The 138,653-nt window shown below is 43.6% G+C and overlaps 6 protein-coding genes across 7 annotated transcripts; 3 read left to right on the forward strand and 3 right to left on the reverse strand.

Annotated features, from left to right (window-relative positions):
- Positions 1-3,629: 3,629 nt before the first annotated feature.
- Positions 3,630-32,195, reverse strand: lamb1a (laminin, beta 1a). The gene is made up of 34 exons (XM_041938429.1): positions 31,998-32,195; positions 29,388-29,602; positions 27,616-27,754; positions 26,551-26,624; positions 24,548-24,736; positions 24,144-24,207; positions 23,839-24,041; positions 22,902-23,022; positions 21,376-21,564; positions 20,267-20,443; positions 20,012-20,124; positions 19,331-19,410; positions 18,704-18,839; positions 18,445-18,603; positions 18,201-18,328; positions 17,001-17,121; positions 16,671-16,872; positions 14,592-14,735; positions 14,205-14,436; positions 12,345-12,508; positions 11,484-11,708; positions 10,981-11,198; positions 10,664-10,760; positions 8,606-8,975; positions 7,681-7,865; positions 6,139-6,380; positions 5,730-5,939; positions 5,481-5,625; positions 5,086-5,293; positions 4,736-4,877; positions 4,472-4,648; positions 4,108-4,267; positions 3,784-3,924; positions 3,630-3,677 (listed from the first exon to the last, which is right to left on the reverse strand). Exons 1-33 carry the CDS (start codon positions 32,026-32,028, stop codon positions 3,785-3,787), a joined length of 5,400 nt encoding a protein of 1,799 aa, XP_041794363.1. The 5' UTR covers positions 32,029-32,195; the 3' UTR covers positions 3,630-3,677; position 3,784.
- A 2,957-nt stretch (positions 32,196-35,152) lies between these two features.
- On the reverse strand, positions 35,153-64,127 carry lamb4 (laminin, beta 4). 2 transcript variants are annotated; one of them, XM_041939111.1, is made up of 36 exons: positions 64,092-64,127; positions 60,680-60,831; positions 57,917-57,980; positions 56,825-56,991; positions 52,881-53,016; positions 52,075-52,148; positions 50,829-51,017; positions 50,475-50,538; positions 49,880-50,094; positions 49,546-49,666; positions 49,147-49,335; positions 48,066-48,221; positions 47,764-47,867; positions 47,568-47,647; positions 46,860-47,061; positions 46,587-46,730; positions 46,268-46,453; positions 45,506-45,618; positions 44,809-44,923; positions 44,462-44,642; positions 43,983-44,126; positions 43,630-43,861; positions 42,119-42,276; positions 41,616-41,840; positions 40,856-41,073; positions 40,468-40,564; positions 39,997-40,366; positions 39,726-39,886; positions 38,851-39,050; positions 38,373-38,570; positions 38,029-38,173; positions 37,586-37,793; positions 36,942-37,077; positions 36,691-36,858; positions 36,324-36,477; positions 35,153-36,180 (listed from the first exon to the last, which is right to left on the reverse strand). In XM_041939111.1, exons 2-36 carry the CDS (start codon positions 60,683-60,685, stop codon positions 36,041-36,043), a joined length of 5,460 nt encoding a protein of 1,819 aa, XP_041795045.1. In that variant the 5' UTR covers positions 60,686-60,831; positions 64,092-64,127; the 3' UTR covers positions 35,153-36,040. The 2 variants fall into 2 exon arrangements, with proteins under 2 accessions (XP_041795045.1, XP_041795044.1); XM_041939110.1 differs by having other exon boundaries at positions 46,268-46,456; positions 64,092-64,126.
- Positions 64,128-69,801: 5,674 nt separating this feature from the next.
- Positions 69,802-72,234, forward strand: LOC121607476 (gamma-crystallin M3-like). The gene is made up of 3 exons (XM_041938302.1): positions 69,802-69,834; positions 71,494-71,736; positions 71,956-72,234. The coding sequence occupies exons 1-3, from the start codon at positions 69,802-69,804 to the stop codon at positions 72,232-72,234; spliced, it is 555 nt and encodes a 184-aa protein (XP_041794236.1).
- A 4,882-nt stretch (positions 72,235-77,116) lies between these two features.
- On the forward strand, positions 77,117-78,372 carry LOC121607475 (gamma-crystallin M2-like). The gene is made up of 3 exons (XM_041938300.1): positions 77,117-77,155; positions 77,632-77,874; positions 78,094-78,372. The coding sequence occupies exons 1-3, from the start codon at positions 77,126-77,128 to the stop codon at positions 78,370-78,372; spliced, it is 552 nt and encodes a 183-aa protein (XP_041794234.1). The 5' UTR covers positions 77,117-77,125.
- A 3,463-nt stretch (positions 78,373-81,835) lies between these two features.
- On the reverse strand, positions 81,836-110,909 carry LOC121607629 (sodium channel protein type 4 subunit alpha B-like). The gene is made up of 31 exons (XM_041938540.1): positions 110,713-110,909; positions 106,558-106,735; positions 106,155-106,292; positions 105,815-105,933; positions 105,503-105,592; positions 103,591-103,719; positions 103,101-103,186; positions 102,706-102,948; positions 101,597-101,660; positions 101,381-101,522; positions 100,764-100,967; positions 99,872-99,914; positions 99,074-99,312; positions 97,860-97,931; positions 97,673-97,774; positions 97,214-97,570; positions 95,822-96,014; positions 95,183-95,310; positions 94,258-94,333; positions 94,015-94,169; positions 92,357-92,530; positions 91,795-91,917; positions 90,777-91,061; positions 89,784-89,837; positions 89,383-89,511; positions 88,112-88,216; positions 87,547-87,817; positions 85,996-86,611; positions 85,398-85,542; positions 85,214-85,288; positions 81,836-84,125 (listed from the first exon to the last, which is right to left on the reverse strand). The coding sequence occupies exons 1-31, from the start codon at positions 110,814-110,816 to the stop codon at positions 83,943-83,945; spliced, it is 5,022 nt and encodes a 1,673-aa protein (XP_041794474.1). The 5' UTR covers positions 110,817-110,909; the 3' UTR covers positions 81,836-83,942.
- Positions 110,910-113,878: 2,969 nt separating this feature from the next.
- On the forward strand, positions 113,879-137,598 carry nup160 (nucleoporin 160). The gene is made up of 34 exons (XM_041938948.1): positions 113,879-113,990; positions 115,587-115,695; positions 116,340-116,550; positions 117,633-117,855; positions 117,969-118,159; positions 118,513-118,749; positions 119,764-119,861; positions 120,062-120,146; positions 121,428-121,496; positions 122,362-122,445; positions 122,588-122,758; positions 123,418-123,517; positions 123,996-124,161; positions 124,954-125,087; positions 125,256-125,416; positions 127,776-127,912; positions 128,346-128,416; positions 130,294-130,447; positions 130,797-130,866; positions 131,515-131,613; positions 131,719-131,838; positions 132,306-132,401; positions 132,542-132,636; positions 132,832-132,928; positions 133,053-133,158; positions 133,258-133,418; positions 133,661-133,721; positions 135,051-135,161; positions 135,257-135,380; positions 135,861-135,962; positions 136,386-136,527; positions 136,760-136,885; positions 136,989-137,084; positions 137,236-137,598. Exons 1-34 carry the CDS (start codon positions 113,900-113,902, stop codon positions 137,317-137,319), a joined length of 4,182 nt encoding a protein of 1,393 aa, XP_041794882.1. The 5' UTR covers positions 113,879-113,899; the 3' UTR covers positions 137,320-137,598.
- Positions 137,599-138,653: the final 1,055 nt, after the last annotated feature.

The following is a 138,653-nucleotide window of genomic DNA, read 5'->3' on the forward strand; positions in this document are numbered from 1 at the left end:
GAAGCATACAGCGTGACAGTGATGGTTAAAGCCGGTGGCTACAAATTAGAGTTAGACAACCTGAACAAAAGTCTCACCGATGCCTTCGTGACTCTGTCCGGGGCTCTGCATGTCCACCAGGAGAACAAACTGGCCAAGCAAGAGAAGACGCTGGAGGAACAGGAACACAAGCTGGCAGAGCAGGAGAAGATGCTGGAGGAACAGAAAAAGATGCTGGAGGAACAGAAAAAGATGCTGGAAGAACAGAAAAAGATGCTGGAGGAACAGGACAAGAAGCAAGCCTGGCAGGACATGAAGCTGGAGGAACAGGAAGACAAGCTGGCCGAACAGGACAAGAAGCAAGCCAGGCAGGAAATGAAGCTGGAGGAACAGGAAGACAAGCTGGCAGCGCAGGAGGACATACTGCAAAGACTGGAGTCAAAACTTCAGTGTGAAAGTAAAGCGTACTACTGTGTTCTGCAATGAAGAAGAGTAGAGTCTCATTATTTTTTGACATTCATCAGGTTAAACTTTAGACAGAAACCTCGTCATATATAAAAAGGCTTTATGCACAGAATACTTTTAGATTAGTACCCTAAAATTACCTGGTTCTTCAAGGCTCATTTTGCATCCATGTGAAGGCCTCCAATGATTTTACTTTGCCAATGAGGTATACGATCAGATCAACCAAATATCAAATATATGTTAGATTAAGCATGATGGGGGTAAACTGATGTTTAAATGTAGACCACTTTTAGTTGTGGTATGTGAGGCCATGTAGGGTCACATCAGGAAAGGTAAACCAGAGGTGATAAAGTTTATAGAGGGGCTATTAGGATTTAAACCTCTCAAAGAGATAGATATAGATTGTCGCAATGGAAAACATTCCTCAGTGGGACAAATGCCCAGAACATGATCTGGTTTGAGAGTCAGGAAAGATATGGGTGGAGTTAGACAAAACGCCACGCTATATATTGTGTTGTTTGTATGTTAAGGGCAGAGTCTTCTGATCTAAACCTGAAGCTCTCTCGGATGGCCGGCATCTGATCTGATACTGTTAATAAAAGCCTCTTCAACTCAAGCTTGTATCAGCTGAGTTCTTCCTACATCATCATCATCACCACTGCTCAGCAGGACCTGGCTGATAAACACCACCAACTTTCTGGTTCTCAGTTGTCAGGGACAGTTGCCTCATTAATGCTTTAATATACTTCACTATTCAGAACTGGTGATTAAATGTTGATATCACTGTTTCTGGTGTGTGTGGAAGTTGGATTTTGCAAATAAATACTTCCATGCAGCTTGTGGTGGATTTTAAAACAAGTGTGCAGCCATGCTAGCAGCTCTGTGAGGCTGTTCTTAGGTAGAGCTGCGCTTTGAGCTAAATGCTAGCATCCAAACAGCATGCTAATGTGCTCACAAGGAAAATGCCAACATGAAGACATTTAGCAAGTAACCTATAGTGTTTATGTTCACCATCTTAGCTTAGCATGTTAGCAAATGTCAATCTGCTGCTGCCAGAGGAAAGCAGGATTCATCATCTGGAAAGGAAGAACATCTGCACTAAACTGTCCATCAAGTAGATGTAGAGATTTGACCTGCGCTAGACGAAAAAGTTAGGATGCAAGGATCACCAAAGTCAGCAAGATTCATCTTGGAATCATGAATATCTATACAGATATCCACCCTGTAGCTGTTGAGATATTCCAGTCTGGACCACATAGAGAATGAAACTTTCTCTTAAACAAGAACATTTACGGCCTGTTTGTGTTTTGGCTTGGACACGTTTTTAGTGACTCTTTAATCTTATACTTATTTTTAGCAATCTTTAAAATAATCCATTCATGCCATAGCAGTGCATGGTCTTCAAGGCTAAAGCCACTGGCCTCTTCTGCATGATTTTATTGCACTGTTAAATTATTTTCACTGGAAATTTGAATTTCAGCGCAGCTCGTCTTTGTGGTCGAAACAACTTTGATTTTCTCAAGGAACATAATCGTTTCTCAGCATTTATTTCAGGTTAGAGACTAAACCAGGGCTCACATCTTTCTTCACTTCTTTTTTTTTGCTCCCGTCGTATTAATTACAGCCACTAGAGGTCAGCACCTATTAATAAACATGAATATGGGTTGTAAAATCTGTTCGCACACACCACCCACATCGCTTTGTTTTGTGTGTGTGTGTGTGTGACAATGACCCACATGTCAAAGAGACATTTCCTGTGTAATACAGACCTGTCCATAATACAGCTGTGTTGCTCGACCCAAAGTCCAGAAGATGGTGCGATGAGTCTAAAGAAATATGGTCTCACGTTGCCAAATCTTTTACAATGTGTGTGTTTCTCAAAAATGCACATTTCATTTCATGCGGGATCTGATCAGAGCGAGTCTTGTTGGTGCATGTGGACACCTGAGCAAGTTCCACGAAGAAGACTGTGGGAGTCACTTGAAAGCTACAGGAGTAATAAAGGTGGTGAACCTGTTTAGAAGTGCTGAGGCTCCTGGCTGCAAACAGCTTATTGTTCACCGATCAGCTTGGTTCAAATGTCAATTTTAATTTACAATTTCTATACACAAAACCATTTAAAGTGCTTTAAAGAATGAATATGTAAATACACTTTGTTCAGACTAGTTGATTTCAAACGTACCCAGGCCTGGAGGGGGACCACGTCACTGCAAAGCTCCCACATCCATTTTGACCTTTTGATCATCTGTAACTGGCACAGCTGTAACGGTATTCCAGGTGTTGTAAGAGGTCAGGAGGTTAATGTTAATCGGATTGTTTCGTCGACAGTGGTGCACAGTGCTTCTGCTAAATAGCAAACGTTTTTTAAAATTCAAATCTGACTGGAAATGGGGTGGATCTGGAATTCCTTATTAGGAATGTATGTCACACTTACACCACTGAAGGCCTGTGATTGATTAACCTTTACTCTGTGCTTAGAGACCGTAAGCGAAAGGTCACACAGGGTTTACATAAGTAGACATAAGGGAAAGACACCATGACTCTGTGATTGTAACTGGAAGCTTTTATTAAAAATCTTTTGGGGTTCAAAGTTTTGGCCATATACAAATAAAAAAATGTAGTGGAGTCAAAAAAGTTGCAGTCACATGGTTTAAACATTCACCGTTTCATAACTTTAAACTTTTAAACTGGAATCAAATGATTGACAGTTTGATTTTATTACATTCACAAACACATTCAGGTAATTTTAAAATTCAAAATTCCAATCTAAAGCTTTGACAGCAGTTAAATGTTGCTGAAGGTTGAACGAAGGTTCTCCTGAAATGAATAAAACGATTGTTTTCAGGTTGAACAGTTTCAGCTGCTTCCAACTTGTTTTCCAAACTCAAATTTGAATGGATTTAGTGACCTTTGCAACTCTTAAAGGATCAAATTCTTCTTGAACATTTCGTAGTGAATCATCTGTTTAACGTCTTTAACCTTTATAAAACGCAGCTGACAGCAGAGTTCAACAGCTGATGCGTCGTCAATAACATCCCACATTAAAAGGTTCCATGTTCCACTGGGGAACCTGATGAAGATGAAACATTCAATATCTTTGTCACAGTGGTTTCATTAAAAAAAAAAAACAACTTTGGTTTCATGCAGACACAAAAATCAATTTTGGAATGAGAATCCTTTTTGGTCTTTTTCTTCTCTGATTGTTTCAGGTCAGCGTTCTCACTCCTGATTGGCTGCTGAGGAGAGGTCGGCAGGTCAGATTTAACATCACAGATTCAGGTTAAAAATATGTGTCACGTTCCTTTAAGTCAGCTCCCTTTGGCTCATATGACCTCTGACCTCAGAACACACAGGTGCTGTAGACGGTGACCTTGTGGCTGATCTCCTGCAGCAGCTCCTTCACGGCGGCCTCCAGCTCCACCAGCTGCTCCGCCTTTACTTCCAAAGTTCGCTGGTTGTCTTCATAAGACTTCTCCAGATCTGAAAAGCAACATGTTTCATTACTGTGTGACCTACAGTCATAACTGAGTTACATTTGCAGGTCTGGAACATTATTTTCTGGAACTATTGGCAGAACTCGTCAATATAAACACTCTGCGGTCAGACGTCCATAACGGCGCTGATGTGACGCAATGAGGCTCGAGGCAGGAAGTGAGATGTCACCTTTGAGCAGCTGCAGTTTGGTGCTGGCGTTCAGAAGCAGGTCTTTGGCTTGCTGCTGCAGTGACTCCGCCCTCTTCTTCGCGTCAGTCACGCCCCCTGCCTTCTCGCCGATCAGCTGCTCCACTGTGGCGTACTTATCTTTCAGCTCCGAGTCCAGGTCCTGAACACGCGCGTGAAACCATTAACACACACTGATTTGATGACATTTGCGTGAATTACTTTTAGGCTCCTGCAGGAACCGATCAAGAGAAACAGACTCGACTAAAAGACTAAAATAATCTGCAGATGTGTGAGTGTACTTCACTGACTGACCTGCTGTCTGTATTACATGTTAGCTAGTTAACGATCTGACAGGCGAACTCACCTTCTTGACCTCGTCTGCAATCTTTCCGATGCTCGCCGCGTCCTGATTGATCTGTTCAGTGCTCAGAGTGACGTTCAGAGCTTTGTCTCTAAGCAGCGTCACGTCCTGCTCCAGCCGCTGCAGCCTCTGGGTGGCGTTATTCAGCTTCAACTCTGCATTTGCCGTCTCCGACTCGACCTGAACACAACACGGACAGATGACGTATTACCTTCACGTGTCTAAGGTCAGTGGAGTACACGTTTGAAACCAGGGGTCAGTACTGACGGAGGACAGCAGGTTGTTGGTGTTCTGGATGTCAGCGGCCGCCTGCTGGATGGCGCTACTGGCGGCGGTCTGAGCTCTCTGAGCTTCTTTAAGAGCTTGCTTCACCTTCTGTGCGGAGTCCCTCACATCCACCGCCTCCTCGCTGACAAACACAGGGGTCACATGTCATCAGTTTATTACAAGCTGTTACAGACAAGACCTCAAGAACTTTGAACGACCAAATATTAAGAAAATTAAGAACAACATTGGGTTTTGATTTAATGAGGGTCAAAAAAAGATTCAAGAACCTTCTCAAAGTTCCAGCAGAAACACCTGACTGTGCTCGGTCTGGATGAACAGGTAGGACTCACCTGGCTCTGCGGGCCTGGTCCAGCAGGTTCTCGGCTCTCTGGATGTCATCGGCGCTCTGCTGCAGGATGGTCTCCACGTGTCCCAGCTCTCCCACCTTCTGTCGGATCTCATCGGTTAGGTTCTGAAGCTGAGCCGGCGTGGTAGGCATCTGCATGGCCAGAACCTCGTTAGCCACCAGCTCAATGCTCTCCAGGTCTGCAGCGTCCTCTGAAACAACAGAGACAGGTGGTTTGTTTTTCACCTGTCTGATCATGTGACTGTTTTTGACCCGTCACAGTTCTTTAGACACGTTCCCTTCTTGTCTAAAGAAGTTCTGAAGAAAAGCCTGACGTTCTCACATCTCAGGAGACGTGTTTGATGATTGGTCGTGCTAAACAGGAAGTGAGAGACATACGTGTGAGGAAGTCTCTGATCTGTCTGATGAGACTTCTCAGCTCCTCGTTGCTCTGGTCCACTCTCTGTTTGGTCCTGTTGGTCTTCATCAGGACGTCCTGGGCGCTCTGCTTCGCCTCGTCTGCTTTCAGTTTGGCCTCCGACACCTGAAGACAAAACACAGGTGAGAACATCCACCTGAATCTGAACCAGCACACAACGGGACCGGTCAGAACCAAATACAACCCAGACCAGGACCCGTCAGACTCACCATCTTGGAGAGTTTCTCCACTTCCTCCATGGCACTTGTGATTTCCTGTTCAGTGTCTTTGGCCTTTTTCCAGGTGCTGCTGGCTGTCGTCACCACACCATCGCATCCTTCACCTCCACACCTGGTCTGCCCCTCAGAGTCCACACATCCCAGACCTCCACAGGGAGAGGAACTGCACGAGTCCTGACCTGACGGGGAACTTCCACAGGTCTGTAAGAAACAGGAGAGACCAGAAAATAAAGACAGATTCTGTAAACTGAAGGAGTTTGATGCAAACGCTCCAAAGTAACTTCCACAGCAGTTTGTGTCAATCCTGTGAGTTTCCTCTCAAGTCCCGAGTGAAACTCTGAAACCGTCAAACCACATAAACACGTCAAACACACAACAGAAAGTTATTTTAATCTCCCACCTTGTGGCTGATCTCTGATAGGTCCAGAGTCTGCAGTTCCCCTGCCAGGTCGTCCAGTCTCTGAGCATGCTCAGTGTGTCTCCTCAGGAACTCCTCTCTGGTTTGGTTCATTTTGTCCTCTGTGAGCTGCCGTAGAGCACCAGAGGTTTCCACGAGGCTACCAGGGTCGACGGTGGAGGCGTTCGCTCGAGCTTCAGCTGCCTCAGACTGCCGGAAGTACTTAGTGACGCTGTCGGTCGCCCCTGGCAACACACAGGAAGGACAAATCAGCTGAGAGATAGATAGATAGCTAGATAGATAGATAGATATACTTTATTTATCCCAAGCTGGGAATTTGCAGTGCAGTGCAGAGATCCACAGTGAAGAAAACTTTATTCAAATTCCACTGAAGAAGTTCTGTTTTTTTTATTTTTTTAAGAGTCCAGCACCCAAACAAATCATACACGACCAAGATTATTTCAATGTATTTTGTGAAAACCCCAAACTTTAATGAATCTGATCGAGGGACAGTTTTATAACCGTCCCGCTCGGGGGAGACACAGATGATCCTGTTCCTCTGTCAAAGTGAATAAACTCTGAGACTCAAAGTTCACTGACATCATGAACAACTGCTGACAAAACCTCAGCTTTCAACTGTATCATGTGATCTTCATCAACAGTTTTAATGTAACTGTGTAGATGTGATTCTGAACACTTTAAGGAAGAACTTCAAGCATCTGTGTTTAAATCTGTGACCACAGACCATCACTGACAGGTGAGGTCAGGTGTGCTCTGTTGCACCTGTAACCCAACAGTGATGTCACAGCGTCCTTGAGTCTAGCAGTACACGCCTGCAGCCAACTGAGAAGTTAAACCACTAGAGGGCAGCAAAGGCACAATTTTCAAGCGGTGTGTAAGCTGCAGTCAGCGAGACCTGCACAAACCTGTGCAAAAGCTTCCACCTGGTTTTCTGTGGCGCCTCGTATCTTTCTGGTAAGCCCCTCCCACCAAACCCACAAGTTAAAGAGGCAGCGGCTGGTGTCTGTTGTCCCCCTAAACTTCATAGAGCCTGCTGTCCATGGCATGAGTCTCACCAAGAAAGTCTCCCGCTATGGACTAGATTTTCTAAAGCCTGAAAAGAGAGCCCGAAGTTGGTGCAGAGGTCTGGTTTTCTCCCAGACCACATTACGCTATGATGAAAGGTTCAAATGATTTTGCACAATGACACCAAACAAATACTGCCTTCGCCAGGTTTACATTCCTGCTCACCCATGTTGAGAGTTTGTTCTGGACCCTTGGATGACTGATGTGGTCAAAAGCTCCAGAAAAAGTAAGCGAGTAGACATTGAGCAGTTAGTTATTACTTGTCAACTGAACTTCCAGTACTCCTCCAGACCAGAAGAACTGGACAGACCAGAGTGAAGATTAGAGTGAGTTTATAAGCGTGTGGTCGTGGTTTGACTCCTACGATTTTTTTTTAATCAAAATGTCCTGACTGTTGTGGCCACCCCCCTCTCTGACACTCCCACCCCCCACTGACTCTTGACCTTCGACCTTTCTCACCTCTGATGTCAGAGTTCTTAATGAACTCCACCTGATCAAGCAGCTCCTGAACCGTCCGCTCCAGTTTCTGGGCGTCTGCTGTCACAGAGTCCAGTTTAGTTCCTGCAGATGAGTCCAAGTCTCCCACCTTGACCACACTCTGTTCAGTGTGGTTCAACATCTGGCTCAGGGCCCCCATCAGGTCACTGAGGGAAACACACACAGGTCAGAGGTCACAGTTTACATTAATCTGATCTGTTTTAATCTCTAGATTAAAGTCAATCTCACCTGGCCTGTTGCTGCATCTTTAGACTCCAGATTAAAGTTAATCTCACCTGGCCTGTTTCTACAGTTTGAGACTCCAGATTAAAGTTAATCTCAACTGGCCTGTTGCTGCATCTTTAGACTCCAGATTAAAGTTAATATCACCTGGCCTGTTACTTCAGTTTTAGACTCCAGATTAAAGTTAATCTCACCTGGCGTGTTTCTACAGTTTTAGACTCCAGATTAAAGTTAATCTCACCTGGCCTGTTGCTGCATCTTTAGACTCCAGATTAAAGTTAATCTCACCTGGCCTGTTGCTGCATTTTTGGACTCCAGATTAAAGTTAATATCACCTGGCCTGTTTCTACAGTTTGAGACTCCAGATTAAAGTTAATCTCAACTGGCCTGTTGCTGCATCTTTAGACTCCATATTAAAGTTAATATCACCTGGCCTGTTACTTCAATTTTAGACTCCAGATTAAAGTTAATCTCACCTGGCCTGTTTCTACAGTTTTAGACTCCAGATTAAAGTTAATCTTACCTGGCCTGTTGCTGCAGTTTCAGACTCCAGATTAAAGTTAATCTCACCTGGCCTGTTGCTGCAGTTTCAGACTCCAGATTAAAGTTAATCTCACCTGGCCTGTTGCTGCAGTTTCAGACTCCAGATTAAAGTTAATCTCACCTGGCCTGTTGCAGTAGCTCCTGGATCTCGGTCAGCGGTTGTGAGGCCGGGTTCTCGTTGAGGATGACGCGGACGTCTGAGATGCTCTTCTCCATGCTGTCGATGGACTTCCTGTACGGCCCGCTGACTCCGCTGGCTTTAATGGTGTTGACCTTGTTGACGAGGCGATGCGTCTGATTGGTTAGCTGACCGATGACTTGGTCCCACTCGGCGAAGCACTGGTGGCAGCGCTGGCAGTTGGGGAAGATGCCGGAGAAGCCGCGGGCACAGACATCACACCGCGGACCAGAAACACCCTCCACACACACGCAGTGGCCGCTGGCTTTGTTACACTGCTGCTCTGAGATACCGCGAGGGTCGCAGTCGCACGCTGAGACAGAAACATACTGAGGGTTAGAGGTTCGCCCGGATACACCTGTAACCACGCCCAACAGTGATGTCACAGAGCTCTGGAGCACACCTGTACATCACAGCAGCACAGTTCATCATCCTTCTGCTAAACATGACATTTTCAGACCTGCAGATACCTGGACACAACAACACAGAGACCACCTGAAAGGGAGGTTCTCAGTCCGGTTTCAGTCTGACTCTGCTGGTTTGTGTTTGGTGACAACATGACAGCACATCTCTGATTCTAGCAGAAATGAGAAAGACAGACACAGACAGACAGAATGTCTGAATGTCTCTGCTGAATGTCTGAATGTCTCCGCTGTGGTTCAGGATTCTGCTTAGTTTGTGTCTATTCATGTTGCTGAAGAGTTTAAAATCTGATCTGATGAACAAAGAGTCACACAAATATGATGTGACCCAGATCCCTCTCTCTCACCCACCCACACCCACATCTACACCCACACACGCAGCACCCACCCACACACAAACACACACACACACTTCTATTCAGATAAAAATGTTCAAACTTTCATTTACTGTAAAAACACTTCACAGGAAGAGTCAGAGACAAACTGTCTGGCTCACTGTTCAACAAAACATGTGCTGAGAGGATGTGTGTGTGTGTGTGTGTGTGTGTGTGTGTGTGTGTGTGTGTGTGTGTGTGTGTGCACGAGTGTTTAACATCTGGTTTGAATCAAACAAAGCTGAAGCTCTTTCCAGCTGCAGAAACAACAAACCTGAACCAGACTGAGATTCTCCTTTGATTCCCTCAGAACAAACAGACCAATCAGAGCAGCAGCAGAGATAAACATGCAGAGTTTGTCCTGTTGGTGGCGCTGCAGGAAAAATCAACAAACACAAATCGCCAAAATATAAAGGTCCTCTGAGGAGCCGGACGGACGTCAGGATGGTTCATGATGATCTGAGGATGTTCAGAACACAGCCACGGGTCCAAAGAGTCAGGGCCTAAAGAGTCAGGGGTTCAAAGAGTCAGGGGATCCAAAGAATCAGGGCCCAAAGAGTCAGGGGTCCAAAGAATCAGGGGTCCAAAGAATCAGGGGTCCAAAGTATCAGGGGGCCCAAAGAATAAGGGGTCCAAAGAATCAGGGGGCCCAAAGAATAAGGGGTCCAAAGAGTCAGGGGTCCAAAGAGTTATTTTTCTGTTTCACACTTTTTTTCCTTCCTTCTTTCTTTTCTGTCCCGTTCCTTCTCTCCATGTTTCTGTCTCTTCATGTTTAATCTCCTTTGGACCCCCAGCCCCCCTTTGTTGATTCCGGGGATATTTGGAGGTTCAGACAGATCCCCGGTCTCGTCTCCACGGCTCTGGGACTGCCGGGCATTGGCGAACATCTGGACTTAATATCAGTCGCAGCAAATCACAACAGAGGATGCTGGAAGCAGGAATGTTCCCACGTTACTGCAGCTGAATGAGTTTCACTCGTAGAACTTCAGACACTTCAGACCTGGACTGAGATCTGGACTGAGATCTGGAGTCCTTTATATTCAGGGGGAAAACTGAATATTCAGGTCCTGTTCTGTCCTGTGAACCACATTTTCTTCTCCAGACTGAATAAATCCGTGTTGTTTTCATAAAGCCGAGCTTTTTAAGCTTTGACTGACAACGTTTCACCGAACTGATCCGGATCATGTAGCGAACAGTGAACGTACCGTGGCATTTGACCTCCGGGTCTCCCCAGAACAGCTCTCTGCACTCGCCGCATGTTCTTCCTCCGAAGCCAGGATGACAGGAACACTGACCGCTGATCTGTGGATGAGACAAACTGATTACACTCAGACGGACTCACAGCTGAACGTCACAAAACTCTCAACTCAGTTTAAAATGATTTTTCTAAAACTAGATTCTTTACAGCTTACAGCTACACAGCACGGCTGAACATATGAGAACAAAGTTTTATCTTTCAATAAGTTAAAAACATCACTCGTTTCTAACTCCGCGGTGCATCACACAACAGCGAGCTACTCACCTCGTTACAGGACGTCCCGAACGAGTGTTTGGGGTCGCAGTCGCAGGTCTGACAGCCGTGGCCACTTGCCATGTTCCAGGTGTCGGGCGCGCAGTGGTCGCAGTGTTGACCAGTTATGTTCGGGAGGCAGTGACACTGGCCGCTGCTGCGGTCGCACTGACAGTCGCCGGATGACGGACAGCTGGAGGGGTCGCTGCCCAGCTGGTTACATACACACTCTGAGGACAAGAACAAAACCTCATCAGGATTCATCAAGATCTTAATCAAGATGCAGATCGGGGTTTCAGTCCAGATTTTATTGAGATGTTGTGAAAAGATTTTGTCCCCTTTTTTGATGAAGATTTTTTAAAGGTTTGGTTGAAAATGTTATTTGTTTGAAGTTGTATAAATGTCATTATTTGTCAAATCATCTGTCTACTGCCTACTCCAGTGATGTCACTGGTGCACAGATCTCAGGGGTGAAGTTGGTTGCCTTGGTAACCCAGTAAACCCAGTGTACTCACTCCTGCAGTCCTGCAGCATGGCGTTGCCATAGTAACCCAGCTTGCAGCTCTGGCAGGCGGCTCCCTCAGTGTGATAAAGACAGCTCAGACACTCGCCGGTTCGGGCGTCGCAGGACTCCGGGTCCAGCATGTCGATGTTGTTGTTGCACTGACAGGGCTGACACTGCCCGCCCACTTCCCCTGGGTTTCCGTAGTAACCAGATGAGCACTCGTCACACCGACCACCTGCAGAGAGAAGGAGGCGCAGTTTCAGACATGGCTGACGGAACATTTAATCTACGAGGTGTAATAACCTGAGTAAAACTGAGTTCTGTTGCCATCAGATGACAGGACGTGTCCTTCGAGGCTTCTGTGTTTTATACCTGCGGCTCGGCTGAAGTCTAGTCTTTAAATATTTAAACCTGGCAGCCAATCAGAAGCCAGTGCTGTCATGCTGCAGGTTTATATAGAATATTTTCCGCTCGGACAGCTGGAGGTTTGAAGTGGAAACAAAAGGAGAAAGTCTGTGATTCATGCATCTGTCAGCAGCTGATTCCAGGCTGAACCTGTTATTTCCTGTGTTAATAACAGAGTCTCATCACATTCCTGCTCTCAGCTTCTGTTTACATCGCACTCAATCACAAAGCTCATTCTCTTTAACTCAGAACCTTGTTTGTCTCTGCAGTGCACTTTATTTCACTCACAAACTTCCGAGAAGCACAAACTGAACTCACAGTAAAACTGTAATTATCCTGTCTGTGTTTTATTCTCACATCTGGTTGTTTTTTATGACGTTTCTGTTTCATCGAGAAATAAAACTGACAGACAAAGTGATAAAGTGCCGTCCCTCCGTCACTGGCTGGGTGTTAATAAAGTTTTTACCTTTATATCCAGTGTTGCAGACGCAGATGGCCTGCTGGGAGTCATCGCCACGGTAACAACTTCCTGCAAACTGCCGCAGGCTGCCGGGGCCGTCGGGACACATGCAGGGACGACAGTGGTCGCCTGACCCCAACACTGGGTTGCCATAGTAACCCTCCAGACACCTGAACAGAGTTTAGGGTTAAAGAGGAAGTGTGAGGACAAATCGATTTAATGATTCAGACTGGTGAAAAGAAATGGAGGCAGTTTCTTCAACGTTTCAGCATCGTCACAGGTGCGGCACACCTGTCCCCTAACCTCTGCATCTAGTCCCCAGACCTCTTCATCTAGTCCTCAGATCTCTTCTGCTATCCCTCAGGCCTCTGCATCTAGTCCGCAGACCTCTGTATCTAGTCCTCAGACATCTTCAGCTAGTCGTCGGACTTCTGGCTCTAGTTCCCAGACGTCTGCGTCTAGTCCCCAGACCTCTGCGTCTAGTCCTCAGATCTCTTCTGCTATCCCTCAGGCCTCTGCATCTAGTCCGCAGACCTCTGTATCTAGTCCCCAGACCTCTTCATCTAGTCCCCAGACCTCTGGCTCTAGTTCCCAGACTTCTGCATCTAGTCCCCAGACCTCTGCATCTAGCCCTCAGACCTCTGCATCTATCCCTCAGACCTCTGCATCTAGTCCCCAGACCTCTGCGTCTAGTCCTCAGATCTCTTCTGCTATCCCTCAGGCCTCTGCATCTAGTCCGCAGACCTCTGTATCTAGTCCCCGGACCTCTTCAGCTAGCCCTCAGATCTCTTCTGCTATCCCTCAGGCCTCTGCATCTAGTCCGCAGACCTCTGTATCTAGTCCCCGGACCTCTTCAGCTAGCCCTCAGACCTCTGGCTCTAGTTCCCAGACTTCTGCATCTAGTCCCCAGACCTCTGCATCTAGCCCTCAGACCTCTGCATCTAGCCCTCAGACCTCTGCATCTAGTCCCCAGACCTCTGCATCTAGTCCCCAGACCTCTGCATCTAGCCCTCAGACCTCTGCGTCTAGTCCCCAGACCTCTGCGTCTAGTCCTCAGATCTCTTCTGCTATCCCTCAGGCCTCTGCATCTAGTCCGCAGACCTCTGCATCTAGTCCCCAGACCTCTTCATGTAGTCCCCAGACCTCTACATCTAGTCGTCGGACCTCTGCATCTAGTCCCCACTCTTCTGCATCTAGTCGTCGGACCTCTGCAGCTCATCCCCAGACCTCTGCATCTAGTCCGCAGACCTCTGCATCTAGTCCCCGGACCTCTTCAGCTAGCCCTCAGACCTCTGGCTCTAGTTCCCAGACTTCTGCATCTAGTCCCCAGACCTCTGCATCTAGTCCCCAGACCTCTGCATCTAGCCCTCAGACCTCTGCATCTAGCCCTCAGACCTCTGCATCTAGTCCCCAGACTTCTGCATCTAGCCCTCAGACCTCTGCATCTAGTCCGCAGACCTCTGCATCTAGTCCTCAGACCTCTTCAGCTAGTCCTCGGACCTCTGCATCTAGCCCTCAGACCTCTGCATCTAGCCCTCAGACCTCTGCATCTAGTCCTCAGACCTCTTCAGCTAGTCCTCGGACCTCTGGCTCTAGTTCCCAGACCTCTGGATCTAGTTCCCAGACATCTGGATCTAGTCCCCAGACCTTTCCCTGTTCCCAGTTTAAAGTGAACTTGAGCTTATTGTGAGTCGATTTGCCAAATTAATGTTAAGTCTTTGCTCCAGTTACGTTTGATTAACAAATGCTGTTGTTTAACCTCTGAAAATGGTTTGTCTAACTCTTCGTAATGGCCTTAAGAGCCAGGTTGTCATACAGGTATATATCACCTGTCACAGTTTGTGTTATATAACAGGCGTAACTCACCTGTCACAGGTGTGTCCGCTGGTGTGGTCCTTGCAGTTAATACAGCGTCCGGTGTCGGGGTCGCAGTCATCAGCATGCCCGTTGCAGGAGCAGGGTCTGCAGGTGGGGAAGCCCCAGTGACCCGGCAGACAGCGATCGCACTGCCTCCCATACGCCCCCGAAATACAGTCACACTGACCGGTCAGCTGATCGCAGAACAGACTCCGTGAGCCCTGAGGGCTGCAGGCGCACACTGCAAACACAAAGCAAACACACACATGGTTGTTCATGGGGTAAATATCAGGGGGCCAACTCAATAAACAACACATCATTTCATTTTTTCACTTGGTCATCTTACAAATAAGATTTATTTCGATGAACTGATTACAGATCGATCAGGGTTCTGACCTTTGCAGCCGTTGGGTCCGAACTGGAACGTGGTCGGAGCACATGTGTCACAGTTCCTGCCGACCACGTTGGGGCGACACTGACACTGACCACCGCTGGGGTCACACACGGTGCTGAGGGAGCCCTGGGGGTCACACTTGCATTCTGGGAAATGGAGTCACAACACAGGAGAGTTAGACAACCACCAACCTTCAACAGTACCCAAAACCAATACATTCTCCACAGATCCTGTCTGGGAGGGTGCTGATGACAGATCTGTGAGCCGGAAGGTCTGAGGACGTCTGAGGAATGTGAAGAAGCAGAAACCAGTCGAGTCCTGTTCAGGAGGCGGAGGATCAGAACAGAACCATCGATGAGACGAAAGAAGGAGCGAGTAAAGCTGAGTGAAAAAAAAAACTGTCTCCATATACTTTGTAGAAAGAAGATAAATAATCACGTTTATAGCGTGGCTGTCCTGTGAGAACCTCGTATCTCAGAAAAACAGCCTGTTTTCAGCTTTGTGACGATGCATTTCCAGCTGATCCAAGAGGCTTTTTAAACAGTTTATTTAGCTGAAGAAGGAGAATTTTCTCAAGACATGACGGAAAACTTTATCCTTCGGTTAATCATAAACATTCAACATCAACACGTCTGGAGATATGAGCTTTTCACTGGACAGTGAATCTAAAAAGTAAGAGTAACTACAGCTCTCAGACAAATGTAGTGGAGTAAAAAATACAACACTTCCATCTGACATGTAAACTACAAGTACACTAAACTTATACTTAAGTACAGTAATTGAGTACATGTACTTCGATTCCTTTTATTTGATAACTTAAGTTACTAGTTACTCATTAAGATTACTGATACAAAACATAAACAAGCAATACATCCTGACTAAGACAGACTAAGATAAGACTTTATTGATCCACGGAGAGAAATTTACAACCAACCAACGAGGACTTTAAGTTTAAAATGAGCTCCACCTTTAATACTAATAATTGTAATCCAATAATATATATTATTCTAAAATGGGACGTTCTGCATGATGAGTTCTTTTACTTTTGGTAAATCAAGTATATTTTGATGCTAATATGTTTTTACTTAAGTAAAATTTTGACTTCGGGATATTTCGGAAGCACATCTGAGTTCTTCTTCCACCACTGATGTTTGAATCAGCTGACCTGCACCTCCCATTTAAACCAATCAGAGCTTCGATCTGCATCATTAACTGAACCTAAATCTGAAGTTATTCTGTTAATTAATTCTGCCGTGACATTTTAATCAAATGAACAAAAAGTTCCCGTCTTAGTCCGCTAATCTGATCCTGTGTGATGTGAATCAGAACCAGGTTTTATTAAAGCCAGAGGGGAATTCCTCCTTTCTGCTCTCATTCCACAGAGGTCAAAGGTCAGAGTTGAGCAGCAGGACAGAGAAACCCTACACGAGCATTTTCACCTTCTTCTCCTGTGACTTTCCTCTGTCAGCAGCTTCATACGAGTGATTCATCAAATCCTGCAGAATGTTGTTTGTACTTCAGCGAAAATTATAAAAATAATACAAAATTGATGAAATCACTTATATGAACCACTGACGAATGACTGTGACTGTGACAGAGAGCAGCTAGCGAACGTAGTGCAGCATTTAGCAGCTTAAGAGCTAAAAGAGAGCGAATAGTGACGGACATTCATCAGGGACACAAACAAGACTCTAAATGAATGATCATGTTGTAACTGGTGGATGTGCTAAGAAGCAACTGTTTGCTAACAAGTTCAACATGTCAACTTAAAAGGTGAAGATGTGTCAGTGCTGCGTTCACTACTTGTTTCTGCTGGAAACAAAAAACAGAACGAAACAAAAGCAGGCTCCTCTGGCCGACAGTCTCTGATAATAAAAAATCCATCCCTAAAGCTGCTGGACTCAAACTGTTGCAGCTGAATGAGGTTTTCCAGACATTTCAACCTGAATAACCAATGTTTAAATTAATATCATCAATCTCTGCAGTGCAGAGGTGGGTGCTTCCTTTTGGGGTGTGATGAGTGATGAGGTCAAAGCCCTGATGGCAAACAGTCAAGTCTAATTTAAGGTGGACCGCTGTACCTTTAGCTCCCTGGTGCAACATGGCAGAGATGCTGAAGATGAAGTTCCTGCAGATGTCGGTCATCGGCGACTTGATGACGCTCTGGCTGTTCTCCAGGCAACGATAACGCTGGAACGTGTCCCATCCCCTTCCCCCGCTGGAGTCGCCTCCCTCTGAGGCCGTGAAGATCTCCATGTTCTTACAGTGAGGCATCAACACGATCTGAAGCAGAAGAAAACCATGAGAGCGATGGAGAGCGAAGCCTGCAGAGCCTGGACGGCAATTGTAAATGAGTTGTTGCCTTGTTTTCAGCGTTTGAAGATCAGAATAAAGTTTCAGATTTTCCTCACCGAGTCGATGAGCGTGTACGGGGACTGGACGTCGCTGAGGGCCGAGTACAGCGGCAGGCTGAGGCGGACCGTGTAGTTCAGACCAGATTCAAAACAAACGGGTCTGGGAAGAACCACATACCTGAGGGGACAGCCAGGAAACAACAAAAACTCTTCACTCATAGAGAACTCACAGGTATCTCACACAATCCCCACAGAAAAATGAATTTGGCTGCACAAAAATGAAAGATCACTCGATAATGACTCATTTCAGTAACTGGCCTGTTCGGACATTAGTCTCGCTAAGTGTTAAGCTAACTGGCTAGCCTAGCCTTTCCCTGTATTACTACATGAATATGCATACTTTCTTTGTGCTTTAGAAGCTGGAGGATTAAGGACCACTGTGCTGTGCAGGTTGTACCATTTGCACTATTTCCATAGCTTAAATCACCCTCCCACCCCCAAAGCAGTCGACCCAGGGAACACACATCATCTTACGGTTAGGACTGTCTAGGACAGCAAAGATTTGTGGTTAAATAATGAGTCTAAGAGCCTCGTCTGTGTCTGCAGGCAGAGTGGGAATATAAATCAGTGTGTCATCTGCGCAAAAATGTGAGTAATGTCAATTAGACCACTAATGATGCACATGAGAACAGCACCAGTAATACATGCAAGAAATACAACTTTCAACAACAGCAAACAAGAGCGCAAACAGAAACCATCAAAGCTCCAAGCTGATCTCGAAGGACGTTCATGTGACTGTGACCAGTTCAAGTCAGTAATTTGTGTGATGAAACTATTGAACCTACGGGTTTCTGATGAGAATTAGTGATGGTCCCTTTTTCCTTTTTTAAAAGTCAATAAGAAACTCTCACGTCTGGCTAATACGGTTCAGGAAAGCTGGAGGTTTGGTTCAATGTGGAAAAATTCAACGCGTCATGTCTCATTGCTTCAAGTCACTGTTGACTTTTTCTTCTGACACAACCTGAACCTGAACGCAGAGCTGAGGATCTAAACACAGCCGCAACCAGAAAGAACGCCTTAATCAAGATTTAGTGTCAGGAAGAAGTACTGGAGGAAAACTGGTGAAATACGTTAACAGCTAGCATTTAGCGGATACGCTGCAAGATACATTTATTAAGAATGGTTCCACATAATAATAAACATTATCCAGGTTTATAAAAGTTTTTTTAGGACACTGCGTTGGCTGCTGAATGTTACCGTGAGCCAGGGTGAAGTGAGATCATCTGGTTGTCATCATCAGGCACAGTGTTGACACAGCGACTGTCTGCTGTGATAGGTCCAGGTCTCATCACTGTCATCAGAACTTCCTCCCATTGGTCAGGAAGCTGCAGGAGCAGCAGACACATGCAAGGTTTCATTTTTTTACAGATTTACAGGAAAATATCCGAACGGCAGGACGGTGGAAGAGAAGGGGAGACATGTGAGAGTTGGCAGGTCTGACCTGAGGTTCATAACGGATGAGGATGTCATACTCCATGGAGTGGGGGATGTTGTCCACGGAGAACTCCAGGAAGGCCCCCTCTGGGACGTTGACCAGACCGATGCCTGTCCAGGTGGGACTACGGTCCAGAGGATGGGGCCTCGGGACCACCGTCACTCCCTAAAGAAACAAGATGAAGACCGATCAAAACGACCTTGGACGAGCCCACATGTGACGCTGAGGTGAAGGTCAAGGGTCAAAGGTTACAAAGGTGACTCACAGGTCCAAACTTGGCATCCTCAGCCTCATACGTGTAGTGATCCAGAGCGATGAAGTAGAATCCAGACTCGACCTGATCACAGCGACGACCGAACATGTGATCTCTGCAGATGCACTGGCCGCTCACCTGATCACACCTGCAGGGAGACAGGAAATAACAGAAAACTAAAACACTGAAGCAAACCAAACAAAAAAAAACTGCAGGAAAACTGAAACAGAACGATGGACAGAGAGAAAGAGAAGAAAGATTTCATTTCATTTCGTTGAAAAACTTGTTGTGTTTCAACAGAAACTACAAACTGAGAGCAGAGTGACGCTCTGCTGGTTGGCTGTTTGTCAGCTGTTAGCAGTTAAGGCCTCAGTGTGATTCACACATCCATCTGAATTATATTAATTCATGTTTATCTTCCAGTCATGTGATTTATAGTCACAGCTCCTCCCTGGTTTGTTCTTGTGTAACAGCTGTGAAACAAGTAACTAGAAGCTGTTAACATTTCTTTTTATTCACACAACTACTCTCTCTAGTACTGTTTGAGAATCAGCTCCACATTCATACAAATACACAGAGTGCAACTAGCTGTTAGCTGTTAGCAGTTAGCAGCTAGCATTGACCTGGATGTGAACTCACTGGTTGTTGATGGCTCCTCCTAGGTCACAGTCACATGGTCTGCAGCCATCCATATCATTACTGAGACCCCAGTGTTCAGCCTGCACGCACACACACACACACACACACACACAGCAGATGTTAGAGACGTGTCATTAAGTCATTTTCTGACCTCCCAGCTTGTTTCTGTTTGTAAAAGCCTGTTTTAAAGCTGTGAGAGGAAGTCATTCAGGCTTTCATCTCCTAAACACACAATAAGCACACACATCATAAACACATAAAGACGCTCAACCTCCCACAGACTCACAGCTGCAGCTTTTCCTTCACGCACTCAGTGTTTACAGTCTGTTCAGTAACCAGCCTTCAGTCTGTCTGCACTAATCTGACTTCTTAAATATCATATAACCTGGTTATAATAATATTTATTCTGTTTGTTATCAACTGCTCGCGTGTCTCACACAGACACACACACACACACATTATTTCCAATCAGAAACACCTTCACTTTGACTACACTGAACCACGGTCGCAGTCTTTTTATCAAAACATCGGATGTGTCCTTTCTGCTGTTTATGTTTGTCTCATTCCAGTCGGACTAGTTTAAGATTCAGGACTGTGAGCTGATTGGCTGGTTAAACTTCTGCTCAGATTGGCTGTTTTAAACACATCTGTTTGGTATTCAGACTGAATGTGTTTTCTCACCACACACTGGTCGCAGTCTCTTCCAGTGACCAGACGTTTACAGAAGCAACTTCCTGTTTCACTGTCGCAGGGATTTCCTCCAGGAAGTGTTCCCACGGGGCTGCAGGTACACGCTGAACACGGCAATGACACACACAGTAACAGCATGAGTGTATCTGTGTGTGTGTGATGTGCATCTGGTTGTATGCTGTATGTGCTGTAGGTCCGGTGTAGATATTACAGCACGTTGTGCAGGTGTTGTGCATCATTTCTTACCCTTGCAGCCTTCGGACTCGTCGCTCAGCCCGTAATGCGCCTCTTTGCAGCGCTCGCAGCGCTCTCCCTCCACATTGACTTTACAGCGACACTGACCGGCGATCAGACCGGCTCGGACGTCGGTCATCCGGTCACATATTCCTCCATTCAGAGAGCCCAGGGGGTCACAGTTACAGGCTACGGAAACACACACAGGACAAAATTCACTGTGAGGATGAAGACTTCACTGCAGAGGATCAATGACGATGGATTCATTCACCTGGATCATCAGCTGCAGACAGGAAACTGGTTTACACTGAAACTTCAGGTTAAATAAAGTCACTTCATCAGGATGATAACAGGAAGTTCAGACTGATCCGCAAACAGCCTGTGTTAAAACCAACATGTTTTACAGTGTAGTGGTGAGTTAAAACCAACATATTTTACAGTGTAGTGGTGAGTTAAAACCAACATGTTTTACAGTGTATTGGTGAGTTAACCAACACGTTTTACAGTGTAGTGGTGAGTTAAAACCAACATGTTTTACAGTGTAGTGGTTTAAACTGAAACTTTAGGTTAAATAGAGTCAGTTCATTAGGATGATAACAGGAAGTTCAGACTGATCCGCAAACAGTCCGAACTACAAACAGCCTGTGTTAAAACCAACATGTTTTACAGTGTAGTAGTGAGTTAAATCCACCACGTTTTACAGTGTAGTGGTGAGTTAACCAACATGTTTTACAGTGTAGTGGTGAGTTAACCAACATGTTTTACAGTGTATTGGTGAGATAAAACCAACATGTTTTACAGTGTAGTGGTGAGTTAAAACCAACCCGTTTTACAGTGTATTGGTGAGATAAAACCAAAATGTTTTACAGTGTAGCGGGGTTGTCCAGGTTTTTATTTAATGGTGAAGACAGATGAAGGTTGCTTTTTTCTAGATTTTTCTTCTCGTCATTAAATCCTTTCTTGTTTAGACTCTAACCAAAAATGCATCTCTCATTACGTCCTGATTTCCTGTCAGTGGATCACAGCTTTAAGCCCATTGGTTCCCCCTGAAGACGTAAACTTTCGAGCTTGAACACAGGATTTCATTTTAAAGTGAAGCACGGATCAGACTCTGGACTCACCCTGGCAGATGTTGGGGTCTCTGACGTCTCTCTCTGGATGCTGGTAGTAAAACGGTTTACACTGCTCACAGTTGTGTCCGGCCGTGTTGTGCTGACAGTCGTCACAAACTCCTCCGCTGACGTTTCCCGAAGCCACGAACACGGCCATGTCGAAGTGACACGAGTCCGAGTGCTGGTTACAGTTACACTCTGCAGACGCCACGGAGACAGAAGAGTCGTCAACAGAGTTCAAGTTAAAATCGTTCGTTCACCTGACGGTCGTTTCGTCTGCAGCAACTGCTTCAGATCAAAGTCGAGATGATTGATTATTGATAAATATGAAATACAACAACAAACCGAAACACATTTAACTTTGATGTCAGATTTTAAACCAGCAAACTTAGACGTTAGATTTCTCATTTTCAACTCTCCATTGTCACTTGTTGTGGATAGTGCCAACAGAACCGCTCCACCCCTTCCTGTTTTTCCGTTAGCGTCTGTTCAGGAACCGATCACACTGATTCGGTTCTTAAAGGTGGAACACTGCTGACCACTGATTGGTTCATTTTCTGCACTCTGATGTGGGATTTCCAAACTCTCCTGTAATTTACAGCAGTCACGTCTTGCTGCCTGAGGCCTTTTCTCAAGCAGAGCTCATCTCCTAGTCGTAATAAAAGACCACATACTGAGAAGAAGGAACACAAAACTAACAGCACGTTCTTGTTAGTAGCTTAGTGCATGATGTGTAGTCATTGTGTTGTCGAGCAGAAAAGTGATAAAAGTGATTACAGGGCGTTAATTACTAAATGCTGCAGCTTCAAAAAGTCTCGTCTGTTGTTTCTCAACCGCTGGAAAGCTGAAGAGGGTTAGCCCCGAAGCCACGGCAACAACCCCGCCTACATTTAAGAGTGGTAGAAACTCACGGCAGATCTATGGTTTAGGTACATGTCGGTACTGGTCAGGTACGGGTTTCAAGGGTACTATACTGAAAGCAGCTACACCACAGGTATCAGGTTAGCACTGCTATCAGAACTTTAAAAGTAGTCCCAGTCCACCAGAACCCAGGAGAGACTGAGTTTGTACTGGTCATCTTCCAGTAGAAACCAGCAGACAGTGGCATGCACAGAGGGGGGGCAGGGGGGCGACCGACCCCCCTCGTGGCCCAATTGTTGAAAAAAGCGCGCTAAAGTGCCCTCCTGGACACCAAAACACGTGCCCTCTTGGGCACCAAAACGCATGCTAAAGTGCCCTCTTGGGCACCAAAAAGTGCGCTAAAGTGCCCTCTTGGACACCAAAACACGTGCTAAAGTGCCCTCTTGGACACTGAAACAAGCGCTAAAGTGCCCTCGTGGACACCAAAACGCGTGCTAAAGTGCCCTCTTAGACGCCAAAACGCGCGCTAAAGTGCCCTCTTGGACGCCAAAACGCGTGCTCAAGTGAAGTCCTTTTCGCCCCTGCCCTTCAAAAAGTCTGTGCACGCCACTGCCAGCAGAGATCAGCTGAGACCAGTACAGAGCCGCAGACAGTGGAGACCAGTATGGACTCACTCTTGCAGGCGTTGGTGTTGCGTCCCTCGGCTGGTCTCCAGGGCAGGTCGTGGTGGAAATCCTGGCACTGTTCACAGTTCAGTCCTTTAGTGTTGTGGTTACACATGCAGTGACCATGGACCTGAAGACACATAGCACACAAACTGTCATCAACAACAGATACAACAACCCCTAATCAATCAATCCTCTCTGCACCTGCAGAACACAACTCCATAACAATCAGGAGATATAACAATCAAAAGACATTGATTACATTGAAATCAGGATCGAACTTTAAGAAAGGTTTTTACTGTGTTTGAACTGATGTTTTCAACCAGAATCAGTCGAAACAGGTTTTAGGAAAGTTGAGTCAGTGATTAGAAGAAGTTAAAGTTAAACTGATGGAGTAAAAACTGCGTCAACCCCTGAAATTCTTCCTGAATGATTAATGAATGAATCTGGAGCTCGTTAACAGTCTCTGGTGAAACAACAGCATTGGAACATTCAAACATCCAAAATGGGACTGTTTCAGTAAAATCCATCACTGATCCACCCCAGTCTGCCTGGTCCCCTTCAAGACTCAGCCGGTCCGCTTCAAGACTCACCTGATCCCCTTCAAGACTCAACTGATCCCCTTCAAGACTCACCTGATCCCCTTCAAGACTCACCCTGTCACTTCAAGACTACCCTGGTCCCCTTAAAGACTCATGTGGTTCCATTCAAGACTCAGCCGGTCCGCTTCAAGACTCACCTGATCCCCTTCAAGACTCAGCCGGTCCGCTTCAAGACTCACCTGATCCCCTTCAAGACTCAGCCAGCCCCCTTCGAGACTCACCCTGCCTCTTCAAGACTACCCTGGTCCCCTTAAAGACTCATGTGGTTCCATTCAAGACTCGCTCTGTCCCATTCAGGACTCACCCTGCACCTTCAAGATTCTCCCCATCCCTTCAGGACTCACCATGCCATCCCTGGTCTGCCCGGTTCCCTGGATGGGGGCACACTCGGAGGCGTGTCCATAGCAGAAGCAGTTTCCTCGGACCACCATGTCGTAGACGGCGTAGTAATACTTCTCTTTGATCTCCATACGAGAGTCCAGCAGATTGTCTCCGAGCGTGTGCAGTTTGGTGAACTTCACCCGCAGGTTTGTGATCTTCAACATGTCTGAACGAAAGGCGAATAACAGGTGATCAATGATAGATCAATAACTGATTAATAACCCTGACAGATCGTAAAGCAGTCATCGACCGACGTGAGGAAACGTACTCTGAATCCTGGGGCTGTAGGGATCATCGATCTTGAATGCTGGGTCCAGAACTCTGAAAATCACCTGGAAAAAAGGAGGTATTTCATCAAATTATTTGATTTTTATCAATAACCGAATAACTAGCTGTCATTGATAAGGCGGGGACGTGGAGCAGTTGTTCACCAATCAGAAGGTCTCCAGCCCCTGCAGTCTACATGTCGAAGTGTTTCAGGTAAAATACTGAAGCCGATGCTCAAGAAGCCATCTGTGTGTGTGTGTGTGTGTGTGTGTGTGTGTGTGTGTGTGTGTGTGTGTGTGTGTGTGTGTGTGAGCAGGTGAACGCTGGCTTGTGCTTTGAGGGGTCGATCAGACTAGAAAAGCTCTATTCAACTGGAGTCCACGTCCAGTCAGAGTACTGCAGTACCTCTCCTTCAGTGGATGGCTCGATGTCGGAGTAACGTGAGTCGCAGATGACATCATCGACCTTCTGCATTGGACCCTGGGAAACAGACGGGAAAGACGTCTCGCAGTCGTAGGCGAAGTAACGATAAACCTGCCACGTCTTCCCGAAATCAGCTGACCGCTCGATCACCATGGCAGCGGGTCTGAACGTCTGAGGAGAGAACGATGGCAGAAAATATATCATTCTGTCGATCCCACCGACCATCAGAACAAACCCACAACGTCTGAACACGTCTGTTGCCAGTTGAATCACAAAGATTTGACTCTTTTTATTTGATATAGACGATTTTCTCAGTGATGTTTCAGTAAGCTGCAGCAGAGCCATGGGAACACACTTTTGAAGATTTAAAAATCAGCAGCAGCTTTGGATGCAGCTGTGGCCTGTCTGAACCGCTGACATCTTTTTATTTCACTTTAAACATCAAAACATGTAAACAAACAAACAAAGGAAACAGTTTAAATAAATCCACCAATAATCCTTTATATCAGCCTACATCACGCTCATGTTTAACGGTAAGACTCACGTTCGGATGCCTTTCTTCATCATCGGTGATGAGAAATGGTGTTTCATCACACTCTGCTTCACTGTCACTCTAACTTTACTCACCTGAGACTGTGAAGAATCTGTTTTTGAACTCAAGAACTCTGAGTGTGTGTGTGTCTGTGTCTGTGTGTTTGTGTGTGCCTGTGTGTGTCTGTGCCTGTGTGTTTGTGTGTGTCTGTGTGTGTCTGTGTGCTTGTGCGTGTGTGTCTGTCCGTGTGCCTGTGTGTGTGTGTGTGTGTGTGTGTCTCTGTGTTTGTCTGTGCGTGTGTGTGTGTCTGTGTGTGTGTGCCTGTATGTCTGTGTGCCTGTGTATGTGTGTGTCTGTGTGTGTGTGCCTGTATGTCTGCGTGCCTGTGTGCATGTGTGTGTCTGTGTGTCTCTGCCTGTGTGTGTGTGTGTGTGTGTGTGAGAGTGTGTTTGCCTGTGTGTGTGTGCGCCTGTCTGTGTGCCTGTGTGTGTGTGCCTGTATGTGTGTGTGTGTGTGCCTGTGTGTGTGTGCGCCTGTGTGTGTGTGCCTGTGTGTGTGTGCGCCTGTCTGTGTGCCTGCGTGTGTGTGTGTGTGTGCCTGTATGTGTGTGTGTGTGTGCCTGTGTGTGCCTGTGTGTGCCTGTTTGTGTGTGTATGTGTGTGTGTGTGCCTGTTTGTGTGTGTGTGTGTGTGTGTGTGTGCGTGCCTGTGTGTGTGTGTGTGTGTGTGTGTGTGTGTGTGTGCCTGTGTGTGTGTGTGCCTGTGTATGTGTGTGCCTGTGTGTGTGCCTGTGTGTGTGTGTGCCTGTATGTGTGTGCCTGTGTGTGTGTGTGTGTGTGTGTCGGACCTCCCGGGCAGCTACATAAAGCAGCTTCCTGTGAGGTGTTTGTGTTCCCTCCTCTCTCTAACAGGCTCTGAACAGTTCACTCAGCAGGAAACAGATTTCAGACACTCACTCATCATCAGCACTGACTGTAGCTCAGCTGTAATTTACACATCCATGACATGTGGAGCATTGCATTGTGGGATTGTTAGCAGAAAGTAGCAAACACAACATGGACATTATGTAGTGGATATGTTTACACACTCAGGATTCAGCCCCTCACATAAAACGGCAGATGGCAAATATAAACAGGAAGTGATTTCAGACAGTGTCCAAACTGGACGTGTTCTCACAGGACCCTGACCAATCAGAAAGAAGTGTTTGTTTTGCTGGTTTCTGAACATTTGGTCTTTTGGCCTCATAAAGACACCCTCACCATCTGCTCCTCAAGGTCTTCTATGGATGGTGAGGCCATTTTCTGAGAGAGCTGATTGAACCACCGCAGACACCTTGAAAACCCAGGTGTAAAGCTGAGGTTACCTCACTAAACAAAAACCCTGCCTCGAGGTACAGGCCTCTGGGCACTGTCACACCTGTAGTCATGTGCTCTGTGTACATGTGTAGAACTCACCTTGAAGGTCATGATGAGGTGTGTGAAGTGAAACTCCGCCTCCAGGTTCAGCTGGATGGTGACGTTCTCCAGTCCTGCAGACAGCAGTTACCAGTTACACCGATATATTCTCAATCTGTATATCGTGTGTACTGTGTGTACTGCACATCAACATACTGAAACAGTACGTTACACAGCAGAACATCAAACCATTAGAACCATCAAATACTACTGAACAAACGGGCGAATCACAACCTTTCTATAACTTCCCAAAACTGGGATAAATTATACCTGTGACCAACGTCAGTGTGTGCACGTAAACAATAACTCATCACCCCGAAAACCCTGCAGCATGGGAGCACCACAAGGCTCAATGTTAGGGCTGCTGCCTTTCAGTAGATACATCAATGACCTCCTGTCTGTTTGCAATGATGTATGCAGATGACACTGTGCTACCGATGGGAAGAAGAATATAATAAACTTTAACAGAAGGAATGGAAAATGTCGCTGCATGGTTAAATAACTCTTGTCTCACTATAAATGTTGAAAAGACTGTAACTACGTTCTTAGATACAGACTCAGAAACTTAGAAAAAAAATTAAAACTATGGATGAATTTAAATACTTTGGTGTCGCTGTTTGACTTCATAAAGAACATTAAAATGCTCAGTAACAAAAACAAAATTTTACTTTGTAAATTTTAGTCATATAAGAAACAGCTGTGGATCAAACATCTTTTTGAATACAATGATTCTGACACATCTTTCACACAGTATGACAGGTCGGTCTCAGGCAGGTAAAACAGCCTTCAGATCACAAAGGGACCACGGAGGAAAACAGCAGTTTGCTAAAAACCTGGAACGTTACAGCTCTCCTTTCTTTACACGCTGTTTGTGACTTGTTCCCGTTCAAATAAAGGAACATAATTACACTTAATTAGTACTTAATTAGTAGTTCTTCAGTGAATCAGACCGTTTCCAGCTGTGAGTCGTGAACCTGTAACAACATGACTGGCTCTGAAGTGTGAGGAGGAGTTCACCTCCTCTGACCTCTGACCTCTGACCTCTCTGCATGTGCTTGTTCTCACCGTTCTCAGACTGCCACCAGGTCTTCAGTCTGTTCGGAGCGAACGTGGTCACGACGTTCTCGACGCGGTGACCACCCGCCTGCTCCATAAGATCGTCGTAGGGATCCGCCGAGTCACACACAAAACACTTCTTCTCCTCCTGTTTGGAGAGACGGGGGGAGGGGGGGGGGGGCGGGGGAGGGAAGGGTTAATGCTGAGCTGAATTCCTCAGATTCCTCTCTGCTCGCTCAGTGGAGATAAGAGGACCGCAGACTTTTCATTAATTCATTGTGTAAAACAGTTGAGTCTTTGATTCACTTCCTGCTTTAAGTGGAAGCTAAAAGAAAGTTAAACCTTTAAAAGCTTTGACTGTTTCTGCCATTTTCACTTAATCTAATAAATGTTGACTTTATTTATCGGGTGTCACACGTCTGATGCTGTGGATCAGGAACTGATACTGAGCCTTTATAAATTTACATCTGCAACATGAGCAGCAGAACCTTTTTATTATATTTTTTACGTATTGGTGTGAAGGTTCAGGAGGCAGTGCAGGACGTCTCCAGTGAGTTTAATCCAGATTGTTCAAAGGAGTCTTGAGCTTTGATCAAATATGTGATAGGCCACGCCTACTTGCGCCAATCAATATGCCACTTCAGATGGAGGTTGATACCTGACTCCAGAGCAAGCACACCAAAACTGCTGAAATTCTGTCCACTGGGATTTGATGTACACGTTTTGGCGCCCCCTTTGGGTCGGGCTTAAAATGTTGCAGTAGGCTTATTCCCATTCACAGAGCTATGATTAATGAACGTTGTAGCTCAGTCTGGTGCTGATAGTCAAAATCCATCATGGTGGACTTCTCTGGTCCAACAGGCTTTTTTTGTAGATCATGTTGAGCTGGACTTGTGGGTCCCGTTTCAAAAACTGAATTATTGGGCCTGAATTACAGCTCATCTCAAACATTCATCCACGTTTAAAGACAGAGCGTCACACTGAGCATGCCCAGTTCACTCTCCCATCCTGATTCAGTTTGACCTTTGAAGCCGTCTGTGTTTTCTCCACAGAAGCATCTGGACAAACATCTGTCTGCTGTCAGCGCTCCATGTTTCCTTATAGGGAGGCGACTTCACACAGGAAACACTGCAGACTGCCACACACACACACACACACACACACACACACACACACACACACACACACACACACACATATCTCTAAACTTCACTGAAACCTTCTGAACTCTTAATTAAATACAACCTGAAACTACTTCAACATGTTCTGCCTGAAACAAACATCAAATCTCTCTTGAAGCAAATTCAACCTCAGTCATTAATCCAAAATAAACTGAACTAAAACGCCTGGAGACACACAGCTAATGAACGATGATGGACGTCCATCGTAGGACAGCTTGTTACTGGTGGGTTCATGGGTCAAACACAGTCCTCCTCTCAGGATCAGGATCAGGTTAATGCTGATCCAGGCATGAAGAATTCCACCTGTAGGTTCTCTCTTTGTTTATCTGTGTATTATGTTTGCCTTTGAATTGTATTGTCCAGGTGTTGTTAACCTGTATATTGTATTTTGTTGTTGTTGCTTACCCGTCGCTGTTGTTTACCTATGGTTCAGGTGTTACGTACCTCCATATTGTACAGTTCAGGTGTTATTTACGTGTACACTGGATTGCTCAGGTCTTGTTTACCTGTATATCTTAAGGTTCAGATGTTATTCACCTTAGCGTAGGATGGTTCAGGTGTTGTTTACCTGTACATTGTATAATGCACGTGTTAACGTACCTGCAGGTGGCTCACGATGCAGAACGGTTCGGGTCGCTTCAGTCCACAGGTGGAGGTGGATGAGAGTTGGTGGGCTCGGCCAATCAGAAGGTCTCCTGTTGCTGGGTAACAGCTGCCCTCTGTGCACACATCACTAAGTTCTGGGAGGCTGACATCATCCAGGGCTCCGCCCACCGAGGCCCCGCCCTCCTGAGCGCAGGTAAACACCTGCAGAGCTGAGAGCAGAGGCTCTTATTGTGAAAGTCTGAGGTTCCAAATAGTCAAAATGTCTTTTCCAAAACCCTTTCTTTGGAAAACGTCACAAGGTCAAAGAAAGACGTGAAGGAGAATTTACGCTTAACAAGAGAACAACAAAAAACTCCGACTGCACGGCCACGAGGCCACGCCACGATGTGAAGGTGGAGGTTACTGACGTGGTCGGCGGTGAAACCGAAAGCTCGTCTTAGATAGCTCTTACCATGTTGGAGAGACAGAGAGAGACAAAAGAGACACACAGAAAGAGAGAGACATGAGGAGACTGAGAGAGAGACATAAAGAAACAGAGAGAGACATAGAGAGACACGTAGATAGACAGAGAGAGAGACGTGAGGAGACTGAGAGAGAGACAGAGAGACAGAGACACATAGAAAGAGAGAGACATGAGGAGACTGAGAGAGAGACATAAAGAGACAGAGAGAGAGAGATAAAGAGACACACAGAAAGAGAGAGACACGAAGAGACACACAAAAAGAGAGAGACATGAAGAGACAGAGAGAGAGGGACATAAAGAGACAGAGAGAGAGACATAAAGAGACAGAGAGAGACAGAGAAAGAGAGAGACATGAGGAGACAGAGAGAGACACACAGAGAGAGATACAAAGAGAGAGAGAGACATGAAGAGACAGAGAGAGAGACATGAGGAGACACACAGAAAGAGAGAGACATGAAGAGACAGAGAGAGAGAGACATAAAGAGACAGAGAGAGAGACAGAGAAAGAGAGAGACATGAGGAGACACAGAGAGACACAGAGAGAGAGACACAAAGAGAGAGAGAGACATGAGGAGACAGAGAGAGAGACATAAAGAGTCAGAGAGATAGAGAGATCTGGACAGAGGAGTGGACGTGGTGGAAGACCGTGATGAAGGCTGATGTTGCAGGTCTGTCTTATTGTGAGAAGTCTTTCTGGCTGACGAAGACTGTGGACGTGTGACGTCACACGTTGATCATTTGTTTTCATGAACGGTCGAATGATGCAGCGCTTTAAATGTTGCTGCTGTGAGGAATTATGGGACAGTGTTTCCTCCTTTCCTGTCCTAAAGGACGACCCAGTGCGTCCTGTGCTAAAGGAGACAGGGACAGGAAGCAGTGAAGCATCTCTCCTCAAACAGTGTCATCACGGCTGCCGCTCACATATTTCCAGTCATTTCACTCAGAGCTGATCTGAGATCAGACTCGAATAAAACTACAGAGAGATGGTGAAGCTCAGTTCCTGTCTTTCACATCAGAGCTAAAACATCGAGTCTGATCCATTGAATGGCAGAAAAATAATCACCCGGATAATCAATGAATCAATATTTAAATGTGTCCGCAGCTTTTTCAAACACAACATTTTTACAAACACACATCAGATCTCCAGTCAGATTTAACAAACATGAAGCTGCAGAGTCCAATGAGACCGACAGACTTCAGTAATCATAACATCATCTTAAATATGTTAAATATCAGAATGAATGTCTCATTAAACATCAGTAAACAGCTGGAGACGTTTTCTCAATTAACAAGAAAAAGCTTTCTTTATTTCTCAAATCAATAACCGACTCAAAGAATCCTGAAAACGATCAATGAGGAAAAGACTCTGATTTAATAAAGACGAGGATCCAGCGATCGTCAGTCTTCAATCGTGGAGGTTAATACACGAACAGACACACAGAAGATTATTCATCTTCAGCTGAACGAGCGAAGAAGAACACTGATTTAATCACTGAAGTCAAACATCAAACAGGCTGATCTGAGGTCAGATTTCACTGCTGCTCTCTGATGAACAATCACTTCATCACTGAACTCCTCAAACTGATGAAAAACCTCTTTAATCCCTTTAAATCTCTGCTCCCGATCAGAAGTTCAGATCTGACCCGCTGGCTTTATTTTTCTGGAGGAAGATGAGTCTTTTCTTTTGTTGTCTTTCTCTGTTAATCAGCTCATCATTTTAACAATAAAACATCTTCAAACTGTGAAAAATCTCAGTTTTTATCTTCGAAAGTCTGTTAAAACAGAGAAACTAGAGACAAAGACTGAGGTGAGAGTTTGGATCAATAAATCACTCAAACAGTTGATCGATTATAAGTAGCTGCTGATTCATCTTCTCAGGAGGACTAATGGATTTGCTTCAGTTTACAGTTTCTCATTTTTCTAAACTCTCTGATTTAAATCTGATTTTCTGTTTTTGTTGTGAAATAAAGTTGAAACTAAATTGAAGGTGAATCATTTTTAAGCAGATCAGATTCAATGTTTGACTTGAAAACTTTATTGTGAAGCAGCTGATGAACAGCAGAAATCTGTTCAGCTTTTTTAAACTTTATTTTGACAGTTTCTCGGTTTATTCGTCAGAAGTTTTCTGGGCTGAAACTCACCGAGCAGCACCGCGAGCTGGAGCGCCAACATGCTGCTGATCCGGATCCCCTGATGCAAAAACTGGAAAAAGTCCTGAAAACCTGGAACCAGAACTTCAGACCGAGCGAATCCTGCAGAGTCCGAAAACTCTTCAGTCCTCCAGACTGCGAACAGCTCCAGAAACCTGACACCCCTGAGACCGTCTGAACCTCAGGAAAACCCGCAGGGACTGTGAGACCCCCTGAGCCCCTCAGACCTCTTCAGTCCCCGCCTGCTCAGTCCACCGGCACCTACACCTCAGGACGACACATCCGGGTTGACTTTCAAAATAATACTGTTTGTCATCAGCCATGGTGAAATCTCTGAATGCAACACACTAGAGGGAAAAACTCTGAAAAACTCTGACAGAAATCATCTTTATGCACCCACAGCTGCAGAGAAATGAGAGTAAAAGGAAGAATTGATGAAGAGGAAACTAATGAAAGAAGTGATTTTATTATAAAATAAACATTTGTCCCTGGACATGAGAAAAAGCATATATTCCATATGTTAAAATCTTAACCTTAATCTTAAATCATCCTCAGACAAACAACACACACATACACAAAGCTGTGCTCTGCACCACAGTTATAACATGCTAAAGCCTTAATATGATTCAGTTAACTCAGACTGACGGCGAGCTTTCTGCGACAGTAAGAGACAATACAGTGTCATCTGAAAATCAAACACGGGAGGTCAGTTAACAAACAGTATGCAGGTCCTCAATGTCAGTCAGGAACAACAAGGATCCTAAACTAGATCCCTGAGGAACCCCAGATTCAACACTCTGAGGGTTTTAGTAGTTTAATGGGATTTTGTTGTCAATAAAACAAACATATAAAATCACAAGACTGATCTTTAAAAGGTCTACATGTCTAAAAGTTTGGAAACCACTGGCTTATGAGGACCAGCTTTTTCCGTATGTAGTGCTCAGCAGTATTTAAGAGGACCAGTGTCTCAGTATGTAGTACTCAGCAGTATTTATGAGGTACAGGTGGCGTACCACCTGGACATGAGAAAAAAACATATATTCCATATGCATTGTGTATATTGTGTTTTGATTATGTCATATTTGTCTTTATTTAGTTTTCGTAATAATAGTTATACATAGAAATATTATTCTTTATTTTTTAACAACAAAAAGATCTAGAATAAAAATAAATCATCGTTTTGTTTTGCACAGAACTTGAATAAACACAATAAATGATACATGTGAATATACTTCAATATGTGAAAAAACGTGAATTTTCACTCACTGTCTCTCCTTGAACTCAGCCTGCAGTCTGATGCTTTTATTCTGAAAAAAATCTCACCTGACTTCCTGTCTGACTCTGGCCCCTTCAGTCGCCGCTATATGGCCAAAAGTATGCGGACACCCTGTGCGCAGGCTGCAGTCTGTGTTTCCTGCTTTCTTTTAATTTCAGGGAGGATAAATCTTAATGTTACACAGACGAATGAACGGATTCATATTTTTATTCTAATGTTTTCAACTGAAAGGTGTCCAGAAAAGAGGAACAACACACTACTGGCAGCACATACACAGAACACTAAAGAACACGCCAACACCTGGAACTGGATTCACATGTCAAACAACACCAAGCTGTCCACAGACATGTGTCCATGTTTCAGCTGTCGTCTGAGGCTAACGGATCAGACCTCTTCACTCTCAGTTCAGGACTTCCACTGAAACGTGTCGTTTAAAGCCTGAGAGGAGCTCAGATGAAGAGGAGGCCCGTCCAACCGTCCACACACTTCTGGCCAGATATGATTGTCTATGGAAACATGTTACTGTGTTCGATGACGTTCAGTAAGAAAGGAGGGAAATGTCAGTGAACTGATGCTGTTAAAGTTCAACACCGACAGTTTTAATAAAGTTTTATCTGCTGTGGTTTAAAAGTTTTTTCTTTGTGTACTGAAGAATGCCCCCAGCTCCCCCCAGGCCCTGCAGACAAAAGACATTCCTGACCCCCCCAATACACACACACACTCCTCCCCCACAGCTAAACCTCACCTGCAACAACAAAGGAGGAGGTGTGTGTGTGTGTGTCTGTGTGTGTGTGTGTGCGTCTGTGTCTGTGTTTGGGAATCTGACCCCCCACCTGAACATCTGAAGGCTCATTCATGACTGAGTGCCCTGGTGCCTTGTGGGTAATGACTGCGAACGTGTGGAGGCCTGCAGAGCTGAGCTCTCGGCCAATCAGAGATCAGCTCATGTGTCTGAGAACAAACATTAACGACTGAATGGAAACAACACGCACACACACACACACACACACACACACACACACACACGCACACACACACACACACACGCACACACTTTGAAGCAGCTTATAGTCCAAACTCTGATCCTCAGAAGTATCACCACAGAGTAAAGAAAAAAATGCACGCACACACACACACACACGCACACACGCACACACACACACACACACACACACATTTATATACATAAAACCTGAAATTTCTTTGAGAAAGATTTCTTGGAGAATTTTTTGCTTCATTTTAATAGTGACAGCTGGACAGAGACGGGAAAGACACAGAGCAGGACAGAGACAGGGAGACATGCAGCAAGGGGCCCAGGCTGGAATCAAACCTGGACCACGGCAGTCAGGACTGAGGGTTCATGCTCCACCAGGTGAGCTACCTGGGTGCCCCCTGACCTTTAATATTTTCATGATGATTTGAAACTCAAAGCTGATTGTTGAACAGTAACTTAAGCCCCTGGACTGTGTCTGACTACACCTGCAGTATATGTACAGGTGTGGTCCAGGACACTGTGACATCACTGGGATGATGATTCACAGGTGCATCAGAGCATATTTCTGACCTCACCTGTCACCTGTTAGTGATGCCGAGATCAGAAACATGTTTGAAGCTTTTCAACTGAAAACAACTATTATGATCATGATCTGATGCTATCACCTGTTACCAGTCAACCTGTTCACCTGTGGAATGTTCCAAACAGGTGTTTTTGGAGCGTTCCACATCTTTCCCAGTCTTTAGTTGCTCCTGTCACATATGTTTGAAACGTGTTGCTGCATCAGATTCAGAGTAAACTGATATTTACAAAAATCAATTAAGCTGATGAGCTCAAACAGTAAAACATTATGTCATGGTCATTATATACCAAACAGTCAAGTCATTTTTATTTATATAGCACCAAATCAGAACAAAAGTTATCTCACAACGCTTTTCATATAGAGGAAGAGTAGACTGTGTTCTGTCTACAATGATTCACAGAGACCCAACAGTTCCCATCATGAGTGAACATCTTTTAACAGGCAGAAAGCAGCTGCTGGGAGAGAGAGAGCAGGAAGAGAACATGCAGTAACACAAGGGAAGCTATTACACTGGAATTATAACAATGACAACAACAACAATAATAATAATAATAATAATAATAGTAACATGGGGCCGTAGGTGATCACAGCAGGTGAGGTGTTTTTTAGATGATGTTTTCAATAAAGGCTCACGTTTAGGCATCTCTCTTTGTGTCATATAGCACCATTTTATTAATGGTTGAACTTTGTCTTAAATCATCCGCAGACAAACAACACACACATACACAAAGCTGTGCTCTGCACCGCGGTTATAACATGCTAAAGCCTTAATATGATTCAGTTAACTCAGACTGACAGCAAGCTTTCTGCGACAGTAAGAGACAATACAGTGTCATCTGAAAATCAAACACGGGAGGTCAGTTAACAAACAGTATGCAAGTCCTCAATGTCAGTCAGGAACAACAAGGATCCTAAACTAGATCCCTGAGGAACCCCAGATTCAACACACTGTGGGTTTTAGTAGTTTAATGGGATTTTGTTGTCAATAAAACAAACATATAAAAACACAAGACTGATCTTTAAAAGGTCTACATGTCTAAAAGTTTGGAAACCACTGGTTTATGAGGACCAGCTTTTTCCGTATGTAGTGCTCAGCAGTATTTATGAGGACCTGTGTCAGTATGTAGTGCTCAGCAGTATTTAAGAGGACCAGTGTCTCAGTATGTAGTACTCAGCAGTATCTATGAGGTACAGGTGGCGTACCCTTCGGCTCGTTTGGAGATCTCTTTTCGAAGTGAATCCACTGTCTCCAGCATCTTGGAGACCTCAGATGCTTTGTCCTGTTTACTTTTGATCAGCTGACGGATCTTCTTCTCCAGGTCTGACATCATAGAATTCACAAATACATACAGACTTCAGATCCTGTACTTCTGCACAGACTGCTACTGCAGATAATACTGCAGTTCTACTGAGGAGGATTATGTTCCTGTTTATGTTTAAAAGGGAATTTAAAAGGGACACTACCTTGTATCTGTCTGAGTTTGTCCTCCACCTGTTTCTTCATCGCCTCCGCCTGCTCCTTGAGCTTCTGAATTTGTTTTGCAGCTTCACCCTGAGCTGTCTGATTCTTACTTTTCTGCTTTAAAAGCTCAAACAGCTTCGTCACATTGTCCAGGCCCTGTTATGAGAGACAGTGAAAAAACTTCAACACATCAAAAACATGTTCTGATTGGCTGACAGGTTTCTGTGGGAACTTCAGGCAACAGTACTGCAGTTACCTGACAGGTGAAACTAATGTAGCCATGAATTAAACTGACTGCAAACACTTTAAAACATGTTCAGTTTTGTTTCTGTGTCTTTAGTCTGTCTGTTTTGGTGTCAGTCGACTCACTTTTCTCGCGTCGGTGGCGTTTAAAGCGGAGTTCGCAGCCTCTCGGGCGTCTCTCGCCATCTTTCTGTTCTGCTCGGTTTTATTTTTCAGGGCGTTGATCTCATTCAGCAGATTTTTAGGTCGACGAGTCATCAGCTTCGTCTCGGTGTTGTTCAGTTTTTTTTCAACCTGAAACGTGACAGAAGAAACATGTTTCCACACGCTGACAACAGACAGGCTGAACTCAGGACACGTATGTTAGACATCTTTACATCTTGGACGCGGCGTCTGCTCGTGTCTCTGTCACGGCTGGACCCCTCCAGGTCGTCGTTGGCTTTGTTCTGAGCTTTCTCTGCTTTATAAATGTCTTCGCTGATTTCTGTCGCATTAATGTTTTTTGTCCGATTCCTAAAAACAAGAAAGAACAAAAACAAATAAAACGAGATACAAGGATTATGATTGGACATCGAAGAAGCAATCACGAATCAACAAGACTAGAGGCCAAAATGAACCAGCTGGATTCATCCTGCAGGGAAGCTAACGGCTTCGCGTTGCTCATGTGTTAGCATTTTGTTTATGGGTCAGAAACTCAGTCACAAATTGATGTTTTTCATGATGATGGATGATTGGATGACGTTACAGGTGCAGGAACTCTCACTGTGCAGCCCGGAATAACATGAAGCATTTTATTTTATTTCACTTCCAGCTGTTCTTGTTTCAGTCGGTTAATTTACCTCCAGTTTCATTATTTTACTGATTTGGCTTTTTGTCATCTTCACTTTTTGTCTGAGCTTCCTGTTTGTGTTTCTTGGTATCTCGGCTCTGGTACCTCGACGTATTTCCAGGTTAAAATAAAGGTGGAATGAATAAATGTTTTCACAGAGCTCTCGGTTATTTCACGCTTTCAGACACTGACTTGAGTTCCTGAGCTTTCTGCAGCAGGTCCTGGGCGATCTTGGCGCGCTCCTGAAGCTTCTTCAGGTTGTCCTGGGAATTAGTGATGTTGGATAGCAGATTATTGATCGCATTGATCATCGATCGGATCTGATCAGGTGTTCGTGGCAGCTTGATGGCCAGAACGGCTCGGGCCACTTTCTCGATGTCCTCTGGAGGAACCATTTGATCTGTCCAGGAGGAAACATGATAAATAATTATGCTTAGTTGTACAGGGTTGTTGTTAAAGGTTAAAATCAGTATAAAAGTGTCTCGGCCTGCTGCTTCTGAAACTTTATGTTTACACTGACTGTAGATATCGATCAAATCATAAATCTCAGTGACACGTTCAGATCAGCTCATCATATCTGAACCTGAGGCCTCCGGTTGAGGACCAGGTTCCTGCAGCATCACTTGAACACTGACCCTTCAGGTAGTCTTGGACTCGCTTGATGAGCTCCTTGGTTTTATTCTTGTCTTTCTCGAAGGAGCCCGTGTTGTTGTTGATCCGGTCCTGCAGGTGTTTGGCCTTGACTTTAGTGTCCTGAGCTACCCGTTTGGCATCATTGATCTGAGACAGAACAAAGAGCATAATTTAACATATCCAGTAATGTCTGATCGTCAACACGGCTTTCATGATTCCACTTCAGTCACGTTTAGTTTCCATTCATTGAATCGTATCCTGTGGTCACATACAGTTTGAACTTGTCTGATAATATCAGAGTGTTGTGGTCCAGCCTGAGCTGAGGATGCTTTGCGGGTAAACCTGCCTTGTTCTTGGACTCCTGCAGTCTGGACAGGAGTGTGGTGAGTTGGTCCTTCATTTTCTTTGCCGTCTCTGAAGCTTTCTGGCTGAGAGGAACGACTCCGTCACAGTTCGGACCTCCACATTTCCTTTTCCCCAGACCCAGACTACACAGAGCTCCGCCACATCCTGAACAGTTCTCCAGACCTGGTGCTCCACAGATCTGCATCAGACCACAACACGCTCAACAGGCACATGAACAGGCTCATTCACCTGACTGGGATTATTAATAACATTATGATTATTCTCACTTGATAATCATTCATTGACTGAAATTTATGATTATGTATTTATGGATGAAACAGCATCAAGCAGACGGATCATTTAAACACACAAGTTATGTCACGAAGATCTCTGATTGGCTGATGTGTGAGTCATGTGACTCTCTTGGTTAATATTGGTGTTTCAGCTGCGGTCATGTGACAGTTCTGGTTACTACTCACCATTCGGTTGAGTTTGACCAGGCTGAGGTCTGTGACATTCTTCTCCAGCAGTGCCAGGTTTCCTTTGCTGCAGTTGCTCAGTTTGCGTTTGATTCGCTGTCTGGTGTCCATGGAGTCCTCCACAGCTTTGCTGCCGTTTCTCAACCTCTTCTCGTCCGACATGAAGGCTTTATGAAGCTTCTGGATCTCATCCAGCAGCTCTACAACAGGATCAGGGGTGTCAGAAACAGACCAAAGACGAAGAGGAAGAGGAGCAAGTGACAAAGTTATTAAAAGAGATTAAAGTGAATTCTGGACAAAATGTTTGTCTCCAGACTGAGCTCTTTTCTTTGGTCCTCTGTGAGATTTCTATTGGATGTGATCTGTTCACCTGAATCATACTTGATCCACATAGAACTGAACTGAAAGTGAAATCCAGTCTGACTGCAGTACATATAAAGCATACATATATTAATATGAGATGTATATTTATGCATAAGGATGTAAAAGAAGAGAAGAGGAGCTCAGATATCCAGGGTGAACTCCTTGATGTTAAAAAGGAGTCAGCTGAGGTCTGATCAGGATGCCTGAATGCCTCCCTGTAGAGGTTTTCCAGGCATGTTCAACTAGTAGATTGCAGGTAGCCCAGAGCACAATATCCCATCAGACCTGTGAACACCACAGGGTCCTACTGGAGGAGCTGGAAAAAACTGCTGGTTAGAAGGAGGTCAGGACTGCCTTACTCAGCCTGCTGCCATCACAACCCAGCTCTGGATTAATAGCAGATGAGTTTAAATTAAATAACCAATAAAGTGCGCCGGAAGTGAAGAGGTCTGTGTACTTTCTGAAGCCACATCAGAGAAGAATCATCTATTCTTCAGTAAGCATCTCTGTACCTTTCCGATATTTGTGTCCTTTGTCCGGAACCTCGGTGAGTTTCTCCTTCAGCTTGTCCAGCAGCTTCTTGAACTCCATGTAAATGTTGTCGATTTCGGTGTTGAGGAGCCGAGACGGGTTGATCAGGATCTTGTTTGGGTCGATGGCATCTTTAAGCTTCCTGTGAGGAAGAAAACATTTCAAAACGTTTGAGATTTAAACGCTAACCAGTGTTTAATGTAAGTGTAAAACTACTGAATTTTTCTTTAAGTTAATAATTGCAGAACGTACCTGATCATTGCATTCAGTTTCTCTGCCTTCTCCAACTTTGGCGTGGACAGTCCCGTCAGGTTGGAGAGGTCGTCCAGCTTGGAATGCATCTCCAGCATCCGTTGTCGGTGGCGACTGTCCCCGGGCCGCAGGTCAATGCCGCGGGCGGGGATAAGGGTTCTCATCCTCTGGGCAGCTTTCTGGACATCGGTGACGTTTCGGGCCCAGAGGGCAGTGCAGGGGTGACACTCCTTGCAGGCTGGGAACGCCGAGTCGTAGCCAGGGGCGCACTCGTCACAGAAAATACCCGTGACGCCAGTCCGACAGTTACATTCACCGGTTTCAGGGTCACACGATGGACGTTTGGTTCCCTCCATGTTACAGTCACAAGCTGAGAACGAGGCGTGACGAGTTGAAATAAGAACAGCTGACAGCCGTGTCACAGGAAGGGTTTAGAACTGCGTTCGAGGCGTGTTCGTGTGTTTCACTCACAGATACACTGCAGGTCTGGATTCCCAAAATGATTTTCTCCACATTCGTCACACTGTCTTCCTCCAAACTCAGGACGACACGGACACTGTCCCGTCACCTGAAGGCATCACCGTTTCATTCAATAAATGTTTTATAAGAACTCTAAGTAATTATTATTTATTATAAACATATGTTTACAGCATGTCTCTATTTTTAATGTGAATTATTTTTTGACATCTTCTCTGGAAATCCACTGTATACATAAACTTTATTTACTCGTAGTCGTAAATTCAGATGTTTCATACCTTAAACTGACACATTAAACAACGTTTCATCTTTATATGAACATTGAGACTTTATGTGTGTGTGTGTGTGTGTGGACAGTGTCTGTTTCTGGTGGGGGTGTTGCCTTGTTGCAGACGTTGGAGAAAGCGTTCGCAGGATCACAGCTGCAGGGTTGACATCCCGACGATCCGTTCAGGTTCCAGTATCCGTCCTGACACTCGTCACAGAGGGCGCCCACCACCCCCGTCCTGCAGGGACACTGTCCCGTCCTGGAATCACAGAAACAGGGACTCCCCATAGGACACCGAGTCACCTCCGTCCCCCGTCGGTCACAGGAGCACTCTGAGAAATACACAACATGTTGCATACATAATATATCAAATACAATCAGTTTAATGTTGAAGTTTATAGAAAAAACATAATTAGTCCAACAGTCACAAACTTTTAACTGTTGTCTGTTTGCTTCTGCTGTGATTCTAATGCTCCTGTTTCTTGTATCAGTGTTTTCATCTATATTTTTCATTTGTGGATTATTTCCTTCCTCTGAGAGTCACCACCTTTACGTGATGCAGGGGCTTCTAGGAGCTGTGTTTTAGAGTCAGCAGTTCCTGGTAGAGTCATCCAAGGCAAGGTTCAGACCCTGGAAAGCCTTTATGATTTGTGACAGAGCTTGCCAAGAATAGGGAGACAAGGGCTCCGTTCTGGAGTCAGGTCTCGGAGGAGATGGTGGTCTGTGACACCCCTGGTGGCCAGGTGTATAGCTATGGGGACCACTCAGGGAACATCAGTCAGCAGGCAAAGGCAAAGGTGTAGGCGTAGTAGCTGAATAGTCAGGTTTATTTACATGCACAGCATCAGCTCTGGAACCATATTATCATCTTTACCTTTGCAGTCCTGGACCAGGGCGTTGCCGTAGTAACCAGGTTTGCAGTCTCCGCAGCGTGGTCCCATCGTGTTGTGGAGGCAGCGCAGACATTCTCCCGTCAGGCTGTCGCAAGCATTACGGTCATCTGGGTCAACGTTGTTGTTGCAGGGACACCTACCACAGCTGGCACCTGGCAACGCCAGATTGCCATAGAAACCAGGGCGGCATCTGCTGCAGCTTGGACCTGAGAGCCACATTCAGCTTCTTAATTTTGATGGGTCACATTCACTGTGTTCACGTTTAATGTAAATATAGCAAAAACGTATGCCCATAAAGAGTATTTCTCTGTGCTACCATCTAGTGGTGGCCCCTCTGACACACCTGAACACTGACTCAGTATCACTGCTGTTTGACACCTGTCTGCCTCTCTGAGCTCAAATGAAATGAAGTGTTTGTCCATATTTTACACTGCTCTTCAGTTACCTTCACTGTCCAGTTTCAGGAAAAAAGGTCAACTCCTACCTGTGTGCCCCTCCCTGCAGTTACAGATTATACTGAGGGATTGTGGATTTTGTTGGCAGGAAGTTGCGAAGAATCGTCCGCTGCTATGATTGTCTGGACACAGGCAGGGCTGACAGGGCTGTCTGGAGACAGGGTTACCATAGTAACCCTCCACACACCTGCATCCGCAACACAGGTGTGTAGTCAGATCCTGGACTCTGCTTTGTCCTGTGCTGCTGTATGTACTGAAACATTTTCTGTTGTTGTATGTTTACACAAACTGTATACTATGATACATGTATAATATTATAACCTGTCACAGTATGATTTATATTTTTGGATGTATTATTAAATATTCATGGATACATGTTAGAGTGTGATACACATGAACTATACACTAATCCTTAAGTGGGGAAATCTGCAGTATTACAGCAGTAAAGAGGACTGTGCAATAGTAAGAGGAGTAAGAAATAATACATAAGGAGACAATATAATAAGTATAACAATTAAAATAAAAACAATCAACAATTGCTGAATTTCACACTATTGCACATAGGAAATATTGATACACATTTTAGCAGACACTGATCTTGCACATGGGTTTGTGTGGTCGGCTGGGAGCAGTGCTGATTGTAAAGTCTGACAGTAGCAGGAAGGAAGAAGCTGCAATATCTCTCCTTCACACACAGCAGGTGAAGCAGCCTGTAGCTGAGGGAGCTGCAGTATCTCTCCTTCACACACTGTGGGTGAAGCAGCCTGTAGCTGAAGGAGCTGCAGTATCTCTCCTTCACACACTGTGGGTGAAGCAGCCTGTAGCTGAGGGAGCTGCAGTATCTCTCCTTCACACACTGTGGGTGAAGCAGCCTGTAGCTGAGGGAGCTGCAGTATCTCTCCTTCACACGCTGTGGGTGAAGCAGCCTGTAGCTGAAGGAGCAGCCAAGTGCTATCAGAGTGTCCTATCACCATCATAACCATCATCCTTCTGTCTCTCACCACCTCTGCTGGGTTGAGGGGGCATCCCAGGACTGACCTCTCCTCCTGTTTAAGAGTAGGCTTCAAATTTTCCTCTTTGGTAAGGCTTACAGTTAGGGCAGGCTCAGGCTTGCCTTGGACCAGTCCCTAGTTCTGTTTCTATAGGCTTAGACTCTCAGGGGGCTTCCTGTTTTGTTGCCCTCTCCTCCTCTGGATCTTAATCTGTACGCATTTATCTCCCGTTGATGCATGTTAATAACTAGGCTTCTTCCCTGAAGTCCTCTCACATGTTCCAACGGATCGAGGCTGCACCTGGATTGTGCATCATAGCTGCACCTACTGCTGTGGCCCCGTTCAACGTGCACTGCAACATAATTATTATTGCCATTGCTGTACATCTCTCCCTCTCTCTCTATTTCTTTCTCTCTCTCTCCGCCATCACCAGCTGATTGCTCATGGGGGAACTCCTTTAATTTATAGAACATTAGAACATTATGAAACATATAACTTTTTACAGTGTGGTCTAGTGTTACACATCTATAGATATGTATATATATCACCTGTCACAGTTTGGTCCAGTGGAGTGGTCCCTGCAGTTCAGACACTGTCCGGTCCCTTGATCACACACCTCTGACAGTCTGTTGCATTCACAAGGTCGACAGAGCGGGAAACCCCAGAACCCGGTCTGACAGCGATCACAGCGTCGACCGCTTATCTCTGAACGACACGCACACTGACCTCTGACCTGATCGCACAGCTGTGACACCGAACCGCGAGGGTCACACTCACATGCTGCAAATAAAACAGCAGAGAAAAATCCATTCATCCCAAACAGCAGAATTATCGTCATCTGCTTCACCTCGTTGCATCATTTCAGAGGTTTTTTGAGAACTGGGCTGTGAGAGTTCCTTACGTTTGCAGCCATCGGGTCCGAAGCCAAATGTCAGCGGTGCACAGGTATCACAGCAACGGCCAATCACATTGGGTTTACATTCACAGAACCCTCCCAGTTTACTGCAGGATGGTCCGAGAGAGCCGGTGACGTTACACTTGCAAGCTGTCAACAGGCAAAATGAATACAGAAAACATCGGACAGAAGATTCAGATGTCAAGAACCAGGAATAAAAAGAGGTGTTAATATATTGTGTCAAAGTCATTATTAACAGGATGATGTAGTGTTTGTGTCCAGTCCTGTCACTTCCACAAAGCTTTTCTCAGTGTGTGGAACGACCGACTAGAGGTTCAGTTGTTGATTCATGCTGAACTACTTACAAACAGCTGCGCTGTGGATTCCTGTTGACATGCTGAATTATTTAAAAGAACGTCTCTGTTGTGGACTGCTGTCGAAGCACTTCAAACCACTGTGCTGTGGATTCATGCTGAACTACTTACGAACGGCTCCATTGTGGATTCGTGCCGACATACTCTTGATGAGTCCCTCACAGACTTCTGGTAGTGACTCCTGTGGGCCGAGGTCGGCAGCCAATCCGGCACAACGAAAGCGGCGGAACGAGTCGAGGTCGCTCTGGGAGCAAAAATCTTGGATGGACTCAATTCTGGGAATCAGACCCATCTAGAAAATATAAGTAAATAATTCAATACATCATCTTTTAGAAATCACGTCAGAGTTTGATGTTGATGACATTCTGTTTCATGTCTCTTTTGTTCTTGTGTTTTTAGAAAGGTAACAGTCAGTCAATCAGAATAGGTGTTAATTGAACAGATGAAGACTTCCTCACTGAATCAATCAGGATGTGTGAGCTGCCCCCAGGACTGGGCTGTTTGTTGAAGATAACGTCTATAAAGTACCGACCGCCTGCATTCAGACACACTGCAGAGTCCAGAACTGCACTTCTACAAACAGACCATCAAAAACACAACAGTTAACAAATGAACAAACTGATCACATGTATGAAATATAATCAATAATCATTACTAATCATTACATTTGGAGTCAGTTCAGTAAATCAAGACAGACAGTGACCTCTAGTGGTCGCTGTGTGAATAATAACGCCTGTAGGTCACGGAGGAGAAAGTGGATTTGGATTGATGGAGGATGAACTGTTTTAAGTACTTTCTGTGCCTAATCCTAAACAAACCTGAATGACAGAGGACACTTTTTGTGGGGACAAAGTAAGGTAATAGAACTTTAGTCATTCCAAGAAAAATTGTTGTGCAGCAATTGCAGAACAAAGTAGGAAGGAGGGCAAATATAAAATCTAAAATATCAAGAGGGTGCAAATCCAAAATATGGCTGCCACACACACACACACACACACACACACACACCTGTCTGCGTGAGGGACTGTGTGTGTGTATGTGTGTGTGTGTTCTGGTATTAATCAGTCTTCAATTCCCTGCGACTTGAAGTAATTTTTTTCACACCTGAACTGTCATGTGGTCTCCCTGCAGGTAAACAGTCCTCTGTTGTCTCACCTGGAGTTTCCCGGAAGAATCAGGGTTTTACTTCCTGTTGGGTTGCTGCTGCAGCCACCGTTACCCGGCGACACGGTGACGATGCTGACTGAAGCCAGCCAATCAGATGGAGTCTGTTATAATGAAAGAAGCCAGATTATTATCATTTACATCAATGCAGCAGAAAATAAAGTTAAAATAAAGTAAAGTTTACTCTTATATTTTAACATCTTACTGTAAATTATGTAGTTAAATTCACTATGTTATTGATTAAATTGTTTATTCTGTAATATATAACAAACTTAAAAGCTTATCAATCAGAGGAAATGTTATCAACAAAATAAGATGAAGACTGTTATATTTTGATAGCATCTTTTAAATGGAATTAATATTTGTCTTAATATTAATCCATTAATATTTATCTTCTGCAGGAGTTTTTAATTTAAGATTTCAATTTGATAATTTTCATTCATACCTACTGATCCAGTTTCCTTTCTTTTCAGAGTGGTTCAGCGTTCTGTGTTAATTCTTTCTGTCAGAAGGGTTAAACTTTTATGTTTTTTATTTTATTCCCTTTCAGGCTGAAATGATCCTTCATGCCAGAATTAAGAGTTTGAAAAGAAAAACATCTAGTTCCAGATCATCATTTAGCATCTGAAATTAAATCTAATCAGTTAGTCTTAGGAAGGACAAGAACCAGAATCAGGACTAGAACCAGACCAGCATCTGAGCCAGAATCAGAGCCAGGTCCAAAACCAGAACCAGGTGTCTGTCAGTTCTCACCTCCGGCTCGTAGCGAATTACCAGCTGGTAGTCCATCGATGATGGTAGGTTGTCCACAGTGAACCTAAGCCCTGCCCCCTCCAGCGCTCTGACCAATCCCGTGCCGGTCCAGGTGATTGGCTGACCGGTTGTTCTCTGACGGGGAATGATCTGCAAGGCTTGACCCGGGTAGAGAGGGATGCTGCCCTGCTGCAGGACAGAAGAAAACATCAGTCATACTCAGGTCTGAGGAGGATGATCTGATTGGCTGAGAGGTCAGACTGGGACCCCCCCATTGGTCAAAACAAAAGTGTAACAGGAAGTGACAGAGATGTCCCACCTGTCCCTGTCTCCTCCGGCGGCGGGCAAGTCGTCGAGTCCTCCGAGTCCTCCGAATCAGAACGACTCGACCGTTAGTGAACTTAAAGTCGTAACCCTGCTCCTTGAAGTACTGCTCACACTCTGGTAGAACAGCCGGGTTCATCTGAAAATACACGCAAACACTACACATGAAATATATAAAAATACTGTTACTGTACACATTAATACTGTTAGTATGTACACACGTGATACTGTCACTAATCTGATCATCACATTTACTCATCACACACACCAGAGAGGAAGAGGATGAAAAATAAGTTGTAGGAGGAGTGGAAGGAGGAGAAGGGCTTCTTCTTCCATGCAGCGGAGCGGCGAGCTCTGCCTCATACAGGAAGTAGTCGAGTTGAGGCAGGAAGTACCCCGGGGCAGGGTCAGAGCAGCGCCGACCCATCATATTGGGTAAGCAGTGACACTGTCCGTCCTCCGGGGAACACCTGAGGACACAGGAAGTCGACATTTAGCTGCTGGTTTCACTTCTGACTTCACTGCCGAAGACCAGATCGTCACACAGATCAGCGAGTTCCGAGGCTAAAGTATCTACTCTGTTTTTATTGTTTGTCTCAAGGTGAAATTGAGTTTCTGTTGCCATGGCAACTAAGGCTGTCAGTCATTGGGCTGTGGTTCAGGATTTTCTGTCCAATCAGAAGTAACATCAACAAACAAGTCAAACAGCTGACTGAGGATGAATGAACGCAGTGTGTTCAGTCATGTAAAAGGAGTGAAAGTGAATTAATGCTGTTCACTTCCTGGTCTGCTAATGTTTCTCTGAGTTATTCTGTGAAGTTTGTCTCTATCTGATAGATTGTGATGTTTTGTAAAGACCTGCGACATGACTCTGTGATTGTGGGCCACAGAAATAAAACTGACCTGACCTTCATCGTTAGTTCGTCTTCGCTATTTCACTCGTCAACTTGTACAAAAACAGATTCAGACAACGTACCCGGTGCTGTGAGCTCCTCCAATATCACATTCGCAGGGTGAACATCTGAACGCAGAGTTTCCCAAACCCCAGAAGCCGGCCTGACCACAAAACAGAGAGACAGAGACAGAGACACATTCAAACAGGACTTTTTAATCAATACGTGAGAATATTTTATATATATATATATATATTTTATTTTACAGATGAAACCTACCACACATCGATCACACAACGGTCCAGCTGCCAAACGGGCACATTCACAACTTCCTGTCTGCTGATCACATGACCCGACACTTCCCAAAGCATGACACCTACACGCTGAAAAACACAACACACACACACACACACACACCACCAGTCCAACACGATGAACAAACCTGCATCAGTGTTTGTATAAGAAGAATCAAAACAGCAGTTTCATCTCATACCTGCTGAAGAAACGTTAAACATGGAGCTTCTCTGCTTCACTGCTGTTTGCTAATAAACAGCTAAAACGGGTCAAATAAACGTCCTCACCCTGACAGCCCGCTGGGTCGTCCTGTCTCAGATTGAAGAAGCCATGTTTGCAGCGATCGCAGCGTTGACCATCCACGTTTTCTTTGCAGACACATCGACCACTCAGAGAGTCGCACAGGCCGCCGCCTTGAGAGCCAGCCGGAGCGCAGTCACATGCTGACACACAGGGAAACAGAGGTTATGAGTGGAAACAGAATGACAGGAACCTCCCACGCTGTAAAATCAGGGTCAGCTTCTGGCTCGTCCTCTTGTCTTGATCCACAACAAGGATCATCCTTCGCTGTCATTGATCCACAGTTAGCTTCATAGTTTCTAATCACTGAGACCTTCTCTGCTGTCTATTGAGTCAAACCAAAGGACAGTCTGCATCGTCAGGACCTTGCTGAGCAGGAGACATCAGGACAGCAGCTTACTGGCATTAAAGAGGTTTAAAGACAGCGATGCACACATGTCCCCTGAAGTCTTCTGTCAAAACAAATCATGAGTGGCTTCACTTTAGGAACAGGAAACTCCTGTCCTGGACAGACATGGGAGCAACCAGTGAGACAGACAAGGTGAGCGATCTCGCTGCACCTGTGAGGAGGAAGGCAGCTTTAATCGTTCCACCTGCACTTCCTGATTCATGGACTGGGGATTAAGAACTTCCTGTAAGAATCCAGAGTCAAACATTCCTCCAGCATTGAAGCACTTTGCAGTTTATAGGCTTTGTAGCATATGTTCCATATTGTGCCTTTAAATGTGTTTTACTGTAGGTTTCTGGTAAATATTTCTTTTATTTCTGTCTCTCGCCAATACATAAAGCCACTGCTGTGATTTCTGCTTGATGCTGACCAGCTCTTTGTCCAATAATTTAACTTTAAAACTACAAGAGAAAGTCACCATGTTTTTTTTTTTTACTATAACGCAGACGATAGCAAACATTTAGAAAGAGTTATTGATATTTTGCAGGTGTAGATTTAGTTTAATTTTGGAATTTGTACTTTTTGTATTTTTTCTTTAAAATCAAATAATAGAAGAAGAGAAGTAAGCTGAGAGTAATCATGAACATCAGAGTGAATGAAGGGAAGCAGCTGATGCGTACGAATGCAGGCTTGCGGGTCGTCCATCGCTCTCTGTGGATGCTGATACAGAAAAGGTCGACACCGTTCACACTGAGGCCCCGCCCTGTCGTGCTTGCAGTTGTCACACACGCCGCCGCTCATGCCGCCTGTCGCTTCAAAACGAGCGACATCGAAGTGACACGAGTCTGAGTGACCGTGACAGTTACATCCTGCGAGAGACACGAAACACAGAAATAAAACACATGAAGGAAAAAAAAACAGGGAGTCCTGTGGTGGTCAGGTGGTTTTCAAGGACAAGACCAGAGGCCGAGTAAAAATGACTGTCCAGCTCACTAACAATGGAAGCCTCCAACACAAGGAAATGTGAAGCAGACTAGTTTCTTTTTTGTATCAGCATAAATAAGAAATGCTTGTTTTACTCCTGCAGACGTTGGCTGTGTTTTGTCCTCCAGGCCACCAGGGGGAGTCGTGGTGAAAGTCCTGACATCTCTCACAGTTCTCTCCGGCCGTGTTGTGCTGACAGACGCAACGACCGTGAACCTGAAGAACAGAAGAACATTTTTACCTGCAAAAAAATCACCTGAACACTCTCACTGCACACGTTTGTTCATCAATCTCTGGTCCTGTCCATGAATTGTTCCAACAACAGAGGAAGTTTGATTTTACATCTAAAATCTTATCTAATCTAATAACCACAAACACATCAGGGTCAGCAGGACTGATCCAAACCAGTCCAGAACTGGTGATCCGTACCATGGCAGTCTGGGTGAAGACGTCGCCCCGCCCTCGGTCCACAGGCGTACACTGGCTAGCATGTCCGTTGCAGAAGCAGCTTCCTCGGACCACCATGTTGTAAAGAGCGTAGTAATATTTGTCCTGAGGGTTCCTGCGCTTTCGGCCCAGCAGAGTGTCGCCCAGCGTGAAGAGACGAGTGAAGTTCACACGAATATTTGTCAGGGTGATCAGATCTGAGGACGCGGTCAGGAAACACGTTAGCTAACATGTTCTTCTGTACGTGTCTGATGCAGGTTTGAATTAAACAGAGTCACTGTGAAGTTAAAGTACTGCAGTATTTCACAAAGGAAACATGATCTTAATGTGGAGGAGGATGGTGGTGAATCTGTCTCTGTTGGAACACCTTGTTTGGTTAGCTCAGGTTTAGTTTCATTCCACCTGTCAGTTAACTCATCAGTCCGGTTGCCGTGGTTACCTGCAGATTAATACACCTCAGGCTCGGATTTGAAATGTTGGTTAAACTGTTGACCTGATCTATTTAGCATCTGTGATTTTAACACACAGCTGACAGCCAATCAGAGAGCAGGATTCTCTGGCGTAAGCGTCAACTTGCCTTGGATGTTTGATGCGTACGGGTTTTCTATTTCAAAGATGGGATCCAAAGCTTTCAGCACCACCTGGTGGACCAGCAGAATAAAACATCTTCTGAATATGAGACAGATTCAGAAACACATAGAAACAAACATCGTGTCTGTAAAATCAGTTTTGTTGTTTTTAAATGAAGTGTGGCTTTTTAGTCTCACTATCATCATGCGACCCCTCACATGTATCTGGGACCTGCTGAGGGGTCCTGACCCTCAGGTTGAGGACCTCTGAACTAGACTATTGATTACCTTTACTGAGACATTTATTCGTGTGTTCGTGTGGCTGTGTGTATAAATAAAGTTGAGTTGAATGTGAACCCGACCTCTCCGTCAGTGGATGGCTCTGATCCGGAGTATCTGCTGTCGCAGACCACGTCGTCGATGCTGTTAGCCGGCTGATCCGACACTGAAGGGAAATGAAGCGAACAATCTTCTGCGAAGTAACGGAAAACTTTCCAAGTTCGTCCGAAGTCCTTTGAACGCTCCACCAACATGGCCACCGGACGGAAACTCTGCCGAGGAGGAAGTGACATCACGGGATAGTTTACACGTTCAATGTATTCAGGTTCCAGCAGATGAGAAATATTGAACTAACAAGGACACAGCTATCTTACAAATCTGCAAAACATTAAAATAACCCACTAAGTTTAAGTATCTTTGTTCGGACTGTGAATCTGAAGCGAAGGTGTGAAAATGAAGATCAGAGAACATTCAAAGGACGTGAAGAGATAAAGAAACAGGCGTGCACAGATTAGGAAAAGGCTGCAAATTAACATGCAAGATGATATCCTTGTGAGAGCAGTGAGGTTCTCAAAGCTGCATCATGTCATCCAGGCTCTGCCCCGACGAGGCCAGACCCTCAAAACTCAGCATCCCAGCAAGAAGGAGACTTCAGCAGTCAGCAGCAAAACAGTCCAGCCACATTAATGGAGCACCAGAGTTCAGGACTAAGTGGAGGTCCACCAGCCAACCAAACCAAGAGCAATGCATTAAACTGGCCTGTGCTGGAGGGTGGCCAGAAGGAAGCCTGTACTCAAGAGAAAAACACATCAGGTCCGGCCTGGTTTCCCTCCTTCAAACTGAAGCTCGGCAGGAAGTTCACCTTTCAGCAGCTCAAGGTCAAATCAACACAGGGGAGGTGAATGTCCTACAAATCTCAGTCCTGACAGCTGTGATCCACAAGCATCATCCAACCAACCTGAACCACCTGCGGCAGATCTGCTCTGAAGAATGTGGAAGAATCACTCCCAAAGCTGGTGCATACTGCCCCCAAGAGACTGAGCGCTGTTATTACAGCAGAAGGTGGCGCCCCCGGGTACCAAAGTGTTTCATAATTTCAGGCAAGCATCATTTTTCACCTTTTCATTTTCTCTAAAACACAAATACTAATATATCAAACAGCTAAAGAGAAACTGTGTGAAAAATAAGTTAAATGTGACATGTGACATCACATCAGCCAATCAGCCGCTGAGTGACCACCTGTGATCGTTAAGAATTCATCCGAACAGGTGTTTTTAAAGAATATAATATATAAGAAATGATAAAAGTGAGCGTATGTTTAGTGTTCACCTTGAAGCTGAGGACCAGATGACTGAACTGGAACACGGTCTCCAGATCCAGCCTGATGCTGACCTGATGAACTCCTGCAGACAACAGCAGTGATGGAGTTACACAGGTGAAAGATACACAGGTGAGTTCATAAAATCAATCATCATACTTATTATATTTCTAATTAATATAATGATTATCATAGAGAAATGATCATTTATTTGCCGTCCGCTTGTTTGGGGCATCACCTGCAAAGAGGAAAATTAATGAATTCAGTGAATCCACTTCATCAGTCTCATATCAATTAAACTGATATCCGTCTTTAATTCAAAGGAATACGCAGGACAACAGCTTGAGAATTGATTAACCTGCCATCTATTAACGACTGATGATCACATCTAACACTCAGAGTGGAGCATCGATCTGTGGCAGCTGTGAAATGAGTTGGACGATGGTGGAAGTGAGGATATGATGACCTGATTACCAATGAGCGCACAAATAATGAATACTAGGATATTTCAGCCTCAACCCAGTGATGGGTCGGAACCCACAGCAGTGGATGTTGCAGCCGGGGGGTTGCCAGGCGACACCTCTAGCATCGTTCCCACCCAGCTGCTCGGTGTCTGAAGGCTGCTAGCTGAGGGTGCAGGCAGGTGGTGATGTGTTCTGCAGCTGGTTTTGGATGTTTTTGGATTAACTGCTTGATTTAAAAACACTGAACAAGACGTTCCGCAGGTGAAACATTAAACCAGTTCAGCTTCAGCGCAGGTGAGTCCTCCTCCACTCTCTTATTGGACAGTTCTCACCTTCACGAAACTAAAACTCACCGTTCTCAGACTGCCACCACTTCATTTTTCTCTCGGGGTCAAAGGTCGTGATGACGTTCTCAATGTGGTGGCTGTTGGGGTTGCTATAGCGATTGTACGGCAGCCGTGAGTCACATGTGAAGCATTTCTGCTCCTCCTGATGGACGAAGACAAAAAAATCCAAACTGATCAATCACCATCATCATCAATAATGAGTTAAATCAATTATTCATTTTTGTCTCTTTCCTGACCTTGTGATTGTAGATCAGTTTCACTTGTACCTCCTAGTACCTAGTCTTCCCTGGTGTATATTTAGTCCATGAAGAACCATAAAGAGGAGTTAAGAACCATAACAAACAGTAAAGAACAGTAATGAACGTTAAAGAAGAGGAAAGAACAATAAACAAAGACAAAGAAAAGCAAAGATTTGTAATGGAGAGTAAAGAACCACAAAGACCAGAACACTAAATCACACTAAAGAACAGAAAAAAATGAACTGTAAAGAACAGAAAATAATTGTAAAGAACAGTAAAGGGCAGAACAGTATATATAAAAAAATAAAAATAACAGAAACTGTAAAGAAGAATCAAGAGCTATAAAGAACAGCAAAAGCCATAAAGAAGAGTAAAGAACAGCAAAGAACCCAACAGAACAGGAAGGAACACACAAGTGAAGAACAGTGAGGAACCATATAGAAGAGTTAAGAACAATAAAGAACAATGAAGATCAGTAAAGAACCATAAGGAAGAGTAAAAACAATAAAGTAGAATAAAGAATAGCAAAGAACCATAAAGGACAGTAAAGACCTGCGAAGAACAGTAAAGAACAATGATTAGTAAAGAACAGAACAGTTAAGAACCACAAAGAAGGGTAAAAACCAGTAAAAATGTTTTTATTGTGCATGACACAAAGTTTTAATGAAACATTTCCGTGAGAGAATAAAGGAAGAACTGGAGAGACGAAGGGGAGAAAAGTGCAGGAATGAGGTGAAGAATTAATTCCTCAGGGTGGAGAGAACCGCGTCACATAATAAAGTGACAGATCAGAACATGTTTGAGTATGAAGGTCAGAGCAAGAGCCAGAAACACATCAATCAGACAGAACACACAGAGGCAGAACACACAGAGACAGAACACACAGAGACAGAACACATAGAAACAGAACACACAGAGACAGAACACACAGAGACAGAACACATAGAGGCTGAACACACAGAGACAGGACACACAGAGACAGAACACACAGAGACAGAACACACAGAGACAGAATGCATAGAGACAGAATGCATAGAGACAGAACACATAGAGGCTGAACACACAGAGGCAGAACACACAGAAACAGAACACACAGAGACAGAACACACAGAGACAGAATGCATAGAGACAGAACACATAGAGGCTGAACACAGAGAGGCAGAACACACAGAGACAGAATGCATAGAGACAGAACACATAGAGGCAGAACACACAGAGACAGAACACATAGAGGCTGAACACACAGAGACAGGACACACAGAGACAGGACACACAGAGACAGAACACACAGAGACAGAACACACAGAGACAGAATGCATAGAGACAGAATGCATAGAGACAGAACACATAGAGGCTGAACACACAGAGGCAGAACACACAGAAACAGAACACACAGAGACAGAACACACAGAGACAGAATGCATAGAGACAGAACACATAGAGGCTGAACACAGAGAGGCAGAACACACAGAGACAGAATGCATAGAGACAGAACACATAGAGGCAGAACACACAGAGACAGAACACATAGAGGTTGAACACACAGAGACAGAATGCATAGAGACAGAACACATAGAGGCTGAACACACAGAGACAGGACACACAGAGACAGAACACACAGAGACAGAACACACAGAGGCAGAACACACAGAGACAGAATGCATAGAGACAGAACACATAGAGGCTGAACACACAGAGGCAGAACACACAGAAACAGAACACACAGAGACAGAACACACAGAGACAGAACACACAGAGGCAGAATGCATAGAGACAGAACACATAGAGGCTGAACACAGAGAGGCAGAACACACAGAGACAGAATGCATAGAGACAGAACACATAGAGGCAGAACACACAGAAACAGAACACACAGAGGCAGAACACATAGAGACAGAATGCATAGAGACAGAACACATAGAGGCAGAACACACAGAGACAGAACACATAGAGGTTGAACACACAGAGACAGAACACACAGAGACAGAATGCATAGAGACAGAACACATAGAGGCAGAACACACAGAAACAGAACACACAGAGACAGAATGCATAGAGACAGAACACATAGAGGCTGAACACACAGAAACAGAACACACAGAGACAGAACACATAGAGGCTGAACACACAGAGGCAGAACACACAGAGACAGAATGCATAGATACAGAACACATAGAGGCAGAACACACAGAAACAGAACACACAGAGACAGAATGCATAGAGACAGAACACATAGAGGCTGAACACACAGAGGCAGAACACACAGAGACAGAATGCATATAGACAGAACACATAGAGGCAGAACACACAGAAACAGAACACACAGAGGCAGAACACATAGAGGCTGAACACACAGAGACAGAACACACAGAGACAGAATGCATATAGACAGAACACATAGAGGCAGAACACACAGAAACAGACCACACAGAGGCAGAACACATAGAGGCTGAACACACAGAGACAGAACACACAGAGACAGAACACACAGAGGCAGAACACATAGAGGCTGAACACACAGAGACAGAACACACAGAGACAGAATGCATAGAGACAGAACACATAGAGGCAGAACACACAGAAACAGAACACACAGAGACAGAATGCATAGAGACAGAACACATAGAGGCAGAACACACAGAAACAGAACACACAGAGACAGAACACATAGAGGCTGAACACACAGAGACAGAACACACAGAGACAGAATGCATAGAGACAGAACACATAGAGGCAGAACACACAGAAACAGAACACACAGAGACAGAACACATAGAGGCTGAACACACAGAACACACAGAGACAGAATGCATAGAGACAGAACACATAGAGGCAGACCACACAGAGACAGAATGCATAGAGACAGAACACATAGAGGCTGAACACACAGAGACAGGACACATAGAGACAGAACACATATAGGCTGAACACACAGAGACAGGACACACAGAGACAGAACACACAGAGACAGAACACACAGAAGCAGAACACACAGAGACAGGACACATAGAGGCAGAACACATAGAGGCAGAACACACAGAGACAGAACACACAGAGACAGAACACACAGAAGCAGAACACACAGAGACAGAACACACAGAGAAAGAACACACAGAGGCAGAACACACAGAGACAAGATACACAGAAACAGAACACATAGAGGCTGAACACACAGAGACAGGACACATAGAGACAGAACACATATAGGCTGAACACACAGAGACAGAACACACAGAAACAGAACACACAGAGACAGAACACACAGAAGCAGAACACACAGAAACAGAACACACAGAGGCAGAACGCACAGAGACAGAACACACAGAGACAGAACACACAGAGACAGAACACACAGAGGCAGAACGCATAGAAGCAGAACACAGAGTTCAGCTGCACCTCAGATCTCTCTCTCTCTCTCTCTCTTTCTGTGTGTGTGTGTATTCATTAATATGAGATTTTACTTCATTAACTGTGATAAACTTCATAGTTAAACTGGAACACGTCTCTGTGTCACTCATACTATTTACACTACTTTTAGTACTTATGTCACTTTATGCTGTGACATATATACTACTAACACTACAGCATGCTGTGCTTTTACTATTATTTGGGCTGAGATTGGATTCTAATAATAACGACAATAACTACACACATGGTTTCTTCAGTCATTTGCAGAGAATTATTGATCTGTGTCATAATGTGACCTCTGACCTCCAGGTATCCAATGATGCAGTAGTTCTGTGGTCCAGCCAGACCGCAGGTGGAGGAGGCTGACAGCTGAGCTGCTCGACCCACCATCAGGTCACCGAGCGGGGGGTTACAGGAGCCGCTGGGACACTGTTGATGGAGGTCCTGGAGTCGAGCTGCTGGAAGACAAACTGCAGAAGGAGGCGGGTCAGATACTCGTCAGAGCGAATTTCAGTAAATGAGTGTAAAACGTTTCATTTGAATATTTCTGTCAGTGGAAACATCAGAGCGCTGCGACAGACACATGTAGCCACATTACACACAGCGTTATGTCTTTATGTCGTTATTTACAGTGTTTGATGGTCACTTTTTAACTTCTGACCATCATTTGCTTTTCAACAGGATGATCACACTGCCATTTGCTGTAGATATTCTTTTTTGTGCAATACTTTTTAATTACTACTGTTTACTATTTTGCAATTTTATTATTATGCATATAATCTTTTTACTGCTCGCTATTTTGATATTTTATTATGTATAGTTTGTTCTTTATAGTCTTATTTCACAATTTTTTCACTTATTTCACTGTGTGTAATGCTGCTGCTGCACTGCAATTTCCCAGCTTGGGATAAATAAAGTATATCTATCTATCTATCTATCTATCTATCTATCTATCTATCTATCTATCTATCTATCTATCTATGACCCAGAACAGAGCTTCGGATGTTCTGATGTCGTCAGTATTAATCTACAACATAGAAATGATAAAAATAAAGACAGACCATCGACTGAGAAGGTGTGTTTGACTGGTACTGTGTGGCACCATATGTGAGACTATAAGAGTGGAAAAACTCTCCATCTGCAAGTGATCACACGTCTGAGAAGAAAACAAAGAGCGTTTAATGCCAAAATATCTACAGTCTGATGTACCTGAACTCACCTGATACTCCCTACCTGGATACCTGCACCAATACACAGATACAATCCTACCGAGATCAATACTCCTTCTTTCCTTCCTTCCTCCCTCGCTCTCTCTCTCTCTCCCTTCCTTCCTTCCCTCCTTCCTTCCTACTTTCTTCTGCTCCTTCGTTCCTGCTATCCTTCCTTCCAACTCACCGATGAAGATGATGAAGATCACGCTGTGCTGAGACGCCCGCTGGCCTCTGATGGACTCCGGTCTCTGGAAAGAAATCAACAGTCATTCTAACACACGATGAGACAGACTGTCTAATTTGACAACTGATCTGAGGTCAGATCTTACCACAGGTTTTATCTTTTATCTAAAAACACAAACCAAGAATCCTGAACACAGTCATGTGTGTGTAACTGTGTGTGTGTAACTGTGTGTGTAGCTGTGTATGATGATGTGTGTAGATGCATGTGTGTGTAGATGTGTGTAGATGTGTGTGTGTAACTGTATGTTTAACTGTGTGTGTGTAGCTGTGTATGATGATGTGTGTAGATGTGTGTGTAACTGTGTGTGTGTAGATGTGTGTAGATGTGTGTGTGTGTAGATGTGTGTGTAACTGTGTGTGTAGATGTGTGTGTAACTGTGTGTATGTGTAGATGTGTGTAGATGCGTGTGTGTGTAGATGTGTGTGTAACTGTGTGTGTGTAGATGTGTGTGTAACTGTGTGTGTGTGTAGATTTGTGTGTGTAAATGTGTGTAGATGTGTGTTTGTAGATGTGTGTGTGTGTAGATGTGTGTGTGTAACTGTGTATGTTTAACTGTGTGTGTAGCTGTGTATGATGATGTGTGTAGATGTGTGTGTAACTGTGTGTGTGTAGATATGTGTAGATGTGTGTGTAGATGTGTGTCTGTGTGTAGATGTGTGTGTGTGTAGATGTGTGTAGATGCGTGTGTGTGTAGATGTGTGTAGATGTGTGTAGATGTGTGTCTGTGTGTAGATGTGTGTATGTGTAGATGTGTGTAGATGTGTGTGTGTGTAGATGTGTGTAGATGTGTGTAGATGCGTGTGTGTGTAGATATGTGTAGATGTATGTGTGTAGATGTGTGTCTGTGTGTAGATGTGTGTGTGTAGATGTGTGTAGATGCGTGTGTGTGTAGATGTGTTTGTGTGTGTAGATGTGTGTGTGTAGATGTGTGTAGATGTGTGTGTAGATGTGTTTAGATGTGTGAGTGTAACTGAGTGTGTGTGTGTAGATGTGTGTAGATGTGTGTGTAGATGTGTTTAGATGTGTGTGTAGATGTGTGAGTGTAACTGAGTGTGTGTGTGTAGATGTGTGTGTGTAACTGTATGAATGGCATGAATTCCCCTCTGGCAGTTACATGAATTCCTCTTAATCTACAAACAAAGGACTTTCACAGGTTTTCCATTCAAACACATCCTGAGTCTGTATCAACAGTGCTAGCGTGTGGCTAACAGTTAGCCTGACCTGAAGTTACATGAGAAATCATGTTCATAGATCAGAAACATCTGCAGGTGGACTCAGTTTTAAATTAAGATTGATGATGATCAGTCTGACTGAGCGTCTCTTGGCATGTTTCATAGTGTGATTTAATGACAGTTATGGAAGATTTTAATATACATATAACACATTATGCTGTCGTCTGGAGGTTCAGATTCTACATGAAGTCCCTGATTAACAGAGACATGAAAAAACTGAAGGGACCAACAGTCAGACTGTCACAGGAGACATTCAACACACAGAACAGACATACAGAGTCATAATGTTTTATAATAAGACCGACACTGCAACCAGGCAGCAAAGGTAACTGACCTGAGGAGACCCCTAGACCTAAAGACCTCCAACCTAAAGACCCCCAGACCTCCAGTCCTGAAGATCCCAGACTTACAGACTCTCAGACATCCAAATCTGAAATGATGAAGGTTTTGAGGTGGTGCCTGACTTTTTATTTGATCTTGGGCCTGTTTTTTGGAGGGTTTTAAATGTCTTATCAGTGCATGCTTTGTTTACCAGGACCCACCTCTGTCAGAAACGGACTTTTTAACCACTTCAAGACACTTTTTCATGATACACTTTTTAGGAGTTGGATGTTTTTGACTACTTTTTAACTGGATCAAGGATCTTAGTCATCGCACATGGATTTTAAGTTGTTTACGTCTAGGACACATGAACCTGTACAAATGTACTGAATAACCATCTATTATCTCCCTGTAACTGTTTTAACTGATGCTGTTTGTTGATTTTGTATATTTGTATTTGTCGAGCGTCGCCCTCAAATGTTTCTCTGACAAATTTAAATAAAGGTTGAATGAACTGATGAATAAATATATTGCAGCTGTCACAGCTTTATTTCAGTAGGAAATAACACAGAATTTGTGGCTGCTTTGTGGAGCTCTGTGCTAAACATGACCCTGACTTGTGTACTGATCCCTAAATACAGCAGTAAACTGTGAACCCTGAAGGCACCGATGAACTTTAATGGGAATGTTTGAGCCTCAGCAGCAATTATGGGGATTTACTAAACTTCACTGTGTTTCCACTTAAACTCCGAGTACTAACTCTTCCAATATTCAAGACAATGCATGTAGTTCTGTTAGTTAATAACAGGCTTCAAGTGAGAGCTGCGATGTTTTATTGCGGTTAACTTTATTGATCCCCAGGAGGGAGAAGGAGTATTAAAGCAGCAGAGGAAACATGTCGGAGAAGGAGGAACAGATACAGACAAGTACAAAACCAACAAACCACGCAAATTTAAATGAAATTTAACTGTGCGTGTCGAAGTTTTGGTATCTTCATGCTGGCCAATATTTGCATACTTTGAATGACTTTCTGAATGATGAATGTCTCTCTTATCTCTGTTAACTGCATACACAGATATACAAGTAATATTGATGTTATCATTTATCTCTGTGGAAGACCGAACAAGAAGAAACATGTCGAGAAGCTCACCTGCATCTCAGGTGTGCAGTTTGAAAACAACCCGGTCACATACGGATGCTCGTCAGGACCCCTCGGCGTCACTTTTTCAGTGTGCAGGGAAGTCCAGTCGACATCTACAGACAGCACGTTCTCACGCCCAACCCGTCAATCGACATGCAGCCCTGTTTCCAACAAAGTTGGGACACTGTGTAAATAGAAACCGAATGTGACGATTTGCAAAACACTGAAACATCATATTTAGCTGAAAATGGCACAAAGACGACACATCATATGTCGAAACTGTCGCCCCCTACAGTGTTGAAAGAGCACGTCCGTAATTTCCAAAAAGGTTTTTTAATTTTGACTGGTCAGACCGAAGGACAGTTTTCCACTTCACCTCAGTCCATAAAATGACCTCAGGACCAGAGAAGGCAACACTTCTGCATCTGGGCTGTGTGAACAGATGATGGTTTTCGGAAGTGTTCCTGAGCCCGTGCAGTCCAGTACAGAATCCTGTCTATTTTCAATGCAGTGCTTTCTGAGGGCCTGAAGATCGCAGCCATCCAAGGTTGGTTTTCAGCCTGGTCCCTTGTGTACAGAAAGTTCTTCAGATTCTCTGAAACCCTGATTTTTCCGAAACCTGTGTAGTAGTGCAGCCTTTTAACAATGTCAACCTCAGGTTTATTGTTTATCAGCAAACTTTATTTCGAAAGAATAAGTGGATGTTGTGTATTGATTATTGCTGACAGACCACCAAGCCCTGCATGCTGAATAAGGATGCTAAAGGGGTACCCAGTGCCTTAAAAAGTGATGCCAAGTGGTCCTGACCAAATGTCCACATGTGACATGTACCTACCTGAGAATACATGTTCTGTGAACTGATCTCTAACACTGAATCCTCATCAACGACCTCTCAAATGTCACCAGTCACCACAAGAACCTCATCAACATCCACTGAATCCTCATCAACGACCACTCAAACCTTATCAGTGACTACTGGAATCTCAATAACAGCCTCTGAATCCTCATCAAGGACAACTCAAATGTCGTCAGTCACCACTAGAACCTCACCAATAACCGAGCGAACTTTATCAACGACCACTCAAACCTCAGCAGTGACCACCGGAACCTCATCAACAATGAAGGGGACCTCATCAACATCCACCGAATCCTCATCGATGACCACTCAAGGCCCTGAGCTGAGAAAAGTTGTCCAGTCAGTCAACTAGAGTTGCAGAGTTGTGTGATCTTGTTTCAGACACTGTGGAATCTCTACAGAGTTAAAACAGATTGAAATCCTAATTAGCAGTTTTGACTGCAAGATATGTGAGACAGAAAATGAGAGTGTGGCTCAGTAATGATCACAGAAGTCTTCATCTCTTCCAGGGTTGTGTTTAATTGCATATTTGAGGTTTTAGTACCATATAATGCCAGTTTCAGATCACTTGAGCACCACAACACTTGTGTTATTTCTTCTTTTCACAGCATTTCTTGTCCATCTTTGCTCTGTTACAATTAAAATCTACTTAATGCCGGAAATATGACCTTAACAATGTTCCTACTCTGAACACCACTAATGCAATCAATGAAAAAGTTTTATTTCTGACGAGGAGACATCAAGATGTTTGGTTCTGCACACATCAAATCAGGTTCAGAGCAACTTGTAAATTTTGGTGCAGACCATGTAGACATGTTTGCTGAGACATCTTTTTATTTTATATCGAGCCCTGGAAAGTATTTATGGTCAACCTTTTTAGTCATGTACTCAGGTGAGTCTCCCTCACTGTCCTCCTCTTTAGCCTCCTGCATGGTAGACGATGAAGATGCACCCTTACCACACCATTCCCTGGTGGAGCCTCAGCTAGCCTTCAGCTAGCTTGCTGTGTAGCATTAGCTTGTGCTACATTCTTGTGCTCCCTGCTCTTTTCATGCTTCATCACACAACAGGTGGTTGAAATGATCTCGACCTGTATAAAACACACCCGTTTTGTCGGCTAGCTGCGGATGTGAACAGCATGTCCTGCACCGTATTTCGGCACGCTCATCGTTAGCTTCAAGCTAACACGTCTCAGAGAAAAGTCTTTTGGACTGTTTGGGTTCAGGTGGAACGCTAAAGTAGCTGCTTAATGACTGTTTATTTCTGGACGTCTCTTCACAACGGGTTACTTCATTGGGTCAAACAGGAAAGCGAGAAATGTGTGATGACGACCAATCACAGTGGCTGTCTGGTGAAGGCGCGCTTTGAAACAACTGATATTGAATATTTGTGATTTCTGTTGCGCAGGCGTAGCTGCATGTTTACTCCTGTTTATATGACGCTTCAACCAAATCCTCATTCCCTTCGTCCTGCTTTCAACCAGCTCCAGTGTAAATCCCTCCGCAGCAATGAGACACGCTCGGAGCGACACGTTCTCATCCCAGCGATGCACAAAGCCTTCCAGCCAGGTTAGGTCTCAGAAACGATTGTTCACGATTGGTTTCTCGCAGGACACGAACCTCGAGCTCCAGAGTGAAAGTCGTGTGTTTGGTGTGTTTGTTTGATCCATCCATCCACCAAAGATAATTTTCTGTTTTTAATTTTCCACTTATTTAATTTAGTTTGGGCTGAGGTGAACTTTAATGATGCTTACATGCATGAGTGTCGTGACTTTGGAGTTAAAGAGAGTTCAGTTGGGAATTTCAAAATAGGCAGAAATGCACCAAATGAAATTTAGCCAATTTGATCATTTAAGGCAGGTACTGATAGATACCACACATCCATTCTTCCATCAATCAAATCTTAACTTCACAATAAGAATAATTTCTATTTGGACATAATTATAAAACATAGTTGTTCTGTTTGATGATCACTGGTTGTGGAGATTTTTAATGTCTTTGTCATTTCAAGCAAATTTCAATCAATGATCACAGTAAATAAATCTGTTTCCTGCCACTGTATCAGTTTATACACTCTCTTTTGCTTTTCCTCATTTCGTTTTCCATTAATCGGCTACCTGGTTAGTATCATTTAGCTTCCACAAATTGATGATCGACAGCTTCACAGCATGTGCGCTGTGTGTCGGAGCAGCAGGTAGAGTGAATGCTTCACGGCTCATTTTGTGTGCAGATGCTCATTCGTGCATGATTTTTGCCTCACGGCTCAGACTGTATGTGCAGACAAGAGCTTATGGGAGCCATAGCAAAGTGAGCGATAGACCAAACCTGTCAAATAACGGCTTAACCAGATGTTAAAGATAACACTGTAATCTCACTTTATAATCTATAAATCTAACATAACTTTCTGTCAGAAGGCGCGAGTTTCTTCAGTCACCGTGGGTTCAAATTCTTTTGCTTCCATCCAGTTAAAGTACAGAAATGATCACACACAAGGTCGAGTTTTGATCGAGTTTTGATTTAGAAAAAATCTTCAATGTCATAAAAAAGTGAGTGAATGTGAACCTACCTGCTCCTGCTGCCACACTGAAAGACTGAACACATCTGGGCAGGTAAGAGCACACCTGAGTCCACTGTAGCCTGAGGCTGTTTGTGTCAATGAGAGAGAGCGAGAGGGAGAGAGAGAGAGAGAGACAGAGAGGAAGTAAAGCCTTATTTTTCTCTCAGTGTCAATGGTATAATGGAGTAAATGACAGTGAAGAACAAGCTAAAAGTTCATTTAATTTAAAACAAGCTGCTAAAACGACATGAGAGCTCATCAAACAAGACGGTGGCCTGACTGTTACGCCTGTCTGACGGTCAGGAAACCCCCAAAACCCCCCAAGAGACAAAGCACAGGTGCTCGACTCCAGACTTCCAGGGGCCGGGGGGGGCATCGTGCCACCCCAGTGCAGGTATCGAAGTGGCAGCAGAACGGTTTGCTCAGTGAGCGTTTAAGCGTCCTGAACACCTGCTGTCGATGTCGTGAACCAAGGCTAACACTGACCCACTCGTCTTTCTGCAGACGCCCGCCATCGAGGGAAAATGAAAAGGCTTTGTTCATCAAGACAACAAGACTTGACGGCTGTCAATCGCATGGCGGCACACATCACTGGCAGCGGATGAAGAGTCACCGGACGAAGAGGACGATTACTACACAGGATAAGATCAGTTTTCACTCTTTGCTTTGTGATGGTTTCAGGTTGCTGATTGTAATAATCGTGTTGGTAAATTTAAACATGCTTACCTGGACTCGCCAGCCACCATAGCCAGCGGCTGATTGGCCCTGATGTGGTGATGTTTTTCTGCCATCGCAGTGGAGTGTGAGAGGTTTTCTGGCGATCTCGAAGCCCAGCATGCTGCCCAGCCGATAACGGGCGCCATTTTGCATCTGAAGCTAAGCGGTATCAGTCGTCTGTCGGTGGTGTCATATTCGTTTTACCCACTCTGGCTGCCATAACTTCCATCTGTCAATTAATCAATTATTAATTAGTTAAATTAATTTGTTGAAAATTGATCCCAACGCCCTCAAATATATCTGTCTTCACAACCCAAAGATATTCAGTTTACTGTCAGAGAAACATGAGAGTATTTACATTTAAAAAGCTGAGATTCACTCAGCTGTAATCTTTTGTTCGTCCCTGACTCTCAGTGGTAGATACACAGAGGTCAAAGGTCAAGGCACAGGTATGACTGACATCAAGTTCGGAATGAAAGCTGTGACATGACACTATCGTCATCATGCTCTCACACTGTCTGTGCCCCCCGCCTCCCCCCGGCTGCTGCAGGGGAGCAGGGGTCATGTTGGTGTACAGCACCACCTGGTGGTCACTGTGTAGATGACACACAGGCAGCAATTTAAAAAGAGAGGAGCAGCTTCTTGACATCTTGTCATGTTTGTATAAACCAAAATTAACAAAGCCACTGTACGCTCGGACACTCAGGAGGCTGACATCTGCGTCACAGGACCCGGACTGGCATCTGTTCCGTTGTGAGCCCTTTAAATCCTGAATAGGATCACAGATCAAGAGCGACTACGTACTGTAAACGCAAATACAATGAGGCCAAACTGACTGTGAATGCATCCTGAAGAACATAGTGAAACAGCGCTGGTCAAAGAATCAGACAGTTATAACAAACAATACTACAACGCTGAAGCAGTTGACACGTGATACACAGAGGCCAGGATCCCGAGCGTGCCCGACCAAGTCCGCAATGGTCCTGATCTTGTTCTCACCTTCTGTGTCACCTTGTCTGTTCAGTGCTTCCCTCAGCCTTGTTGGGGTCACGGCGTGCATATTTGGGATTTCACTCTGGTCAACTTCATCTGGTTCAAGGCGTGTCAGGTCTTCAAGGTGTGCCAGTTCTTGCTTCTGCACACCTGCTCGCCTGCTCTGAGCCTGTTAATGGTTGTCCCTCATATCTGAGCACCAGCTCGATAAGAGGTCGATTTCATTCACACTCCACGGCTTCATTGCTCTGACCTCCCTTTCCGGTGCCCTCGCTCATCCGATCTTGATTATTGTGTAATAATGGCTTGAGCTGAGCCCTTCGAGCAAATCCTTATCCTGAAGTTAGGATCTGATTTGCAGACTTCCCTTAACCCAAACATACACCTTCATTGCCAACTCTCAGACAGAAAAAGCAGAGTTTTCACCGACATCCCCCTTCCCACAACCTTCAGCACACCACCTGCCCCATGTCCCTCACAAGAAACTGGGTGAGGAATAAACTCAGGAAAGGCTGAGGGTCAAGATTACACCAGCTCAAGGCTGCACGAGTTCGGTTCAGACCAGCTGTGCAGGATAGTTGAACACGCTTTCAATCTGGGCCTGAAGCTGGGGAGAGTGCCACAGCTGTGGAACCAGACCCAAAGACTCCAAACCCCAAGAACCTCAACAGCTACAGGCCGGTGGCTCGGACCCTGAAGAAGCTGGTCCTTGTCCATCTGCCCCCCCGGTGAGACCATCAGTGGACCATCAGTGCTTTCAGTACCATAAACCCTAGTTCTGTAAAACAAGTCATGTGGAATGAAATTATTGGTTTTCAATTTTATTTATTTTCTATTCATTCTCTTATTCTATTTTCTCTCTCAGCGATGTGGAGAAGAGGTTCCACTGCACGAGGCCGGATGGAAAACACATGTTCTGTGAAGGATAAACACAGGATGTGAGTCTGACTGTGTGTTTACAACTGTCCAGATTTTAGGTGGAGTTATTGATAAGCCAGTGAAGTTACAGTCAGTGCATGAATACATCATGCTTCAACCAAGTCTGTGGGAAGACAAAGGTTCTTTGTCTGGAAGAAAATTACGAGAACTGTATTTTGTAGAAAACATCTTGAGACTGCTGCAGTGACTCGATTGTTCTGGTTTTAGTTTTTACTGAAGCTCCTTATTGTAGCTACAGTTATAATCTTCTGTAACTTCAAACCATCGGTGAGTTTGTGCATTATTTACTGTGGATTTGAGCGCTTTTAGACAATATCTGGGGGCTCGTCCGGGATCACAGAACATGTCGTCCACTACGGGGAAGGCTGACTATCGAGGCCAGATGGTTTTTAGGACTGCAGAACATCAGTGAGACATCTGTGATCTGTCTTTCCAGAGAATGGAACAACAAGTGATCATAATGATAATGATGAGATGAGCAGACTCTACTTCCTGAGGAAACTGAGATCCTTCAACGTGTGCAGCAAAATGTTGGAGATCTTCTACCAGTCTGTGGTCGCCAGCGCCATCTTCTTTGTTGTTGTATGTTGGGGCAGCAGCATCAGAGCCAGCGACACCAACAGACTTGATAAGATCATCAAGAAGGCTGGCTCTGTACTCGGACTCAGACTTGAGTCTTTTGAGACTGTGGTGGAGAGGAGGACGCTGAATAAACTGCTATCCATCATGGACAATGATCAGCACCCTCTCCATCACACAGTGGACAGACAGCGGAGCAGCTTCTCCCACAGGCTGCTACAGCTCCGCTGCCGCAGGGACAGATACAGGAAATCTTTCCTGCCACATGCCATTACACTGTACACTAAAAAAATACAATACTTTGTACCACTACTGTTTGCTACTTTTGATATTTTAATTATTACGTATATAATTTTTACTGCTTGCTATTTTGATATTTTATTCTGTATAGTTTGCTCTTTATAGTCTTCTTTATGCTTACAGTCACGGTACACTTTATTCTCTACACACTGCCATTTGCTGTAGATATTCTTTTTGTGCAATACTTTTTCATTACTACTGTTTACTATTTTGCTATTTTATTATTATGTATATAATCTTTTTACTGCTCGCTATTTTGATATTTTATTATGTATAGTTTGCTCTTTATAGTCTTATTTCAGAATTTTTCACTTATTTCACTGTGTGTAATGCTGCTGCTGCACTGCAATTTCCCAGCTTGGGATAAATAAAGTATATCTATCTATCTATAAGAATCATCGGGAATTAATTAGCATGTTAAATCATGTGGAAATTGTAACACCAAATTTACCCAACTGGGCATTAATAAAGTTGATCTTATTTGCTTATTTTTGTAAATTCTAAAACTGTGTGGGTTTAAATTGGACAGCATACCCGTGGCTGAGGTTTATGCACCTTAAAGGTGCACAATGAAAAAGTGGCAGAAAGGATCTCACCTCCCCATCTGTTTGGCGAAAGTCCTCCTTAAAATCTGTGGAATCGGTGTTGTCTTTGTATGTTGTGCCTCCGTGTTAAACTGCATGTGTGTGTGTGTGTTATTTTTAAGCATCTTTTGTTAACTCTCACCTCTCTCCTGACGCTGACGGTGTCAGAGCTAGCATACCTGAGCAGAGCTAGAGTAGACAGGTGAGGAAGAGGGCCAAAAAGCACAGGGAACTCATACAGCCACGACAAAACTAATTCAGTAATTAGGAAACACCATGGTTTCAACGACTCTGACGAGGACCAACAAATATGATCCAATTTGCAGTCTTGGTGAGTAACGACGCTGACAGCCAAGCTACAGTTCTCAGCAGGTTTTAAGTTGGGCTGATGGAGATGGCAAAAAAAATATCATCACAATGAAAAACATTTTTGTTATATTGGCAAAGGTTCAGATGATCCAATCCAGCAAAATATTTCGTCCAAAACACTTTAGTACTCAACAGATCATTTCACATTAGCCGGGACATGTGGCCTCAATTTAAAGATATGTAGCCTAGATACAAGTAAAGATGGCCCAACTATAGACTGAATATAAATGTAGATGTTTAGTATTGTAGTATGCTTTGGAGAGGCATTTTAGGCTAATATCACAGGAATGGTAAGAATTAGATCCAAACATTAACAGACACCATAGATAGAACCTGTTTTTTTTTTTTTTTTTATGTTTATGTTTCATAAAAATAGTTTTTGTTGTTTTGTCCTCAACTATAAAGCCACAAGGTGAGAGGAGTCACTGTTTCCTCATCAAATGTTTCTTTAAACAATCTGTTGATGATGAAACCATCATACAGGCTGTTGCTCCGACAACCAGTTTGAATTATTTACAGTTGCACAGACTAAATACTGCAGTACCCATGAGCCCCAGCTGCTCTTGTGCCATGTTTACTGAACAATTAACACAGAAATGAAATCTGAACTGATTTAAGCTGCCGATTGGTTTCAGTTTTTCTGAACAGCGTCATCTTTAGCGTCGTCACAGGATTTGAAGCCCTGTGATTGGATGATATTTGGTGAAATGCACTTTGGGAGTTGTAGTTGACTTCAGTCCACAGGCTTCTTCTTCACTTTTTCTCAAAGAAGCAGATGTTTTTGTCCTGATGATTCAACAGGAGAGTTTCATGTTGGTGTTTCAGGAACATCGTCTGTGAGAAACATGAACGAGACGCCTGAAAAACTCTTCACGAAACATCCAGGAAACCAGTTTGTGGTGATAATATTTAACGTGAACATGTTGTGTGTTCATTTAAAAGCATGACTCACAGTCTGTTTGATACTGTGAGTGATTTAAAGGTGAATTTGAACAGAATGTGAAGCGTTCAAAGGTGGCGACAGGTTAACAAAGTGCTGGTGTTGATGAAACCAGCAGCTGAAGGCCTCACAGAGTCATTGTTAACCCTTTGAAAGAGGCTTTGTGTGTGTGCTGACTCGGCACTCCGGAACACAAAGCACTGAGTGATGCTCAGGTGTATAAAAGCTGCGAGCTCACACAGGTGTGAAAGCAGTCCACCTCCGTCAGCACAGAGCAGCACGTCAACAACACGCCAACATGTCCGCCACCGACATGAACATGATGAGCAGGGTAAGTCCCAGCATGCATCACTGCTCCCAAACCTGCACAGACAGCGTTGGGAACGCTGGATTACACACATGTCTGAGGATGATGTGATCTGGAAAAGCAGACGAGCAGAGGGAACATTAGAGTTTATCAAGTTCGCTTCAAATTAATGGTTTGTAACCAGCTCAGCTAAACGTGAAAATGGGAAATTTGTTCACAGTAAAACAAACGATTTAACATGTATGAAGACTAGAATTTCACAAATAAATAAAATAAGATAAGATAAGATAGACTTTATCCATCCCCAGCTGGGGAAATTTGGGTGTTACAAGCAGCAGGTAACGGCAGCTGGAAAATAATAGAAATAGAGAAATACAAGATACAAAATACAAAATACAAAATAAAAGTGGACTATATATATATATATATATATATGTGTGTGTGTGTGTGTGTGTGTGTACAATTATACAAAGGGCTTATGTCAGAAAAAAAAGTATGTTAAAAATATGCATATATATATACATAAAAATATAGATAGCTGCAAAGAACTGTGAAAAATTGAAAAAAACTTTATTGAAAAAAATTACCATAAAAATATACTGCAGAATTTCAGACTATACACACATTGAACATGGGATGTTAAAAAGTGACTACAGCATTAATGATATTACACAGAAATAAATATGTTTATGTCACAGTAGACATATACATATGAGCAATAAAATGAAGGCTGATTACTTTTATTATATTATTGATTGAGATGCAGATTACCTTCTCCATTAATTAATTATTCTTAAAAACAACCGAAAAGCTGAAACCAACCAACGGAAATAAATACACAAAGTTGACATGAAACTAAACGCTTTAAAGATGTTTGATCGGTTATTTTACATGAACCATCAGATCAGACCTTCACATGAACACATGAGAAACACAATGATAGTTTTTATTATTGATTAGATTTTAAGAATCCTCACTTTGCACTCGTTTTATCTCGCTTCATGATACTTAAAGAATCAAACACGTTCATATTGTAGAGTTAAAATCTATTACTATTATTATTATTCAGCCTCTCTTTATGGTTACTATCTCTGTCATTCAACAACATTTCTTCTGATAATAAAATAAAACTTGCAAGGATACTTTCACCGAGTGATTCAAGTCATTGATGAGCAGGAAAAATGTGGGTGTGTTTAAGTCAGCAAACAAACAGCTGATTCCTGTTGCACATGTAGCTGAAATGTGCCAACAATATTTGAATTGCCCTGCAAACCAGACACACAACATTATCCACAGTCGTAGGGATGCACTCACTGACTGGAGGAGGTAGCTGAACCTGGACCATCTCGGGTCCACACGTTCAATGATTCCTTCAGTTAAAATGAGCCCAGAGATAGTCGCTCATGTCGAATCAGGTGCTGTAAAAATATATGTGCTGTACAAATCCAACTGAATTCTCAGCTCACGAGTCACGGAGCTGACCCGAACGTTCGGCCATGTTTCAGCTCAGTGAGCGAGCTCTCAGGATCAAGTCAGACCAGCTGTGATTAACAGGATCTGGATCATCAGGAACTGGCTGTCTACAGCTGGATGTTTGAGCTGGAGGTCTGAAGCAGCCTCAGACTACATCAGTCAGTCAAACCTCATCACTTTATCTAAGTCTGTCTTCTGTCTCCCGGTCAGATCGTCTTCTACGAGGACAGGAACTTCCAGGGTCGCTCCTACGAGTGCAGCAGCGACTGTGCTGACATGTCTTCCTACCTGAGCAGGTGTCACTCCTGCAGGGTGGAGAGAGGCTGCTTCATGGTCTACGACCGCACCAACTTCATGGGCAACCAGTACTTCCTGAGGAGGGGCGAGTACTCCGACTACATGAGCATGATGGGAATGAGCGACTGCATCAGGTCCTGCCGCATGATCCCCATGGTAAGCACGCAGCCAATCACAGCGCAGCACTGATGACTTATTCATCAGTGTGGATCAGCATGAGCTACATCTGACCAATCACATGACAGATCTTCATCCTATACTCAGGTCTGACATGAAGCCAGTCCTTATTTGTCTCTAAACACACTAACCAGAACAGTTCAGGTGCTGTATTGAATGTTTACTGATTATTAATTATTGGTTATTGATGTGTTCCAGCACCGCGGGTCCTACAGGATGAAGATCTATGAGAGGGAGAACTTTGGAGGCCAGATGCACGAGCTGATGGACGACTGCGACAACATCATGGATCGCTACCGCATGTCCAACTGCATGTCCTGCCACGTGATGGACGGACACTGGCTGATGTACGAGCAGCCCCACTACAGAGGCAGGATGATGTACATGAGGCCTGGAGAGTACAGGAGCTTCATGAACATGTCCATGAGCAACATGAAGTTCATGAGCATGAGACGCATTACGGACTCCTGCTACTAAACACTGTCGACACAAGAGAATAAATAAAGTTCTGTTTCAGTAAAGTTTACTGTCTGCTTTATTCATCATACCACAAAGAACCATTCATCTGTTCATCAGCATAATAACTCTAAGACACTTTGTATTAGTGATTCAATTCTGCAACAGTAAATGTATATATATAGATAGATACACACACATCACATAGATACAGACGCATCTTAAACACATATGTAAATAATACACACATCATATATCACATCACACTATATAGACATGTATATTACATCATCATCACATCATATACACAGTGAAATTGATGAACGATTAAAAAACAATAACAGCAGACATCTCCACTGAGGTGTGTGTCAGAAATTAGACGGACCCCATGCCGCCTCCTTCAATATATGGTTATCTTAAACAGCCTGGCCTGGTCAAACATATCGCAGCAATCACAGACCAACTGTCTCAGTAAGTTTAAATCTTCTCTCCTGTCACAGAATACCTGCAAATGAAACTGGCTCTTCTTAATGCCTCAGCATTGGCTAACAAATCTCTTCAGGGAGTTAATTTCCCTGGATTATTTAACAGCATTTCTCTTTTTGTTTTTGGGCCTCCTAGTGGGATATCAGTTGCTCATCTATTGATTTATTGCCAACAGACAGTTAGTAATGAAGTCTGGAGCGGCAGCATCATTTGGGTCAGCACAGATGTACAGTTGTGTGTCATCTGCATAACTATGGAAACATACATTACCCCCCATACATTGAGCTCTCTGATGACACCACCCTGTGGCAGCACGTATAGTGAGAACATTAACGGACCAATCAGCTCTCTGCAACCCCAGAACAGATGTCATGTTTCTCAGACACCTGATCTCCAAGACTGACATCAAACTTTCTCCGTTTGATGTATGTTTGAAACCAATCATGATCAAATTCAACAAGAACTGAGAGCTTATTTTGATCAGAATTTAGTCTGAGGTCGCTGATTATTTTAGTCAGAGCAGTTTCAGTGCTGTGGTCTGTTCTAAAGTCTGACTGTTTTTTTCTTTAAGTAAGGAGTTAATTTGCTATGAAACAATCCTTTCTAGTACTTTACTGTTGAATGGAAGGTTGGATATCGGGCTACAGTTTCTGAGTGCATTACTATCTAGGTTGGCTTTCTTTAGTAATGGCTTTATAACAGCTGTTTTGAAGTCATCTGGGAAGACGCCTGTTTGCAGAGATGCATTTAAAATGTTCAGGACACGACTTGAAACAATGTCAGACACCTGCTTTAAAAATGCTGCAGGTATTGGGTCAACACAAGCTGGACAAGTCAGTGACAGTCTTGCAGAGCTCAGCTAATGTAATGCAGGTGAATGTTTCCATGGTTTCATCTTATTTTGATAACGTTAAACGATGCAAGTTCTTCACAGTTTGATGTAGAGGACTGTGGATGGGTGTGGGTGGTGCTGAGTGGTGGCTCAAAAGTGGAGAATATTATTGTAGAGTTCCCAGCATCCTCTGCTTGGAAAAGTAATCCTTTCTTGCCAGACCTGCTGCTTCGTCATAGACAGTCATGGCTTCTTTGTATATATTACAGTGAACTGTGAGCCCAGTTTCTTTCATTTTCTTCAGCTGCTCAACAGATTCTCTTCCTGTCATTAACACTCCTGTTGTTTACCCATGGGGAGGTTCTGTCAGTCCACCTCTTTTTAACCCTTAGTGGAGAAACGTTGTTTAGAGCAGATGATGAGGTGTTGTCGAAATGTTCAACTATGCCATTTAAAGAGCAGTCATCGCTGTGTGACTAATATGATCTCATAATATCACAGAACTTTGCTTCAGCTTTGCCAGGTTGATATGAATCAACCAACAATTCCCCTTTAGTCTTTGTTCAGATTAGTTTTGCGTCACAAAGCACACAGTGATGGTCAGAAACAGGTGATTCTAATCCTGAAACATCACCTGTTTTACCCTGTTGTTATCACCAAGTCCAGAATGAATGTGATCATGCTGATGAGTGGCTTCATTTACATGTCCTGTGAGTTCAAAGCTGTCCAGTGAATTCTCAAGCTCCATAGGTTTGGAGTCATTCTTTTTGTTGATATGAATATTCAGGATTAAGCCGTCACATCCAGGGATTTCCTGCACAAACAGTGCTGAATGTCTTGGTGGTCTGTACACTGATAATTCTGCTTGAGCTCAACAGCAACATAATGACGTTTGCCTTCACGAACAATGTGATCACCTGCTGCTGGTTAATTGGAGGCTCTGTCCACCACTGATGTTTAGAGTGATTATTCTTAAACTCTCCATGTAGAGCAAAGAGACAAAGAAGACAGAAAGGACAGTGAGACCCTTCCAAGAAAAGATTACAACCCTCACTGCTGCACCCATTTGTTATCAGTAGTATTTTAGACATTAGGAGGAACTTTCTCCACTTTTCTTTCCTAACTTTGTCCAGTATGAAACCTTTTCTGTTTACTCAGCTGTTCATAACCAACCCGTCTTTTCATCTTGAGGACAGAATAAATGAATCCGTCTGCATTATAGAAAAGGTCTGTTATCCCCACAGACTGCCTGTCTTAAGTTTCATCCAGGAAATGACAGATTTCCTGTAAAGAATACGACTGCTGATCCTCCTGGGACACAACATCAGAGAATTGTGCCAGACAGTCGTCTTCCAACATGTCCTTGTCTTCATTTTTACCATTTACAGTGTTTGACCCACCTGCCGCCACAACTTGGTTTTCAGCCTCGGCTGTCTGAGAGTCGATCACCCCCCCTTCTGTCTGTCCACACCTTCATCGTCCTCCACAGCTCGTTTCTCAGTGTCAGAACTCCTGTCCCTCAAATCACTCGTCTCCTGCACTGTTTCTTCACTGTTCAGAGTATCAGGCTGTCGGTTTCAGCCTCCCCTGCTCCACATGCTCAAACTCCCAGCATGCAGTGAGAGAGAGACACAGAGACAGAGACAGAGAGAGACAGGGAGACAGACAGGGAGACAGAGAGACAAAGAGAGAGAGACACAGAGACAGAGAGAGACAGAGAGAGAGAGACGGGAGAGAGAGAGAAAGAGACAAGGAGAGACAGAGAGACAGAGACAGAGAGAGAGACAAGGAGAGACAGAGAGACAGAGGTGGAGAGAGAGAGAGAGACAGAGACAGAGACAGAGAGAGACAAGGAGAGACAGAGAGACAGAGGTGGAGAGAGAGAGAGAGAGACAGAGACACAGAGACACACACACAGAGAGAGAGAGAGAAAGACAGAGAGAGACAGAGAGAGAGAGAGAAAGAGACAAGGAGAGACAGAGACAGAGAGAGACAGACAGAGAAACAGAGAGCTGGTACATTTATTGTATTGTGTAAAGGGCTAAATCTTGTGTGGCTCACCCAAAAATCTGATATAAATTCACATAAAAAAAACTTTGTGCAAATGAATGTGGAGTTTAAGCACCAAAACATTTTGTCCTCGTGAGTAAAGGTATGTTTTCACGGAGAATTGTCTTTTCACACGATGCTCGAGAACAAACTGCTGCCTCGCTGTGCAGAGAGCTGAGATTTTTCTGCACATTCAGACATAGAACACACGAGCATCATGTTTCATGCAAATCCCTTTAAATTGTGACTTTAAGAAGATACGTAACACTTGATTGGGGCAGATACTTTTGTAAATATCTGCTCATTCTGAATAAGAATGGGACAGTTGTGGAATCCTCCAAAAACACCTGTTTGGAACATTCCACAGGTGAATCACCTGTTACCAATGACAGCATTCATGTATATTTTTTTGGAATCAGGTTTTAAAATGATTTGGATGATCTGAGGCTGAGGTGTCGGCTGATAATCATGTTTATGCTCACAGGTTCAGCGCTCACACTGCTCATTTGTCTTTATTTCTCATTTTTCTCTATCGTCTCATTTCTTCTCTGTTTCTGCTGCTGGGATGTTAAAGCTTAATAAAAATTTCAGATTTGAGGTCATGAATTTGAAACTTGTGCTACACTTTTCCTCGGGAACAAATTATGATTCTGTGCATTTTGAATGATATAAAAATATCTTCATGTGAATATGAAATTTGTGAATAAATGTTTCTAATATACAAAAACAGCAGTTTGAACAGCAGGTCCAGATGAGCCACACAAACACATGAATAAAGAACGTCTGTTTAAAACAACATTATAATGTGCTATAAAGCGTATAAACCTGCTGATTCCTCTGAGCTCCTGTGATTCTGACTAGGTTACAGATTTGTTTTTCACTTCATACATCGTTTCAATAATTTGCTTTATTTCACAGTGTGTTTGTGGGTTTAGTTTTTATTCCTCTTTTTTTGAACATTGTGTTTCTTTCTCATTCTCATTCTCTCTAACGTTTAGTTTTTATTGAAACTAACAACATCCTCACAAAACTGTAATTTGTCCAAATGTAATTAGTCAGAGTGAAAGTCAAAATGTCTTTCATGTGAATTTTTTCCACCTGTGTCCAATAAAAGTTTGATAGAAAACCTCCACACATGTTAAGGGCGCCATGTATTTTGCATAGGTGAGATCAGAAACAGGAGGCTTCCTGTTGGGACAAAGTTTAATCAGATGTTACAGCTTTGATGTTTTAAGTGAATTGTTTAAAAGCCTGTACATGACACAGGTGTTTTGTTTTGTCTTCAGGTTTTTGTTCCAGAAAGCGTTGTGGACAACAGAGGCCTGAAGGAGACACGCTGCTGCTGTCTGTCGCTCTTTGTCTGTAGTTTCTAAGAGAAATGCCGAACACTGAGCGACTCTTTTATGGCGCGCTGCTGGCTCAGGCTGTTTGGACAAAAGGCTTCAGCTGCTCAGGTGCTATAAAGAGCAGCAGCTGCTCCACAGGTAACACACACAACCACCACCACCGACAACATCAGCCACCAGCTGAGCAACCAGAGGCAGCATGACTTCCAGCAGCATGAACATGAGCAGGGTGAGAACAGCACGCCGACAGGAGGAACCTCTCTTCCCTACAAACACATCAAATTTTAAAAAAGATCTGCTTTTAGTGACTCTGTGTGAAGTTAATGGTTAATAAATCGTTTACTTTAGCTATTTTATTGACTTAAATTCCATTATACAAATATATAAAACAACTTTACGTGATCAACTAAAAACATAATTATTTCATTCATCATAGGCGTCTTTTCCTCTCTTCTCACTGTCTTTATTTCAGAGTCACAACATGTCTGATATTAATTTCAAAATAAGTTACCATGTAGGTGGTACCACATAAGAACCAGGACAGTTTTTACTGGAGAAAATATTTGCACACGGTTTGTCGACGGTTCCCATCACAGAGTCAACGTCAGTATCTGAGTGAGCAGAGCAGAGATAAGAATCTCTGAGCCACTTGTTTCAGCCATCGTTGATTTCTGCTCATGCTACATGTTTCTGTCTCCTGGTCAGATCGTCTTCTACGAGGACAGGAACTTCCAGGGTCGTTCCTACGAGTGCAGCAGCGACTGTGCTGACATGTCTTCCTACCTGAGCAGGTGTCACTCCTGCAGGGTGGAGAGAGGCTGCTTCATGGTCTACGACCGCACCAACTTCATGGGCAACCAGTACTTCCTGAGGAGGGGCGAGTACTCCGACTACATGAGCATGATGGGAATGAGCGACTGCATCAGGTCCTGCCGCATGATCCCCATGGTAAGCACGCAGCCAATCACAGCGCAGCACTGATGACTTATTCATCAGTGTGGATCAGCATGAGCTACATCTGACCAATCACATGACAGATCTTCATCCTATACTCAGGTCTGACATGAAGCCAGTCCTTATTTGTCTCTAAACACACTAACCAGAACAGTTCAGGTGCTGTATTGAATGTTTACTGATTATTAATTATTGGTTATTGATGTGTTCCAGCACCGCGGGTCCTACAGGATGAAGATCTATGAGAGGGAGAACTTTGGAGGCCAGATGCACGAGCTGATGGACGACTGCGACAACATCATGGATCGCTACCGCATGTCCAACTGCATGTCCTGCCACGTGATGGACGGACACTGGCTGATGTACGAGCAGCCCCACTACAGAGGCAGGATGATGTACATGAGGCCTGGAGAGTACAGGAGCTTCATGAACATGTCCATGAGCAACATGAAGTTCATGAGCATGAGACGCATCATGGACTCTTACTATTAGAGTCACCATGGAAACACTGAGAATGTCTCAATAAAGTTGTGTTTGACTTAAAGTTTCTGGTCTGTTGGATTTGTGATAAACACCAAAGTTTGTTGTTCAGGGTCAAGGTGGACCTTGAAAATGAAAATGAAATCAATGAAAAGACAAACAGGAGAAGAGGACAAGATATCAGGGGATAACAGGGTAACAACCCAGAGGGAAATAAATTACAGCAAATATCTTCTTAAAGACTGAATAGCCGACCAATTCAATAATTAATAGAGTACAGAAATATTGTTACTGTGAACAAACAATAAAGAGGGTTAGAGTGCAGATATTCTAATGAAATTACTGATGGCATCATTTATTTTGAAAATAGTTCTGTACTTTGTTTCTAAAATGATGATGAAATTCTGGAGAACACAGAAGAAGTTTTTGGATCCAAAGGAAGAAACATCTGATAATGAGACCTGATGATGAAGATGAACATAAACCTCATATCATCAGATAATACTGGAGCTATTCCACAGAGACAGTCAATATAGCATTGTTTTTAGGGTTTTTAAAGGTCTACAGACCACACCCATCCGTGCTGCCGGCAGCTCCTCATTGGTCAGAACAACCGGCTCGACCACAAACGCAGAACTTGAAGTCTTGTAAGGTTCTCGACTCGTGATCTCGTGTGATCTCATGATCACACAACATTTGGTCCCCTGCTAAAAAGACAGGCACAGCAGCTCACCTGTAAAGGAATGTTTTCAGCGTAGTTAAAGACGATGGCGTTGGAGCACAGCTAACGCGATTGGACAGGATGTTCCAGCACCTGGGGGCATAAATGCTGAAGTCAGTTTCACCAGTTTTCATGGAGACCCGGGTCCAGCTGGTTCAGAGCTAACAAGCATGTCAGAGAGATACTGGGTCGCCAGACCATGAAGGCCTTTAAAAACCAGCAAAAGTATTTAAATGTTTAAAATTAGGACTAAAAATATATATGGGAAGCCAGGTGAGCGACTTCAGCAGGTGTGATATGGTCAAATTTCCTTTTTTAAAACTCAACCAGCTCCATTCTAGTGGGGTGAACGAATGAATGCTGACGTGTGAAGAGCTTTGAGTGGTTGGTAAGACTAGTGACAAAGTGTTAAATAAATGTAGTCCATTCAAAGATTTACTTGACTAAAGGTACAAGTGGTCACATTGTTGAGGACTCACCATGTGGACGAACAAACAGAGACCCACATGGAAACACTAAAGGTCAAAGAAATAGTTGAATTATAATGATTATAATCATTTCGAAGCCCCGGTCTCTTTCAACTATGTCGACTCGCCGCTGTCCCACCATCATCTAAGCTTGAAGCAAAGCTCGAAACGCCGTATGCACCATACGGACTGAAACACGTTCATAGCGTAATAATAGTGTTTTAATGTGAATTTCATTGTTGAATAAGCTTCACTGTTTGTGAAATTAACTGCCGAGTCCTGTTGTTGCTGTTTGAGATACCTCAGTCATTGTATTTGCTGCTTGTTTCCGTGCGCTCAGCACGTTATATTGACTGTGTGTCCCGCGCTGTCGGCCTTTGTTTTGTTTCTGCCGCCGCGGTGAAGCTGGTAAACTGCACAGCTGGCGGACTCTCAGCCAGACTTCTCTGTGATAAAGAGACGGTTTTTGTGCTTTCCTGTGGCAATGAGGATCTCTCTCTGCTTCACTTTGAGAGCCTTTCTCTCTCTAGCTCTTACTATCGCACACACACATCCAGGCACCTTTACAGGCATTGACACACACCTTAAAGGTGCAGATAGTGGTGGCATAACTCAGCTGTGCTCGCCGCCATCTTGTGTTCAGAGATTGTGCTTTCCTATGTCTTGTGTGATGTAACCACTGACGCACACACATAGAAGTTACATAGACTTGCATTCATTCATGTAGACTTACCCTAACCATAACCATAACCAGTACTTGCCTAACCCTAACCTTAACCTAAACCAGTCTACTCTGTACCTCTTGCTCTGGGTGAGATGCTGCATATATTTGTCTCTACAAGGATATCAATAATAAATTAAATACATTAGTATTAATTGAATTGATCGATGGTGCTCTTGGGAGGTCTGAAGTCTTACCACTCACTTGGATCATCTTGAAGACCAGGGGTCTGTTGATGTCCAGGACCCTCATGAGCTGCAGCTCCCTGCTGAGCGGGTTCAGGATCAGCAGTTTCAGCTCATTTCCCCCAAAAAACTGAACTTTAGTTTATCTGTCACATCTGGGTCGAGGATGTGGATGGCAGCCCAGCTCACTAACAGAGCCAAGGTAGCAATTAGGTCCCGATTAAAGATGTCCAACTGGAAGACAAGACTTCCAGGACATTCCCCTCCATGATCTGAAACAGGATCTGACCATTTGTTCCCTCATCAGGATGAGGATTGAGAGGAACTGCAGGACCCATGGGACAGTTCTCCATCACATAGATGACACTGATGTCCCGGATGGTCACATGACATCCATCATCACTCTGAGATGGGGGAACAACTTTGTCCACAGCAACTGCTTACACCATGTGACTGTGATACACCGCCGGTCCAGTTTCCTGGCTACCCTGATGAAGCCAGAGTACGTCTCGATGAAGTGACACAGATTTCTCAGGGATGCCATGGTTGTGGGCAATGATGACGAGTGTATAGGAGGCCCAGTCCTCATAGTCGACCCGTGTGGTGATGGTGCCTGATTGTGGATGGATTTTGAACTGCGGAACATCATGTCCTCCATGATGTAAGTGATGTGAACGTTCTTTCCTGTGTTTCCATCCTGGATTTCTGCTCTGGTCACTGTCCTCCACTATCGGCATTCCTTGTCGACCTTTCTGACGTTCGGAGTTGATCACGAAAGTGGCGGTGTCCTCCTTGTTAATTAATCCTGTAGATCATGTTGGCACTGGACGGGGCATCTCCATCCACTGTCCTGATGTTTAGCACCTCACACCCCCCCCTCGACCTTCTCCCTGAGACCTGTCTGTTTAAATACTGGCCTGTGGTCATTTGTGTCACTGACAGTGATGGTCAGGTATGCAGTAGACGACCTCCTTGGCTCTCTGTTGCCTGTGGCAAAGACCCTGAAGATGTTCGTGTCCTTGACCTCCCGGTCCAGTGGCTGTGAGGTGGAGAGGCCGCCAGTGTTCAGGTCAATCTGGAAAATCTCAGAAAACGCTTCAGAGATGTCAGCAGATAAAGAGGTGCGGTGAAGCTTCAGGAGCATGGGGATGAAGGTGGGGAGGCCACCAGCATCCTGCAGGTCCTAAAGAGTCCGAAAGAGCTGTGCAGTTTTGTGTAGGAACGTGCAGGAAGTCTTCGCCAGGGAAAGTGCAAAAGTTCACAGTACGCAGTTTAAGAATATTTGAACAGTGCAGTGCTATTGTAATGATTATTAGCGATACCCACCACTTAAAATAAAGATCACAATGTTGTTTTCACATGAAATGTATAAAGTGTTTTATTTAGTTTGTTTAATGTGTTAATTTTTACAAATATAAAAACAACAAAACACAGCAGGGTCATTTTGAAAACTGCACAACAAAACACTATAAAAATGTATGAAAAAAAGTAAAAAAAAATCCCCTTAGTCTTGCTGTGGTGGCTATTGTGTTAATTTGTTTAGTGTAGGCTGAAATACTTGTAAGGTACCACAAATCTGAACAGAACATATATCAGTAAACATGAACAAATATGTGGATTCTTATACTCTGATGGTATATATCACAGACAGACAACAGAAACAATAACTACAAATATGATTCTTTGACCTACAGTCGTCCATGTGGCAGGATAAAATATGTTTGACACTGTAGGAGCATGTGGTTAATAATTTGTTTGTTCATGATTGTGTGTCGAAGGGGCCCCTGGTGGCCTCGTCTGTGTTTAGTCCAGTTACTATTCCAGGTCGAAGAGACGTTAATAGTCTTCAACTGTGAGTGAAATGTAGAAATAATAACATGGAGATGAATCATGAGTGATTTGTTTTGTCGCTTTGAAACATTTTCAGTCGTGTAGAACTTTCATATAAATGATTTTCTAATTCGTCATCATTGAACCATCAACACCATCAGCAACAAAAGCAACATCCAGGTCATTCAACAGTGGGTAAAAACAACAGAATGTGTTGAGCTAAGATGTTAGCTGGAACCTACTACGACACAATCAAATCAACACGACCACTTATAGTAAGTCATGGCTGAAATATTCCATCTGACCGCCTGAACTCATGTGCTCACATTAAGGGATGGATGTGAGATGAAGAACACTGCCGCAGGAAATTCATACATACTAACATTTCTTTTTCTTCAGGCTAATGTTACTTTTTCGAAGCTAATGTTGCTTGCTAATGTTACCTATACTAATGTTAAAAATTCTATTATAGTTCCTGAATAAAGTTGTAACATTTCCAGAATAAAACTGTAACAGTTCTAGAATAAAGTCTAAATATTTTGAGGATAAAATCCCTGTATTATGAGAAAACAGCTGCATTGAGACGGCATATGGTATGTTATTAGCATTGACGACTGACGTGTCTGATTTATCCGTTTGGAGTGAGACAAACTTCGTCCGACAAATGAAATGTAATCAGATAAAACGTTTGGCTGAAAAAGGTTTTGTCACTAAAATATATTTTGGATCTGGATTTGTTTTCAGCCACATTAGCCGTTTATCTCTGTGGATGTTAATGCCAGTTTTGTTTGTCCTCCACTTGGGTTCAGACTAAAATATGTCAACAGCTGTTGAATGATTGTGGTGAAATGTGGTTCAGACATTCATGTTCTCCTCAGGTCGAGTTGTAATAACTTTGGTGATCCTCTGACTTTTCATGTGGCGCCATCATCTGGTCAGTTGACACTTTTAAAGTATCTGATACCTACAGAAGTATTGACATCAGCCTTGGACTTTGTGGTTATTGCTAAATAGCTAAATGAAGATGGTAAACATGGTAAACATTATACCTGCACAACATCGTTAGCACTGTCACTGTGTTAGCATGTTGATGTTAGCATTTAGCTCAAAGCACTGCTGAGTCTCAGTGGTGCCTCACTGAGCTGCTGGCATGACTGGAGACTTTTAGTCTGGTTATGTTATCAGTGGTGTAAATGTGTCCAGGAAGCAGTCACCACCCATTTCTTGACTGGAGGAGAATGACCCTGATTTTCACAAAGCCCAAAAAACAACCAAGGATTGTAATCAGATTTATGATCGGATCAACAGAGATGCAGAAATGCATCTTAAATCTCATCCAAAGTTTATCTGAGACTCTTAAATGAAAAGTTTCACCTGTACTGGCATTAATAACCTACTATCACAAATCACTGATAACATGGTGTAAACAAGAGATATATACGTGTTGCTAATAACCTGGATTAGTAGTTCTATTATGCTGCTGTGCTCAGTTCACCTGCTGCAGTTAGCAGGCAGGTGAGTCCACAGGTGAGTTCCCTCAGTGCAGAGGAAGGGAGGAAGAAGCAGGAGAAACATGTCATCAGATGACAGACTCTCTCAGGTTCTCATCTGACAGGAAGTCGGGGGTGTTGAGGGGAAGACCAGCACAGAGGAGAAACTCACTCTAATGCACCACAGAGGCGGGAGGAGTCTGAAACACCACCGCCACCGTCCACAGACTGGACCGCCGTCTCCTTGGTGTCTCCGGGCTGCAGGTGCTTCCTGTACGCTCTCTGGATCACCTTCGCTGCCACCTCTTCTTGTTTCCTCCGCAGGGTGCTGCTGATTGGTTCATGCGACCCCTGTGGGTAACAATAATCATCTGTTGGGTTAGGTTTCAGAAGTTATTCCTTTAAATATCTGATAGAACTGATATTTGATAGAACTGATTGTTGTCTTTTCCATAATAATGGTGGGAAAAACTAGAATATGTAAGGGTCGGTGCTGTAGTCAACTGAATCAACATGTTTAGTCTCCTCCATAAAGACCTGAGACTTTCTGACAGATAATGTTTCATTTGTGTCTACAAATAGCTCTGAACTTAACTGTCTTCTCTTCTCTTGATGTTTACTTCTAGTCTTGGACAATATTAACCATCAATACAAATATAAATATTCTGATCATTTTTTAACCTGAAAACAATAATGTAGTTGATTTGACTTTTTGAACCCTCAGTAGTGTCTGCAGGTATTCATTTCAGGCGGCAGGGCAGCGTATTTATAGCCTGAGAGGCATAACACAGTGTTGAAAAAGAATCCAAGCAATTGAGCACAAGTTAATAACTGAAGGAGAGGAGAGGAGTTTATCATGATGTTTATCAGCTCAGATCTTCTGTCATCTGGACAGTCAAGGAGACTTTAATGAGAAAATTGACCTGAAATTCTAAGTGAGGGGGGCATTTCACCCTCTATCACATATTATTATATATATTCGTGCTTTTCCTGTTTCTCTGTTTGCAGTTTTCTGTTAATGAGGAACTCACAACTTTGATGTCTAATATACAGTACTTCAATATCAGTAATGCTAATAACTGATCCTGCAAATTACTGCACACTTGCAAGACTCAGAGCTATTACAGACACATAATTGTTGTTATGGAAGCACCATCTAGAAGTTTGGTACTTTACTCTTCACGGATTTAATTTTACCAGGGCATGAGGTGTTATTTGCATAAAAACAAGATCCGACTGCAGACTTACACGACAATAAAAGCAAGTATAATATTAAAAGGTTGATTATAAATGCAAAGTTAAACTGAGTTGCAGAGAATTGTGTAGCACACTCTTTACATTAAAAAGAGTGAATAAGCTTAAAATCAGGGGATGACTTTAGATAATAGGTAACAACTACAGGATAGAATAGAAAAGAGTTCAACAGAAGAGAGTCAAACCTTGGACGAGCTGGCCTTCAACATTTCCTCCATTCTGGCTTTAAGAGTGCCCATCTTTTCAGAATCATCCAACACCTTCAAATAAAGAGCGTAATAATAGTGTAGTAATAATAATAATAGTAATAATAATGATAGTGATAGTAATAATAATAATAAGAAGAAGAATGTGATCAGATGATATTACCTGTGCAGCGAGTGTGAGAAAGACATCCACACAGTGGATTTTGTCTCCAGGAAACAGAGGCAGATCCATTTGGATCAATTTGATGGTGTTTGGTTTGGGAATCCTCAGAGGATCCTGTAGAGCGTTGCAGAAATCTGACAGCTTGCTGTGAAGCAAAGTTCAGGCCATTAGAGCGTTTTAAAGTCCAGTGATATCATCTGCTTGTCTTTGAGTTCTGAAACAGACAGTTCATTGTTACATGATGCTGGCCCTCTGAACTGTGGGGTACCTCAAGGCGCTGTCCTAGGTCCCCTTCTGTTTATCTAGTCTGGTTTTGCCAATGACACAACTTTATGTGTCTGTAAAATCAGGGTCCACCAGCAGTCTGACGTCGCTATATAACTGTGTGACAGGCATCAGATGTTGGATGTCTAATAACCTGATTATTTGTGATTTCAATCTAGATTTTTATGATCATACTAAAAAAGTCATTCTGTTTTATCAACATTATATTATTTAGAAAATCTGAACCTTTTATCAATCTTTAACTTGGAACTTTTAAAGTTATCTACATCAAACTTTTCCGGAGTTTACCTGCCGCTGTGAAGTTTGGACTCACCTGTACTCTATGAATTGCGAGCTGTCAGGGTCAAACTTCCTCCAGGTTTTATAAAACCTCTGGAGGTCATCATCACACAGCTCCTCAATGTCCTCTGAGTTGAAGGTCTGCAGGAAGACGACAATATATAGGTGGAGCACTAGCAGGAAGGACAGGAGTACGTAGGTGGTGAAGAAGATGATGCCCGTTACTGGGCTGCTGCAGTCCCCTCTGACCGCCAGTCCTGGGTGCTCTGCGTAGGGGTCGCAGTCCGGCGGCGTATTCAAGATGGGATACAGCAAACCGAACCACCCAGCTGACGTACTGGTCATAAACATACAGACCATGCTGCTCCAAAACGTCTCAAAGTTAAACAAGTCATCGATTGCGGCCCCCGGCTTCACGTAGGCAAAGTTAAACATGCCGAGGATGGAGAAGGTGAACATGATGAGGAAGAAGAGGAGGCCAATGTTGAAGAGGGCAGGAAGTGACATCATAAAGGCCACAAGCAGCTTCCGGATACCCCTGGTACAACGACTGAGATAGAGGATGCGAACGATACGAGCCAATCGGAAAACAGGACAGAGAACAGGCACGAGATACAGGTACATCATCATCAGGTCAGCCACGAACATGCCTGAAGGGAAACAAACAAACAAACAAAGACGTTTGGAACACCTTCCTCTTCCTCTAGGTTACAATGTGAAGCTGCACATTTAGCACCACTCTCTCCCTGACACTTCATCTTTGTACCTCGTGTGTCCGCCGTTCCAGTCTTTCCTCTTTTGGCCTTTTCTGGCTTCGACCTTTGCCTGCCTCAAACCTTTTGTACTTTTTTTGCTTTAGTAAATTCATTGAACCGTCCTTACTGAGCCTACAACATCTGCATTTGGGCCCAACCTTCTGATGCAATAATCACAGAAACTAATCTGCTTTTACACAAACTTGCTACAGTCATTGCATTCACAGTTTGGATTAATCTGCAGTTCATCAGTTGTTCTGAACTGTTATCATTATGCAGTGAACGTAATATAAAATATCCATAAAATATCTGTTACTCACCACAGAAAAGGGGTCTTTTAAGCAACAAAGGTAAGGAACTGCTGGAATGAACAAGTTGCATCGTCCTCTGCATTACGTATTATAATTCAGTATCTCGTTTTCTTTTTTTTATTCAGTTTGTGTGCGACTAACACTTTATGGGTTGCACCAGCTGAAATAGTTAAACACAGATAGAAGTGGGTGTGAAGTCCTCTGTAAAATAGCGGTTGTCCATTGCTTTGTACTCAAACTAACGTCAGCGTAGAATTACACTATGTTATTGGGGTAGCATAAGAAGGAAGGAAGTGACCATCGTAGTTAACACAGCTAACTACTACAAACAAACTAGTTTCAGCATATTGTTCAGTGTGGATGTTGCACTCTAACTTACACATTGCAACAGGCCATCATTCTTCAAATGCAAGAAAGGCAAGTTTGTACCTTGGATTTAAAGTGAAAATACGAGTGTGACAAGACTTGATGGGACTATGACATCACCAGACATCAAGATGACATCATATGAAAACTTGCCCACGATGGAGGTGGCGATCACCAAGAAGTCGAGGATGTTCCATCGATCGGTGAAGTACCGCCATCCGAACGCGGTGATCTTCAGAATGAACTCGATGAAGAAGATGACAATGAAGAGGAAATTGCACCAGTACAGGGCTTCTTCTTTCTCGATGCTCTGATGATAAGTCTCCACCATCAGAGGCACCATGTTCAGGCAGATCATCACCACCATGAAGACTTCAAAGTGGGGTTTGGTCACCAGATCAAAGAGCCAAGCCTGGCACTGATTCTGAGGAGACAGAGAGGAAGATCAGGTGATGTTAGAGCCCAGAGTACGAAGTAAGAAGCTGAACTAACACTGTTTGAAATAAAGTTACAGTTACTTTTATTTCTAAAATCATGATGATTCTAAATAACTTAAGCAAACAAAAAAAACTGTGTGAAAAGCACATTTAAATTAGGCCAGTGTGTCGAATCTGAACTCTACTATGGACCCTGGCCTACCCTGAACTCTGACCTTAACCCCACACCTGCACTTACTGTATGGTTTGAACGCAGTGAGACAGGAAGTAAGTGAACCCACCTTAGGTCGGGGAACAGGTGTCTGAGGTTTCTTGAAGAACCTTGTCTTCATGGCCTTGGAACTTTTCTGCTGCTCCTCTGTCATGAAGACATATTTCCCTCCAAAGTAAAGACAAAAGAAGACAAAAGTAAAGACAAAAGTACATTGACGGAAACATGAGACTAATTCTCACTTTCTCTGGACGTGGATCAGTTTTACACTTGTCTCTCTACCTGTCTGTCTTTCAGCCTGTCTCTCTATCGTTTGTCTTTCAGCCTGTCTGTCTCTCGGCCTGTCTGTCTCTCTACCCATCTGTCTCTCGGCCTGTCTGTCTCTCAGTCGGTCTGTGTTTCAGCCTGTCTCTCTACCTGTCTGTCTCTCGGTCGGTCTGTGTTTCAGCCTGTCTCTCTACCTGTCTGTCTCTCTGTCTCTCCGCCTGTCTGTCTCCCCCCCGCCTGTCTGTCTCTCAGCCTGTCTGTGTTTCAGCCTTTCTCTCAACCTGTCTGTCTCTCACCTTGTCTGTCTTTCAGCCTGTCTGTCTCTCTTCCTGTCTGTCTCTCAGCATGTCTATCTCTCCACCTGTCTGTCTCTCGGCCTGTCTGTCTCTCTGCCTGTCTCTCTACCTGTTTGTCTTTCAGCCTGTCTACCTCTAGGCCTGTCTGTTTCTCTGCCTGTCTCTCTACCTGTTTGTCTTTCAGCCTGTCTGTCTCTTGGCATGTCTGTCTCTCAGCCTGTCTGTCTCTCTACCTGTCTGTCTCTAGGTCTGTCTGTCTCTCAGCCTGTTTGTCTTTCAGCCTGTCTGTCTCTTGGCCTGTCTGTCTCTCAGCCTGTCTGTCTCTCTACCTGCCTGTCTCTCAGCCTGTCTGTCTCTCGGCCTGTGTGTCTCTCGGCCTGTCTATCTAACAGCCTGTCTGTCTCTAGGCCTGTCTGTCTCTCAGCCTGTCTGTCTCTCTACCTGTCTGTCTCTCAGCCTGTCTGTCTCTCGGCCTGTGTGTCTCTCGGCCTGTCTGTCTAACAGCCTGTCTGTCTCTCAGCCTGTCTGTCTCTAGGCCTGTCTGTCTAACAGCCTGTCTGTCTCTCAGCCTGTCTGTCTCTCGGCCTGTGTGTCTCTCTACCTGTCTGTCTCTCAGCCTGTCTGTCTCTAGGCCTGTCTGTCTTTCAGCCTGTCTGTCTCTCAGCCTGTCTGTCTCTAGGCCTGTCTGTCTTTCAGCCTGTCTGTCTCTCAGCCTGTCTGTCTCTCGGCCTGTCTGTCTCTCGGCCTGTCTGTGTGTCAGTGATGTAAAGAAACATATCTTGTGTCTCTGCAGGCTGTTGATGATGGCTCTGATAAAGAAGTTTAAGCTGAAGAAGGAGCTGATGCTGAAGCAGATGAAGTACAGGCTCATGTACTGGTTGGACTCATAGACGGGCTGAGACTCCACCTACACACACACACACACACACACGGACACACACACACGCACACGCACACACGCACACACACACACACACACACGCACACACACACACACACACTGCAGTTACTGTTCTCTGCCTGCACTGCAGAGGGCAAACTTTTTGTCGTTGTTATGACAGTAGCAGTTTACATTTTTTAAGTGTATCAGTAAAAGTATATTCATTGGTACCAGTATCAGTACCAGTACCAGTATGACTATCAGTTCCAGTACAGCAGTAAAAGAGTTGGTGTACTGACCTCTCTGGAGTCCACAGCTGCATACCTGAGGTCCATGATGTCTGGTGATGCTGCCTAATGGAGAAACAACACAGAACTTCATAATGAAAACACTGAATTTAAGTTTGTTTCTAATGTAAGCTTAGATGAACTGTTATCAGGCTGCAGCTAAACTCTCGTTTAAAACTCTGATGAAGGTTTAATACTAAACATCAGTTGTGGAGGTTTGAACTGAGCTTCACAGGAAATCAAAGATTCATTTCATGAGGATAAATCTGAACCTTTAGGAGTAAAATTAAATTGTTGAAGTGAATCATTTAGTCCAGCATCAGAATCTGAACACATTTACAATGAAGCAGAGATGTTTGTGTTGGTGACAGTTGTCATGGAAGTGATTCAGTCTCTAAACACTCGTCTGACATGCTTCTGTTTCCACCACAGTCTGAAGTTACAGGTGCTGCAGCAGTCACAGTTTGCTTCTGATTTCAATCACCAAACTCATCATTTAATGTGACGCGTTGCTGTAACAGAGGAAACATCGGCATGGACGGAGCTAACAGAGGTCATCGGGGTGGCGGCTCACCATCAGCCCCGTGTCGACACTCCGTTCGGGCTTTAGCGGGCCCTGGTCGGCTCGTTGGCAGCATGCCGCTCTGAACATTAGCGTGGTGATTAGGTGATTAAATGGAGATTTATAAAATGAAATAGATTTCATGGAGCCGAGCATTGTGCATTTAAGAAAGACATGCAGCAATCTGTTTAAACTGGAATACAATTAGTTTCTGAGCATTTTAGATTCTAGCCTTTACTTGATGATATTTTGAACAGATGTGTTGGCTCTTCAGTGAAATCCTGTAAAAATGTCAGTGCTCTGAGCAGGTTTGCAGCAATGCCGGCCTGTTTACTTCCACCTAAAACCTGGATTCATCTACAAACAGTCCTGTTTGATGCTTTTACTGTTTTCGAGCTCAGACTGAATCACTTCCTGTGTGCATGTTGAGTGTTCAGACTGACCAGCTGCAGCAACGACTGGAAACCATTGTGCACGTTGTCGTAGTTGATCATCAGGTTCTTCCACCTGACCTCAGTGTAGTTTTCCATTATCAGATGGGCACATTCGCTCTTGTTGGCCACCTGTCCAACTGAGAATAGTTCCTCTGACGTCTCATTAAAACAGTAATAAAACTTTCCAGCAAACAGATTCACACCCAGAACGCTGAAGATCAACCAGACCATCTGAAGCACCAGCACTGCGTCAATGATGAAAGGGATGGAAAGGACCAGAACCTCCACCACCACCTGCACACAGACAGGAAGAGAGTGAGACAGGTAAAGACCTGCAAACAGACATGTTGACACTTTGAGTCCTGGTCCAACCAGAAGGTGGCTTAGAGGAAGGAATCACGCCGAGAGTTTGTCGTTTCTACAGTTTCACAGGGAGAGTTGGTGAGCCACTGTGGCTGGGGAGCTAACTGCTAACTGCTAACATACTAGCCAGCTAGGCTAGCTTTAGTCATACTAGTCGGTCAGTAGGCCTTTAATAATCCAGAGTTCACCAAGTTCAGGTCAGGAATCCATCAGCTCAGCTTCAGCACACCTGTACCTGACTGCCCCGTGACGCCGTCAGCCTGCCGTGACCTCGCCGACATGCAATCAGATGATGAGTCTGTTATCTGATCAGTAATATTGATAACAAAATAAACTAAATGTAATGCTGTCACTCTGCCTCTCTTTCGTGTGTATGTATCTACTGGTTAGTGCGTGTGTGTGTGTGTGTGTCTGTCTGTTTGTCTGTGTGTGTGTGTCTGTCTGTCTGTCTGTCCGTCTGTTTGTGTGTGTGTCTGTGTGTCTGTCTGTCTGTCTGTATAACTGTCTGTCTGTATAACTGTCTGTGTGTGTGTCTGTCTGTCTGTTTGTGTGTGTGTGTGTGTCTGTCAGTATAACTGTCTGTGTGTGTGTGTGTGTGTGTGTGTCTGTGTGTGTGTGTGTGTGCATGTCTGTCTGTCTGTCTGTCTGTTAGAGTGTGTCTCACCCTTGGGCCCTTGAAGCGAGACAGGGCCCTCAGGGGCCCCAGAGCTCTGAGAGTCCTCAAAGACTGGATGGCTCCTAGTTCAGAGAATCCCAACATGTTGGCCATGAGAGACACCAGAAACACCTGGAAGACACAGAACACCTGCTGATGACATCATCTCAGGTGAGTGTGAATCACTGACTGCAGGAACATGCAGAAAGGTCATGTCCCGTTTGTAAACCTACATTTATGACACTCTCATTTCCTCATATTTTGAAGATTGCTTTGACACTTTCTGCCAGAAAGCTGCTGTTCATGTATCCAACCACACACCCCCTAGCATAAAGACTGAAAACAGCTGTCTTAGCTTAGCATAAAGACTGGAAACAGTGGGAAACAGCTGTCTTAGCTTAGCATAAAGACAGAAAACAGCACGAAACAGATGGCTTAGCTTAGCATAAAGACTGGAAAAAGTGGGAAACAGCTAGCCTAGCTCTGTCCAAAAGTAAAAATCTGCACATACCAGCAGCTCTGAAGCTTCCTGATTATTACCAATAATCTGTGTTACTGATCATGCTCTTACATCTAAGATGAGGAAGTCAAGCCAGCACCAGGCGTCAGTGAAGTATTTCTTGAGTCCGTAGCCGATCCACTTCAGAAGCATCTCCAACAGGAACAGGTAGGTGAACACCTGGTCTGCTGTCTCCACAACTACCTTTAAGACCTGACGCTGCTGCAGGTGAATATCCTCAAACACCTGTTGACATACACATTCATGTTAGCACCTGGACAGGTGTGAGGCCATTAAAATCATGGTGGAATCATCTGTAACACTGCAGCTGTCCTCAGAATGAGTCCTGAGCACCATCAGAACTTCAGCTTGTGTGATTTTTTTTGTTTTCTCGAATGTAGACAATAAACACCAGAAAAATTATCATTTTACAGGGGCTTCACATAAGAGAGAGACTGAACATAAAAACAGGGATCAAAACTCAATGGAAAATAAGATGGAGAATAAAAGCCTCTTGATAATAACAGTAAAAATAAGGCTAAGCAGAATAGTTTCAGGCCTGTATCAGGAAGTCATAGCGAGTTAAAGGCTGAAGTGAAGAGCATTAGAGCTGCTTCCCTGATATCTGTAGGTAAAGTGTTCCAGAGCTTTGGGGCATGAGGTTGGTCGATTTTGGGGAAATGTTTAAAGTATAATGTCTAATGTCTAACTACAAATGACCAGATGTTGCTAACTGGACATTGCATTGTTATTGCTAAGTCGTGCACATGAAAACCTGATGCTAGAGGGGCCTCAGGGGGTCATAGTTTGGTGCGTATGGCCACTGACCATGTGTCCATATGCTGGAGGTGAGGACGTGTCGCCCTGGACGAGATGCACAGAGTTCTTGACGGGGCCAAGACCTCGCAGCTGGAGGCTGCTTTTATTGATTTGAACACCCTGTGGTGACCTGAGGAAAGTCCTGCTGAAAGATCATCCGCACATCAGCTGTCCTACACATGGTGGGAACAACACTGGACCATGTTTACACTCTTTTCTTTAAGATAAATTGATAGATAGATAGATACTTTATTAATCTTCAAAGAGAAATTATGAATTTTGAAAGAAAAAGTATTTTTATTGCATTTAAGCATTAACGCCTGTTGTCGCTAATTTGCATCATACCTAAATTTATATCTATTGTATGTGCTACAGAAAAATTAACAAATTCCTCTTAATTTAGGATCAATTTGAAAGCAAAAACACAAAGAATTAATTTTTTAATATAATTCTAAATAAATTCAGGCGTCAAGGGGTTAAACCCCTATTAATGTTCAGATTGCATCTCAAAAAATAATTATGGCTAAGGAAAAAGCTTCTTCATTATATCAGTATCTTTACAGCAGCTGATAATAAATTCACTTAAAACAGAAGGAAGGTATGTATGTAGATTTTTTATTGGCTTGTTTGATTTGCTTTATTATTTTATGATCATATCTCGTTTTTGATGTTTTATCTGGTGAAGCACTTTGTAAAAATCTTGGAAAATGTCTGTATAAATGAAGTGTACTATGTTAGACTAAGACAGGACTTCATTAAAAACCTCTGGGACGGACAGAACGCGCCCGCCGGAACTGAAGGTTTGTTCTGATCCAGTAAGCCGACAGTAACAGAAGTGAAGCGAGTCTTGTGTTGGTGTTAAAATCTGATTCACGTGTGATTTATTAAGACATTGACATGTTAGTGTTTACCAGAGCCACGCTGCTCAGCAGGATGATGAAGATGATGAAGAGCTCAAAGTATTTGTGTTGTACGATGAGGAAACAGGTCTTCCTGAAGTTAGACCAGAACCTCCCTCCGCCGCGGGACGTGTCTACATCCAGGAAGGGACAGCAACGGTAACACTCTGAAATATACACACAGAGAGCTATCAGAGCTGTTATTGATCACTGATCGGCCTCTGCTCTTCATCATTTTTACAGAAAGACTCATACTGTCGGCGCAGCAGTTCTCAGGTGTGTTTCCTTTCTGATCTTTGCAGTCTGCGTCCTGCTGGCCTTCACAACGTTTCTGCAAAAAAACACAACGAGCAGATTTTACACACACAGATTGAGTTTGTCGTTGTTACGCTGAACTCACAGTGTTTTCGATATATATTCATGTTGACATTTGATGCTCTGAACCCTCGCATGTTGTAATTATTATAAAACAAATCTAGTCAAATTAAAATTAATTTGACTAATCCAACATTTACTGGATCTCTACCAAACCTGCAAACACTGTAGACTGATGGTTCAAATTACTATCGAATTAATTTTTATGTTTGCTTTGTCAATAGGTGTAAAATATCGACATTGTGAAAATCAAATTATTTCATCATGCACAAAAAGTTATTTTCAGTCAGACAGTTACTGTGATGTGATTGGTTCACTGTATGAACACCTGCTGCAGGTCGCAGGACTGTCCTGACTCCAGGTGGCAGCTGACTCTGCACGCTGATCTGAGATCTGTTTGTGTTGATGAGGCATCACCTCCGGCTAGACGTTGTCGACTGAACAGTGAACAGATTCTACTGTGTTCAGCAGTTACAGATGAATCGTTGTCAGAGTGGATGTCTGTGCTTGGTTTAGTGGATCATTAATGAGCTAATTATCAGTCAACTCACAGTCCAGCTGAAGCCGATGAGTCTGTCTTTAGTTCTGCAGGTTTTTGCTCATAAACCAAAAACACACATTAAAATGTTGATGATGGCACTAGATGAAAGTTATCACAACTGGGAGGATCATGAACGTCTGAACCACAAGCCATCCAATAGTTGTAGAGACATTTCAGAATAAGACTTTGCACCTTTGGTAACTTTAGGTATGAATCTGGCTACAGTTTGGTTTTAGGGACAGTTTGTTATAGAATGTGGTTTACTTTTTTCTCTCCTTCATTTTCAGGCATCTTCAATTCAATCTCGATCTCAGCCTTGGGGACACTCTGGTCTGCAGTCAGAAGGTTCAAGGTCATGTTGTCCTTCCTGTACTCGTGCAGACTGTCAACCACTAACAAGAAAATATAAAACCAGAAACAAATCAGCAAATCACATGAAGCAGATCCAGTCACAAAATCTGAGATTTATATAGACTGCAAATCAAAAACCTTCAGTCTGCACTCATTTTTTTTTAAATCTAAAAATATAAAGACAGCAAAACAGGAACAAAAAGTGAATGACCACAGCACTGAATAAGTGGTCGGTTACAACTCCCCAAGTTCTAACTTCAAAAGTTTTATTTCTTTATTTAATGATTCAAAAATGTTTAACATAAAATAAAATAAAAGCATTATTCAAAAGTGACCTGATAAAGCAATGAAACAAAAAATCTTTTCAATCATTGAACTGTGGTCGAAAGACAAATTCATATTAAAACAAATTGTTTGCTCGTGATTTTTAACATAAAAAGCAAAATAAAACAAAACAAAGAACAAAAGAAAATCAACTATGAAAAATATCAAAGAAAGAAGTCATGTGGTCAATAAATAAAGTCTTTGCTCTAGTTTCAGGACTAGTCCTACCTGTGTGGTCGGGGTTGGCGTGGTTCTTCTTTCCCAGGGAGACGAAGATATGTTCCAGCATACCGGTCTTCATGACAGCCCTGCTGATCCGGCTTACGGCGATGTGCAATGTGTTTTTTTCATTTTTTTCTGGAGCCACCAGACTATCACTAGTGAAGGAACTCAGCAACACGGTCAGGAACAGATTCAAGACCTGAAACAAGATAAGAAACACATTTAGGGCCTGAAACCAGACCATGAACTGATTCAGGACCTGTGATAAGGCTAGGAACAGATTCAGGATCTGCAACAAGGCCAGGGAGAGATTCAGGAGTAAATTCAGAACCTATGACAACACCAGGAACAGACTCAGGACCTGCAGCCCTCGTTCTCCGTCAAGATTAAAGGGAGAATCCCCAGAAAGTGACCTGAGCCTGGTTCCTGTGCATCACTAATCATCCAGAGTCCATGTCAAGTCAGCTAAATTTTATTAATACAGGGCAAAAGAGAGAGAACTGTGAGAACTGTGAACCACTGCACACCGCACTTTACACCTAAACCTCTACCTCCACCTTCTGTGTACTCAACTTTTAGGTACACACATTCACTTAACTAAGTTATATTCTTTCCAGGCCTGGATCTGTTTATAGCTAGTGCTAACATGGGAGTTTTTCCTTGCCACTATTGCCAAGTGCTTGCTCATGGTGGGAATTACTGGGTATCTGTAAGCATAGGGATTATGGTCTGGACCTGCTCTACATGAAGAGTGTCCTGACATCATGTTGATTTTCAAGATTCAAGATTCAAGATTCAAGAGTCTTTATTGTCATTGAACAATTAAATTATAATGATATGTCAATTAAATTTTCATTGCAACCCCCATGTCAGGAACAGAGAGTAAGAAAGATTAGAAGATTAGAAAGAATAAAATTAAGATAACTACAATAAAATTAAATAAACATGCAGTAAAAATATTTGAAAAAGCAATTAAAAATATAACAGAATGAAAATATACTAAGGCAATAAAATATACTAAACAATAAACAGTAAAATATGGAAGTGAAATGTGCAAACAGAATAAAATATACAGGCAGAATAAAATATACACAGTGAAATGTACCGACAGAATAAAATATACCAGTGGACAATAAAATATACCAATGAAAATGGAATGTGCCAATACAGTAAAAAAGAATATAACTTAGTTAAGTGAATGTGTGTACCTAAAAGTTGAGTACACAGAAGGTGCAGGTGGAGGTAGAGGTGTAGGTGTAAAGTGCGGTGTGCAGTGGTTCACAGTTCTCACAGTTCTCTCTCTTTTGCCCTGTATTCATAAAATTTAGCTGACCTTACCTGGATGATTAGTGATGCACAGGAACCAGGCTCAGGACACTTTCTGAGAAAGAGACTCACCAGAAAGTTTCCGATGACCACGAACATCACGAAGAAGATCAGACACGTGGCCTGACCTGAGACCTCCATGCAGTCCCACAGGATCTCGATCCACTGTCCACAAAGCGCCCTGATGATCGAGAGGAAGGCGTTGAAGAAATCGTGCATGTGCCAGCGAGGAAGCTCGCAGTCATGTGCGATGCGACAGACGCATTCTTTATAGTCCTTCCCGAACAGCTGCATGCCGGCCACGCTGAAGATGAAGACCATGATGAGCAGAAGGAGAATCAGGTTCCTCAATGATCTCAACGAGGTCCAGATTATCTTTATCCACATGTGGAAGGACGGCCACCATCTGGCCAGCCTGAACACTCGCATCTGCAGAGGAGGCAGGTTAGGAAACAGAGAGAGTAATATTATTAGTATTTAATAGCATTATTTGGCCATTTTTTGTCATGATCATGATGATGTCACACTGACCAATTGGAAGAAGCGCAGAAAACTCAGGCCCTCAATATCAGCCAATGCCAGCCCCACCAGACTGGTGGCAACAATGATGCTGTCAAAGATGTGCCAGCCCACCTGTAACCATGGCAACAGAACACACGTTACCATTGGAACAGCTGTCAGTCAACATCACTGCGCTGGTAACAAATAAAAGCTTGACCTGGAAGTAGCCGTATGGCTCCATGGCAACCAGTCTGAGGACCATCTCAGCGGTGAAGATCGCTGTGAAGACCTGAGAGAGGTCAGAGGTCAGGGTTAGCATACTGAGCTCATCTGTAAACTCACCACAAGCTGCCAGAGCAGTGAAGATAAGATAGTTCAAGAGAGGTCAAAATGCTAGAAGGTTATATGACTCATGCAGATGTAATATAAAGTCATTGTACTTTTATTTATTAGCACAACAAAAAACACTTTGATAACTAGCTATTTCTTTACAATAGAAAGAAAATAATTTTCAGTGATTTTTGTAAATATCTGCTTAATCTGAATCTGTTGCAGCAACATGTTTCAAACCAGTTGTGACAGGAGCAACTAAAGGCTGGGAAAGATGTGGAACGCTCCAAAAACACCTGTTTGGATCATTCCACAGGTAAACAGGTTGATTGGTAACAGGTGATAGCAGCATGATTGGATAAAGGAGATTAACACATGTTGTGAGTTCATTTGCAAATGATTGCAGCATCCCAACTTTTTTGGAATAGGGGTTGTATAAGTATTTTCCTCATCCTGTGTTTTAAACATTTCTTTAATGGGTCTCCTAAATGTTTTACATTCGTTCATCTTTAGTTCAGTCAGGACCACTGCAGCAGGAGGCTGAAATACCGCCTCACACTTCACAGCTGTGTAACCTAAACGTCCACTAGGGGGCAGTGTCATGTTTATCAAACCACAATGGAAAGAAAACAGAGGACATCAGACAGAAATCAGTTTCACCACTGACAGTATGAACTAAAAGAAACTGTAAGAATTTGGATTAATCAACATAGTGGATGGACAATGCAAGATTACGGCCATCTTTCTAGTCTATTTTACTGCTGTATTTGAAGATCAGTGTTACAGAGCTCACACGTAACAAACTCAAACTTGGAAAGAAAAGACAGAGAAAACTTACCTGAACTTACTCTCAAGTCTGCATTACATTCTGTCTGTCTGCTTGTATGTCTTAACTACCTGTCTGTCTACCTGTTAGCCAGTTACCCACAACACCCTTCCTCTGCATGCAGGTTCAAACAGACATTTAGGTCTAACTCTGTCGAATCTGGCTCCAGACCTGATCTGTTTCTGCCTCCACCGAGAGAATTATTTCATAATCTAGACAGAAACCTGCTTCCTGTTTTTTTTTTTCATAGCTTCAGACTTTTCTTTAACACTGACCAGGTCGGCGATAGACAGCAGTTCTTCAAACTCCATGGTCATCGGATAATGCTCCATGGCAATGAAGATGGTGTTGCTGATGAGGCAGATGACGATTCCAAGGTCGAAGAACGGGCTCATGACGAAAGGGCTGAGCCGCTGTTTGAGCCACCGGCAGCAGCCACAACACCTCCACTTCAGGAAGAGGTCGGTGAAGGTGGAGCAACATTGTGGACGCGACCTCTGGTCCTCCCCAGACTCTGAAACACACAGTTGAAGGCTGACGGTAATCTGATGGTAATTTAATGCTTCCTGTTGTTTGTTCCGTCCTGCTTACTTGCTTATGGAAAGGATGACGCAAAAAGGTAAAGAGAGAAATAATATAAATACATAATAATATACATCTATCTAAAAGCCACAAAATTATTTACAACTATTTAAACTATTTAAATGCAGTAAAAACATATTTTTTGTATATTCAAAATTCATTTATTTCATCAAAACAGCCACAAAATTGGCTTACAACTGTTACATTGTAACAACAACATAACTGATGTAGTTTTCACTTTGACCGGTCCGACGAGAAACCAGTGCTTGCAAAAGGTTCCTAGATGTGTGTTGAATATGCACAAACTGGCATCAGAGGAATGCATGCGCAATTCGGCTGCAATGTGGATTAAAGCGGTGTGATGCAAATTCACGACAATCGGTGTTAAGGGGTTAAGGTTCAGGTCAGGTTTAGGGGTGAGGGTGAGGTCGGGGTTAACGGGTTAGGGAATGCAGGGAATTACATGCATAGAAAGTCGAATATGCGTGTACCTGTAGCTTGTTTCTCTGAGACCTCTGCCCTGCCAGCTCCCTGCTGTATTAACACACACACACACACACACACACTGTAATTGTAATTTCAACTTCTTTGTGAGGCACACAACCTCCCACCATCTCAACAAAATGTCACACTCTTTTATTGTCCCTCACATCTGAACTACATGAGACACACAGCTTCCCTTCTGTGTCTTCATCAATATCCAAATCTTTTTGTATCTTTAACTGTGATGTCTAGACGGTTTAACTTGCACCTGCAGCAAACAAAGGAAGGAAAACACACCCCAGCGGTGGGTTTCTCCACAATATATAAAATAAAAAATATAAAATGTCCCCATGCTCGGGGTCTTTCTTCATCCTGGCCGCTCACACGTTGATTGACCTTTTCTTTGCAAAGAAAATAAAAACTTGTCGGCCAGCAGAAGTCTCGATTTCGTTCTTCACCAGCAGAAGCAGCAACAGAGAATTTCCACCACAACACACACACACACACACACACACACACACACACACACACACACACACACCTATCATTACACCTGAGATGAAACATTTCACTTGCTGCTCTTTTCTTTGGTAAACCTGCCAATCAAAACATTCTGTAGCAGTCAGTTTGTGCGCAGGGCTGCCAAATATCTGAATCACTCATCTGCAGTTATATCCTGCTCAGGGACTGATACTGGATCAGTTTATTGATTCTGAATATTTACCTGGTGATTATTTGGCTGGGTGGGGATAGAAAATAGAAAATAGGTTGATCTATCCAGTTAATTCTATACTGTATAACTTAAAAGAAATTGAATGTAAAATGAGTATTAGAAGTAATATCAAGATGGTTTGTCTGTTTATGACACTCATTGAGATGAAGCTGATGAAATGATCTCACCTCTTCTTCCTCTCTTGTCTTCAGCACCTGCAGGATCTGTCTGAACTCTCCTTCTTTCTGTTTGGCCTCGGCGATGCTGGCCTCCTCCCACTCACTGGACGCCATGGCAACCACTGCCAGAAAAAGGCTGAGGATGCAGAAACAGCCGGGGAAGACGACGAGCATGAAGAAGATCAGGTAGTTTGTACCGTTTGCTCGTAACGTCTGCAGACAGGTGAGCAAGAGACAGACAGGTGAGGGAGAGAGAGACAGGTAGGTAAGAGACAGACAGGTGAGCAAGAGACAGAAAGGCAAGAGAGAAAGAGAGAGTGAGAGGGAGAGGTGAGAGAGAGAGGGAGACAGGGAGAGAGGGAGGGAGAGGGGGGGGGGGGGGGGGGGGGGAGAGTGAGAGGGAGAGGTGAGAGAGAAATAGATGGAGACAGACAGGTGAGAGATGGACAGACAGGTGAGAGAATGAAAGACAGGTGGAGGGAGGCAGGTGGAGACGGACAGGTGAGAGATGGACAGCATCTTTCTCCTGACTAATCTAACTGCTGATCAGATAGTTATTCAAAGCATTTATGTGGCATTGGAGAATAAAGTTAAACCAGTTAAACCAGTTAGGACCAGTTACTGACCAACATCACCAAGTTTTCCCAGAAGTCCTGAGTCATCAGTCTAAACAGAGACAGCAGAGTCCAACCAAACGAGTCGTAGTTGGTGAAGCCGTAGTTGGGGTTTGCTCCCCCTTTCATACAGACGTAGCCCTCCGGACAGGACCTGAACACATCATCAGAGGTTATGATGATGATGATGATGATGATGATGATTATTAGACAGTCTTGTGAACGTACCCAGCATTAGAACTGTTTCCACACAGCAGAGCATCAAGTTGACCAGGTAGGAAGTATTGGTTTACTACCAGAGAGAGAGAGACAGGCAGACAGACAGACAGACGTTAGAGCTGAATGAAGTCTGTGTTGGACGCTCTCCTCGTCTCGTCTTCTTTTTGACCAAAGTGTCACCTGCAGCTCTGTGTGTTTCAAACACAGGTAGAATAACAGGAAACAGGTAGATGCAAGGCTGTGATGAGCTACATGATGTGATGGAGACAGACAGACAGGAGAGAGAGACAGGTGAAAGAGAGACAGGACAACCGACCACAGTATGTGAGGATACAGGACTGTGAATCCGTGTTTTTCTGCAGTCCTGCAGGGACCGGTCCTGGCTCTCTTCCTCTTCACCCTCTGATTCAAGATTCAGCACTGCAGACCTCAAATACCTGCCACCTGCAAAAGTTCTCTGAAGACCCGTCGGCCTCATCACAGATGGGGGGCGACAGGGAGTCCAGAGAACTGACCCAGGGATTTGTGGATTGTGCCAGCGGAACCGCCTACAGATCGGCGCAGAGGAAACAAAAGAGCTGGTGGAGGACTTCTGGGGCATCTTGACTGCTGACAGGAAGAGACCTAACAGACTTGTTGAGAAGGCCAGCTCTGTCCTGGGCCACCCCCTCCACCCAGTTGAGGTGGTGGGAGAACGGAGGATGATGGCTCCCTGATGGAGAACATGTCCAACCCCATGCAGGACACTCTAGTAGCACTGGGAAGTTCCTTCAGCTACAGGCTGCTACACCAGCGGTGTGTGAAGGAGAGATACTGCAGCACCTTCAGCTACAGGCTGCTACACCCACGGTGTGTGAAGGAGAGATGCTGCAGCACCTTCAGCTACAGGCTGCTACTCCCACGGTGTGTGAAGGAGAGATTCTGCAGCTCCTTCAACGACAGGCTGCTTCAACCACGGTGTGTGAAGGAGAGATGCTGCAGCACCTTCAGCTACAGGTTGCTACACCCGCAGTGTGTGAAGGAGACTGCCATATTTACAGTAATGTTGAGTTTTGATGCTGTATAATACAAATAACAAAAAATCTGTCGGACACTAAATATCATTACCGTCAACATACCTGAGCTGTTTTTGTACTCATCGAAATCAAAGGCAGCATGTCCATTTTCGTAGTCATAGTAATCAAGGTTGGAGGACAGGTTGCCCATCCATGGGGGCATTATGATGCATTTCTGCCTCAGACTTCCCATGAAGAGCTGCAAACTAATAAGAGCAAAGACGCTGAGACAGAACACCATCAGGACGATGATACCAGCAAGCCTCTTCGCTGATTGGACGAGAGCTCCAACAGTCATCCTCAGACCTGAGAGAGAGGGGCGGAGTTTAAAAACTGACCAAATGCATCAGAATTCAAATTGTGCAGTCAGTGACATCAACACAGACTTCCAGCAGCTTCATAACCCTTCATGTATAAATCTTACACACACACACACACACACACACACACTCATTGACCTGGGATGACGGTGATGAGCTTCAGTACTCGAGGAACTGTAATCAGCACAGAACATTTCCCAAAATCTACAAACTCTGCCAGATATCTGAAACGCAGAGACACACCATCAGCATCTTCATCGTCAAACCATCATCATCATCCTCACTTTGAAGTGAACGTTTCTTGTAGGAAGACGACCACAAAGAGACGAGAAGGAGATACAAAGAAATGCAAAACATCGACAAACAGATGTAAAACATCTACAAAGAGACATAAAATGACTACAAAGAAACTATTATTGACTTTGTGAAGGTGGTTGGTAGAATTATCTCATCAGGTCAAGATTTAGAAGCCATCAGTCTCATTTTCTGATTATCTGTAGATGTTTTCAACCTCCTTTCTCCTCTGTCTTGTTTGTTTTCTGCCTCATTTGCCAAGAAATCTTGAAATCCCTCTGAGCATGAAGGCTATGATAAATGCGTGTATATAAGACATATTATTGATTATTACGCCGTGCTGATGACGATGATGTCCAGCCAGTTCCAAGGGTCTCTGAGGAAGGTGAAGTTTCCGACGCAGAGGCCTCTGCACACAACCTTTATGACGGTTTCAAACGTGTAGATGGCGGTGAACACGTATCTATTTAAAGACAGAAAAACACCAAGAACACTCAAGTATTTAAGTGCAACATTTATCAATTAATCAATTAGTCGATCAATGGAAAATTCCGCAAATGTTTTGAGAATCGATTCATTGTTTTAGTCAATTTTTAAGCAAAAATGCAAAAAAAATGTGAATATTTGATCCTTTTCTCCGTTTTATGCCACAGTTAACTAAATCTCTTCGGGTGTTGGACTGCAGGTCCACACCAGATGGTGTGAGGAGCTTTTCAAGCTCACGTCTTCACTTAATAGGTTAAATATGAGTTACTGAAATAATATTCTTATCAGTGGAAACACGGGTTTGCCAGTAATGACCTCTCATTGTTTCATGTAACTCACAATTCAGTTGAGTTCAGTTCAATTAACTAGAACTGTGATGTCTGTACAGCGTAATCAGGGGGCCTAGTATTGATCCTTGTGGGGCACCGTTATCAACCATCTGCAGACTCAATTTAAAACCATCAAATCCATCGGAAGCACAATCATCAATGCCAATAACAAGATGCTTAAAATATTATTATCAGCAGTGTCAGATGAAGCAGGGAGGATTTAGTGACTCTTGAAACTGGACCAATAGTGGAGCTAAAAATATATGAGGACGGAGAAACCTGTTTGTGAAGCGCTCGACCACATCTCATGAGCTTCCTCAGCAGATGGAGCTGAGACATCCTGATCTCCTTTCTGCTCCTCCTTGGAGGATCAACGTGTGTGTGACACCATGAACTTTTCTCCTGGGACAAGCTTTACATGTTTATCTCCATGCTGGTCAGACCATGAACAGATTGCTCATACTGTGAATACTGAAATGAACGCTCAGCCTCTAGGGGGCACTAACGGCGACTGACTCAAAGACAAAAACACTGTTTCATGTCCTGTGGACAGAGATTCAAGTCAGAGCGAGACAGAGGTCAGAGATCAAAGTGCTTGAATTTGAGTGACTTTTTATCTGGCCTGAGAAGACAGCTTTGTGGACGATGAATGTCTGGCACTGAGGACAGACTGGCTCTTTGTTTCTGACCCCTCAACTTTAAAATACTTTAAAATACAGTTTTATGCCGTCACTCTTCTTCTGTCATTTCCAGACGAGAGCAGCTTCTTTCTTCCTCCTGTTTTTCTGCAGTGAACTCACATCAATGCTCTGTGTGTGTGTGTGTGTGGGTGTATGTGTGTGCGTGTGGGTAAGTGTTTATGTGTGTGGGTGCGTGCATGTGAGTGTGCATGTATTTATGTGTGTGCACGTGTGTGTGTGTGGGTGCACGTGTGTGTGTGTGGATGTGTGTGCACGTGTGCGTGTGTGTACGTGTGTGTGTGTGTGTGGGTGCATGTGTGTGTGTGTTTGTGCGTGTGTGGGTGTATGTGTGTGCGCATGTGTGTGGGTGTGTGGGTGTGTGGGTGTATGTGTGGGTGTGTGGGTGCGTGCATGTGTGTATGTGCACATATAGGTGTGTGTGGGTGTGGGTGCACGTGTGTGTGTGGATGTGTGTGTGTGTGTGTGCATGTGTGAGTATGTGTACATGTGTGTGTGGGTGCGTGCATGTAGGTGTGTGTGGGTGTGGGTGCACGTGTGTGAGTGTGTGTGTGCGGGTGCATGTGTGTGTGTGGATGTGCGTGCGTGTGGGTGTGGGTGCACATGTGTGTGTGCGTGTGGGTGTGGGTGCATGTGTGTGTGTGCACATGTGGGTGTGTGGATGTGGGTGTGTGTGTGTGTGTGTGTGTGTGTGTGTGTGTGTGTGTGTGTGTGTGTGTGTGTTTTCACTCACTCCACAGCCCGGCTCCATGCTGGAGGATCACTCATCGTCATGAACACACAGTTGATCAGGATCGTCACCGTGATGAACAAACTGAATAAAGTTTTGGTTTTAAGGAAAAACTCATTAACGTGCCAAACAAATACTGAGTCTCAAATCCAAACTACACGCTCACTCTCATTTACAGTCTGTAGGCCGTTCACACTGACAAAACTGCAATACAGTCAAACAAAAGGGAGGCAAACCACAAAGAGACGTGACACAACTACAGCCGGATTCATTGACCAATCAGGAAGGAGTACAGTGTGACATCAAGAAGGATATGAGTGATTGAGGATGTTGATGGCGAGGTTCCTCAGCGGGCTGAATGGACTCAGCAGGCAACAGGCCGGCTCGGCATTAAACCTCTGGATGATGTTTCCTCTACTGAGCGTGATGAACGTCTACAGGTGAGACACGGGTCAGAAGGTCAGAGGTCAGGCTTGTTTTCATTGACTAGCTGTGAGGCGGCAGTGCTTTTCCTGAACCCTGATGTCGCGTTTGTGTCTGTGAAGACCCCCGTCCTCTTTAACAGCTCTAAAAACACACTGAACATCTTCACCAGCTTCTCATCTTAAACAGATGACATGTTTTAGAAGTCGACTTAAGTCGTAGAGAGAGAGACCTTCTGTGACTGGTAGTAGGGATCCAGCTCCTCCAATGGGGTGTTGAGAAGCTTAGACGGTGGATCTCCATAGAAGAACGGGAGGGGCTTCCCAGCCTCCAGCTCACTGGCTGGTTTGGGCCCATCTTTCTTTGATACCTGTGAACCACAGAGCTGGCCAATCAGAGGGGGGGGGGGGGGTTGTTTTTCATAATAATGTTGATGAATTCTTTCATATGATAAAATTTTTGTTTTGGTTAACAACAGGTCAAGATTTTGGCCCAATGGGAACAGAAATGTATTCATAATCACAAGTTTTTGTAATTCCTGAGGTTCCTGTAATGCAGCACGAGTCTTCATCGTTCTCCTCAGTGTATCGATTCCTTGTTATTGACAGCTGAAAAGTGATTATTATGTTTTGTACCTCTTTGTTCTTCTTCCTGTTCTCTCGCTCCTCCTCTGCCTCATGTCTTTGTTGGATCTCCCCCAGTGAGGCTGGCATGAAGCGCCTGAAGACTTCAGTACCAACAGGGGGCAGCAGAGACGCCATCCTGGTGTTCTGTAGCGCTGCCCGAACTCCACTGTCCTCGAGCAACCGTCTCCTGAGGAGAGGGGGGGGACGATACCAGCACAGGATTGGTGGATTGACTCTAACAACAACTAAACATGTTGGCTTTTGACTTAAAAAAAATCTTTGTTAATGTAGCATATTTTATTATTATCATTATTATATGTATATAATTCTTGTTTTTCAGCTGCTGCAGCTTTTAACTCACTGTGTTGTGTCACCAAATCAAATTCCTGTGTTCCATGTAATCATTCTCACTCTGATTAATGAAGAGTGTGGTAGAATTAGGTGTGTATATGTATGTATGTATATACATATGTGTGTATATATGTACATACTGTATATGTGTGTGTGTATTTATATATATTTTTAATATACTTTTTTATATACATATATACATATTTACTTCTGTGAAGTATGCCACTGCTGCACTTTCTTGTTTGGTTCTCTCTTTTCTGTTTACACCTGTAAACTGCAGCTGGATGAAGTCCAGGAAAAATTTCCCCACGGGGACAATAAAAGTATATCTTATCTTATCTTATCTTATCTTATCTTATCTTAATTTGTTTATGCACTATGTGCTGCTAATTCGTTGAAGTGCTGAGACAGTAAGTATCCTGTTGTGGCAATAACAGGGTGTCCTTTGAGTGTTCAGGTCATGGATAAACATAGGAATGCTTAGGTCATGGTGAGCCGTAATGTTGGCATATCATCTTGGTTGCAGAATGATGAAATGTCCCTGGCTGATGCGTGGGTGTCGGTGTGGGTGTATGCATGTCTGCAAAAGCATGTAAACAAATACAGAGAAGACGGGACAGGACTTTGCTGTTGAACATCTGTGCTGGCTCAACTCTGGCTGCCTCGGCTGCACCTTGCCATTTCTCTCCACAACAAGAGCACGAATAATGGCTGAACTTGGATACGCTCAGGGAAACATTCACTCAGGTCATTGATCACTCCTGTGACTGCATTCATTCATTGCTATTGATCACACCTGTGTCCGGGATGGATTAGAGGCCAAACATCTTCAGCAGTGGCGGTACTCCAACAAAAACATGTGGCCCCCTGATGAAATCCAAAGTTCTGACTTTTATAGTTTGCATGAAAAACTTTTACTGCAGGTCATAATGTACAGTAAATACAAGGCTCATGTTAATCCCAATAACTGCAACCTCACATACATCAAACACAAAAAAAACATGAAAGCGTACAGGCTGGTTGCACTGCTCCTGCTAATCAATGTTGGCCCCCCAATAAACAGTGCTGAAAAAACAGGCCCCTGGTTTCTGCCCACTGCTGACCCTGTCTGTCTGCACCAACCAGTCGACTCAGACTGGAGGGAACAGGAGAAGCTTTCACAAGTGCAACATTTCGGCCTGTGAGGTCTGCATCTGACAAACATCCATGTGACCAAAAACAGGCTGAGTATATACAGACGGAAACATGACAGCGCCACCAGCAGTCAGATCACGTCACACAAAAACACTCCCATCAATGTGCTGAACAGAGTGGCACATAAAGGCCATGTTATACACATCTGTGTCTGTCTGTCTGTCTGTCTTCAGAGCTTTGAGATTTGATGCTATGTCTCCCCCGTGGCACCAGGGGGAGACATATCAGCACAGTTTGTGTTTTCTGCTTTAAGAAAAAGGGTTTGGGTGAAAGTCCTCATTGAAACCACACAGACGACATAGTGTTTAATGTGTAAGTCATCCAAAATGTTCAATCATTGCAAAATGTCCCTTATTTCCTCTTTGATTATCTAATAATGTCTCCCCCTGGTGCTGAGACCTAGAAAAATGCAGATTTTCTTTTTTTGTTTGTTTTTCTCCATGCATACCCTGCAGCATGTACATACAGACAGGAGACAGATGAGTGGATGGATGCATCCAAATGATGAGCAGGGTCAGTTCATATTGAATCTGTCTCGAGATGGCAAGAAGAAAACATGCAACGACTTTGAAAGAGGGTTGATTGTTGGGGCACAGATGGCAGCTCAGCTGGTTAGTGTTTTTCAATAGATGTGTGGCTCCAGTGACGCCTGCATTAGATCTGTTTGAAAGACATCAGCGAATGGTTGGAAACTGTGGTCGACAGCTCATATTTGATGACCATGAAGCTCGTGCATTGGTGCGATCTGGGAGGAAAGACAGAAGATCGACTCTTCTTGGCTCACTGAGAACAGTAACAGTGAGCACTTTCAAACAGAGGGGTATTATAGCGGGGCAGCGGTGCATAAAGCCCTCATTACAATGCTGAATGCACATCTGAGAGCTCAGTGGTGTGAAAACCATCAGCACTGGTCTACAGAGATCTGGTTGTATGAGTCATCCTTCACCATATTCTGGACGGGTGGGCGAGTGTATGCGTGGCATACACCAAGAGAACGGTCCACGCCTGAAGGCTTGACCCCTGCAGTGAGGGGATCCGGTGGCTCTGTTCTGCTGTGGGCGGGCCCCCTTAGAGGGGAAGGGTCCATGCAAACGAATACAGAGTTGTTCTGTCTCTTTATCCGGTGCTGAAGCATTTCTGTCCTGATGGGAGCGGTCTCAGACAGGATGCACATGTTTTCGGACCGATGTTTTCGACAGCGTTCTCCACCACCTCCATCAGTTCCACACACTTGTAGAATCAAGGTACACTGAAGCTGTTCTGGCAGCACATGATGGAACAACGACTCACTGAGACACTTTATGTTGGCTTTTCCTCTCATTTGTCACCTGTTTGCATATACAGGAATGTAACTAAGTACATTTGCTCAAGTAATTTAAGCCCTTGACGCCTGAATTTATTTAGAATTATGTTAGAAAATTAATTCTTTGTGTTTTTGCTTTCAAATTGATCTTTAAATTAAGAGGAGTTTATTTTTCTGTAACACATACAATAGATATAAATTTAGGTAGGTTCACCAACTAGAACAGGGTTCAAACAAACAGTATATGTCCACTTTTTTCAATGCTTAAATGCAGTAAAAACATCTTTTTTGTGTATTCAAAATTCATTGACTTCATTAAAACAGCCACAAAATTGGCTTACAACCATGACATTGTAACAACAATTAGAACAGGGGTTCTTTCACTTTGACCGGTCCGACGAGGAACCAGTGCTTGCAAAAGGTTCCTAGGTGTGTGTTGAATATGCACAAACCGGCATTAGAGGAATGCATGTGCAATTCGGCTGCAACGTGGATTAAAGCGGTGTGATGCGACTTCGCGATAAGGGGTTAATCAAGCACAAATTCGACATGCATGTCCTTCACTTGAATATTCCCATTTTATGCAACTTATTGTTGCATATATTGTACTTTTTTGTTTTAGTCACTATTCAGATGACATATTTTCACCCCCCCCCCCCCCCCCCCCCGCCAGTGAATGTCCACTCAGTTCAGCATATTTACTGCAGTGTGTTTGTATCGATATCTAGCTGTAGGTGGCGCTGTCATGTTTCTGTCTGTGTATATTCAGCCTGTTTTGGTCACATGGATGTTTGTCTGATGAACCTCGTAGGTTAAAGTGCTGAACAATAAAAAGTCGGGATGTTGCAGACTTCAGGGTGTGGACAGCGTCTCATGTCCCTTCGTTGCTGGTTTTAGTCCTGCACCTGAAGCCAGCAGGGGCTGGATGTGCACATCTAAATATTCACTCAACAGCAGTGGGTGGAAACACAGTAATTCACTTTTTTGCTGGAGCAGTTTCTGGAAATTCAGTTAAAATCTGAGCTTCGTTTGGGTGAAATCTGACAACTGTGCTTCACCTATTTTAATAATCGATTAATCGTCTCGGTCATTTTCCAAGCACAAATGTCAAACGATGGCTGGTTTCAGCTCCTTAAACGTCGGGATTTTCTGCTTTTCTTTGTCATTAATGGCAATAACTAAAGAGTCTAAGTTTTGTCGACTGTTGGTTGGGCAAAAACCGATGGTGGAGATAACCCCACCCAGCAGCACACATTGAGCAGTTTCAGCAGTTTCAATGCTGGACGGCGTGTTTATGAATTTAAAATCACACTTACAACTGTGAAGGATGAAGTCTCAGCTGATTGGCTGCTTCCAGAAGGGCCCCTCTCTCCTTTCTGCTCCTCCAAAACTCAAAAAATGACATTTTTCTGCTCGTCATGGCTCAAACTGTCCTCTGCATCCACCTTTGGCCACTTGCCTCACCTGTCCTCACTACCTGTGTCTCTCTCTGTCTGTCTGTCTGTCTGTCTTGATGAGTCGTCTGTCGTCTGCCACTTCTTGTCTTACTTCACTGCTTTTATCTTCAGAGGAACGAACCAGAGTCATACATCTGCAGGGTTGGGTCATTTCAGTCTTCAGCGTCAGACATGTTGGCCCTGCTGCTCTGGAGTTGTCACTATGGAAACGGTGAGGAATCTTACGTCCGTGACGTTGTTGTAACTGCAGCTCTATGTGTCTCTGCCTCCCCCTCAGTCTGACCTGATGCTCTCCATCTTCAGACTTTATTGTACATCTGCCAGTATCATTTCCTGTTGTGCACATATCTTCACCAGAACATTATAATCTGTTCCGGGAAACACACACACACACACACAAAGCGAGAAGAAAAGAAACAAAGAATCAAATTGTTTGTTAATGAGCTCTTGGGTTTGTTTTCTGTTCAGCCTGAATGAAGAAAAACTTTATTTCACTGCCAACAGTCACACACACACACACACACACAAATACATAGTAACACACTAAATGTGAACATAAAACTGAAGTGCATGTTGGTTAAATGTAGATAAAATATGTGGGTTGAATGTTGTCTAACTGTGGACAACATGTGAGGCTCAATGTGAACTAAATGTGGAGAACATGCGGCCTAAATGTGAACTAAATGTTTACAACATGTGGACGAAATGTGGACAAAATGTTTTGTTCGTGGATACATTTTTTTATTTCGCATAAAAGTAGCGTTTGTGGGCATATTGTGTGTAAACAAACACTTCAGGTCACGGTTGTGCCTGTGAGACGCAGCCGAGGTAAAGGCTGCAAGATCAGCTGCACACAGCTGCAGAGGAAAGTTTGTCAGCAATATTCCTGTTAAAAGCAGCCATAAGGTAAACTAACGTTGCCATAGAGACCAGGATTATAGTAGATGCCGTTATTATTATATACCATAGCATAACCGTGTGTATAATATATATATAACAGGAATATTGCTGACAAACTTTCCTCTGCAGCTGTGTGTGTGTATATATATATATATATACACACACACACACAGGTGTGATACACACACACACACACACTTGTACTTCTGATATTTAGGTGAAAGTAACTCAAAAGTAGTGTCATCCCTACTAAAATACTCTTAATACTCTCAATACTTTGAAAAGACAGTAACTAGTAATATGTAATACAAACGACATTTGAAAGTATTGTCCACTCTAGAAAAGACCAAGAAAAGATATGAAGCATTTGGGTCCTCGAGGATGTTGAGCAATTTCAGACGTCCTCAAACATCTGGAATGAGGCTCCCCAGCCAGGAGAGGGAAAGGAAATGTCAGTCAGCAGGACAGAGCCAAAAGCCTCCCGGGGGCGCCAGAGATTTGGATGGAAAGCGATGTTCTTGTTACATCCATGAGACGGGAGGTGCATGTGAATCAGACTTTACTGAAGAACTGACCACATTCCAATGACTGTTAAACATTTAGCAGAGTGATACTATTATTGTGCTTCATTATCATGACTTCACGTCTTTTAAAGGGCAGCAGAAAAAAGAAAAAAACAAATTCAAATTATGTAGAAGCTAAAGTATGGCACGTTTTTTTTTTTTTCTTCTGGTCTTTCTTTGTTTTAAACATAAAATACCTGCAACACAACTTTTTTCTCCTTACGTTTTGAAACCTTTATACAAACATTTAGCAATCTCTGCATCTTGTGGTTTTCTCAACTATTCACTTGATGTTTTTACAGTTTGTGATATGATCAGGATCAGACGACGTCCCCTAAGGAGCTGAGATGCTCCTACTGAGATCCTCTGTGTTCCTGTGGTCCATAAAGGTAAGTTAAGGTAAGGTTAGTTTCCCCAGCTGGGGATTGATAACGTCTATCTTATCTTATCTTATCTAATCTTAGAGATCTGCTTCACCTGCATGTGTTTTCTTTAGCAGGAGCTTGACTGCATTGAACTCTCTGCACATAGTGTGGGCTTGATGTGATGTTATGAATTCCCCACTTCTTCTGGAATTTCTTGAACACATCTGAGCTGAAATGAGACATCTGAGATGATTACATCTGGAATGCCAGATGTTCAGTATGTAACACATAAAACCTACTCACCATCTATTATGCTTCTTCCTGCTCCTTTTCAGACATGTTAAACTACTGTTGTTTTGTTGGTTATATGTTCGAAATAAACTCTTTCATTCTGTTCATTCCTTATTATTATTACAATTATTATTTCTTTGGATATTCCTGACCAAAAGAGCAGCTCCCTCGCTCGCCTCCTGTGGCTGTCAGTCCCAAAGTGACTCTCATGAATGCAACTAAGTACGTCCATCTTCATTATTTTTTTTAATGTAATTTAACTTTTATTTTACCAGACAAGACATTAAGCACAATTTCTTATTCCCGCTGATGGCCTGACAAGTCCGGCGGAGGACCTTAAAATCAATTGTGAAGCAGCTTAAAGTGGACTAATGCTATGATAAACAAATAAACAATGTAATAAGTAAATTACATAAATTCACATTATGGCACATTTCAACAGCACCATCGCAGGCTGTTTCTTTTACAAATCAAGAAGAAAGAAAGAAAAACAGACGGCTAGAGAACACAGCCTCTTTGCTCGAGTCAAACTCTTAACTCACATCCCTTCAGAATTAACATCAACTATTACTCAACACTCTGATAAACACAACGTTAAACTCATCACATGCGCCATGTTTCTTGTTCCAGCGCCGGAGGAGTAACTCGCGTGAGAAGCAGTTTCCATGGGAACGCAGCGTCGGAAGTGGGCGTGGCTCCATCTAAACTGAGCTGGAGAAACGATAGACGCCTCCAATGAAGCGCTGAACGCTACGGTGAACGAATCTTTTAAATGGCGGGATCGTAGTGGTTCGGTTCACTGTGAAGAACTGCTTTGTCCTACCGCGAAAATCAGCGAACTGCCTCGCCGTGCGCTGTCTCTTTAAATGTTTGAAACGACAGCGCGCGACCTCTGTCCTGCTCACGTCACAGATCCATGAGGGGAAGATGGCGGCGGTGTTGGAGCGCAGCTTCATAGAGATATGTGGATTTGAGAGGGAAACTCTGCACAGGTTCCGAGAAGTGACAGTAGATCTCGGTAAACTTTCTCACATGCTTCTTACAGCTCTGTACTCCGTGTTCTTTGATTTCTACAAGTTTGTTTCCACACGAAGCTTGAACATTATGACATGCTAACAACAGCTAGCACGGCTAACTCGCTGGCTAGTAATGTTAGCGGTGTAGCCCTAATGTAATGCGACCTAATACATAATGGAGTTTTTATTTTTTTTTTTAAATATCGTGACTCCTTACCGGAATCTTTTAAATTCACCTGCGTTAGCTCGTGAGCAGGTGACGCACAATAGTTCTTTTCCTCCCGTGTCTGTTTAGAGGTCCTATTCTCTCATCAACCTCAGCTAGTTATTTCGCCGGTAACTCGTGTCTTTCTGCTCACCTGTCAAACAGTGAACCATGATGAACAACGTAACATAATATTTAAGTATTTAACTGCTGAAGTCCGCTGTCTTTGACACACGTTCCGTAAACAGGAGTGGACACATGCTAAACTCTGTGTAAAAATCGAGTAATTTAACATGGTCTCCACAACCCGTTTTGTTCTTCATTTAGAGTAGATTATTGATCCCAAAGGGAAATGACAGAATTATAGCAGCCGCTTCAATTAAGACACAAAATTAAAGGGAAAGCTGACAAGATATAACAAAAAGCCAATTAAGAGGTGGAAGAAAGAATATGATACAAGCTTCCATCAGTTAGTTTGTGGTTTGGTGAATTTGAGACTGAGAAAGTGTAGTGATTCAACTGACCACATAGTATTTGCCTGGAATCGCTGTCGGCAGCTGTAGTCATTGTGTAGTGATTGGAAATTGACTTTTTCTTACCTTATTACTTGGTTTAGGTGGGAATGTCCAGCATAGATGTTGTCTGTTTCAGTCTCTTGTTTTTTTAATGTAATTTTGTCCACAGTGGTCACATGATCTAGTCTTCCTCCTTGTTTTTGTTGATTTCCTGAAATATTATTTCCTTCGCCAAGGATTCTAAGTTTTGAGTTTACTTTGTTTGTCAGCGAGATAAGATAACAGAAAACTAACAGCACAATTTTCATGAAACTTGTTTGAAGAGTGAAACATGGGCCAAGGAATAATCATTAAAATTTTGCAGCAGACTGGAATCACGGCGCGGATATGCAAATTATTTTTTTCTCTTCTGTTAACATTGGGAAATAGAGGATCTGGCCCTGGCTGAATAAGCGCCATACATCTTAAAATCCAGTAGATGGTAGTAAATTTCAATAGTAACTAAATGTAGCCAGTTGTAGAAATATGACTCTTCATCACAGTCCACATTCACAGGTGCCAGTAATCCTCTGGGGTTGATGATACATGTTCACACCTCATACAGGAAGCAGTCTGTGGTTTCATGGTAGAACTGGTACAACTGTAGCAACGCTTTTTTCCAAACTAAGATGTGGCTATGGAAATGGAAATGCATACATATAATGCAAATGACTACACTCTTACTCACATCCAAATGTGACATTGTAATAGTTTTGGAAATATTTCCACACATAGAATGTGGTTGCGCTTGCGGATTTGCATATCAAAGAAGACTGAACTATTATGCCTGGCAAAGGTCTGGATGTGCTTTCAGTGATAACTGTGTTTCCTGTCTGCAGGTCTGAGTGCTCTTCCTGGTGGTGTGAAGTTTCCTGACAGTGCTGGAGCCTTTCATTATGAGGAAAGTGCAAAGCTGCTCTCTGTCACCAGTAACAGATTCATTCACTGGTCAGTAACATCAACATCTATAAATATTTCCTCCAAACCTCCTCCCTAACTTCCCTCTGAACATGACTTATTTTTCACATAAAATCTGAGCTCATTCAGCCTGAAGTATTTGTGCAATATCACAGTCAACATATGATTTTAAATGTGCTACAGTTAAAATTAAGTTAATAAACAGCTTTGACTCATGCCTCACAGTAAGAATCATTTTCATCATTTGTTCTCTGTTTAATAATATAATTAGAATAATAATAATAAATATCACTTCAATAAAATAAAATAAACAGATCCCCAGAAATCCGTTTATTAATGATGTGGAAAGAGGCAGGCCAAAAGCCTTTGAACAGTATTTTATGTCACTGGTACAAACTTAGTAAGATAGTCAAACTGACAGAGGAGTTGGTCTTGGATGTAGCATAGAAGTGCCTGTTTGTTTCCTAATAGGCTTGAGTCGTCTGGCATTGTGTTATAAGTTCCTAGACGATTAAACTTAGAAACACTGCTTTCAAAAACAATGGGTTGAACTTGTCAAGTATAAAAAAGGTGAAAAACATGTACTACATGTAGCTCAAACATCGCTCTGTGCCACCGTGTTAATTCTATATAAATGTGATAAATGTTCGGGTATTAACACTGACTGTGTGCAGGTCCACGTCAGGAGACACGGTGCAGCTGGTGGAGCAGTCTCTGGACACAAACCTGCTCAATAATGCCGTCAAACTCAAGTTCACCCACTGCACTTTGCTGCCTGGAGGAGTCAACATCCAGGAGACCCTCAACAATGTCATCATCCTCATCTCCACCAATCAGAGTGTCCACAGACTGGTGCTGCCCCACCCCACACGCATGTACCGTAGTGTGAGTAAAATATACTGTAACAGAAAGTTTATGACATTTACACTGGTCCGCAAAGTCAGTTCGATGTTTGCTAAGCCCCGCCTCCCCAGTTACCTTTGCTAACCTGTCAGTCATCTGTCTAATCAACTGTAGATCTAACATTCATATTAAACACATTAACAGTTAACTGTGATAACAGATTTAGCTTCCATGTTCTAGCTGATAAAACAATTGACTTCACACAGAAGGAAACAAAAACATGTCCCAGGTCATGATATCAGACTGAGGCCGAAGCTAACAGGTCCCAAGTCACAATATCTTGCAAACAGGCTGAGGCTAAAGCCAACAGGTCCCAAGTCATGATATCAGATTGAGGCTAAAGCTTGCAGGTCATGTCATGCTAACAGACTCAGGGGAAAGCTAACAGGTCCCGAGTCATGATATCAGACTGACCCTAAAGCTAGCAGGTCTTATTGTGTTAACACACTGAGGGGAAAGCTAACAGGTCCCGAGTCATGATATCAGACTGAGGCTAAAGCTAGCAGGTCATGTCATGCTAACAGACTGAGGGGAAAGCTAACAGGTCCCAAGTCATGATATCAGACTGAGGCTAAAGCTAGCAGGTCATATCATGCTGACAGACTCAGGGGAAAGCTAGCAGGTCCAGAGTCATGATATCAGACTGAGGCTAAGGCTAGCAGGTCATGTCATGCTAATAGACTCAGGGGAAAGCTAACAGGTAATATAATACTAACAGACTGAGGGGAAAGCTAACATGTCAATGTATAATGGCAGATAACTAATGATAGATAAATAACTAAGGCTGATCATGATCATCATCATCATCATTTTTGTATAAATGTCAATATTTATGACTATATATAAGTTTTAATATAGTATATATTATAACATTCATATAATTTGACAGTGCTGCCAGTTTGAAGAGTATCCTGATAATGACTGAAGGCTGAAGAAACCAAAGGGTTCATTAATGGTAGATGTTTAATGGTAGATGTACAGCCAGACAACAAATGACAGACGACTAACAGCAGATGAATAATGATATATGATTAATGTTAGATGTATACTCTCATCCTCTCCAGGAGCTGGTGACAGAGCTTCACATGCAGTCCATCTTCACTGATGTGGGGAAGTTGAGTCTGCAGGACTCCTCTCACAGCGCCATCATCCCCAGCTCAGTGGGACAGACGGGGAGTCCCACCACCTCCACAGCCTGGCTGAGTCAGTTTGGAGAGGTCCACTATGCTCTTGCTTCGCCTGCTGGAGGGATCATGGTGGTCACTTTGCCACCCCATGACACACCGGGTAAAGACCACCTCCCTGGTTTCACATGTTCTCACAGACAGGACAGGTTCACATGATGTGCAATGAAACAATTACTGGTCACTAATTGTGATGTGCGTGCATGTGTATTGGAGGTGGTGTGTCTGTGTTGGAGCTGAAGAGGAGCTCCATGATGCAGAGGTTGTCGGGCTGGATGCCCACAGCGATCCGTGGGGACCAGAATCCGGCTGATCTGGTCCTCAGTCTGGCTGTCAGAGAGTTGGAGGAAGATTCCTTCATCTTCGCCCTTTGTCAGGATCACAAGCTGCGCATGTGGTCCTTCCGGGTGAGCCGAACATCATCATCATCATCATGCTGACAGACTAAAAGTAGAAAGTAGTAAAAATCTGAACTGCCATTTTCTGACGAGCTTGTGCCCCCCTGGATATCATGTAGTCTGAACCCGACATTAGATAGTTCTGTCGTGAGGTCATTTTGAGACTATTCTGTCACATTGTTATCCTGTGTTGCTTTGTTGCTCTGATGACTCAAATCATCAGTGTTCAGAGGGCAGAACATACTCTATTTCCTGTTTCCTGTATATCCAGATGATGCAGTTAAAATATGTGATGTCAGAAGTAATTGATGTAATAAGTGCTGCGTCATTTGACAAGCACTCGTGATGTGTCCCCCCTACAGGAGCAGGCGTGTCTGCTGGAGGCGGACATGTTGGAGTACATGCCGGCCTGTAAAGGAGTGAAGCGTCTGGCCGGTCAGGGTCACCGTCTGAGGCTGGCCTTCTCCTCCACCACCGGCCTCTGTCTGTCTGTCTACCTGGCCGTACCTCAGAGAGGACAGTTCATTGTCCTGCAGCTCGTCGCCACCGACAGCAACCGCTACAGCCTCGACCACATCTCTTCTCTCTTCACAACACAGGTAAATTGCAAGAGGTGGTGAGATTTCTTGTTATTTAAAGCATCTTCCAACATGTGGTATATGTTATTGTTCTTGCTATATTTTATTGTTGTTGGTGTGTTTTAAGATAAGATAAGATAAGATATACTTAACCATAACCAAACAAGAAAGTACAGCAGCGACATACTTCACAGAAGTGTGTGTATATATATATATATGTGTATGTGTGTGTGTGTGTGTATATATGTGTGTATATATGTATATATGTATATGTATATATATATATACATGTGTGTGTATATGTATATATATATGTATATACATATATATGTGTATATATATATATATGTGTGTGTGTGTGTGTGTGTGTGTATGTATGTATATATATATGTATGTATATATATATGTGTATATATATAAACAAAGTATATTAAAAATATATAAATACACACACATGTATATACATATATACATATACACACCTAGGTAGAAGACAACATGATCCTCTGCTCCACTCCATAGACCCTCAGTCTGCGTAGAAAGTAGAGACGCTGTTGGAGTTTGGAGCAGAGGCTTCCAACATGTACCTTCAAGCTGAGTGTGTTGTCAATGTGGACCCCCAGATACCTTTATGAACCCACCTGACTGATGTGTTGGTTCTTAATGACGACTGGCCCGTGGTCTCCGACGGACTTTGGGTCAAATATCATCTCCTCTGTCTTTCCCACATTCAGCACCAGATGATTTTGATCACACCACCGGACGAATTCCTCTATTTCTGAGAAATAGTCCAGTGTTATTTTCATTTCTGGTATATTTCTATTGCATTTACGTATATTTTTATCTGCATGTTAGTTAATTTTATTCTAGTATCTTTATTTTATTTTCTTTAGCTTTCTTATTGTTTCTAACGTGGGGGTTGCAATGCAAATTTCATTGACATGTTATGCTCAGTGACAATAGGGACGATCTTGAATCTTGTTGATGTGCACCGTTTAATTATAAAAATAATTAAAATATTGTCTCCGTTCACAGGAGACTCTGGTGGATTTTGCTCTAACGTCTACAGACATCTGGGGGGTCTGGGTGGATGATTCCAACACCACGGTGGTAAAATACATCAACTTTGAACAGTAAGTAGTCACAGAAATGATGATGATGAGAATCCGGGCATCAGTTCAGACTGGACTTATGTCTCGAGATGAGATGGTCAATGATTTTAGTCTGACCGCTATACTCCTGAAGTCCGGTCCATGGAGACTGCGTGCGTGCGTGCGTGCGTGCGTGTGTGTGTGTGTGTGTGTAACTGTGTGTAACTCTGTGTGTTTTCCAGTAACACAGCCGGTCAGTGGAACCAGGTATTTGTTCAGCCTCCACCTGAAGATGAAGTCCATATAGGAGTGGACCTGGACCCCAGAGTAAGACCAGTCCTCCACTAACAACCACAAAACCGTAACCTCTGGGGTCCTCATGGAGGACAAATAGTGACCAATAAAATATGATCAATACCAATAAAATGAAGAGTTCTCTGAGGGGAAATTCAGATGTTATGACAACAAAAAGACAGAAATAAGTACAGATACTTCAAGGTGCAATATAATGTTGTCATGATACCAGAATTTTAAACTTTGAGACATTACTCATGTAAAAAAAAAAACAATGCTTGATGCTTGAAGTTCACTTTTGAAAATGTTTGCCTGCACACAGTGCTGCTACACAAAAAGTCACTGAATACATACCAACACATTTGTAATAATCTGAATAGTAAGAGTTGAGGACCAGTTGAGTTCCTTCCTCGTTGTTTCATTGGTGCAGCCTTGGGTTGATAATCTTATTGTAGATTTATTGATTAACTTCTATTTCTTCGTTACTTTCGATACTATTGAATGTGTAATTAACACAGAAACAAAAGTGTTATGCAGTGAGAGAGACCCTCACTATCATCCTTAGTCCTCCAGGACCAGTTCACAGTTCTGCAGCAGATGGTGGAATGTAAACAACTGCTAGGATGGCGTGTGAAAACTCTCATGCAGATAGTAAGGTCTCAGTCCTCCCGCCATCAGCTTAATCATTCTTTCACAGTTACATGTCCAGGGTTTCACCACCTAGAGTTAACAAAGACATGAAGCCCTCAACACTCTTACTGCTCTGTTTTCCGCTGACTGTCTGTCTGTCTGCTGCTGCTGCTGCTGATGATGATCAGCTCACTGTTTTCTGCTCACACTGCTTTTTATTCACTGTTGCTATGAGATGTGATGTAAATCTACAACAGTAACTGAACTGGAGAGCTATTGGCTGTTACCCCAGCAACCATGTGTGTCTACAGAAAACAGTGAAGGTGATAGCAGCTGCCAACAGCAAAAACATATGGGAAAAAGGAAAAAAAACAACCAAAGTAAATACATAGATAATAATAAAACGGGATAGAAGAATAAAGCAAAGTACATGAATAAGTATTAGTAAAGAAAAAGAACAGGTCAAATAAAAATTAAGATTTATAAATAAATATATAAATAAAAACAAACAGTAATAATATATAAGAAACAAAATAAGGAGCAAATTATTTTAAAAAATAAATGTTTTCAAATCAAATGCTAAATAAAATGATTGAAATGAATCAACACATTGAAACTCATCTCTCACTGTTCATTCGTCATGTTGACCGTGTGATTAAATACTGTGTGTTGTCTGTTTAACAGGAGACGTACCTGGAGGTTCTCTTCTCTCCCCTACGCTTCACAGCTTCGGCCATAGTTAAAGCTCTACAGGTGAGAAACCAGCTGTTATGGTTGAAGCTCTACAGGTGAGAAACTAGCTGTTGTGGTTGAAGCTCTACAGGTGAGAAACTAGCTGTTGTGGTTGAAGCTCTACAGGTGAGAAACCAGCTGTTATGGTTGAAGCTCTACAGGTGAGAAACCAGCTGAGTTGAACCATCTCTGTTTCAGAATAACACAAATGACAGAAGCAGAAATCATTCCATTATTATTACACAATTCCTGCTGAGAAAGAAGTCCAGTATGTAGAACAACAAGCGTCTTCTAATGAAATGAAGGTTGAATATCCTGTAAACAATTTGATTCTGCTCAAATATAGATTTTTAACCCCTTAACGCAGCAAGAGCAAGCCACCCACAATCAGGAGGGTTGATAAAATCTGTTAGCGAAGGATGAGTACAGGAATCAGGCGGATAACAGAAATTTCTTCAAATGCTTTTTGAAAGCAGAATGGGAGGACATCGATCTTAGTGGTGAGCTTAATTCGCTCCAGAGCTTCGGACCTCTAAAAGTAATGTTAAATTGGTGTCTTGAAGTGCGTGTATGGGGTAAGAGTAGACTGTAGTTGCTGTGTCTACTTTGATATGTGTGTACATGTGAGGTGGGGATGAACAAATTCTGAAAGGTGTCTGGAAGACCATGTTTCCTATATTTAAACTTATGCATGAGTAAGCATGTTTAATAAACAATTAAGTGTCATACAGAAGAAATATCTCAGATATATATCCCATTCAAACTCTCTACATCCAGCATAAACAAAGCCAAAGGCCACAACAGTCCTCAAGTCTGTCCTCAGGAGCACATTGACCGTGCACCCTCCAGCCACATCCCAGTTTCAACCTGGTCTTGTGTTTTTCAGATCTACCGCAGAGGCTCAGAGAGGATCACTGATTTGTCCTGGGAGGCTCTGAAGAAGGAAGTGACGGTGGCTGTGGAAAGTGAGGTAATTTACCCTCATCAAGCTCTGTTTAATGATAAAGAACACAGAGTATGGAACAGTGATCATGATTTTGTTTAACAGTGTCTGGTGCACACAGTCATCTCTTGTTTCCTCCCATCTGGCATCCTGTCTGTCTGTCCTGCAGCTGCAGAGCAGCGTGACAGAGTTCGAGTTTTCTCAGGAGGAGTATCGTCAGCTCCAGGTGGAGTTCTGGTCCAAGTTTTACGCCTGTTGTCTGCAGTATCAGGAGGCGCTCTCCATGCCTCTGGGTTTGACTGTCAGCCAGCAGACCAACATGGTCTGTCTCCTGAAGAAGGTAAAGAAGCAGCTCGCACTGACCAGGTAGTGCTGCTTCACAGCTGTGGAAGCAGACAGACAGGCGGTACATCAGACTAATTGTCCTTATTGCAGCAGTGCTGTAACATGAGTATTACAGAACAAGCCAGTCCGTACTTGCATCTGCTGATGTTTTACATGTCCTCAGACACTAATGAATCTTTTTTGATAGCACATTGGCAACATCTTGAAATGTGCAAAACCCTGTGATAAGTCCTTCATGTCACCATGTTTTTTTATTTTGTTGATACTGTCGGACTGTCTGTGTCTCTGCCGAAAGACAGGAAGTCTGCTGGAGCTTTGACCGTCACCAGAAAGTTCATTTATGTCTCTATGAGAGAGTCACTGTGTGGGTAGCTGTGGTGCTAGCTAAGCTAGCAGCTCTACGGCCAGAAGGTCTTGGCTGTGTTCCAGTGTCAGCACATAGCTGTAGCCCTGCTGTTCATCATTACAGAACTTTAGCCCTGCCATAACTGGTTTATGTAACAAATAGCTGATGGAGATGTGTTTGTCACAATGTTAGCGGTTGAGCTCACCAATATTACAAAATGAGACGAGGTCAAAGGTCAAACGTTGGAAGATGTGATGGAAATCCAGGCCAAAAACACTTCAAGCTGCCGTTTTGTGTTTGTGTTTCAGGGATTTGTGTCGTTCCTCCTGCCGTGTTTTGCTGTGGATCATTTGTACCTCTCTTATGATGAGTACCTGTTCTCAGAGGAGGAGACACCCATCACTGAAGGTACCCCCACCTGTAATGTGCTGATAGAGACTCAACAATAACAAGGCTGCTGCAGCTGAAGGGGCTGTAGAGACAAAGCTCGCTGAAAGCATTTAACCACAAGTTTGACCTGATTAGACTGTTGATATTTTTCTGTAATATTCATTGTACTGTAGTAATAGTAGTGTGTATGTGTGTGTGCATATGTATGTGTGTGTGTGGTGAGACTGAAACCACAGTGCAGCGAATACATGCATACAGCATCAGTAGAAATAGCACAGGCAATGGAAAATAAAAAATAACACAGTAAAACAAAGAAAAGTGGTCGGAGCCGCTGTAAGAAGCTGCCACTCCTGCGGCGCCATTGTCGTTATCGTAATGTGAGTTACTGCGTGACCAACCGCCTCCGCCATACAAGCTGACATCTTGTACATCCGAGTGCATTGTGATATGTCACGTGTGTGTGTACGTTTATGTGTTTTTATAATGTGATCCACAGACCCGGAGGTGGGGCGGGACGTGCTGCAGCTGGTTCAGTGTTTGCGGCTGGTCAGTGACGCAGTTTCTGGAGAGATGGCGTACGAGATGGAGAGAGCCCTGGAACACCTTCAGTCACCTGAGAAGGCTGCTGAACTAGTCCTGGAAAACATGCTGTGCAATGACAAGTCAGTCATCTTACATTCAACACCTGCTGTATTCACTCTGTCATAATGACCCTGACCTGAATATGAAATGTGTTTTATGTACGTGCAGATTGCTGATCTGATCATATATCCACAATTAAAGGGATGATTGACAGTCAGTTTAAGACACCTTTTATCAAAACTAAGATGTTCTAAAGATAATTTCTAGAAGATGAACTCTACCGTGCATTTGTTTCTGGTGGAGCAGCATGTCCACCCACTGAGCTGTCTCTTTTTCATGGATCTGACACCCTGCACCTCTGTCTCCTTGTGCCTGCTCAGCACACTTTGAGCTTTATTGGAGTAGTTAACGTTATGGATGATTTGATGATGATAATGTTGAACCGAACACGATGCCGTGATACTGTCGTACCGAGCACAGGTAGCTTGCAGATGGGTTGTGTGATGTCTTTTGGCTCACGTTTGGTATCTGGATAAAACCCAGAATATCCTCCAATGCAAGACGATCTGTTTTTCTTCAACACTAACGCCGTGTCTACATCGTGTGTCTCATTGTAGTCTCTACAGCTGTCTGCAGCTGCTCCTCAGCTGCTTTTTCAGAGGCACTTCAAGTAAATAAATGAATGTCCCGTCAGTAACCAATACAAACACCCGTTACTAGACTGTAAACCATTAATCAAACCAACGGTCAGTGTTGGGGACTGGCAACTGGCCGTGTGGTAGAAGGGCATCCACTGCACTTCCTGTTTGGCTGCGCTATCATTACTGCCCTGTAGTGTTTTATGTGAATGTGTGACGTTGTGTTTCCTGCAGTGATAACGTGATCGAAGACATCCAGAACAAACTGCAGGACATTCGGAACCCGATGGCTGCCATGATGGCCTTGCTGAGGGAGATGGACCTGGAGACGGACTCTGAGGTCGGTGGAGAAGGACCCGCGGCACCTGGTAGGAAACAACAGATTCATTGTATATGACACTCAGGTGGAGATGACTTCATATCTCAGCTGATTTTGTTGTTTAGTTGCTTGTTTAGTTTTGATGCACAGACCCATGTGGACTCCTGATAGTTAACAGTTTTCATTTTGTGTGTTTTCCCTCATCTGTGTCTTGCAGGTCAGAGTCTGAACATGAGGATCAGCCTGTCTCAGCTGTACGGCAGCAGCTCGGCAGTGTCTGTAGTCTGTCAGGCCGTCTGCCACATGGCCATGACCAGAGCTCTGTTCTGCCGAGACCTGCTAATCCTGCAGAAACTCTACCTGCGCTTCGGAGACAATGTACGTACGCACACGCATGCCCCTTTATAACGAACATTTTCTTTACATTTTAAACTATTGCCACGTTTTCAGTCTGAAGTTATTTGGTCAAATGCAGTCCATTTGCTACACTTTGCTACCGAGTATGACTTTATGTGACAATAAAGGAATCTTCTGTTCTTCTTCTATTCAATATTGTCATGATCTCATGATCATTATCTTATGCTGCAATCTAGAGGTTTATTATGAAGGCTCGTCCTAAATAAAAACACAATACAGAGAGCAAATTTATGCACTAAATACTATTTTTTAAAGGTTTACCCAAAACTTTCTAAATGCCCCAATATTTTAGACAATGGGGCAAAAGTTGCTCCCCAGATATTAATAAAATTTCCTACACTGGTGATGTCAAACAGTTGCATGCTGTCTCCAGTTCTGTTACTATCCTGAAAACCTCAAACAGAACCCACAGTTTTTCGTCTCCTTCATGTAAATCTCATGTGAGGCTCCTGAGATCTCCTGTATGAAACACCTGCAGTCAGAGCTGCAGCCAGCAGCCAGCTGACGTTCCTCTGCAGTGTTTCCCCTACTGTTATATGCCCCGTCTGACCAATGAGGCTTTATTATGATAAACAAATATAGAAATATTAAGAAATAAACTTTTAAGTGTGAAATAATGTCCCTTAATCATGTGTAGTAGTTCATGTGTAGGTATTGTGTTTCTGAATGTCGTGTTATTTCTGTGTAAAAAGAAAAAAAAAGCCCAGATTGTTGATCTTTTCATAGTTGTTTATCTGTGAAAAGATAAAATGTCCCCAGCTGACGTTGCTCCACCGGCTTCTGGAGCCTCCGCTGCCTCGCCTGTGTTGCAGCAGCTGCAGAGTCCTCAGATGTGGTTGTAGAGGCAGCTAAGTCTCAAACAGGTTGATCTTTGTGGCTCATTTAGATCATGGTTGTCTGATCAGCTCCTCCTTTTTCATGGATTAGACTTTCTCTATTCACTGATCAATAGACCTTCCACAGGTCAAGCTCATTGTGAACTTGAAGAGCGCCCTCTGCTGGAATACAAGGCAAACTGCTTCAAACATTCTGTAAAAGATTGAATTCAAACAGGTCGTTTCAGTTTGAATGTTTCGTTTACTCCCACGTTTGAATGAAAGTTTGAACATAGAATAAGAAGCATCAGAATAACACAATAACAAGCACCACTTCACTAACTAAGGAGGAATAAACACACAAACACATGTACAAGGTTGGGATGCTGTGTAACATAATTAATGAAAACAGAATTGGCAAATCCTTTTTGACCAATAGTCAGTTGAAGTCACAGCGCAGAGAGAAGATACGTAATGTTCAAACTGATGAACTTTATTGTTTTTTGTGAATATACACTCATCTTGAATTCGATGGCTGCAGCGTGTTCCAGCAGCCTGTTTCCCCACTGTGTTCCATCAGCTTCTCTTTTAACACTCAGCCAGTGTTTGGAACTGAGGATGTGAACTGTTGAACTTCTGAAAGTGAAATTCGTTCACATTATTGCTTAATATACGCAGTCAGTTGCTCAACAGACAGAATCTTGGCTGTCATATTTTACTCTTCATACTGCTTCATGTTTTCAACTCAAACATATTCATTGCTCAGAAACCTCGATGTACCGTTCAGCATTAATGCTGCTTTCACAGGTATGTAGGTTTCCCATGCCATTGGCACAAACGCACCCCCGTACCATCACAGATTCTGGCTGGTAACAGTCTGGATGGTCCTTTTTTTTTTCTTTAGCCTGGAGGACACGATGTCCATGATTTCCTAAAACTGATCATCTGAAATGTGGACGTGTCAGACCACAGCACACCTGCCCGCTCTGTCTCAGTCCATCTCAGAGAAGCTGGTGGTGTTTCTGGATGTTGTGGATATCTGGGTTTCACTTGGCTTGCTGGAGTCTTTACTTGCATAATGTAGATGCAGTGATGAACTGAGTTTCCTGGCAGGGTTTTTCTTAGGTGGTCCTGAGCCCATATATATTATACATCCATGTCTGTTTTTAAGGCAGTGCTGCCTGAAGGATCAAAGGTCGCAGGTATTCAGTGTTGGTTCACTGTGGCCTCAGTTTTCACTGCAGTAAATAAGGCCTGAACCTCTGGAAACGACACAGTCGTGGCTCGACGTAGGGAGAAGTCAGGATGCCATAAATCATAAAAAAGAAACAACACAAGTTGAATTTCTTTGAAGTTATTTCCAAATGTTCTACGTGCTAAATAAACATTTTTACATCCTCTACAGACGAGGAGCTTTCAACCCCTTCTCTCTGCTCCGTGTAAACTGTTAGAAAACTGTTGTCAGCTGGTTTTAATGTGTCTGTGTTGGTGTGTGTGTGTCTCAGGTGTTTCTGGGTGGGGGGGCACAGCTGCTGCAGCTCCAGCAGGACCTGATCCCTCGAAGCTCCCACCTGCTGTCGTCTTATTACCTCCTGAAACACATCAGTCAGAGTCTGGCCTCCCCCGTCCCCATGGATATCATGTGAGTGCACACACACACACACACACTCAATATGTGTGCGTAGTATAGTTTCTAATCAGCAGAGGTCTGGTCGAAACAAGTACAGAGATCAGGATTTTCTCCCATGAATCTTTGGGACACTATTTTAAAATATGCACATATCATTTAGTTCAGACTCTGCTGCCTCTCAGAAACGTTAGATTTACAGAGCTCAGATCACTTTAATCAAGATCTTGACTGCATTTTGATTCAAGGTTCAGTCCTAAATGGTTTGAAAATGGGTCTGGAAGTTGTAGTTCGATAAAGGCCATTAACCATTTGGTCCAGTAAAAGCGTGTTAACGGGTAGTTCGTGTTTAAAGTTCAGACGGTGAGAATATCAGGAACATTTGCACATGTATAAATGCAGAGATGTGAATCAGGTGTACTGACCGCTGACCTTTGACCTCCCGCAGAGACGCTAACCTGCAGCACCTCACAGTGCTGGAACTGTCGGACACTCCAGCCCTGTCCAACAACAGATCAGGTCAGTGACACTCAACTCAGATCAGGTAAAACTGAGAGGGAGCTTCATCACTCGCCTCCTCAGTTTTCTCTCTGTGTGTTTAATACTTAATGATACAGAAGAGTTAACGACAGAAACATTATGAAATCAAATGCTGATGATCGCTAAAATGATCATCAGCATTTGATGACACTGACGATTTCAGTGTCCTGGACAAACTGGAGAAATTCTCTAAAATGTGATGTTTTTATGGACCCAATTTTCCCATGTTTTTGTGTCTAAGTGACTAATAGAGACAGCAGTTTTTTCTCATGGTCACTGTAGGACCACTGACAGCTCAGGTTGTTATTCAGAGTGTCTGACAACATTATGGAAAGGACCCTACAGAGGAAAACCTTTTTGTTAAGGAGTAAGATCCTTTTTGTTTGACCAGAAAAAGCTGTTAAATCACTCGGACCCACCAGACTCCTTTTACACAAACAGTCATTTAATCATCGTAAAACACGCTTCATTCGAGCTCCAAAGAGAAAATTTAAAACTCATCAAAAACCGTCTTCCTTCATCTTTCACTGTTCAACAATCATCACTTACTCTGGTTTGGTTGAAATTAAATCTGAATTCACCATCAGAGACGCAGCGAGGAAACATCCTGGACTTAATGACCGGACAAGTTTCAATATGAGTTCACTTCAGTTGATTGCTGGACAACAGAGTCTCTGGTTTTGTGGCTCCAGTCCGTCACTCACAATTAAAGATTTTTACAATTCAATTATATGTATTTGAATTTATAATATTAGTTGGCAGCCCTACAGCAGAATACTGCAAACAACTACAAAGAAAACCATAAAACAACAAATGTACCTTAAGGTGTCAGAGGTGTGTGTCAGTACTTGTTGTATCTGTTGAGGTTATACCCAGTGTACCCAGACATGCTGCAGTATTTCATACCAGCAGAGGTAGATCCTCTGTGTATCTGTCAGCGGATCAGTAAAAAGTAAATGCTAAACTAAAATGTCTGAGGTTGTTCAGAAACAAGTTTTTAGTCTTTACTTTCTACCCCCTACCCAAACCAGGGTCTGCATCCCCACACCCCGCTTTTATTGGTGCAGTTGGTGAGAGGCAGGGGTAGATGATGGTGGTGCTGCAATTGGCAGTTACATGTGGCATCTAGGCCTGTGGTAGCATTGTAGCAGCTTACAATAGATAAAGCGGTGGTAGTATGATAGTATCTTAGCAGTTAGCATTGGCATCTAGCAGTTAGCATTAACAGTATAGGTGAATCTAGCTGTATGGTCTTCTGTTCTTCTTAGCAGTTAGCGGTTAGCATTAGCATTAGGTAAATGGTTGCATTGCTACTGTATTGTCTTCTTCTGTTCTTCTTAGCAGTTAGCGGTTAGCATTAGCTAAATGGTAGCATCGGTACTGTATTGTCTTCTTCTGTTCTTCTTAGCATTTAGCGGTCAGCATTAGCATTAGCTAAATGGTAGCATCGGTACTGGCCACTACCTGGAGCATCTCCTAAACAGGCCTGTGTCAGTTGAACGTGGCAGTGCTGTTTGGATTGTGTAGGAGCAGTGTGAACTGGCACTAGGGGGGGTGACTCTGGGACGCCGGAGTTCACCGCCTAGCCTCCTGGAGGTGTCGTGGGACTAAGTAGGCGAAACACAAGTGTGTATTGTACATACCGTTCAACAACCAGGCAACTCAAAGTGCTTTACACAAGACACAAAGACAACACGAGATATAAAAGAACAATATCAAGAGACACAGATAGGATCTGAAACAAAGTGAAATAGAAGATTAAACTGAGCTAAATAGCTAAAGGATCTGTATCAAGACTGTAAGTCAGCCTCACAGCTCACTGTCTGACCACAGTTGTCTCATTCTGTGTCTCTCAGCTATGTTGAGTCCTCAGACGGTGGTGGAGCTCTTCTATCAGACTGCAGCCAGGAAGACCATCATCTCTCAGATCTACTCTCAGCAGCAGAGTAACGCTCAGCTCCACTGGAGCCACATGATCTCCAGCGTGGTCAACCTGCTCGCTCAGCTGCTGTATCCTTCATCCACCCAGCAGGACTCCCCGTTCTGCACTTACAAGGCAGCATTAATGTCGATCGCTGTGTGTTCAACACCTTTTCACTTTTAAAGAAGTTTTAAAATAGAAGAAAAAAGATGAAACTACTACACCTGAAAAGGCTTTTGATGATGCAACAGAATGTGACAGAAATGGAGAAATATCCACATTCAGTGTGACGACTAAAGGTGTAAATACGTGGAGGATGCTAACGTCCGTAGAGCTGCAGGTGAAGTCTGTATAAACTGCTTCATATATTCTTTAGTGACTTTCTGTCTCCAGCAGTGTGCTGTGGTTCGTTGTTCAGCCTTAACTGCCGTCTCACAGTTGGCCCAGTAATCCTGGTTTCCAGTTCCCAGAGTGTCTGATGGCCAGCTGTCAGTACACACAGCTGCAGGTGAGTTTAGCAGTGTGTTCGTTATGTTATTGACTGACTGTAGTACATCACACTAAGAGTTTTGACAAATCCAACGTGTCTGATAGTTAAACAGCAGCTTTTCACTCTTTATCTTCTCACATGAACTTTAATTCTGTTGTCACAGCAGGCAGCAGGGCATTGATTGGAGTGAGTGAGTGACATCCCACACTGTTCTCTGTGTTTACCTGCATTACATCACTGTGTGCTGTAATGTGGGAGATGTCAGATTACATCAGATTTATGTGATCATATGAACATTTTCACCAAACATTTATTTATTTCAAACATCATTTCACTAATTAACAGTTAAACTGTCTGTCTGGCTGCAGGTTTGTAGTTTTCACGTCGCGAAGGAGGCGATACTTCATGTTGTTGTCATGCTTCACTGTGATTGGCTCTGCTCTTTCAGAGAGATGAGACCAGTGATGTGATTGGCTGAGAGAGTGTTTATCAGTAACTACACCCTCTAATCAATACTCACTTTCACACAGTCAGTGAGATCAACACCTGCTGCTCTCAGGTTAAAATGAGTCCCACAGGCTTTAACATGTGAGTGGAGTGTGACAGCGATGACTCGGCAGGACGAGCGCCTCAGGTGTATCTCACCTGTGTTTTCTGTGTGTGCAGGAGTACGTGAGACTGATCGGGCCTTGGTGTCAGGTGAACATTGGCTCCTGTCGTTTCATGCTGGGTCAGTGTTACCTGTCGAATGGGGAGGGACAGAAGGTGAGTCACAACCACCTGAAGGATCAACTCAGACCGCTGATTCTGGTTTCTGGCTCTGCTGACTCATCATATTTCCTCGTTTTCTTCGTCGTTTTGTGTCTTCAGGCTCTGCAGTGTTTCCAGGAGGCAGCGACGGAGGTGGAGAAGGAGGAGTTCTTGATGAGACTGACGGGCACTGAGGAGGAGGAGGCTGCATCCACCCCGAGGTTACAGTACTACAACAAGGTACACCAGACCTGAAATAACAGACGTGTGTCTGGTGAAAGACTGGAAAACGAGCAGTGAAGGAGTTGATCAACAGAAAATTTAAAATTAAAGTTTAATTAAAAACTTAAAGATTAAAAACTAACTAAACTAAAAACAGACTAATCAATAATGAAAATAATTACCGCAGCCTTAGGGTTGGCTAATTTATATGTGAAAACTTGGTGGTTCAAATATGGCCGCTGCTGCAGAGAAGCTGCAAACTGTAGAACACGGAGGCTTCACACACATGTTGAACCTCTTCAATCAGCTCCGTTTCAAGGTGACCTTTGACCTTTTTGGATCTCAAATGTCATCACTTCATCATTTTATCCTACAAGATTGTGTGCAATTTTGGTATAATTTGCATATTGATCCTTCTTATGGCCCAAAGTTTATTTTCTGTAAGATCACAGTGATTTTTGTCTGTGGGGTGTGTGTTCGTCCAGGTGCTGCGGTTGTTGGAGGATGTTGGCCTACCTGAGCTGGTCATCCAGCTGGCCTCTCTGGCCATAACAGAGACCATCAACGACGTCTACAGCCAGGTAACAGCCAGGTTTAGCACTCAGGTAAACAGTCAGGTGACGTTTAGCACTCAGGTGAACAGTCAGCAGTCAGGTAAGAGACTGTTTCCAGTCGTATAAATATTAAAGTAATATAAATCTAAACCTGTGGTTCTCTTCAGGCTGCTCTGTGGACTCGAATATTCAAACATCACCTGGACCTCAGACACAACAGTGAAGCTTATGAAGCCCTGACACAGAACCCAGACTACAGCATGTACGTACATATACTGTATATTAATATTTCTATACGTGTGTCCACACAGTAAAAGGTGCGGGAGAGTTGTAAAGACGTGTGTTTGGATATTTTTATGATGACAGTTAACTCGAACAGAGCGGGATAAAAACAGCTGATTCTTCTCTGTAAACAATAATCTGATCTGTATATAAACTGCTCTGAATGTGCTCTCAGGCAGCTGGATTGTCTCCGTCAGCTGGTGGTGGTTCTGTGCGAGCGCTCCCAACTTCAGGATTTGGTCCAGTTCTCCTACGTCAACCTGCACAACGAGGTAACACCTTCACCTAACGCGACCTTTGACCTCTGACCTGCCTCAGCTGTGTGTGTGTGTGTGTGCGTGCGTGCTGAAGGATAAAAGGTGGAGACACACCTGTTGACTGCTGTATCACCTTCAGGTTGTCAGTATCATCGAGTCTCGAGCCAGGGGTTTGGACCTGCTGGCTCACAATTACTACGAGCTGCTGTACGCCTTCCACATCAACAGACACAACTACAGGAAAGGTACAACTACAGGAACATCTGTCTGAACCGCAACATCTGGTTACCCAAGATAAACATCTGTTTCAGTACTGTGTGTGTGTGTGTGTGTGTGTGTGTCAGCGGGGACGGTGATGTTCGAGTTCGGGATGCGTCTGGGTCGAGAAGTTCGGACTCGTCTGGGTCTTCAGAAGCAGGTGAACTGTTACCTGGCTGCTCTCAACTGTCTCCGCCTCATCAGACCAGAGTACGCCTGGATCATCCAGCCTGCCTCCGGAGCTGTGGTACTTATACTCATAAACACAAGTACACACACACGTACACACACATGATCCAGACAGGTGTTTTTGGAGCATTTTTTGAGTTTTATGTGTAGTGTTTAACTGCGCTACCTGAACATGTGAGAGTCTGTTCATTGAATCCTCTTTCATTGGACCATCATAGTGTCACAGCTTCTAGAAGTCCTGATGCTTTTTGTGTGTCTGGTTGGTGTAAATACAGCCGAGTGTGTTTGTGTTTGCTGCAGTACGAGCGTCCGGGAGCATCTCCCAAGAGAAACTCTGACGGGGAGTTTTCATCTGAACCAGGTGACGTGAACGTCCTCAGTGTGGACAGACGGAAGCATTACTCTGCAGCCTCGTTACAGCCTCAGGATGTTTTTAATGATAATCATAAAGAGTAAATGATGAGATTGAATTGTTCTTCATTGAACTGTCTGGATGAATGAGCTACTTCACAAAGATGGAGGCTGCTCAGAGTGACTGTAGCTGCGTTTCCATTGCCCCTAGAAATGCGCAAATCCTAAATATCGCAATAAAAAAACGGTAATGGAAACACCTAAATTTCGAAAATCCTCTCAAATATCGCAAAACCATTTTTACGCTCTCATGAGGTGGTTTTTCAGACGTGTCGATATTTAGGTGTATCGCAAAAGTGTAATGGAAAGACTTTTTCGCATTTACACGTCTCCGAGGTCAGCGGACTCCCCGTTTCGGGACGGCTGCATGCAGTCAGATATAACGTCTTGTCAGTTTTGTAGTGTTTGTATGTTTTCTGGATCTCAGTAAGTACAAAAACACTCCAGCTGTTCCAGCTGTCACACTGGCTGATCTGTTAAAGACAATCCGACAGCTGTGATCTCGTCCTGTGTCACTTTGCAAAATCTTTATTCCGTTTTCATTAATCGTGAGATGAACTTGTGATGAGTGTGTGCACCTCAGCTATGTGGGAGACGCGTGCACGCCATTAACTTTAATATTTACACATAATTGGTGATAGAAAATATGTTCAAAGGACACTTCAGTAATTCACAGTCCTGTATTCTGCTGCTGCTCCGCCGGCGCGAGCTGACGCTGTCAGAGCGAGCCGACGCTGTCAGAGCGAGCCGACGCTGTCAGAGGAGCCTCGCGTAATAACAAAGTGATCAATAATAGGCCATTAAAATCAGTGATCACTCTAAGTCAACAGATAATTTCTTTATTTCACCTTCAGCATGTGCTTTTTAATTATAGGGCTTTGTGTTAAGTTTTACCGACGCACAGCACGCACACACATCTCGCGGGACGTCCGAGAACTTACGAGAATTTGGGCTGGTTTGCAAAACACTGTTCAATGGAAACACCTGCAAGTCGCATTCGAACTTTGCCGACATTTCAGAAATATCGCTTTTATTTTGCGAACAACTTTAATGGAAACGCAGCTACTGTTTCTGAAAACTACGTAACGGGAGCGAATACTGGACTAAACTCCAGATGAATGATGGCGTTGTTGGTTCAGTCAGAACATCTTGACACAACAGAAATATGTCAGTTGAGTTTCCGTCTGTTGTTTTTCATTCATGACTTAATTCATTTCGTATGTGACGATGATGTGATCGCATTTATTCCACAACATAAGAACTGATTATTCTCCTGCAGTCAAACGTCAGGTCGACATCCTGGAACTCAAGGACCTGGAGAAGGAGTACATCCTGTCCCGCAGCCGTCTCACCCTCGCCCAGCACCACCCGCCGTCCGCTGCCATCGCAGGTACACCTGGAGCACATCTACACCTGTAGACCGACATCTGTAACAGCACACCCCCTGTCTCTGTCTGTCTGTCTCACCTGTCTGTGTGCCTGTAGGCAGCGCCTCAGCAGTGGAGATGGTGGCCTTGTTGGTCCAAACAGGACTGTTTGACTCTGCTCTGTCCATCTGTCAAACCTTCAAACTGAGCCTGACGTCGGTCTTTGAGGGTTTGACCTTCAAGTAAGTTTTGTTGTTTCGATGTTTTTTAAGTTTTTGAAACGCTTCAGCACGAGCGACTCAAACAGTCACATGATCACATGACTCAAACACGACAATAATTACAGATAATGTGATAACTCAAATTGTGATGAGACTTTTTTTTCTCAATTTCTTTTCTTGTTATTTTACAGCATCTTCTAATTTGTTTTCTTCTTTTAATGCCACAAAACTTTGTTTGTGTCTTAAACCTGATATACAAATAAAGCTTATAGATGTTTTCATTGTTCCACCAATGAGACAACAGAAATCTGATCTTCACAGCTCAAACGTCCATACAACATTCATCTGAAAGACAGAAGTTCAGTTAATATTAAGATATATTTAAACATGATTTATGGTGCATTTTTGTAAATATTCTACGTCATTATCACCTGATCTGAATATTGTGTTGACTCCTGCCTCACATGTTTTTGTCAACATGCTTCATTTGTGCGTTTTCAGATGCATCAAGCTTCAGTTTGGTGGGGAGGAGACGCAGAATGAAGCCTGGAGCTGGTTGGCTGCTAATCAGCTGTCGACTGTCGTCAACACCAAAGAGTCCAGGTTTGACTTTTATTCTGTTCGTCAAGGATGGAACTGTATTAACGTTTTAAATATCACATGAACAGATGAAGCTCATCGTGGAACATTAACGTGGAGGAAAAATCAGAGAGCATCACGGTGGGCTGTGTGATGATACTCAGTGTTTCTGAAACTAAACAATGTCAAGAACTTGTTCTTGTGTTCTTTGGGAGAACGGTCTTGTTCGTCGTTCTTGCCAGAATGAACTCGCAAGTTCCTGAACTCACAGAAAGCTGCAGACAGTTTGAGGCGATGTGGTCTATTTAGTGGGACGTGAACAGTTTCGTTTAAATGAGCTGATGGTTGTAGCAGACCTGACGTGTCCAGGAAGCTCAGAAACTAAATCACCTGATGATGATGATGTTCTTACATTATTATATTACAAGTTTCTTCTTCTGTGTTCAGCGCCACAGATGAGGCGTGGCGGCTGCTGGCCTCTTACCTGGACAGGTATCCCTCCAATAACGGACAGCACCACCGCTGTGTCATCAACAAGCTGCTGTCACATGGCGTCCCTCTGCCTGATTGGCTGGTCAAGTCTTACAAGGTGAGAGATGTGCGAATAGGGAGACAGCTTACCTTTAATGAAGTGTGTGATGAGGAGGGACAGTCAGACCTTCACCTGCTCAGTGAACTGTGGACGCCGTTCACACCGAGGCGTCCACGGTCACGTGGTCATATGAATCTGAATGTTTATTAAAACTTGATGAATTGACGTATGAACACCTTTAGTCTGACTCCAAACCTGTTTCCCATGATGCACCTGCTGTTTGTTACAGGCCGTGGACGCTCCATCTCTGCTGCGTCTCTACCTGAACTTTGACCTGCTGGAACCTGCAGCTGAGCTGGTGTTGGAGTACGTGGATGCTCTGCTGGGCAGAGGACACCAGTACTTTGGAATAGAGGTACATGTGATGTTCATACGTAGAACTGCTGCTTCCTGCACTCGGGACGTTGAAGAGACTTTGACTCCAGTGTCTGTCTGTCTCATGTCTGTCTGTGCTGCAGAGGCCTCTGTCTGCGACGTCGTCTCCAGTTTGGCTGCCGTACACGTCGATAGACCAGCTGCTTCAGACTCTGGGCGAGACTCAGACCAACAGCAGTGTGAGTGATCATCACTTCCTGTCTGGTGTTATTACATCACTTCCTATCTTTGATGTGAAGCGGTGTGAACGTGTTTATTCAGGGACTTGAACCTGTGACCTTCCAGCCGCAGCCCCTCCTCTTTTAACGAAACCTCGTTGTCTGTTTTCAGCTTCATAATAAAGTTCGAGACAAACTGGACGAATATCACAAAGTGGTGGAGCAGACGACCAAACGGAGACTCGCGCTCGATTAAAGACGCGACTCATCCGTCACCTGCCGACTCTGACCAGTCAGAGACTCTGAGCTGAAACAGGAAGAACAGACACAAAACTAAACCTTGATGTTTTTCCTTCAATCGAGTGAGAGGTTTGTATGGTGTGTAGACCTGCTCTGACCTGCTCCTCTTCTTGTAAATGTTCAGCTGCTTCACACTCTGAACGTGTTTGCTTTTTTAGAATATTCCTACTCTTTTGTACTGTTCATGTTTTTCCATCAGAGCTGTAACTTGTGATGAAATTAAAGTTTTGTTCGCATTTCATCGATTGTGTCGTCAATTAGCAGCATTTACTGACTTCCGTGTGTTGAAAAAAAACTACAAGAAAACTCACCTTTAAATGGAAGAACACACTGACGGAGAAGACATGCGAGGCTGTGGTCCGTCCATCGTCTCGAGGAAGATCATGTGATGATCAAAAGCTCCAGAGCAGCTACTCAATGGACACTGAGGTGAGAAACTGCCTCCAGGGTGCAGAACGAACATTTAAGTTCTCTGCAGAGAAACTATGAATCCGAACGATGGGTCACTACAGTAATGGAGAGAACTGAGTATAATTCTGAAGTACTTGTACTTTGAGTATTTCCTTTTACTTACAATATTCTAAACAAAGAATTTAAGCATTATTACATACAATGTTCAGACTTCTGCAGTAAACACTGAAGACACCAGACTTAATACACAGGATCCTGAAACCTTGTCTCAACAGCGCCACCATGTGGACACGAAGCATTACAGCGACACTGAACCTGTCCTCATACCTTTTACTGGCTGGATCGCAGCGGCTGTTTGGTGAGGTTTCAGGTCAGGGTCTCCTCAGCAGAGTGGATGCCTGTTGTCATGGAAACAGCATCCTCTCATCCAAAGTGCATCTTAAAAAAAGAAACCTGAAATGTTTCTGCTTTTGCACAAACAGACGATCCCTTCCGAGTTAAATTCTGCGGAAAGTTTTGGTTTTAGACAGGAATTTTCATTCTTCAGTACACAGTAGCTCCAACAGAAACATTTCATGGAGTCTGTGGATCATCGACAGCGTCAGTCTGTCCATTTCTCATGGAGCTTTTTAAACACTGAGCATTAGAAACTAAACTGGGCTGCATTGTATTAATGTGACAGAGCGATCTGAGAGACAGACCTCTGAAGACCTGGACACAGAAAGGTCTGTGTGGAGAGACACAAGCAGAAACGCTTCCAGTGTGAGAGGTCTGGGCTCCTCTTTTCATACCTGTTCTCCCTGTACCTCCAGCCCTCCTTCCATCACGCCGCTCAGGCTCGCTGATGACACTTTCAGGAAGACCATCACAGCTCAACAG

Source organism: Chelmon rostratus, chromosome 6 (assembly GCF_017976325.1).
Source record: "Chelmon rostratus isolate fCheRos1 chromosome 6, fCheRos1.pri, whole genome shotgun sequence".
Classification (NCBI taxonomy): domain Eukaryota; kingdom Metazoa; phylum Chordata; class Actinopteri; order Chaetodontiformes; family Chaetodontidae; genus Chelmon; species Chelmon rostratus.

Bases quoted from the DNA above. Each gene is read 5' to 3' on its own strand.
- lamb1a (XM_041938429.1), bottom strand. From the start codon at position 32,028: ATGTTGGCGCTCCAGCTCGCGGTGCTGCTCG. The intron at 26,625-27,615 runs GTGAGAACAAGC...TGCTGTCTGCAG, and splicing joins CTGGTGGCAGTCTGAGAACG to GACTGGAGAACGTCACCATC. The intron at 16,873-17,000 runs GTGAGGAAAATC...CTTCTGCTTCAG, and splicing joins CGTACACGCTCATCGACTCG to ATCGTGTTGATGCCTCACTG.
- lamb4 (XM_041939110.1), bottom strand. The intron at 48,222-49,146 runs GTACGCATCAGC...CCTGTGTGTCAG, and splicing joins CGACCCGCAAGCCTGCATTC to CATGTGACTGCGCTCCGGCT. The intron at 41,074-41,615 runs GTAAAGATGATA...TGTATTTCTCAG, and splicing joins CCTGGTCCAGGACTGCAAAG to AGTGCTCCTGTGACCGACGG.
- nup160 (XM_041938948.1), top strand. From the start codon at position 113,900: ATGGCGGCGGTGTTGGAGCGCAGCTTCATAGAGATATGTGGATTTGAG. The intron at 118,750-119,763 runs GTAAATTGCAAG...CTCCGTTCACAG, and splicing joins CTTCTCTCTTCACAACACAG to GAGACTCTGGTGGATTTTGC. The intron at 132,929-133,052 runs GTAACACCTTCA...TATCACCTTCAG, and splicing joins ACGTCAACCTGCACAACGAG to GTTGTCAGTATCATCGAGTC.
- LOC121607475 (XM_041938300.1), top strand. From the start codon at position 77,126: ATGACTTCCAGCAGCATGAACATGAGCAGG. The intron at 77,156-77,631 runs GTGAGAACAGCA...TCTCCTGGTCAG, and splicing joins GCAGCATGAACATGAGCAGG to ATCGTCTTCTACGAGGACAG. The intron at 77,875-78,093 runs GTAAGCACGCAG...GATGTGTTCCAG, and splicing joins CCTGCCGCATGATCCCCATG to CACCGCGGGTCCTACAGGAT.
- LOC121607629 (XM_041938540.1), bottom strand. From the start codon at position 110,816: ATGACGAGCAGAAAAATGTCATTTTTTGAGTTTTGGAGGAGCAGAAAG. The intron at 94,170-94,257 runs GTATGAGTCTTT...TGTATATTTCAG, and splicing joins TGAGAACTGCTGCGCCGACA to AGTGTTACCGTTGCTGTCCC. The intron at 91,062-91,794 runs GTGAGACACACT...GTCTGTGTGCAG, and splicing joins CTCGCTTCAAGGGCCCAAGG to GTGGTGGTGGAGGTTCTGGT.
- LOC121607476 (XM_041938302.1), top strand. From the start codon at position 69,802: ATGTCCGCCACCGACATGAACATGATGAGCAGG. The intron at 69,835-71,493 runs GTAAGTCCCAGC...TCTCCCGGTCAG, and splicing joins ACATGAACATGATGAGCAGG to ATCGTCTTCTACGAGGACAG. The intron at 71,737-71,955 runs GTAAGCACGCAG...GATGTGTTCCAG, and splicing joins CCTGCCGCATGATCCCCATG to CACCGCGGGTCCTACAGGAT.